The following is a 125350-nucleotide window of genomic DNA, read 5'->3' as shown; positions in this document are numbered from 1 at the left end:
ACCCCATTTTCACTATTTCGAGTCATTTTAGGCCAATTTGCAGTCATGCGACGAAGTTCGTGAACAAAGATCGGAATTTCGCGACGCCAATCATTCCGCAAACTGGTTTTTAAGAATGAATTCAAGAGTGATACTTGGTCACACGCAGAATTATTTTCGCTGGGCTGGTGAGAGATAGCGCGTAACTTCTCAAAAAATATTACCTACTACATACCAGCTGCCTGAGATGGCTTGTGCGTGTCCAATGCTGATTTCGATAAGCCGCTTCCATGCCTGAAACATCTGATATTTCGTACATTACCATCAAATTTTATAAAAAAAAACTATGTATATTGAACATATTTGAATTAAATGATCTTTCTGATGAAAAAAAACAGATATATTCAGGCGAATAATGCGACCGCACGTTGAAATATGACGCACGCAGATGGTGTCGCGACATAGCTAACTCGGGAACGATATAGCCGATCCATGCGATCCTGAACAACCACAAGAAAACCAGTCAAATGATTTTCTAATGTCTAAGATGTTCAGATGAAACTCATTTTATATCTATTACAGGGTGTCCCGGTTTTTAACCGACAAACTGCGGGAGCATATTCTACTAGTGGAATAAGAAAAAAATTCTTATATCGAGTTTGCTTAGAAATGCTTTATTCAAAGTTATAAACCAATTGAAAAAAATATGAGATAAGTAACAACGGAACATAGTGTAGAATTTGGAAGGTCGAAGATGTTCACATGTATTCATGTTCACTATGTGAAACGATTCAGTATGATTGTTACTTTCACAACAGTAGCTGTTAGATTTCAATCGTCGTGTAACTAGCAATTACTATCAGAATGCCAGAGTGTTTCAAATGAGGAATACACTGATATTATTTCGTGTACGGATTCTGTGACGGAAATGCACGAGCTGCCGTACGAGAGTTCAACGTAGATTTCCTAACAGGAGAGTACCAGATAGTTCTGTGTTAGTAATACCCATTTGCAATTACGTAATTTGGTTCATTTCGACCTATGAATGAATATGATGATGTTCGTTCAGCTCTAAGACACCGACGACGCTCGGAAAGAATCTTAAATCTTCGCCAAAACAGCTGGAGCAGTTAGACGGTGTCCATCGCACTATGCTAGACAAGTTAGAAGCTGGTTAGATGAAATTAGCTTATAGGTGGATTGTCGAGGAGGACCGGTTTTCTGGCTCCAAGACCGCCCGATTTAACGCCTCTTGTTATCTCCTCGGTTCTGTTACTTATTACTGTCGTTGTGTCGCGATACCTATTAAAATCATATGCTAGATAGTAAGTATTTATCACGCACCTAGTGTAACAGAACTACAAGCTGGAAATCTCGCTTGAGTACCGGCTAATGGCGGTCAAATGTCAACGAATTAGCTAATTTCTTCCTTCTTTCACTGCTTATGCGCACGTGATACTGACGTGACGTGGAGTGGCAAACGCACGCACGAACGCTCTTTACTGAGAATGTTAATAGTCGAGCCTGGCCTTCCGTGATCAAAACATATTGTCGGTGCGGGAGGGTGAAGTGCGAAAATTGAAACGTGACGCAATCGCAACTTAGCCAGCAGCCACACCGGACTACAAGCACCTTACATACATCACCTCACCAATTCAGAAAGAACCGAACCACGTCCACCTCTACTCTAACTACCGCTGAGTGGAAAACTCCAAGCATTCTATCCACTTCGCAACAGCAATGGTAGTGAGCGGAACAGAGGCAGGTGACTAGCAAAAACAGAAGCGAAAAGATATTTTGAGATATCGACATCGTACTCTGTCGCCGGAACAACGAGCGCCGACCTTCTCAACTCGATACTGTATTGCAATCGGCTTTACATCGTTACATTCTACAGTCCCCCGTTTTCTCGAACGGCCAAACCAAAGCAAAACCTCTCTCCGATGCCGTACAGGCAGCTCGCGCCCACGCTAACCCCCACTAGAGCATGCGATCGCTCTAATAGCTCTCATGGTACGGCATTCAAATCGTACAGTATCGCGCGCGAGTCGATATCTGAAGTTCGCAGCCTGGCTGTTTCAAACGCATCATTTATAATCTGCCGTTGCGATAGGTTAGCATGTTTCATTAACTCGTCAGTTGTTCTATATTACATTCTGAACTAAATATACAAAGCCGAATATAGTGGACTCATAAATGCACGAATTAGAGATCATATCTTTATGCCTACGCAGAAATCATATGCCTTTTAGAGCGCCAAGCAATAGATCCACTGTGCTATGTGTATGTCGGCAAAAGTATTAAACCACGATATTGAATAGGAAGTAAGTAAACAAAGGTGGTAAGTTGGGCTTAATAAAGTCGCTCGAGCAAAAGACGGTCTAACAGCAGTCCCACTGAGTGGTGAATATTGTTCTCAAGGCCGTTTTGCAAGGAATATGCATTCTGCACGAATAGAATTGAAGTTATGCTTTGCTTATAAATGATTAGATTGCTTACGTGTGATAATATTCTCCAATACGATATGTATATCATTCAGTTTGTTCACAATAATGTCCGAGAGAGCTGTCATCAGTCAAGTAATTGTACGGCCTCTTTCTATCTACCCTAGGTGAAAGGTTTCTCTAAGTCTTTCTAGATCTAGTTTTCGCGATAATGTTTACTGTCCTGTGATATATCTTGAGCTACGCCAAATTAGAGTGAGTACTAACAATATTTGTTCATGAGTTTAACTCGCTCTCCAAGAAGTAGAGTTTTTCACTAATAGAAGGTAAGTACACCATTTGAATATTTATTCGTTTGTACTGGTTCCTTTGTGAAGAGAAAATAAGCACAGAGCGACCGCTAACGAAGAAGTAAAATCACGATAAGGATTTGCCCTGAACAAGAGTGCATTTTCACCAAAATAAGAGATTCTTGAAGAGTAGGATTCTTTCCAAAAAATGTCATTGTATGAAAATTTTACTGAGTTAAATATTCTTACTTCGATAGATATAAACTACCGCTATTAATTATATGCAAAAAAATATAACGTAAAAATCTATTATTGTGGTTCTTATTTAACGATTTTCACCTATTGAATGGAATATAGATGGAATGCTTGGTGGTTCAGCTGCATTTAAAACTAATCTCTTTTGTTCCCAGGTATGTCTAGTTTTTATGAACGCATCGACTAATACAATTTATTAACAAAGCGATATGTCTCCTCTAGAGAGATATTCCAGCATATCGCGCATTCAAGGATTAATGCGCCAAGCATGGAGACACAAAAAGTGTGTCAGGTCAGACGGTTCTCCACAATAAACGCACTATTTGGCGGCCTTATGAACATAGCGTTTTAGATACCCCACAAGGTTTCTCTGCATCTTGATTCCTTCACTTAATAAGTGTTTTTGTATAGAATTGGAATGATAATATTCACTGCACCTTATTCGCTGCGACTTCTATTAGAATCGGTTGGGCCATTCCTGCGCAGGGGAGGTAGCGGAGAACGGTTTTCTGGCCCCCCAAAGATCCGCGCCGACTTTACGTACAGGGCCACTTTCTTGTTGACCGTATCCTGTACGTTGATAGTATTATGGAGAGAAAGAACTGTTAAAAAATAAAGAGCTTCGAACGAACGTAACAGAAAGTAAGTAATCTACGCTGAAAGATTTGTAACGCTTCAACGATATCTTTCTATCAATAATCTTCAGACTACTCTACCCTGATGATGCCAAACGCCAAATAATATGTGTCGAGTTAGTTGCGATGTGTCCCTAGCGCCTACGTTAACTACATAATTGTATTTACTGCCTTTACGTCTCCCAGTGTGCTTGACAAGTCTCTCTCGTTTGTGCAGCGTTCCCGATTACGTTTGCAGTTGAACACGCCGCGTACTTTGGAGTACAATAATACAAGCGTCGACCGTCTACATCCAAATTATTTTGACTTGGTCTTATATGAGTACTCTCTCGATAATTTTTTTTGTGCGAAATTTAAACTAACCGCTCTTTGTTACTTATCTCATAGTTTCTTTTCTCCTCGATGCTTTGCCATACCTCTTAGTGCGCCTATAACTGGAACAACATTGCTGTTTACTTTTCAAAATTATCTGAATTAAGGTTAAGTATTCTATAAGTATTACAGGTAACTAGATAAGAAAGGCAAAATATTATTCATATTTCATTGAATTTTAACGATACTAATTTGACACTCTTGTGATGAACAGTTAATCATAGAAGAGACATCGTGCTCCGAAGCCAAACCGATATAAATGAAATTTTTTCTTGTATTTTTCCTTCCACTAGTTAGAACTTAGTTCGCAACCTTCCTCGACGAAGTTATGTCCAGTTAAACATACGCGGGGACACCGTTGTATTTGATCCTCATTGTCTGCGCTAGCAGAGCCGAACCGACGTACATGTAGCATCTCGATGGTCATCGAAGTGGGCGGAGGAGGACTTGCACAGAAACAGTCCTCCTTCCGGCTCCGCACAAACAGATAAGGTGAGCTTGAACGCCTTCGCGAGCTCACCCGAGAAATCTGAAAGACCAGGCACCGGTTCCACCACCAGAGACCGTCGCGAGTGCAGACGATGTCATTGTACTTGCCAACCTGTGACTCTCAGAAGATACAAGGCGATGTATATGGTCGTAACTGCGATGCCGTTGTCTCGAGAAAGATCGATGAAAATCTTCAGGAGTCCCAAATATGCTAAAGGTAAGGTCAACTCCGATTGCGAGATGGAGGAAAGTGCATACGGCTCGAAATCTTCCTGTTATGCAAATACGTAGTATATTTAAATATTTCTAATATTATCTTCAACATTTAGATCTCTTTTACATTTTTTTATGTCCATTGGCATCAAGAAGTCATACTTAATCTTCTTTTAAAAAAGTACGTTGGGGTTGAACTCCAATTAATGAAAGTAAGGGAATATTTCACAATTTAGGTATGATTCAAAAATTTATACCGTTAAATCACAGTTAAAGATTATCATTAAACACTTTTTCTTCTGACGGCCTCTTGTTCGCAGCTCCAAAATGTGGCCCGTGTTGCGACACTCGTCCATCCTCATTCGTCAGCTAACGCTTGATTCAGCGAGGTATGTCAACAATGCTGGCAACAATCAACAACTTCAGCCAAAAGCACAAACAGCAGCAGCGCAAGCAGCACACCAGGTAACATCAACGCACAAGAAATGCTCCGAAAACATCATCCGCAGGAGATGTCAGTGAACGAATTGTCTCAGTGATCGCTCATCGGGAAAGCAATGTTTACGGAGCTCTGCCACACTCGAGGGAAAATCTTCGAGACCGGCAAACTCGAGAAAACCATGGTGATTCAGTACCTTAGGAGATGAGCAACGCCAGTGCGGAGGCGGTGAACATCTTGAGACGTACGTGATCCGTTGTGACGTGCATACGAAGTGTGGACTGATCTGTCATACTCTGAATGCCGTTCCCGTTCCCAGTGGCGGCAGTTGTAGGAAGGCACCGGGATGCCATCCACCCAGCTGAAACCGCCCGAGATGGAAAAGCGCAAGCTCGGTCGAGCGTTAGAATCCGTTAGATGAGGAGTTGTCCGCTCTGGCAGCAGCGTTGGGTTAGTCGCATCACAGTGACGGTTTCGGTCTCGTTCGCGCTGTCGTTCCGCGCCGTCCTGTCTCCGTGCAGATTAGGTCCGTGCCCCTTCCCTCGCTCTCGGTTCCACGACCAATTCCGTCGATCTTCCGTCTGCGATAATACTCATTCATGCTCAGTCCGGTAGGGTCCGAACTCGTCTACTTACCTAGCAGACGACTGGACGTAGTGCAATACGTGTTTCATAAAAGGGCGCACAATGGCACCCTTAATAGTCGGCTTTACGTTATACGTTCGCTACAGCTTCGAGAAGCGCCAGGCCTCTTGGTCTCATAATGTTCCATCGATATGTGTTTAATTCCTCAGTACCAGGCAAAGATCTAGATGTATGATCGCCAATATACGTTTCCGCAAATTATAACCAGTGGACTCTGCTCTCGCATACTTATCATCTCAGTGTCCTACTCAACATTCATCCGCTATTTTCACATACGAAATTTCTTCCATTTGTTCCATTCTATAATGGTGTTACAACTTTGACTAATTTTCTATCATCCTTCTCCAGTACGTCTGTAGAATTAAAAAATATGTTAAGGACTTTGTCTCTTGATTTCCGTGTATGTGTGTGTGGTATGGAGATCGTTAAAAATATTGCTTGTTTAAGCAACAGTACCACGGATAACAAACTAACCCAACGGTTCATCATCAGCCGATTTTAATAAGCTTGCGAATATAGTTTCTATATTAGTCTACGACTACAAGAAATGGAATACATACATATTTCTCTTTATATGCAGGCCCGCTCTTTCCAATTAACCGGGCGTGACAACCAACCTCTGTATAAAACAATCTGACTTCTCGAGATTTCTTTAGGCGAATACCGTCGAAACATATAAATACATATAGAAAAAAGTATTCTCTACAAATAATTGTTTATTAATGTTTATTTCTAAATGTATCTTTATAATGACAGTGCTATCAAGATTTATAAGAAAAAGTATGAATTTAATATATATGCCAATCGATAATTAGACAGCACAAACACAAACAAAATTTTAGAAAATATTGAAAAAAAATTAAAAATAGAATAAGAAATATTTATACTTGTCAGCTGTGCTACGTTGACCATTTCTGGTCCGGCAGAGCGGCGAGAACCGACTTATATTTGTTAATTAAAAGTAATCCACACCAGAAATTACAATTGTTATCTCTGGCGAAAAAAACTGGCAGGAGAAGTAACAGTAAGAACGATATTAATACGTGTAAATACGGTACGTGACGTGATATTGTAGGCTGAGATACATTTTAGGTATCTAGTGCTTAAAAAGAGTTAATTTGTTTTATAATATATAGACTCGCGTTTTCAGAATATGACCTATCATATATATGAGTATGAGGTGTCAGTTTAGAGTAATAAGCTTGAAGTATATTGCTTGTGAATAGATGAGAGTGTTAATAAATTTTTCATAAAATCGGGAGGCGGAAAGGAATTTTCGAGAAAGAATAATAGACATATATACAAAAAATCTGATATGTCACTGTACTATAAAGCTACTCATTTATGGATCCATAACTTTGTACTGAAACTGATTTTATGACTATAGATTTATTGTTGTCCGGGCCTATTCGCTTAAGAAATCTCCAAACAACTGAGTTTTTTCTAGACGCTTGCCGGCTTCACCCGCCTAAATGAGCCAGAGAAACGAGAGCACCGATATAAAAAATACAAATATGTTTATCTCATAGCTTTTTGCAACCTGCACGAGAACAACATAATTTCACGAAGCTTATACTCCAATAATCGGGAGCGATGTTGCACAACCTTTTGGGTAACGCACCGAAAAGCGGTGAGTTACTAATGTCGAACCATTAAAGTGATAGTGTGATATGGTATCACACAAGACGTAGTACTGACATAAAGGCAATGGTCATTGTCTGTGTCCTAAAACTAACCAAGGGGAAATTTTCTAAGTTCGTTCGACCCAAGTGAATTATCCGCGATTGCTCAAGTCTTTTCTCCTTTTAGTGAGACAATAGAATGAACGTTCTAGTGGAGCGAAACTACAAGTAATATTATTATTTAGTTAGCTGATTTATTGCCAGTATGGATTTACCTCAGGAACAATCTTCTAGTTATATTATCATCTTAGACATCTAAAAGCAAGAATCTGAAGATTGACAAATCATATATCATACTAACCTCGCAATGGGTCACATCCTAGCGACGGGCAATTCTATTAGTTTATCGTGTTCTGCCTCGCATGTCGTAGTTGGATCGGCACGGACGGCACGCTTTTCCCATCGGCGTGTAGTAGAAATGAAAATTAGAAGTTAGTTCTTGTGGTTACGAGTGTGATGAGGAGTGAACAGAAGTGAATGTAGCCGGAGCAAATGAAAGAACTATGCTTGTTCTCTTTTTATTCATATTACTATATAGTGTTTATATATCAGCGAGAATTGATACCCTATGAATCGCAATTACGCTCTTCGTATCGCCAATAGAGACAGATCGAAATGAACAGAAAAGTTCCCATACCCTTTATGCAGACTTATTTTCTGCATTATGAATAATCTCTATCAACCTTCGCAGCGGGGCATCGGCACTGCCTCGTCAAGTTGTCGCTCTGTTATTCGTCCTTCGAACTTCTAATTATGTGCAATCGGTATTCTCGATAGATTACTAGCCGTTATTATTCCGGCAAGAAAATGATATAGCACTTCCGCTTTCCATGTATCGCTACGATCTGGCTGTCTTATTGCGATGCGACGCAAGTTTATGCCGATGTATCTACTGGACATTCGCTCTCAAAATGATCGAACATGATGTCTTTTCTTTTCGTACAGTCATCGCGCACAGTCTACTTGATTAATTGGGGATTTAATGAAACAGAAAATGAGCTGTCTCTACATCTCTCCATCAACTCACGAGTCTACTGTTAATAGCACGTAACATGACCACATTATACCTAAGCTATGTTATTAGTCCCAAGAAAACTCTGTCTGTAAGAATTAACAGGAGAGATAATTAAGATGCACCAGTTCGCCAACTTCTTGTCTCTGCTCAAATTCCTAAAGTGGAATCTTCTGAGTATCCCTGGTTGTCCATTCTGTTCCACTCCGGACAGCTATCCATCTCACGTAGTTAATAACACCTACCAGATTATCTAATTAAATGAGACAATCCAGATTTTTGTGTTCCAGACGCCGTCGAATACATTAGACGCCAGATCTCAGATTTATAGTCTCGCGATATATACGATATACAATGTCTATTATTCTGTGTCGATGTACGATCAATTGAATGAGTTCCTTCCGCGTGCCACGAGGCAACTAGAGTATTTTGGGGAATGTCGTTCGAATTTTTGGTGACGAACATTTTCGTTTCTGATTGATAGAAGCGTCTTGTATTCGCTTTCGGGAACTTGTTAGCGTGGCCCATGATTTTGCAGCGCAGTATAAGCATATCACTTTTTAAAACAGCCTCGGTGTCGTAAAGCTTGTGAGTTAAACAATATTGTCCCCTTGAGAACTGATTGGGTAAGCGTGCTACTCAACCTTGGACGGGGTTGCCCGGCGTCTCCATGGGTTCGTGGGTTGTCTCGCCGCAATCAGCTGTAGACGCGGGGTTAGCCTTCCAGCGCAAAGTCTTCGTTCGCTTTGCTGCGTAAGACGCCAACTCCTGATCAGTCTCGTCACAGATCCGCATAGATCCCTTTAATCAGGCAGCTCCTGCTTCCAGGATGATGAACCGACTGCGACTGCAATTCGAACCAATGGCAATCTACGTACATCTTCATTGAAAAGAGTAGAGACTAATGACGGAGCGTTGTACAAATTGACCACGAATGTGTAACAGTCGCTGTCATTTCGCAAGCAAATGTACCCGAAAATAGAGACCGCGAGAGAGATAGAGAGTGTGCTACAATGGATTCGTTTTAAGGAGGATGAAAAATTGCATAGAGCAGATGTCATACGCACAAAGCAATATGTCGCCTTTCACGAAAAAAACGATTAAACTCATCTCACTTGGCGTGAATTTTCTGCAAGATGCAGATTTCTACTTTCAGCGCGCCCGCCAAAAACTCGGCACTTTCCACTTGCAGGCGAATCGACAGAAAAACCCAGCCGATTGCAGAACTTATCCAATCGTTTCGCGGCTAGAAGACTACTCAAAAAGACACCGAGTAACGAGACATAGATATGAAATTAAAGAAAACGAGTTAATTTATACATAGACTATAACGTACCACAAATACACATTTTTTGTACAGCATTTTTTGCCTTCGTTAAAAAGCAATAATCGAGAATTCCGCGAACATGAATTTGCAAAACACAGTTCGGTTTCAGGAGCCCTTAAAAGGGACCGCTTAAAATGGCTCCGGCTAAGTGCACATCCGTTGATCGAGGGAAAAACAGTGATCCGGTGCAAAAATTCCCTGAGGCATTATTTTTACAAGTCGATCTTGGCGTACTGTATCGGGATTCGTTTTCGCGTCACCTCGATCGGCGAACGGCGTCCATTGTCCGAGTATATCGTGCGCATTCACGAGCAATATGAAACTCGGGGCGGGGTCGAATCGCCGTTAGTGGGCGGAATCTGCAGGCCTCCTCGAAGGCAAGATACAAAGAACCGGTCGTCATTTTCCGTGCTGTCTGCATCTCTTTGGTAGACGCGGAACGCGCACAATGCCCGCGACGGCGTCGCGACGCAGAAAGGAAGGGCGCAGATAACCCTTGGCGTATCCGCGAAAACTATGGCGAAACTTTGGGGAGCTGAGTTCACCAGAAACACTCGTGGGACGAGGTTCTCCCGTTTGTTTCGGGCGTTCCCGGGTTCCTGGGTTATCGAGACGCCGTTTTCCGCCACGCTGATCCTGTGAGCTGTCCGATGACCGAGAAGACTGCGGAATCGCGTCAAAAATGCGTTTGAAATTATCAAAACTGCCTTCTACGAAACAAGAGATTAATAGCGGAGAGCACCCTTCTCGAGAAACGAGGGGTTTAAAGAAGAACTCGCTTTAAAACCACGCAGAGTATATCCTATTCGAGTATACAGGGTGGGCAATAACTTGAATACCACCTTAAATATTCTTCGAATTTATAAGGTCAGAGGAACCAATTTACTGTAGAAATCAAAAGTATACGGCTACGAAGGGGGGCTAGCATATTGGCAACGATAATTAATTTTGTCTCTGGTGGAGGCTTGGTCGAAAGATTCACAGGTTCACCTCATTTTTTTGAATGGTTCGGTATGTTTTTTTTCCATTAATTTCATAGGGAGCTCTAAACCAAGTACGACACTCAGACACAAAAGATTGAACACAAGATTAAAGTGATAAATGAAAGACGATTAAAAAATACATTTCATCGAATTTTTATATTAAATGAAGATTTTACGTGTTAAAAAGGGACGAAATGACGCTTTATTAGCTATGTTTTGTACGGAAGTTTTGATTTTGGACATTTCCTCATAAATGAGGACTCTCAATTGTTCTTCAAACGGATACATCGATGAAAATAATAGACGTAAACTATTTCATGAAAAAACAAGACCCTTTGAAGGCCAATCTTAATAAGTTCAAGCGCGGGGCCGGATAAGATAAACATGAAAAGTAGTATCGATCAGATTTAATTCAATGTGCAAGATGCATTTCATTATGAGAGACAAGTCGACCATGATGGATTGAATATCTCATTTATGGAGAATGTCAAAAACTTCAGTGAGAGTGTGCAAAAATTTATTACGCTGAACGATATCCTAGATGGCACTCACGCCGCGTTTCGCGTCGAACATTTAAAAATCCTAATTGATTTCATCGATGTATCCGTTTGAAGAACAAGTTTTGTCCTACATATGAGGAATGGTCAAATCAAAACATTCCGAGCAAACCATACTAATAGAAGCCGTCATTTCGTACAGCTTTTAAACGTTAAATTTCAGTTATATAAAAAGGTATTTTTATCGTTTTTTCATTTCATTAATCTTGTGCAATAATTTTGGTGTCATGAGTTCGTACTTGTTGTGTGAAGCTCCACTATGAATTGTATTGGAAAAAAAAATCATACCGAACCTATTAAAAAAATTGAAGTGAACTTGATATCTCTCGAAGCGCCCGTCTCACCAGGAGCAAAAAATTTATTATCGCCACTATGCTAGCCACCCTCGTACGCGGTATTAATTTTGATTTACATAATTTCCTCTGACCTTATAAATCGAAATAATTTAAAGGTGGTAAATGAGTTATTGCTCTTCCCACACCTGTTATATTCTCGATGCTTTCGAGAGCGGAGCTATTACGATGCCACTTCTTTATTATCGAAATTGAGAAAGAGTAACACGATAGATAGTTGTGACTTGTAGCTGTGAAAAAATTTCCGGACTCGCACCCGTCGCTTTTGCTGCACGTGCGACAATAAGTCGAAATTCAGGCTATAGAATCCAGACTTTACGGTTTACAAGATCACAATTTCTAACGTAAAGATGTGAAAAAAGCAGCATACTCGATTTTCGCATCTACGAGCCAATCTCGGTCATTTCAATCATACGTCTGCTCTGTAAACGGAAGTCGCGTGGTGTTTAAACAACGAATGCAGCTGCACGCCCTTGAGCGTAAGCGAAGCGAAACGAGCAGTGCGTGCGAATGCGATACTCACTGAGAATTAATATGTATTCATAAATTAATTAATTCGCTTTGAGAGCGTATAAATTAATTACATATGACATACAAGGCGCACTTACGAGCGATGATAACTGGATTCGCGCACTCGCACGCTCGTCCGCGCGCGCACGACTCGCGTGTGTCTCTCTTCCTTTTAATCCGCGTTTTTCATTGTGTCTTTGTTTAATTTTCTTTTTTTTAAATCAATGCACGACGCGACACTCTTCGCGGATCGGAGTAGCGAACGGACCGCTTGTCGTCCGATACGGTCAGGTGTCCGATACGGAGAAGGCTGGACCGCGATATCAAGAAGAAGGTACTCCGGGCAGGTTGTCTCGCGCAACTGCGGCCGCCGCGGGCAGCAAATTGCCTGCTTCCGGGCCTCATTACATCACTCTGTTACTCTGTTAACGCTCGCCGGAAACCCCTCTGCCTACCTCGTCTAAACTCTCGTCTCGCATATATATATATGTATATATATATATATGGATATTATATATCTACACGCTCGCACACCATTTAAACGCATCGTCGCGGACGCGATATGAGCGCGCGATCGCATACGAGAGGAAAGTCGCGCGAGACCTCCGGGAAAATGTGTCCCAATGGCACGCGACGATCGCGTCACGATGCTTTGTTTCCCGTCAAATTTAAAGTTGTGAATTAAAGGCTAAGTTTTGAAAGAGAAATGTGCACGTTAGAGAAAAGTAAGAAAAGGAAAAGCGTAAATATAGATCTAAAATCAAGTACAAAAATACGAGAGATGAGAAACAACATGAAAACTCGTTTATATGAAAAATTTTATTTCTTTATGTGTGAATATAATATTTTCAAAATTTCAAACTCACGTCAAAATTATATTACAATTTTTCTCGCGTGCGAAGAAAAACTCTGCATTTCCTTAAAAAAATACAAGAACAAAACTAAAGAAAAGGATTAAAAAACACGGTGACCACAATGCGTAACGCACTAAAGCAGGGGGACGACGTAGCGGTCGGTAGACACGCGCGGTAATTTCGCCCTGGTCAATGCGTGCGCCCGCCGTTTAGCCCGTAAAACGTGCGTGGCGACAAACACGGAGACAGACACGTCTATACATCACGCGTAAGACTCCGTAAACGAGTTACAGGGTCACGTTTTTCCTTTTTCACTGCGATGCACCGAAGCTCTTCTTTCTTCGCATAAATTCAACTTTCGGATCTCGCGCTGGAATCCGCCACGTTTTTCTTTCTGGCGGTCTTTATATATTTGTTTGTGGCAGTACGCGTTATTTATGTGATTGACCGTTGCCAGAATTGCTGCATAGATGAACAATGAGCGCGTGAAACTCTAATCCGAGAGGAAAGAACAAGTGTGAATGAATTAAAAGTAAGTGCGAGGAACATTTATTCGCGTTTTAAATTAGTCTTAAGGGGGGAGCCTGCTTTAGAACGCTGAAAATAAGGTATATTTTACGAATTGTTTTTGGAGAAACTATACAGCGGATCATTATAAAACTTTGATGCATTTATTAGTACATGTTTAAAGATAAACAAAATTATTTTTTGATTTGAATATATCGCCTGTAGAGGTCGTCCTGGAGAAATCTTAGTGCAGCCGCGTCGCCGGCATTGCAAATTGGTGAGCATTCTCCTGCCTCCAAATTTCGTCTAAACTGAAAATTGAAATATCTTCTCGTTATTTATGAATTCCCATCGTCGATGAACCAAAGAGAGAAGAAAAAAGTTGAAAAGTGCCAAAATGGTGGAGCTTAGAACACAAAAGTACGATTTTTAGGCAAAGTTGTTGAACTTTTTCATGCAAAAATAATTGTTTAACTTAATGTTTTTGTGAATATTAAAGGTTCATCGACGATGGGAATTCATAAATAACGAGAAAATATTTCAATTTTTCAGTTTGGATGAAATTTGGAGGCAGGAGAGTGCTCACCAATTTACAATGCATTTATTAGTACATGTTTAAAGATAAAAAAAATTATTTTTTGATTTGAATATATCGCTTGTAGAGGTCGTCCTGGAGAAATCTTAGTGCAGCCGCGTCGCCGGCATTGCAAATTGGTGAGCATTCTCCTGCCTCCAAATTTCGTCTAAACTGAAAAATTGAAATATCTTCTCGTTATTTATGAATTCTCATCGTCGATGAACCAAAGAGAGAAGAAAAAAGTTGAAAAGTGCCAAAATGGTGGAGCTTAGAACACAAAAGTACGATTTTTAGGCAAAGTTGTTGAACTTTTTCATGCAAAAATATTTGTTTAACTTAATGTTTTTGTGAATATTAAAGGTTCATCGACGATGGGAATTCATAAATAACGAGAAAATATTTCAATTTTTCAGTTTGGATGAAATTTGGAGGCAGGAGAGTGCTCACCAATTTACAATGCATTTATTAGTACATGTTTAAAGATAAAAAAAATTATTTTTTGATTTGAATATATCGCCTGTAGAGGTCGTCCTGGAGAAATCTTAGTGCAGCCGCGTCACCGGCATTGCAAATTGGTGAGCATTCTCCTGCCTCCAAATTTCGTCTAAACTGAAAAATTGAAATATGTTCTCGTTATTTATGAATTCCCATCGTCGATGAACCAAAGAGAGAAGAAAAAAGTTGAAAAGTGCCAAAATGGTGGAGCTTAGAACACAAAAGTACGATTTTTAGGCAAAGTTGTTGAACTTTTTCATACAAAAATAATTGTTTAACTTAATGTTTTTGTGAATATTAAAGGTTCATCGACGATGGGAATTCATAAATACCGAGAAAATATTTCAATTTTTCAGTTTGGATGAAATTTGGAGGCAGGAGAATGTTCACCAATTTACAATGCATTTATTAGTACATGTTTAAAGATAAAAAAAATTATTTTTTGATTTGAATATATCGCCTGTAGAGGTCGTCCTGGAGAAATCTTAGTGCAGCCGCGTCGCCGGCATTGCAAATTGGTGAGCAAATTGGTGACGATGGGAATTCATAAATAACGAGAAAATATTTCAATTTTTCAGTTTGGATGAAATTTGGAGGCAGGAGAATGCTCACCAATTTACAATGCCGGCTGCACTAAGATGCCTCCAGGACGACCTCTACAAGCGATATATTCAAATCAAAAAATAATTTTTTTATCTTTAAACATGTACTAATAAATGCATCAAAGTTTTATAATGATCCGCTGTATAGTTTCTCCAAAAAAATTCGTAAAATTATACCTTATTTTCAACGTTCTAAAGCAGGCTCCCCCCTTAATTATAGAGGAAAGTCCCCGATTATGAGATACCATATCGATTTTGTCGAATGTAAGGAAATCTATAGGCAGAATTAAAAAATGTAATACGTTCTCTTGAAGAGAATTTAATAAGCTTTAGGTTGGTGAAATGAAAAATCTAATTTAAATATTATTTTTTCTGAAAATTAAACAAATTTGAAAAAAGAGCTTTACGCAAGATCGCGAAAGTGTGCTCCTAATATAAGATACCTTGAGAAATCGGTGTTAAAAGTGCAAAATACATCAGTATTGCAAGTAAAAAACTTTATTAGATATTTTTATAAAAATACTGCTGCCACAGCCTTCGCCAAATCTTCACGATTCCACTGTCAACGCTTCCTCGTTTCTCTAACCTCCATAGTCAGATTCTATAAAAATTAAATACACAAAAATTCGTATTAACTTTTCTTTACCCTTAACGTAGTATTTTCTTTCTTTTTATTACACTACATAATCTTCATATTCGAGCAATAATTATCTCATATTAAGAGTACCCTGAATATCTCATTATACGAGCCACGCGCCTAGCGGTTCCGCGATCATGAAATCTAACCTCTACAATTAAGCAATTCAACAAATTGCGTATTTTCCTGTTACTACGATTCTACTCTATCATTGCATACTGAATTTATTGCCAACCATTTCTTTATAATGTAATAAACAAGGTTTAAAGACTTACCTTAAGTTTCTTTGACATGTTCACAATTTCACAAACCTTTTCTTGCAAAAGCTAAACGCAATAACGAACAATGAATTTTTCACTAAATACATTTTACACCAAGAGTAATAAGTTTATGGTGGAATTAACAGATAGAGCTCACTAGTTTAGCAGAAACTTCGTTTTCTCATATTAGGAGCATATCTCATAATAGGGGATTCTCCTCTATTAATTAAACTTCTTTGACTGCTTATTATATTTTTTTTTAAACGAGATTCATCAAATTTTATTTATATTTCTACATGTGATTTTGATCGTTTTACGAATTTAACAAACATATATTTTAAAACACGAATGTGTGTAAAACAAAGTACGGACAAAGCGAATAAACAATTCTTCCGTGCTTAGCATTTGAAAAGAGATGAACCAAATGAATGATTGCTATCATAGCTAACAGAAAGATGCTTAGACTCTTTTTATTGTTACACCCGGAAGACCGTGTAAGATTTATTAGATAACTGAATAAAAACGTTATAAGTGGATTGGCCACACAAGAGATTTGCGGAGTTATCGAATCTCTGAGGAAGCGCCGGGAAAATCGCGGATCGCCATAAATTCGCGTGTATGCAACATGAGAAACGATCGCGGTCGCTTTCGCCCTTATCGGCACTGTTCCATCGGCGCTCCGCGACGGTGCGACGGAAACGCGCGGCCGACAATCTTCGGTTTCCTCTCCCGGCGTTCTTTCCCTAGATACTCGTATGTAGGCGGATTTTATTCGGGACTTGATGATGAAGCTAACCGTTTTCGGGACAAACGCCTGAAATGGTGTTTACGGCTCCTAACGCGAAGAAAATAAGTTGGCCTGCCGTCGCACGGTTGATAATTTTCGAAAGACATCGTTTATAATACGAATAATACGAATTATCTATTTCCCGACGCGTATATATAAAATTGAATTATACGGTTATACAGGGTGTCCCGGGTTTTAACCGACAAACTGCGGGAGCATATTCTACTAGTGGAAATAAGAAAAAATTCTTATATCGAGTTTGCTTAGAAATGCTTTATTACAAAGTTATAAACCAAATTGAAAAGAAATATGAGATAAGTAACAACGGAACATAGTGTAGAATTTGGAAGGTCGAAGATGTTCACATGTATTCATGTTCACTATGTCGAAACGATTCAGTATGATTGTTACTTTCACAACAGTAGCTGTTAGATTTCAATCGTCGTGTCAACTAGCAATTACTATCAGAATGCCAAAAGTGTTTTCAAATGAGGAATACACTGATATTCATTTCGTGTACGGATTCTGTGACGGAAATGCACGAGCTGCCGTACGAGAGTGTCAACGTAGATTTCCTAACAGGAGAGTACCAGATAGTTCTGTGTTTAGTAATACCCATTTGCAATTACGTAATTTGGGTTCATTTCGACCTATGAATGAATATGATGATGTTCGTTCAGCTCTAAGACACCGACGACGCTCGGAAAGAATCTTAAATCTTCGCCAAAACAGCTGGATGCAGTTAGACGGTTGTCCATCGCACTATGCTAGACAAGTTAGAAGCTGGTTAGATGAACATTACGCTCATAGGTGGATTGGTCGAGGAGGACCGGTTTTCTGGCCTCCAAGACCGCCCGATTTAACGCCTCTTGATTTTTATTTATGGGGAACTTTAAAAAATAAAGTTTACAGTACAGAAGTAATCTCGCTTGAAGATTTGAAGCAACGAATTACTAATTCAGTTACTGAGATGCAACAAAATTTTCAGGAATGTCGTACCGTAACAAATTCTGTACTACGTCGATGTCTAGCTTGTATCGATGTGCAAGGACAACATTTTGAAACGCGTCACTAAATCATTGCGTATATAATTTTTATTTTTGTGAAAAAATCCGTTGTTACTTATCTCATATTTCTTTTCAATATTGGTTTATAACTTTGCAATAAAGCATTTCTGAGCAAACTCGACATAAGAATTTTTTCTTATTTCCACTGGTAGAATATGCTCCCGCAGTTTGTCGGTTAAAACCCGGGACACCCTTTATATTGAAAATGATCGTGGCGATCTTGTCGGTTTCGACATACGGCCTACCCAGTGGACCGTCCTATCTGTATGTGAAAGAAAGGAATGCTTCGTGTACCTGCCGCGTACCGAGGGAAAAATATCGAGCAAGCGCGTAAAATGCACAGAAAGCTAACACTCACCGTCAGCGCGGGGGTCCTACGCGGTGTCTTGTCCAGCACTGTCAGATCCAGTTCGATCCCCGAAGTATTCCCTTTGATCGTCGATCGCCGTCCTCGAGCTGCCGCCGAGATGCCGCTCAGTATGCTACTCGATCAATCGACCCTTGCAAGATTCTCGTGTTGATCACCAGTCACGCGTCGGTCTTTCAACCCCCTCCGCCGGATCACTCCTCTCACCGCGCTCGCATCGCGCGATCGTCCGGACGCAGGAGGAAGATCGAGACGGGTCGCGAGGGTTGATCCGAGTCGACGACACTGACGATCGCGGAGTGATGCGGCCAGGTAGCGCGCGGGGGTGCGGGTGATACTCGCGCGCGCACCCGGTACTTACCAGCGAGAGGATACCTCTTAGGGGATGAAGAATCACCGGATCGGCTTTACCTCCGCTCGCGCGCTCGATCGCTCGCGAGGATATCCCGAGAGTTGGTCGGAAGTCGCGCGTGGACCACCGTGGCGGACTCGGCCGCGGTGCGACGGACGCACATTTGGCAGCGTCGTTATCAGTCGCGGTCCGACGATTGGCTGTATCGGAGCCTGCGCCGGCTACGTCCTCCGCGGGGGGGAAAGCGGACGCGCGCGCGAGAGGGAGACGCACGGGCGGACGGGGCAGAGAGTAGAGGGAGGAGAGAGAGAGAGAAGAAGAGGACACGGGGGTGGATTCTCGCTCAAGCCCCTCGGACCCGGCTCTCTCCGGCGCGGAGCGGCTCCTTAGAGGCGGGATCATCCACCAGGCTGCTGTGTTCTTTCTCGCTCCCTCTTCATCCCGTTCTCCTTTCGCCTCTCTCGATCGTTCGCGTTCTCCACCCTCGTCCTGCTTCTGTCTCCTTCGGACTCATCCCCGCTTCGTGTTAGAGGGGCGATAGGTGGGAGCGCGGCGGAATGACGCTTCGTACGAGACGCGCGCGATATCCCCGGTGCCTTTTATTATTATTGATGCCGAAGGATACCGGCATAAGCGCGATAAGCGGTCGCGGAGACGAGCGAGAATGGATTGACGCTGATCGCGCGGTGGTGCGTCGTCGGGATCGCTGATCGTGTCGGCCATCGGGCTGTGGCAGGTGGTGGCGAGAGCCTCTTCGCGCGGAAAGCGTTGAAAGGTAATATAACAAAGTACACGTTTCTACATACATATATACGGGCGATCGGGCGCCGTCAGCGATTTTCCGTCAGCGACACGGATGTGCTTTCGACGTAACAGCGCGCCGAGTTATTTCAGGCGAAGGGGTGGAAACGGCAGAGATTGACGGCGATGGAAATAAATCGAGGCCTAGGCTCCATAACTTTAGGGACTAATGGTACTGAGAGGGGTTTATGTTGCTCCACGACCGAAGGACGCGGATTCTGTCCGGAAAGAATATTGATAACAAGTAATTTATCTTATTAATATTTATTACGTTATATCTAATTCCCAAAACTGACATTGTTATAAACATGGAAATGATATCTTGATGCAAATCTGAGCGAAAGCATTGCGGTTTTACAATTTGTTATTAATGTTATTTTGACCAGGGAACAATCATTAACGGTTGTGCTTTCAACGGACTCTCCCGACAACCTCAACAACGAAGCACAAAATAAACCAAAAGCGACAGCGTTAATTTGATTTTTGCGGACTGAAGCGAGCCATACTTGCGACAGCCTGTCTAATTCACCGTATGAGATCGGCCAACAGGAAGATGCAAGTTTGCACAGAATTGGAACGAGAAGAGAGCAAAAAAGACAAGGTAATTATTAATAATAATACACAATAACGTGCAAGCAAGCGAAGAAACAAAGCGAAGAGTTGCTTCGTGTGCGTCCGCGCTCAAAAACTCGCTGTCGGGCGGTCGATGACACGCTTGAAACACGTCCAATTTGTTTGATTAATATATCAGCAATATATCGCGTGATCTCCGCGCGAGATCGGCAGCCGTGCGAATGGCGAGCCCGTATCTGCTTGTACTGAAAATTATCTGATCCACGCGGTGGAGTAACAACGGGGGCGCGACAGGCCGGACACGTGCCTGGTATACGATTTTCAAAGGGCAGCCCGGCCATGGGGTGGCATATATTCATACGTATCGCGATAATAATGTATCGTTATCGCCGCCTTCGTTAACCAACTCGCGCGCCATCGGCAGCGACGGTGACGGCGGCGGTGGCAAAATCAATGCTTTGATTTAATAGAATTTCGTTTGGTTATCCCATTGCATAAAACTCGCGCGCGGACACGGGACAAAATTTCCGTGTTGCAAAAAATCGACGTGTCGTCCGCGCGTCGATAAGCGTAACGAAGTTCAGTGAAAATGTTTAATTAAAGAGGGAGGTAAAGGGGACTTGGAAGAAAATGCGTTGTTCGTGGTGTTAACGCTCCTCAGCTCCTTTACTTAAGGGGGGAGTCTGCTTTAGAACGTTGAAAATAAGGTATAATTTTACGAATTTTTTTGGAGAAACTATACAGCGGATCATTGTAAAACTTTGATGCATTTATTAGTACATGTTTAAAGATAAAAAAATTATTTTTTATTTGAATATGTCGCCTGTAGAGGTCGTCCTGGAGGCATCTTAGTGCAGCCAACATTGTAAATTGGTGAGCATTCTCCTGCCTCCAAATTTCATCCAAACTGAAAAATTGAAATATTTTCTCGTTATTTATGAATTCCCATCGTCGATGAACCAAAGAGAGAAGAAAAAAGTTGAAAAGTGCCAAAATGGTAGAGCTTAGAACACAAAAGTACGATTTTTAGGCAAAGTTTTTGAACTTTTTCATGCAAAAATAATTGTTTACCCTAATGTTTTTATGAATATTAAAGGTTCATGGACGATGGGAATTCATAAATAACGAGAAAATATTTCAACTTTTCAGTTTGGATGAAATTTGGAGGCAGGAGAATGCTCACCAATTTGCAACGCCGGCGACACGGCTGCACTAAGATTTCTCCAGGACGACCTCTACAGGCGATATATTCAAATCAAAAAATAATTTTTTTATCTTTAAACATGTACTAATAAATGCATAAAAGTTTTATAATGATCCGCTGTATAGTTTCTCCAAAACCAATTCATAAAATATACCTTATTTTCAGCGTTCTAAAGCAGGCTCCCCCCTTAAATCCGTGAAAAAACAAGATCGTGTGCGCTACAAGTAACGACGATGAAATCTGGAGTATTTATTGCGAGTGGAACTTTCTAATGTAATGATAACAGTTTCGATAAACATGATACGATACGATGAACGATAGAAACGTGGAATATTTTCAGTGGCAGACGCGTCTGCATCCGCGGAAAAAGAAGTGATAATATTAGGAGTGTGATTTAGTTTTGAGGGTTTTGCAACAGATGGCTGTAGTGTCAGTTTGTTCCAATAGCTGTTTCCGATCAATAGGCTGCGTTCCGGACATACTTCTCTAAATCAAAGCTTATTTAATCACCACATAGTTGATTCTCCGTTATGTTTGCGTAATGACTACAATCAAACAGCGAATCATGTTTGTTGGCAATGTTTTCTATTCGATGATGAAAGACAACAGCTCCTCAGGGAGTTAAAGAGGCATAAGTTTTATAGTCCTTATAGTATTGAGCAAATTTTATATACAATGAACTTAGGTGCTATTACAGCGTTAACTAACTTTCTAGGAACGATTAAAATCGCAGTCTAATAATGAGATTTATGCAAAGGAATTTATAAGTAATGATATGGTTATGTACTGAATGAGTTTTGTATTCTTCGATACTCTTTGAATTTCATAGTTATTGAGGTGGTTATTGTTATACAACATATGTGCGAGAGGTTAAGAGTTCATATCACTCATGTCTTTCTTAAGAGTTTAAGAAATGTTTTTTTCTACTTTGTAAAGAGCGGGCAATATGGGCTAGTTCCCATATGTATTTATATTTTGTTTTAATAAAAAAAAAATAGCTGTTTCCGATAACTGTTGTTTCTTACAGTGTTGACATTATCCATGACATTTAGTAGCATTATGGCAATAGATGCAATGACAGTCGTGTTTATATCATTGTAAAAATGCAACTTCCGAAAGAGCATTTTCGACATGCGTTGCTTTTGTTTTTTAATCAAAAGAAAACTGCGGCTGACGGTTATAGAATTCTTGTGGAAACTTATGGTGATTCTGCCCCATCAATTAAGACGTGTGAATACTGGTTTAGACGCTTCAAAAGTGGTGATACTGATGTGAAGGACAAAGAACGCTCGGGACAACCAAGAAAGCTTGAAAATGCAGATTTGCAAGCATTATTGCACGAAAATCCAACACGATCCACTTCAGAACTTGCCAGAGCATTAAATGTTGATCGTACAACAGTTACGAAACATTTACATGAAATGGGAAAAATTCAGAAAGAAGGGAAATGGGTTCGACATGAATTATCGGAAAGTGCCATTTGAACATTTGCATTTCGTTGATCGCCAGGCAAAAAAGAAGAGTCTTTTGTCTCGGATTGTTACTGGGGATGAAAAGTGGATCTATTTTGATAATCCGAAACGCAGAAAATCATGGGTGGATCCAGGCGAACCATCAACATCCACTCCGAGACGCAATATTCACGGTTGAAAAGTAATGCTCTGTATTTGGTGGGACAGTGTACTATGAGCTGTTAAATCCGCATGAGACTGTCACGGCTGATCGTTATCGACACCAATTGTACAAGTTGAAGCAAGCATTGGACCAAAAACGACCACCAATTGCGAGTAACCGACGGAAAGTGATTCTTCTTCGTGACAACGCTCGACCTCACGTTGCGTTATCAGTGAAACAAACACTATTAGAGCTTGAATGGCAAGTCTTACCGCGCCCCGCGTATTCTCCATGCGATTATTATTTGTTCCGGTCGAAGCAACACGCTTTAGAGGATACACACTTTGATAATTTGGAAGAAGTGCGAAAATTCGTCGACACATGGATCAACTGAAAAGAAGAGTCATTTTATCGTCATCTCTTGCCAGAAAGATGGGAAAAAGTGATAGAAAATGAAGGAAAATATTTTGATTAAGGTATTCATTCATTATCATATTTAAATACATACGTTTTTGAGCAAAAAAACCCTCAAAACTAAATCACACCCCTAATAAAACAGATTGTATTAAAAAAATGCAGGCTTCCTGGTTTAATAAGATTTACTACTTTAATAACATTTCAAGTAAATCTCAAGTTACTTTCGAGTTTATTTGTGAATCACGGAACGTTTAAGTGGCCCTGTCGCAAACTACCTTCGCCTACTATACTTCAGACACTCCTAACGATGGCCATCGCCGTTCTTCCGCTTCCTCCATGACCGCCATGAGTAATGTCGTATCTCTTCGTTCATGCGTAAAGTTTCCGATCGTCGGACGCAGGAGCGATGTCAATCGTGCGAGAAACATCGATGCATTGTACGACTGATCGTGATCCGAGCGTGATCCGAAGTGCATTGTCATGTAGAAGTCCCGGTCGGTCCTGATGGTTTTATTCTTTGCAAACAACACCATGCACAAGTCATACGTGAAACACTTTCGGATAGCCAAAACTTGCTACAGAATTTGCGCAATTACACAGTAAAAAATAAAATGTTAATTTTAACATTTTTTGCATGTCCCAGAAAGTCCACTCTAAATTTTAAGTTAAAGTAACTCATTCGTCATATGTTACTTCTTGACAAACTAGAAATGTTAAGTAATTAACACAATACTTTACATTTATTTTTGTTATTGTAACTTTAAGTGTGATGTAAAAATAACATACAAAGTAATTGAAAACTACATGGAAGAGAAGTTACAACAACTCATCAGAAAAGTTGATAGAACATTTTCGTTCATACAATATGAACATTTACTTTTTATGATATATTAACACACGATAGTAATTATTTCAACTTAAATTATTTTTGATAGAAACATTTAATTTTAGTAAATTTGATTATTTTATATGTCAAAGTTCATGATTATTTGAAGATTTACTTTAACTTCTTTTAGAATGTTAAACTGACTTTGTGACATGTTGATTGTTTAAAATTATTGTGTTAAAAGCATTTCAAATAATATTCCATTTCTAAGAGACATACACAAAATGTTAAGTTATGAAGTTAACATTAATGTAACATATAAAATTGTTATAAAAGTAATAACATATCAGTTGTATGTTAATTTTACATTGAAGTAGTAATCAAAACATGGCAACACAAGAAAATTTTAACATATGGACGCACAATTTTTAACGGTGTATGCTCTCTGGCCTCGGAGATTTCTGCAAACTCTACCGAGTGCAATCTACAATTATCATCTTTAATTGTATTGCTCTATAATATTTTATATTTTATATTACGATATTCTAGACAAATTGTTACGCGAATTTTTTCTCACTCTCATCACCTGCAGCTCTCCATTGCAACAACTCGATCAGGGATATGAGGAGGACTTCAGCAATTAGCTACGTGCAATAGATACGCCTGGAGGAGCAAGCAATTTGGAAGATTTTCTGTATTTTTTAGCAAGGCAGCAGTGTTTCGGGCGAACTGGAGAACGCGGAATATTAATCATCCCTTCGCAAAACACGACTCGCTGCTGTGCAATGCAATGAGGCCTCGTATTGCAAACTCGCGCCTCGCGAGGAATATACTGTAAGAGGCGAAAAATAACTAGGAGACTGCCTTAGATTTGACCTCGAACTCTCCGGGATCCCTGGTTCACACGCCTAGGTTTTAGGCTGTACGGCCAATACTCCTACTGTTGTGATCAACTTGTTTTTATTCCGATCCTCTATACGACCTGTCAGTCTCGACTATCTTTCCAGATCTTACAGCTCGGCCAGCCTGACATTACATTCGTCCCCGAATGTCTCCAAATCGTTGGTTCACTCCACTTGAGTCCCTCCCAACCTCCATTTTTGGTTCACTCTTCTGAGTCCTTCCCAATCTCCATGTTGGTTCACTCCTCTGAGTCCTTCCCAATCTCCATGTTGGTTCACTTCTCTGAGTCCGTCCCGACCTCCATGTTCAGGCTTCACTACCGGCCAGCTGCTTCTCAACTCCCTCCTCTCCGAGGGGTAGTGGATGAATCTCAACTGTCTTCGAGGGGTAGCGGATTTTATCCCACTTCTGAATTGTAAGAGGCGAAAAATAACTAGGAGACTGCCTTAGATTTGAACTCGAACTCTCCGGGGTCCCTGGTTCACACGCCTAGGTCTTAGGCCGTACGGCCAATACTCTTACTGTTGTGATCAACTTGTTTTCATTCCGATCCTCTATACGACCTGTCAGTCTCGACTATCTTTCCAGATCTTACAGCTCGGCCAGCCTGACATTACATTCGTCCCCGAATGTCTCCAAATCGTCGGTTCACTCCACTTGAGTCCCTCCCAACCTCCATTTTTGGTTCACTCTTCCGAGTCCCTCCCAACATCCGTTTTTGGTTCACTCTTCTGAGTCCCTCCCAACCTCCATGTTGGTTCACTCCTCCGAGTCCTTCCCAATCTCCATGTTGGTTCACTCCTCTGAGTCCGTCCCGACCTCCATGTTCAGGCTTCACTACCGGCCAGCTGCTTCTCAACTCCCTCCTCTCCGAGGGGTAGCGGATGAATCTCAACTGTCTTCGAGGGGTAGCGGATTTTATCCCACTTCTGAATTGTAAGAGGCGAAAAATAACTAGGAGACTGCCTTAGATTTGAACTCGAACTCTCCGGGATCCCTGGTTCACACGCCTAGGTCTTAGGCTGTACGGCCAATACTCCTACTGTTGTGATCAATTTGTTTTCATTCCGATCCTCTATACGACCTGTCAGTCTCGACTATCTTTCCAGATCTTACAGCTCGGCCAGCCTGACATTACATTCGTCCCCGAATGTCTCCAAATCGTCGGTTCACTCCACTTGAGTCCCTCCCAACCTCCATTTTTGGTTCACTCTTCTGAGTCCTTCCCAATCTCCATGTTGGTTCACTCCTCTGAGTCCTTCCCAATCTCCATGTTGGTTCACTCCTCTGAGTCCGTCCCGACCTCCATGTTCAGGCTTCACTACCGGCCAGCTGCTTCTCAACTCCCTCCTCTCCGAGGGGTAGCGGATGAATCTCAACTGTCTTCGAGGGGTAGCGGATTTTATCCCACTTCTGAATTGTAAGAGGCGAAAAATAACTAGGAGACTGCCTTAGATTTGAACTCGAACTCTCCGGGGTCCCTGGTTCACACGCCTAGGTCTTAGGCTGTACGGCCAATACTCCTACTGTTGTCATCAACTTGTTTTCATTCCGATCCTCTATACGACCTGTCAGTCTCGACTATCTTTCCAGATCTTACAGCTCGGCCAGCCTGACATTACATTCGTCCCCGAATGTCTCCAAATCGTCGGTTCACTCCACTTGAGTCCCTCCCAACCTCCATTTTTGGTTCACTCTTCTGAGTCCCTCCCAACATCCATTTTTGGTTCACTCTTCTGAGTCCCTCCCAACCTCCATGTTGGTTCACTCCTCCGAGTCCTTTCCAATCTCCATGTTGGTTCACTCCTCTGAGTCCTTCCCAATCTCCATGTTGGTTCACTCCTCTGAGTCCGTCCCGACCTCCATGTTCAGGCTTCACTACCGGCCAGCTGCTTCTCAACTCCCTCCTCTCCGAGGGGTAGCGGATGAATCTCAACTGTCTTCGAGGGGTAGCGGATTTTATCCCACTTCTGAATTGTAAGAGGCGAAAAATAACTAGGAGACTGCCTTAGATTTGAACTCGAACTCTCCGGGATGCCTGGTTCACACGCCTAGGTCTTAGGCTGTACGGCCAATACTCCTACTGTTGTGATCAACTTGTTTTCATTCCGATCCTCTATACGACCTGTCAGTCTCGACTATCTTTCCAGATCTTACAATACTGTCCTCGACGATGTCTTTAGCAGCGGCGGCCGCTTATCACGTGCCGAGTCCCGCGTACAACCGCGAGGACGAACGAGTCTATCGGCGTTTACCCGGCTTTCGTGAATGTAAACTAGGCGTTTCCTGCACGTATCGTACAAAGTGCTCGATTCGCTGGTCTTTTTTCACCCGGCCCGATCGATAATGCCATTGCAAACACCCTGTATGTGCTCCGTTAATGTTAATGGCAGGGGCCGGCACGGTCGAACGGGGTGGGTTGCCCCTTTGCCCGTGAGTTAGAGCTTCCTGAGGCTTTCCTCGCACCCACCGCACCCCCCTGCTCCTCCGTTCTCTCCCTCCCTCCGACCCTCTTTTCTCGTCACGCTCAAGCCCTGCTTGGCTAATGGTAACGGCAGGAAATATCAAAAGTCGTCTCCGCGATCGTTCTTTTACTGCGTCCTTTCTCTCTCTTTTCTCTCCTCTTCTCTCTCCCTCTGTCTCTCGTGCTTTTTCTCATTTTTTCATTCTCTCTTTTAATGCAAGCAGCTGGATGCCTTTGTGCGTGCTTTTCGAGAGATAGGAGACGGTTTCGAAGTGACGTACACGAATTTAAAGCGAAAAACTGTGACGGTAGTCATACCGCAAAGTTACTCGTTGTTGCGGTGACTGAAGAAGCGTTTTATTGTGCGACATTGTATTTTATGTGAATTGGGTAAATGCGCTGTGTCTCAAAATACGCTGTCAAGAAATGTAGAATGAATTGAGGACATTAACACTTCCCTGTGATTCCAAGCGTGATTTTCCAAAGTGTGACGAAATGTTTAATGCATTTCTGTCGATTATTCATGTTTCTCCGTAAAGAAAAAGACGTAGAATACCAGGAATAGACAGGAGAATGACGTTTTACAGTGAGCCTTAAAATATCACGAACTGTTCGCGCAAATCGCAAGGAAGTTAACACGCTTATCGTGCGCAAAACGCGATCGTCGAAATGATAAAAAAATGGATCTGACCCGAGAGAGTAAACGTAATCACTGTTTGTCACGAACGGCGACGCATTCAACAGGTTAAAGCAACACATTAAAAAGAATGCGAATTTATTCGCATGCTTAAAACTCTCTTTCGTCCCGTGCCCGTGAATTCGGTCACGATATTTCACCGGGATGAAACAGTACCAGATACCGGCGAATAAAATAGTAACACGTTAATCTTCCTCTCGCGTATTCCTGCAAATAAATCGCTAGAAATGCTGCAGATGCGCCAAAACGCTTTTTTTAACAAATATTTCATTCTTCTTCTTGGAGACATCGTGTATTAAGATCCTCCTCGAGACATTATAGATGCTTCCTCGAATTAAGAGCAGAATTAATGCTCCTTACATATGTTGCAAGTTTTAAATCAGAAATTTAATGTAAAATATCTCTCTTTTTCTCTTTCTGCAGTATTATATTTATCACAAAACGTAAAGCAATTAAGCATTAAAAAAGTTGTCCTGTTTTCTTTTCCCTGGCTGAAAAACGGATGGCTTTCAAAGTCTGCTGGAGATTTACAGAACAATCGTGATAAAAGGTTCGGAAGTTTGCGCGAAGCCTGAGTTGTAACAGTCGGCCGTTTGTGTGCTTCCGAAGTGTCTCCAACTCAAAGCGGAGCCGCCGCTTGTACTTTCCACATAAGAGCAGCCCAATTAGAAGCTACACGCGCGATCGATCGCGCCTCGAGGCACATCTCGGCAGTGAAAAGGTGCGCGCATTGCGGCACGCCTCGCGTACGTAACGCACGTTAATTCGAGCCGAGGGATTCGCCGATATCGCCTGATTTAATTTGTTGCAATTAGGGCAAGGGCCGGCCGAGCGCACGTCGGCGCTCGGGACGAAGGGCGAGCGAGAGAGATGGAGGAAGAGCGGGTCTCCACCCGGCTCACCGCGCCCTGCTATTAATATCAGTTAACGAGGCGATGTGATCACTTGTCTATACCCAGGCAGGCTGTGCAGCCAGCCGGCGGTGATCATTTGAGCCGAGTCATGGCTCAAAACCGTGTCGATGAGCGCGGGTCATAGGTTCGACCGTGATTCGAGCTCATTGATCGCGAGACTGACTCACCGGCATCACCTAGATCGATAATTTCACGAAACCACGCGGTCAGCCCTGTCGCGGCTTGCAAATGATTCATGGCTGACGTTGGCTCTTCCGAGAATCGAAAGGGTGCCAGGTGTCGGATAGCATGTTTCTTAAAATGAATGATTGTTGCGTACTTTGGAATAAGATATAGTTGACGAAAATATCTGCAATATCGAAGGCAATTATGCAAATTCTGAAATGTAATTTTAGAACTCTGAAGATGTCTTAATCCTCTCTTCACGAAGGAGAGATACTTTCAATACTCAAAGATTGCAGTTAATATAATTATAAATGTAACTATAAATATTAATATTTTGTAATATAATAATCATGGTATCATATTAGGAGTGTGATTTAGTTTTGAGGGTTTTGCAACAGATGGCTGTAGTGTCAGTTTGTTCCAATAGCTGTTTCCGATAACTGTTCTTTCTTACAGTGTTGACATTATCCATGACATTTAGTAGCATTATAGCAATAGATGCAATAACAGTCGTGTTTATATCATCGTAAAAATGCAACTTCCGAAAGCTCTTTAGCATTTTCGACATGCGTTGCTTTTGCTTTTTAATCAAAAGAAAACTGCGGCTGACGGTTATAGAATTCTTGTGGAAACTTATGGTGACGCAGAATCACCATCAATTAAGACGTGTAAATACTGGTTTAGACGCTTTAAAAGTGGTCATACTGATGTGAAGGACAAAGAACGCTCGGGACAACCAAGAAATCTTGAAAATGCAGATTTGCAAGCATTATTGCACGAAAATCCAACGCGATCCACTTCAGAACTTGCCAGAGCATTAAATGTTGATCGTACAACAGTTACGAAACATTTACATGAAATGGGAAAAATTCAGAAAGAAGGGAAATGGGTTCGACATGAATTATCGGAAAGTGCCATTTGAACATTTGCATTTCGTTGATCGCCAGGCAAAAAAAGAAGAGTCTTTTGTCTCGGATTGTTACTGGGGATGAAAAGTGGATCTATTTTGATAATCCGAAATGCCGAAAATCATGGGTGGATCCAGGCGAACCATCAACATCCACTCCGAGACGCAATATTCACGGTTGAAAAGTAATGCTCTGTATTTGGTGGGACAGTGTACTATGAGCTGTTAAATCCGCATGAGACTGTCACGGCTGATCGTTATCGACACCAATTGTACAAGTTGAAGCAAGCATTGGACGAAAAACGACCACCAATTGCGAGTAAACGACGGAAAGTGATTCTTCTTCGTGACAACACTCGACCTCACGTTGCGTTGTCAGTGAAACAAACACTATTAGAGCTTGAGTGGCAAGTCTTACCGCACCCCGCGTATTCTCCGGACATTGCTCCACGCGATTATTATTTGTTCCGGTCGATGCAACACGCTTAAAAGGATACACACTTTGATAATTTGGAAGAAGTGCGAAAATTCGTCGACGCATGGATCAACTGAAAAGAAGAGTGATTTTATCGTGGTGGAATCCATCTCTTGCCAGAAAGATGGGAAAAAGTTATAGAAAACGAAGGAAAATATTTTGATGAAGGTATTCATTCATTATCATATTTAAATACATACGTTTTTGAGCAAAAAAACCCTCAAAACTAAATCACACCCCTAATAGTTTTGAGGGTTTTGCAACAGATGGCTGTAGTGTCAGTTTGTTCCAATAGCTGTTTCCGATAACTGTTCTTTCTTACAGTGTTGACATTATCCATGACATTTAGCAGCATTATAGCAATAGATGCAATAACAGTCGTGTTTATATCATCGTAAAAATGCAACGTCCGAAACAGCATTTTCGACATGCGTTGCTTTTGTTTTTTAATCAAAAGAAAACTGCGGCTGACGGTTATAGAATTCTTGTGGAAACTTATGGTGACGCAGAATCACCATCAATTAAGACGTGTAAATACTGGTTTAGACGCTTTAAAAGTGGTGATACTGATGTGAAGGACAAAGAACGCTCGGGACAACCAAGAAATCTTGAAAATGCAGATTTGCAAGCATTATTGCACGAAAATCCAACGCGATCCACTTCAGAACTTGCCAGAGCATTAAACGTTGATCGTACAACAGTTACGAAACATTTACATGAAATGGGAAAAATTCAGAAAGAAGGGAAATGGGTTCGACATGAATTATCGGAAAGTGCCATTTGAACATTTGCATTTCGTTGATCGCCAGGCAAAAAAAGAAGAGTCTTTTGTCTCGGATTGTTACTGGGGATGAAAAGTGGATCTATTTTGATAATCCGAAACGCAGAAAATCATGGGTGGATCCAGGCGAACCATCAACATCCACTCCGAGACGCAATATTCACGGTTGAAAAGTAATGCTCTGTATTTGGTGGGATAGTGTACTATGAGCTGTTAAATCCGCACGAGACTGTCACGGCTGATCGTTATCGACACCAATTGTACAAGTTGAAGCAAGCATTGGACGAAAAACGACCACCAATTGCGAGTAAACGACGGAAAGTGATTCTTCTTCGTGACAACGCTCGACCTCACGTTGCGTTGTCAGTGAAACAAACACTATTAGAGCTTGAGTGGCAAGTCTTACCGCACCCCGCGTATTCTCCGGACATTGCTCCACGCGATTATTATTTGTTCCGGTCGATGCAACACGCTTAAAAGGATACACACTTTGATAATTTGAAAGAAGTGCGAAAATTCGTCGACACATGGATCAACTGAAAAGAAGAGTCATTTTATCGTCATCTCTTGCCAGAAAGATGGGAAAAAGTTATAGAAAACGAAGGAAAATATTTTGATGAAGGTATTCATTCATTATCATATTTAAATACATACGTTTTTGAGCAAAAAAACCCTCAAAACTAAATCACACCCCTAATAGTTTTGAGGGTTTTGCAACAGATGGCTGTAGTGTCAGTTTGTTCCAATAGCTGTTTCCGATAACTGTTCTTTCTTACAGTGTTGACATTATCCATGACATTTAGCAGCATTATAGCAATAGATGCAATAACAGTCGTGTTTATATCATCGTAAAAATGCAACATCCGAAACAGCATTTTCGACATGCGTTGCTTTTGTTTTTTAATCAAAAGAAAACTGCGGCTGACGGTTATAGAATTCTTGTGGAAACTTATGGTGACGCAGAATCACCATCAATTAAGACGTGTAAATACTGGTTTAGACGCTTTAAAAGTGGTCATACTGATGTGAAGGACAAAGAACGCTCGGGACAACCAAGAAATCTTGAAAATGCAGATTTGCAAGCATTATTGGACGAAAATCCAACGCGATCCACTTCAGAACTTGCCAGAGCATTAAATGTTGATCGTACAACAGTTACGAAACATTTACATGAAATGGGAAAAATTCAGAAAGAAGGGAAATGGGTTCGACATCAATTATCGGAAAGTGCCATTTGAACATTTGCATTTCGTTGATCGCCAGGCAAAAAAGAAGAGTCTTTTGTCTCGGATTGTTACTGGGGATGAAAAGTGGATCTATTTTGATAATCCGAAACGCAGAAAATCATGGGTGGATCCAGGCGAACCATCAACATCCACTCCGAGACGCAATATTCACGGTTGAAAAGTAATGCTCTGTATTTGGTGGGATAGTGTACTATGAGCTGTTAAATCCGCATGAGACTGTCACGGCTGATCGTTATCGACACCAATTGTACAAGTTGAAGCAAGCATTGGACGAAAAACGACCACCAATTGCGAGTAAACGACGGAAAGTGATTCTTCTTCGTGACAACGCTCGACCTCGCGTTGCGTTATCAGTGAAACAAACACTATTAGAGCTCGAATGGCAAGTCTTACCGCACCCCGCGTATTCTCCGGACATTGCTCCATGCGATTATTATTTGTTCCGGTCGATGCAACACGCTTAAAAGGATACACACTTTGATAATTTGGAAGAAGTGCGAAAATTCGTCGACACATGGATCAACTGAAAAGAAGAGTCATTTTATCGTCATCTCTTGCCAGAAAGATGAGAAAAAGTTATAGAAAACGAAGGAAAATATTTTGATGAAGGTATTCATTCATTATCATATTTAAATACATACGTTTTTGAGCAAAAAAACCCTCAAAACTAAATCACACCCCAATATAATATTCTCTATTTATTCATATTCTTTTTTCTCTATGTTTCTAATAAGAGTCCCTCCGCGACCGCGATACGCACGAGAGGACGTCGTAGCGCCGTTGCGGCAGCGTGGCGTAGGTACGCGTACCGATAGCAATAGGCGATACGGAGCTCTATCTGGCAGACATCCGGCCAGCATCGAAACAAGCCGACCGTGCGCGGATTACCATAAGCATTTATATATGCGCCAGCGCATTATACTTGCATACCCGGCGGTGCCGAAGGTGCTCACCGTTGTTGGCAGCACCTCGTATTAGGCGCGGATACCACACAGCCTGCAGGGTGGGTAGGCAAACAGGCAGGCAGGCACAGGGATGCGTGTAGGTGGCCATCAGGCCTGGCTACTTACTTACGTGTACCAGCCGGTCTCACGAGCCGCCGGCACGCGAGCCTGATTGACTTGTAGATGAGGCGACACAGTCGATATACTCCGGGCTCTACACCGTCCGGCCTCTGGAAAGCACCCCCGTGGCCACCGTTTCGCCCACCGTCACCCCCGTGGTCCCGTGATCCGTCAGCGGGAACTTCCACGGTCGCCTCGTGAATTCGTGTGGCGTTCGTCTGTATTCCTCTGTCCATACTTCAGCCGTGATACCTTCCATCCCTTCGTCCATTCCGTCTCCGCACACGTTCCTCTCGATCGCCGTTCTCTCGCTCCTCCACGCGTTTTTCTCTCGTCCTTCCCTCGTTTCTCTCTCGCTCTCTCTCTTTCTGTCACCCTTTTTATCCACTCTCCTCGCCCTCTTTCCCGGCCGCCGACCGTTATCTAGTTAATTAATCTCCGCCGACGGCGGTAGTCGACTAGCGGGGCGGTAAAACTCCCACCGTCCCTGCTGCCGTCGTAACGAGCCGCGGCGACGAAAGTGTCGAGCGACCACGACCACCCCCGTTCGCCGGCATGGCGTTACCCTCTTCTCGCCTGGAAATTTTAATTACGGCGAAAGAAAAACGGACAGGCCTCGTTAGACGACGGACGGGTGTAGAAAGTTAAGCGAGATATTCGAGGAAGTTCGCAGATCCGCGCGAAGAATAAAACATCTGAGGGTAGTTTGATGAAGTCAAAGGTTTGAATGTAAGTTGCATGATAAAGCAGGCTTATGAATGAAATAATAAGGCAATTAAATCAGGCATTTGGACGTTTCGTGTATTTTATACTTGTGTCAAAACAGTTTTGAGATTTATGTAAAGCAGTCGGTAGCAGTTATAGACCAATTGACAATAAATAATTGAAACAATCTTTCAAATTTATGACGATTATCTATTGGGTTGTTCGGAAAGTAATTTCGTTTTTCACAAAGAGATGTCGTTAGTCGCGTTCCTCGATACTTAACCTTACTCTAAGCGGCAAATTCGTTTTATATTTTGACAACTGACATTTCAGACGTCATTTAGTATCTTATTGTGTTGCGATCTGTCAAGTAATTTTTGTTTGGCATCACATCAAACATGGAAAATCAAAGTGAGCATTTTCGTAATATTTTGCTTTTTTACTACCGAAAGGGTAAAAATGCAGTGCAAGCGAGAAAAAAATTGTGTGCCGTGTACGGAGAAGATGTATTGAGTGAACGTCAGTGTCAGAATTGGTTTTCGAAATTTCGTACTGGAAATTTCGATTTGAAAGATGCGTCACGTTCAGGACGGCCAATTAAAGCTGATGACGGAAAATAAAGGCTCTGGTGGATGCAAACCGTCGCATAACAACACGCGAAAGTGCTGAAAAGTTAAATTTATCGAATTCGACCGTTTACGATCATTCGAAACGCCTTGGATTCGTTTCAAAGCTCGATATTCGGGTTCCACACAATTTGAAGGAAATTGACTTGATTCGACGCATTACCATCTGCGATTCATCGTTGAAACGTGAAGAAAATGAACCATTTTTGAAGCGAATCATAACTGGAGATGAAAAATGGAATGTTTACGACAATATTAAGCGAAAACGATCATGGTCCAGGCAAGATGAACCTGCTCAATCGACATCCAAGGCAGATATTCATCAAAAGAAGATCATGCTTTCTGTATGGTGGGATTGGAAGGGAATCGTATTTTTCGAGCTACTACCAAGCAACCAGACGATTGATTCGAAAGTGTATTGTCGTCAGCTGGATGAATTGGATGCTGCCATCAAGCAGAAGCAACCAGAATTGGCGAATAGGAAAGGTGTCGTATTCCATCACGACAATGCCAGACCACACACAAGTTTGGTCACTCGCCAGAAGCTTTTACAGCTTGGATGGGATGTGCTACCACACCCACCATACTCCCCTGATCTGGCACCATCCGATTACCATTTGTTCCGGTCTCTACAAAATTCTTTGAACAATGTAAACTTCGATTCAAATGAAGGCGTCAAAAATCACTTGCTCCAATTTTTTGTCAATAAGGAGAAGGACTTCTATGAGCGTGGAATCTTAAAGTTGCCAGAAAGATGGCGAAAGGTAGTGGAACAAAATGGCCAATACATCATTGAATAAAATTTATTCTAAATATGAAAAAACCGCCTTTCATTTTTCCTTGAAAAAACGAAATAACTTTCCGAACAACCCAATAAAAATGGAAACAAAGACAGCTTATTATTAATTAGTATTAATTATTTTGCAAATTTAAAGTTACGCTTGTATTTTCCAGTTTCGCGACATCTCTGTAGCAACTACATTCTGAATCGTTCCTTCTATCGGTTATAATTCTTATCCCGCGTAGTTTAGCGACGTAGTTATCCTGATATTATCAGTAGAAGTGCAATGTAACTGAGCCAAGGTAATCAAACCGACTGAGGGTGAGGGTGACCAACCCCTAGCTGTTACCCGTAGTATTCGCGTTACCGAGGGGTAGAAATTTATTGATTTCAACGAAGTTGGTCTACCGGTTAGGTAGCTGGAACTTTATTATCACTCCATATACGATCATGTTCCATCAGACTTTGCCAGCATGCAGTATCAAAAATATATAATTATCTGTGCAAGTATATATGTTACATAATGCAATTATGTAAAAAATATAACACGTAATATATTGTAATATTATAATACATCGCTCGCATTTTCGAAGAACAAACGTCTTCATTTACCACTTTCACTCTTACCCTGAAGAGCAAAACTATTGATTAGCGAGACTCCAAAGTCTCGCCACCGTTCGCACAGATGTCCCCGGGGGTTGTCGCTGCGGCTGGCGTCAGCGGCGGTGGCGTACACGCTGCGCCCCCTGATGCGGGGTGGGTAAGAGTATTGATTGGACGTCGCGGTCGCCGTTGTCGTAGGCGCCGTGCAAAAGGGTGGCGGAATCGGTAGGCGCCATCACGCGGGCCCGCCGCGACCGTGTCGTTGAGAAGGGCGTCCAGCCAGCGTCCGGCCGCGGTCCCGACTCGCCGAAAAGATGGTCATGATGGCTAGCATGGACGACCACGAGCGCAAAGTCGTCCTCGAGTTCTGTCACCTGCTCGAGAAGAGCAAGCAGTTGTTCAACGGGCTGCGCGACCTGCCGCAATACGGGCACAAGCAGTGGCAGGGTTACTTCGGACGGACCTTCGACGTCTACACGAAGCTCTGGAAGTTCCAGCAACAGCACAGGTGAGTGATAAAGATAGAAGGCGCGAGAGAGACAGGGGTAGCAGAGTGTGCGTGTGGTTGTGCCTGCGTGTACGCGAAAGAGAGAAGGAGAAGGAGACGTCTCTTTCTGTAGGGTGCTTTCTCTGTTCCCATCTTGGAGCACACCTGATAGAGATTTTCCGCCTCGACGAGTTACTTTGCTGAAAGACGCGATGTTCCGGAAGGGTTCGCTAATAAGAAAGCGCAAAGTTGCAAAGGAGAGATCCGCAGAATCACGTTCATGGGCGCCGAAGGAATCGCGCAAACTAGGTTCCGCAGACGCATATGTGCGTGTGTGATTCAGCGATTTCCGTCACTTTCTCTGACGACCTCCATGATCCTCCGTGATCTCTCTTGAACTTTGGAATAAATAGCAAACGTTCGATTTAGCAATAGCAACGACGACTTGATGAAGCCTGTTGCAAAATCTTCTTTTTATTATCGATATAGAAAGTATCGCACGACATTCTTCTCGACGTCTTGATACGGAATACGAGAGCTTTGGCACGCGAGCGTTTGCAATTTCGCGGTGGGGTTTAATCATGTTTCACGGATATCGCTGATCCGACAATCTGCCGATGATGGTGAAGTACAGATCCATGCGGCAAACCCCACGTGACTGAGTTCTTGTGCCTCGTATTTGCTTGCCAGCCAGCCTCGCGAATCCAGGTCGGAACAATTGAACGATCTTCGTACCACCTTCTCAATATTCTTAACGCTTTAATTAATTATGTCTTTGTCGTTATTTTATTTTCCACTATCTTATGCACATTTTACATCATATGAAAAACGGATAAAACAATTATTATATTTTTCACTTGAGTTTTGTGCATCTTTGAATTTTTCTTAACGTTACATTGCTCTTCACATTATCACGAAGAATGTTGCATCTTTCAAATTATAATTTTCATGACAATTAGTTTAGAAACAAATTTCATTCATTTCACGGAAATATCACAGGTCTTTTGAGAATCCGAGAGTCCTTTAAATCACCTTAATCAATCGCATGAAAGAAAAAGACTTGCATCCTTTTCTTTAATATTCAGCGATTAAAACGTTCCCCATCGAGTGTGCGTGCATGCGTGGACACGTGCGCGCTCACGTGTGCGATCTCTTTCACCTGTTCCAGGACGATACTGGACACGAAGTACGGCCTCAAGAGGTGGCAGATCGGCGAGATCGCCAGCAAGATCGGCCAGCTCTACTATCACTACTACCTTCGTACCAGCGAAACGAGCTACCTGCACGAGGCCTACTCGTTCTACGCGGCGATACGCGGGCGCGCCTACTACAGCCGCGCTGCTAAGGAAGACAGGAGCGATCTGATGGTGAAGAAGCTCAGGTACTACGCTCGCTTCATCGTCGTCTGCCTGCTGCTGAACCGTATGAAGCTCGTGCGGGAGCTCGTGCAGGAGCTCGACGCCCAAATAGCCGACTACACCAGCACGTACGAGCCGGAGGATCAGCTAGAGTGGAACCTCGTCCTGGACGAGATCAAAGCTTTCGTCAAGGCCGAGTCCGCGGTTGGCGTCCTGCACTCCGACTCGAACCCGATCGTGCTGACCCACAGACTCGGCCCGCAGACCTGCCCGCCCGTTGAACGATCGCCACCCATGTGCCTATCTCTGCAAGAGATCCTAATCGTCGGCAATTGCACCGACCAGGTGAAGTTCAGTGAGTTGTCGATGGACATGTTCAGAATGCTGCAGACTCTCGAGCGGGAGCCCAGGGACGACCCGAATCACCTGCACGACGCCTCGCCGGCCGGCCGGATGCCGTTCCGACCCGGGCCTTATCCTGGGCCTGAGAATGGTGCACCGAGACGCGACAATCCGCACAAGTACCTGCTGTACAAGCCGACCTACAGTCAGGTGCAGGTGTTCCTCGCGAGCGGCTTCAAGGAACTGCCGGCCAACGGCGCGTTACTGCTGTACCTGTCGGCGGACGGCTGCTTCTCCACCATCAAGCACCCCGAAGAAAGTGAGTGTTTAATCGGATCTCATGTAGACGACTTCTCATCCTTTCTGCCGCTCTGTCGCAAGTCTATAGGCGTTCAATGCGCATTAAATCTAACAAGCTTCGGTACAGATCAATCTTGAGAAGTTGTTCACAAATTCCAGAAAATCGAGCCAAACTTTATTTTACAAATCCATCACGTAATAAGAAATATACATATTAGGGGTGTGATTTAGTTTTGAGGGTTTTTTTGCTCAAAAACGCATGTATTTAAATATGATAATGAATGAATACCTTCATCAAAATATTTTCCTTCGTTTTCTATAACTTTTTCCCATCTTTCTGGCAAGGGATGGATTCCACCACGAGAAAATGACTCTTCTTTTCAGTTGATCCATTCGTCGACGAATTTTCGCACTTCTTCGCAATTATGAAAGTGTGTATTATCTAAAGCGTGTTGCATCGACCGGAACAAATAATAATCGCGTGGAGCAATGTCCGGAGAATACGCGGGGTGCAGTAAGACTTGCCACTCAAGCTCTAATAGTGTTTGTTTCACTGATACCGCAACGTGAGGTCGAGCGTTGTCACGAAGAAGAATCACTTTCCGTCGTTTACTCGCAATTGGTGGTCGTTTTTGGTCCAATGCTTGCTTCACCTTGTACAATTGGTGTCGATAACGATCAGCCGTGACAGTCTCGTGCGGATTTAACAGCTCATAGTACACTGTCCCACCAAATACAGAGCATTACTTTTCAACCGTGAATATTGCGTCTCGGAGTGGATGTTGATGGTTCGCCTGGATCCACCCATGATTTTCTGCGTTTCGGATTATCAAAATAGATCCACTTTTCATCCCCAGTAACAATCCGAGACAAAAGACTCTTCTTTTTTTGCCTGGCGATCAACGAAATGCAAATGTTCAAATGGCACTTTCCGATAATTGATGTCGAACCCATTTCCCTTCTTTCTGAATTTTTCCCATTTCATGTAAATGTTTCGTAACTGTTGTACGATCAACATTTAATGCTCTGGCAAGTTCTGAAGTGGATCGCGTTGAATTTTCGTCCACTAATGCTTGCAAATCTGCATTTTCAAGCTTTCTTGGTTGTCCCGAGCGTTCTTTGTCCTTCACATCAGTATCACCACTTTTAAAGCGTCTAAACCAGTATTCACACGTCTTAATTGATGGGGCAGAATCACCATAAGTTTCCACAAGAATTCTATAACCGTCAGCCGCAGTTTTCTTTTGATTAAAAAACAAACGCATGTCGAAAATGCTAAAGAGCTTTCGGAAGTTGCAGTTTTACGATGATATAAACACGACTGTTATTGCATCTATTGCTATAATGCTGCTAAATGTCATGGATAATGTCAACACTGTAAGAAAGAACAGTTATCGGAAACAGCTATTGGAACAAACTGACACTACAGCCATCTGTTGCAAAATCCTCAAAACTATTAGGGGTGTGATTTAGTTTTGAGTGTTTTTTTTGCTCAAAAACGCATGTATTTAAATATGATAATGAATGAATACCTTCATCAAAATATTTTCCTTCGTTTTCTATAACTTTTTCCCATCTTTCTGGCAAGAGATGGATTCCACCACGAGAAAATGACTCTTCTTTTCAGTTGATCCATTCGTCGACGAATTTTCGTACTTCTTCGCAATTATGAAAGTGTGTATCCTCTAAAGCGTGTTGCATCGACCGGAACAAATAATAATCGCATGGAGCAATGTCCGGAGAATACGCGGGGTGCGGTAAGACTTGCCATTCGAGCTCTAATAGTGTTTGTTTCACTGATACCGCAACGTGAGGTCGAGCGTTGTCACGAAGAAGAATCACTTTCCGTCGTTTACTCGCAATTGGTGGTCGTTTTTGGTCCAATGCTTGCTTCATCTTGTACAATTGGTGTCGATAACGATCAGCCGTGACAGTCTCGTGCGGATTTAACAGCTCATAGTACACTGTCCCACCAAATACAGAGCATTACTTTTCAACCGTGAATATTGCGTCTCGGAGTGGATGTTGATGGTTCGCCTGGATCCACCCATGATTTTCTGCGTTTCGGATTATCAAAATAGATCCACTTTTCATCCCCAGTAACAATCCGAGACAAAAGACTCTTCTTTTTTTGCCTGGCGATCAACGAAATGCAAATGTTCAAATGGCACTTTCCGATAATTGATGTCGAACCCATTTCCCTTCCTTCTGAATTTTTCCCATTTCATGTAAATGTTTCGTAACTGTTGTACGATCAACATTTAATGCTCTGGCAAGTTCTGAAGTGGATCGCGTTGGATTTTCGTGCAATAATGCTTGCAAATCTGCATTTTCAAGCTTTCTTGGTTGTCCCGAGCGTTCTTTGTCCTTCACATCAGTATCACCACTTTTAAAGCGTCTAAACCAGTATTCACACGTCTTACTTGATGGTGATTCTGCGTCACCATAAGTTTCCACAAGAATTCTATAATCGTCAGCCGCAGTTTTCTTTTGATTAAAAAACAAAAGCAACGCATGTCGAAAATGCTGTTTCGGACGTTGCATTTGTACGATGATATAAACACGACTGTTATTGCATCTATTGCTATAATGCTGCTAAATGTCATGGATAATGTCAACACCGTAAGAAAGAACAGTTATCGGAAACAGCTATTGGAACAAACTGACACTACAGCCATCTGTTGCAAAATCCTCAAAACTATTAGGGGTGTGATTTAGTTTTGAGTGTTTTTTTTGCTCAAAAACGCATGTATTTAAATATGATAATGAATGAATACCTTCATCAAAATATTTTCCTTCGTTTTCTATAACTTTTTCCCATCTTTCTGGCAAGAGATGGATTCCACCACGAGAAAATGACTCTTCTTTTCAGTTGATCCATTCGTCGACGAATTTTCGCACTTCTTCGCAATTATGAAAGTGTGTATCCTCTAAAGCGTGTTGCATCGACCGGAACAAATAATAATCGCATGGAGCAATGTCCGGAGAATACGCGGGGTGCAGTAAGACTTGCCACTCAAGCTCTAATAGTGTTTGTTTCACTGATACCGCAACGTGAGGTCGAGCGTTGTCACGAAGAAGAATCACTTTCCGTCGTTTACTCGCAATTGGTGGTCGTTTTTGGTCCAATGCTTGCTTCAACTTGTACAATTGGTGTCGATAACGATCAGCCGTGACAGTCTCGTGCGGATTTAACAGCTCATAGTACACTGTCCCACCAAATACAGAGCATTACTTTTCAACCGTGAATATTGCGTCTCGGAGTGGATGTTGATGGTTCGCCTGGATCCACCCATGATTTTCTGCGTTTCGGATTATCAAAATAGATCCACTTTTCATCCCCAGTAACAATCCGAGACAAAAGACTCTTCTTTTTTTGCCTGGCGATCAACGAAATGCAAATGTTCAAATGGCACTTTCCGATAATTGATGTCGAACCCATTTCCCTTCCTTCTGAATTTTTCCCATTTCATGTAAATGTTTCGTAACTGTTGTACGATCAACATTTAATGCTCTGGCAAGTTCTGAAGTGGATCGCGTTGGATTTTCGTCCAATAATACTTGCAAATCTGCATTTTCAAGCTTTCTTGGTTGTCCCGAGCGTTCTTTGTCCTTCACATCAGTATCACCACTTTTAAAGCGTCTAAACCAGTATTCACACGTCTTAATTGATGGGGCAGAATCACCATAAGTTTCCACAAGAATTCTATAACCGTCAGCCGCAGTTTTCTTTTGATTAAAAAACAAACGCATGTCGAAAATGCTAAAGAGCTTTCGGAAGTTGCATTTTACGATGATATAAACACGACTGTTATTGCATCTATTGCTATAATGCTGCTAAATGTCATGGATAATGTCAACACTGTAAGAAAGAACAGTTATCGGAAACAGCTATTGGAACAAACTGACACTACAGCCATCTGTTGCAAAACCCTCAAAACTAAATCACACTCCTAATATTTCTTGTTGGACACGAGATTATTTTATTAGAAAAGAAAGTATAATAAATAAGCAATCAATAAGAGCAGAAAGATGCAAATGCTGGTAGCATGAGACCAACTTCGATCGCAGTGCGATGACAGACGTTCTTTCATATTTCTGCATATAATATTCAACCGAATAATCTCCCATCAGCGTCACGCCCCTTAAGCCAGGTCTGACTGATCGCTCGTGTCTGGAATTTTTGCGTCACGCGAATCCAACACCGCGTTCGCGTTGTTAATCGTCGCCGCTCGCGATATCGCGCTTGAACGCTATCAATCCTAAGTATCGAGTAGCGCATTTCACGCCAATTCGGCGATCCCGCTCCATTCGAGTCCATTGCGCCAGCACAAACGGCGGTCGCCCAAAAGCGACCGTCGTCACTGATACACCAAGCGGCCGGCTGCACAGCCATGCAGAGCTAAAGCGAATCACCCGCTCAACGAAGCTGAAGGCGTACGCGTGTCGGTCTTTTCGGTCAGTTTCCTCGGTTCGGTAATTCCCGGTGCTTTGGCCAGCGATATCATCGTGGAGATGGCCAGCTGGACTCTCTCGTGTTCCCTCAATCGGAACGCGACATGTCGATAATCCGCGCGACTCTATGGTCGCGTAGCCACGTGCTTCGCGCACGTGTACGCGAGCGCCCGCTCCTCCGGAACGTCTCTTTGTGTCGAGCGAACCATGCAGAGTATCCCAGATCGAGTGAGAAGTATTTTAGATTTTTTTTTCTCATAAACTTTAGCTCGATTTTCGCAAATTCACGAAGAACTTGTTCCTGAAAGAGTTCTTTTTTCATCAAACTCAGAAATAGTTGCTTTCATCGTAAAAGAAAAATTTTCGATCCAGAGTTTATTTAGTGTCTTATGCTCATCATCTATATCCATCTCATGCTCATGATCTATAAATAGATCTAGAAGTGATTATCAAAAGGAGGGCTAGTTAAGAATTATTTATTCGCATGCCATGTGTAAGTTTGATTGACTGTGATTTAGTTTAGAGATAGAGGAAAGTCCCCGATTATAAGATACCATATCGATTTTGCCGAATGTAAGGAAGTCTATAGGCAGAATTTAAAAATGTAAGACGTTCTCTTGAAGAGAATTTAATAAGCTTTAGGTTGGTGAAATGAAAAATCTAATTTAAATATTATTTTTTCTGAAAATTAAAAAAATTTGAAAAAACAGCTTTACGCAAGATCGCGAAAGTGTGCTCCTAATATAAGATACCTTGAGAAATCGGTGTTAAAAGTGCAAAATACGTCAGTATTGCAAGTAAACAACTTTATTAGATATTTTTATAAAAACACTGCTGCCACAGCCTTCGCCAAATCTTCACGATTCCACTGTCGACGCTTCCTCGTTTCTCTAACCTCCATAGTCAGATTCTATAAAAATTAAATACACAAAAATTCGTATTAACTTTTCTTTAACCTTAACGTAGTATTTTCTTTCTTTTTATTACACTACATACTCTTCATATTCGAGCAATAATTATCTCATATTAAGAGTACCCTGAATATCTCATTATACGAGCCACACGCCCAGCGGTTCCGCGATCATGAAATCTAACCTCTACAATTAAGCAATTCAACAAATCGCGTATTTTCCTGTTACTACGATTCTACTCTATCATTGCATACTGAATTTATTGCCAACCATTTCTTTATTATGTAATAAACAAGGTTTTAAGACTTACTTAAGTTCCTTTGACGTGTTCACAATTTCACAAACCTTTTCTTGCAAAGGCTAAACGCAAAAACGAACAATGAATTTTTCACTAAATACATTTTACACCAAGAGTAATAAGTTTATGGTGGAATTAACAGATGGTGCTCAATAGTTTAGCAGAAACCCCATTATCTCATATTAGGAGCATATCTCATAATAGGGGATTCTCCTCTACATGTTGCAACTTGGACGAGATTACATATCGGTTGTCGTTGCGACGAAGGTCTCCTACTTTTCTCTCTAGAAGAAAATAGAGTAGCGGTTCTAGTGTCAAGGCTGCGCGTAATGAAGATTCGTATTACTGTTTCGACTCTGGCTTCGCAATCAATATCAATGTATTAGAACCCACAATTCCATCGATCGCAATAGTTGGCAGGATAAATAATGCGAAATGCATTCCTCGACTCTTGCTTATTGATGTGACTGCTTAGGAAAACATGTATAAAAATCTTGATACGCTTGCTTAGGCATGGCATTGAAACATTTATTGTGCCGAGTGATGGCAACATTGGGGAAAGCCATGTTTTATGAGTAAATCACTGTCTACGTCAAAAGTACGAGAAAATAAACAATATAATAATTTCCATATGACAATTTACATATAATATTTATCATGATATAATTGAATCTTAAATTATTAACAAAAACCGGAAAATATCTTTTTGAAAAATTAAATATTTCGGCATTTAATATCGAAACTTTTAAACAAGAAAGACCACCATTCGCGGGCGCCAAGGAAAAATCATTATTCGGAAGTTAGCCGTAACTCATTCGGAGTTCTTGAGGCGCAATGCGGACCTCAAGAAGCGTTTCGCGATTCGATCGGTCGTGTTCTCAAGAGTTTCCTCAACGTTGCCTGACATCCGTCCGACGGATCTACGAGCGCAGAATTGCACGATGTTGATAAAATCTTGCGATCTTGCAGTGGGGTACGACCTGGGTGGTGTGTCCACGTGCAGCAAGCGGGATCCGGAGCACGGGAAGAGGCCGGCCGGTGGCAAGGAGCCGCACTGCCTCTATCCGGGCGACCTGTACCCGTTCACCAGGAAACCGCTCTTCGTCGTCGTCGACTCGGACAACAGCTTCGTGTTCCAGCAGATACCGCGCTACTTCGGCCAGCCGCTGATGGTGCTCATGTCACCGCAGGACGTGCCGCCGACCCTGCGTGACCTGCGACACGGTGGCAGCCTGTTCACCCTGTTCCTCCACGCCCCCCTCGCCGCCTTTTGCCTTATATGCAACGTCGGGAGCCTGCCCGTGCAACATTGGGAGCGCTGCCAGCGTTACATCGAGCGATTCCTTAACGAGGCCAGTCAGCTCGTAACGCGCTCCCGATGCGGTAAGGATACTTGCGATTTCTTGCTCGAAGCCGAAGCTCCGACATGATATTGGGTCATTAAGTATGAAACTTTACAAATGTTAAAGCGCCATCTTTAACATTTGTTATCTCAAATTTGGCGCCAGACGTCAGTATCAGGTTAGGTTAGTGTGATAGATGTATGTTCGCTCTTCAAATGTCATATTTGTTTCTTCAAATATCTTCATTAGTTTTATTGGTGGATTCTTTTTTATAGAACTATGGAAAAGTCCAAAATTCGTGTGATTTATGAATATGAGTTCCGCCGTGGAACCACAGTGTCGGAGACAGCTCGTAATATCAACGCTGTATTTGGTGAAGGTTCAACTACTAAAGCAACGGTGGGCAATTGGTTCAAAAACTTCAGAGATGGAGATTTCAGCCTCGCTAATGAGCCACGTGGAAGACCAAAGACGAAGGTGGATAATGATCACTTGAGAGCCGTAGTAGAGTCCGATCCATCTCAAAGTACACGTGAATTGGCATCGATATTCAATGTTTCCATACCCACCATATTGGTTCATTTAGCTGCAATTGGTAAGATAAAGAAGTTGGACAAATGGGTCCCGCACGAATTGACCGATGCGCAGCAGGCGCAACGTCTAGAGGCTTCCCTTTCTTTGCTTTCCCGTCACAAAAATTAATCTTTTTTTAATCGAATTGTCACCTGCGATGAAAAGTGGATACTCTACGACAATCGTAAACGCTCACATCAGTGGTTGAACGTTGATGAACCACCGAGACATCACGCGAAACCCAACATTACACAGAAGAAGCTTATGGTGACTGTTTGGTGGTCCAGGTCAGGTGTTATCTACTACAACTTTATGAAACCTGGTACATCGATAACGGCTGAAGTATATTGCAAGCAACTGGACGAAATGATGCAACAACTTGCTATTAAACAACCGAAATTGGTCAATCGGTCAATGCCAATCCTGTTGCATGATAATGCTCGACCGCACACTGCACGACTGACCGTGGCAAAGCTACGGGAGTTGGAATTGGAAACTCTCCGTCATCCACCATATTCACCAGATCTATCACCTACCGACTATCACTTCTTCCGGAATTTGGACAACTTGTTGGTGGGAAAATTCTTCAATTCTCAACAAGGCAGTCGAATCAGCCTTCCGCGACTTCATCGATTCCCGTACTCCTGGCTTCTATAGTAGAGGCATAGGCCAACTACCACTAAAATGGCAGAAGTGTGTAGATAACATGGGCGCATACTTCGATTGAAAATAAATCATGTCCATGTGCCAAAAAATGCAAAAGTTTATGTTCTATTTGTAAAGTTTCATACTTAATGACCCAATAAATTCCAGGATGGTCTCGAATTAGTGTGTTTGCGCGCCGAATCGGTTTTTCGCTGATTGATCAAAATTGACAAGATTAGCTGTTAATGAGATCAGTAATTAAGATCACGGTCAGTTGTTTTCCGCTTTGAAATAGAAGCAACTTGATGCCGCTTCACGGCGTATTGTTGGATATTAATCGTTCAATTTGGTAATATTGGACATTTTAAATAACTTTTAAGATATCCGCACGAAACATTTTATTGCAAAAATTCTGGAGCAAAGGAGGACTGAGTTACGATGAAAAACGGTCGTCGAAAAATGTTGTTTGACCGATACCTCGCGTGGTGTTTGATAGTTATAGCGTGGCAATAAGAGGAGGGCAAGCAATATTAAGATTTTATCGGCGAAGCGAGAGCGTGTTCGTTAGTTCAGCAGCACAGCCTGAGTTCGTTAAATACAACTTACGATCGCGTTACAACAATAAACGCGTTTGGCCTAGATCCAAACGAATTTATTCGCGAACTCGCGCTCTAGATTTCTGCGTGCCTCTTTGGCTAAGCTGATCAAAGGGGATACCGCATTGTCTTCGTCGAGACGTAGATCGTATCGTCATGAACCATCTCGAATGATCGCGTGTTCAATTCGAAGCACCACGCGAATATTTTCTCGCAATTCACAAATCCCGGACGGAATTTGACTAATTAAACGTCAAGAATTAGAACCTTCGGGCAAATTGAGCTTGCAGAGATCGCGCAACTTTATCCACAGATAAATAACGACGTAACTTTGTTCTCCTCTTTCAATTTCAATATCACCCGGAGAAAAATCCACAGTTGGGAACTTGAGGTCTGACAAAGTTAAGAAATCGCGGGATAGTTCCTCTCAAAGTTTCACTAATGAAAAGTCAACTACGCGGGAAAATATACGCGTCCTGTCCGCTTTAACGCCGCAATCTCTGAAAGAATCGACATTCGGCGAGCACTCCTGCACTCACAAGGAAAGGTTTTTAGGTGTTACACTCGGATTTCAAAAATTTTTTGCCTGCAGGTAGGAAGGTCCCCAAATAGAAGAAAAAAAAGTAGCGGCCCAAATGCATATTTGCGCGCTATGTGCGCAATTTTCGATGTTAGGTTAATTACTCAAAAATGCTATTTCCAATCGAATTCTTTACATTTTTTATTTCACCTAATGCACAACGCTTGAAAAAGAAATCAAAACCAAAATTAAAACTGAAAGAATTAAAAACCTCCCTTGACCAGATCTTTTATGTCTTCGTTATGGATTCTGATCAAATCTATTGGGTTGTTCGGAAAGTAATTTCGTTTTTCACAAAGAGATGTCGTTAGTCGCGTTCCTCGATACTTAACCTTACTCTAAGCGGCAAATTCGTTTAATATTTTGACAACTGACACTTCAGACGTCATTTAGTATCTTATTGTGTTGCGATCTGTCAAGTAATTTTTGTTTGGCATCACATCAAACATGGAAAATCAAAGTGAGCATTTTCATAATATTTTGCTTTTCTACTACCGAAAGGGTAAAAATGCAGTGCAAGCGAGAAAAAAATGGTGTGCCGTGTACGGAGAAGATGTATTGAGTGAACGTCAGTGTCAGAATTGGTTTTCGAACTTTCGTACTGGAAATTTCGATTTGAAAGATGCGTCACGTTCAGGACGGCCAATTAAAGCTGATGACGGAAAATAAAGGCTCTGGTGGATGCAAACCGTCGCATAACAACACGCGAAAGTGCTGAAAAGTTAAATTTATCGAATTCGACCGTTTACGATCATTTGAAACGTCTTGGATTCGTTTCAAAGCTCGATATTCGGGTTCCACACAATTTGAAGGAAATTGACTTGATTCGACGCATTACCATTTGCGATTCATCGTTGAAACGTGAAGAAAATGAACCATTTTTGAAGCGAATCATAACTGGAGATGAAAAATGGATTGTTTACAACAGTGTTAAGCGAAAACGATCATGGTCCAGGCAAGATGAACCTGCTCAATCGACATCCAAGGCAGATATTCATCAAAAGAAGATCATGCTTTCTGTATGGTGGGATTGGAAGGGAATCGTATTTTTCGAGCTACTACCAAGCAACCAGACGATTGATTCGAAAGTGTATTGTCGTCAGCTGGATGAATTGGATGCTGCCATCAAGCAGAAGCGACCGGAATTGGCGAATAGGAAAGGTGTCGTATTCCATCACGACAATGCCAGACCACACACAAGTTTGGTCACTCGCCAGAAGCTTTTACAGCTTGGATGGGATGTGCTACCACACCCACCATACTCCCCTGATCTGGCACCATCCGATTACCATTTGTTCCGGTCTCTACAAAATTCTTTGAACAATGTAAACTTCGATTCAATGAAGGCGTCAAAAATCACTTGCTTCAATTTTTTGTCAATAAGGAGAAGGACTTCTATGAGCGTGGAATCTTAAAGTTGCCAGAAAGATGGCGAAAGGTAGTGGAACAAAATGGCCAATACATCACTGAATAAAATTTATTCTAAATATGAAAAAACCGCCTTTCATTTTTCCTTGAAAAAACGAAATAACTTTCCGAACAACCCAATATTTAAAGTCGCATACAATAAATCACGCAAAAAGAGCAAACTACGATTTGCGCAATGTACAATTATTCCAAATTGTGTGCATTGGCAGTCGCAGTAAAAAATTAAAAAAGTTACGATGCAAATACCATTTTTGAGCAATGGGCCTTTTATACGCACTGCGCTCGCGCGGCACGAGATTACATTAGACGCTCGTATTTTCTAAACACACACAAATACACACACGCACACAGAAGCACATACGCGCGCACACACACACACACAAAATTATTCAAAGCAATATAAATGTGCATTAGGTGAAATAAAAAATGTAAAGAATTCGATTGGAAATAGCATTTTTGAGTAATTAACCTAACATCGAAAATTGCGCACGTAGCGCGCAAATATGCATTTGGGCCGCTACTTTAATTTTTTTCTTCTATTTGGGGACCTCCCTACCTGCATGCAAAAAATTTTTGAAATCCGAGTGTAACACCTAAAAACCTTCCCTTGTCAGATCGAAGCCACCCGGTCCCCAGAGCGCCAGATTATCCCGTGACTTTATCCACGATTTCGCAACCCGCAGAGACCAGCGTGCTGCAGTTCTTCGGTGACGACTTCCTGCGGCTGCTGCTGGTGCGCTACGTGTTCTGCGACGTAGTGCTGAACCTGCATCGCTCATTTCGGGGCTACCAGCAGAGGCCGCGTTGCCATCCGCCTCTGCCGAACGAGGACGTCCTCGAGCACCCCAACCTGCACCACTTGGTGCTCGACCTGGCTGCTTGCCTGGACGCCCGTGACCATTTCTCGGACAGCAACGAGCTCGCCTGACCCCGGCATCTTCCCTGCCCGACCCCCGACAAGACGATGCCCCTGTTACCATCTCACAACCACGATTACGATTACGACTACTGTAATTACAATTGCAACAATAAAATCGTTACACTGAGACCTCAGTAAACTGCGTCTTCGCAGTGATCGCGTGCTCGAGAACGCGGCCGTGCGCGCGGCTCGGTCCCCGGGGGTGGATCCGAGACACGGATGCGACGGAGGAACCCGTCCCTCGAGACTCGAGATGCCACACGACGCATCGGTGCGTACGCGACGACACGCTGACCGCGTCCACCATGAGGCATACGGGATATCGCTCTGCCGATTTCGCGCAACGAACAACGGGACGACAGGACTCCCCCTGATGCCACCGTCCGATCGCGACACGTGAGTCCCCGTCAGCTGATGCACACGATCGGCGACTGAGAGAGCGAGTGTGATAACATATGCTACCGCTACGCACCGACGATGCTTCGGACTGGATAATGTAAAGACCGAATACTGCTTCTGGTTCTTCGAATTACGCACTTGATGAGAATTGCGTTCGAATGCTTGAACTGTAATATATAGATATATACATATATATATATACATATACAGGGTGTTTCCTCTAACTGTAGCACTTAGAATATCTCTGCTTCCTTTGATGATATGAAAAAAGTCAAAGGACGAAAATTGTTCGATTCAAAGAGACTAGTACTCTGGTAAGAAAATTATTTTTTTTAATGTGACCTTTCACAAGATATCAAGGTCATGAACATTTTTTTAAACGAGATGGTATATTTTCCTTAACGAAATGATGTAGCTTGTAAAAAAACAAATTCAACCATACAGAATATGTTGACCTTCAAATGACTTTGAACCACAAAAATCACGTTTAGGAAAAGAAACTCTATTTATTGTATGTATAACTACAAAGATATACCTTTTTTACAGATGTTCGAAATGATCACCGTTTACTTCCATACACTTTCGAATTCGATGAATAAACGATTGTTTTAAGTTTTTGAGAGATTCCGGAGTAATTGCGGTGCACGCACGCTGAATTCTTTCTCGCATATCTTCAGGTGTTGTCGAAATATCGCGATAAACTTCATTTGCACGGAACATACTCAACGAATCATTTCCTGATCGCTGGATTGGACGTGGTGGAAGAATTTCTTGGCCGGCTCGATCACCAGATCTTACGCCTCTTGATTTTTTTCTTTGGGGACACCTAAAAAATGAAGTTTATCGCGATATTCCGGTATATCTTTGGTATATCTTTGTAGTTATACATACAATTATACATACAAGGTATATCTTTGTAGTTATACATACAATAAATAGAGTTCCTTTTCCTAAACGTGATTTTTGTGGTTCAAAGTCATTTGAAGGTCAACATATTCTGTATGGTTGAATTTGTTTTTTTACAAGCTACATCATTTCGCCCATCTCATTTAAAAAAATGTTCATGACCTTGATATCTTGTGAAAGGTCACATTAAAAAAAATAATTTTCTTACCAGAGTCCTAGTCTCTTTGAATCGAACAATTTTCGTCCTTTGACTTTTTTCATATCATCAAAGGAAGCAGAGATATTCTAAGTGCTACAGTTAGAGGAAACACCCTGTATATGCATATACATATACAGGGTGGGGGGGCAGTTAAGGTGTTACAGACTTATATCTCGGAAACGAAGCATTTTAGAGAAAAATGTTTCAGACAAAAGTTGCAGGGTTGGAAGGAGGCCACTCAGTGGAGGTAACAGATTGGTCATTCGTGGTCATTTTCAAGGTCATTTAAAGGTCAAGTCCAATTTTTTAAACAGAAACCCATACTTTTTATTGCAGATTCTGATTCTCCGTCGAAAAGTAAGTAACTTTTGTTGGAAACATTTTTTTTTAAATGCCCTCCTCATCCCGAAAACACAGGTTCAACCTTTGGTGGACCAATGATAATAACTCGCTTTATAACAGACACTGAAGTTTTTTTTTTAGTATTTTACTGTTTACCGTCAGCATTAGCGTTACCCAGTGTGCACCACGTGGAGGTTGCTGATCGGATTTGCACACCTTGTGGCCCTGAAAAAGGCCGGTTGCTTCGCTTTACACTAATTCATGAGATGTTCAAAATGTCCTCCAGCATTTTCTAAACATAATATACTTCTTCTTCTGAAATTACGTACTGCTTCTTAGTGTAAAGCAGAGCAATCGGCCCTTTTCAGGGCCACAAGGTGTGCAAATCCGATCAGCAACCTCCACGTGGTGCACACTGGGTAACGCTAATGCTGACGGTAAACAGTAAAATACTAAAAAAAAACTTCAGTGTCTGTTATAAAGCGAGTTATTATCATTGGTCCACCAAAGGTTGAACCTGTGTTTTCGGGATGAGGAGGGCATTTAAAAAAAAATGTTTCCAACAAAAGTTTCCAACATAAGTCTGTAACACCTTAACTGCCCCACCCTGTATATGCATATATATATAAAGTGGCAATATAATTTTCGTACGAATCACACACAGTCTTGATATTTGCATTCTCTCTGTCTCGTATGCACGTAGCGCGGAATGCGTCGAACGTCTCCTGCGTCTCCCTCGCATCGCCGCTCCGCGTTTCCTCAAGGTAGGGGACGCATCGACGATGTCGTCGTGGTCGTTCGCGTTTGGCTGACCCGTCACCCACGCGCGCGTGAATACGTCTTTTCTCCTCTGCTGCGTTTATTTATAAGCAAAAAAGTAGAGCGCGATCTGCGAGCGCATGGAGCTTGACGTTAACCGGACGGATAACGATGAAGACGACGACGACGACGACGGTGACGATGACCATGCGAGGTGGAAGATTGTCGGAGAAATTATTGCGCGCTCACTTGTACACGCGATCTCCGCCCTGGACGGCAATCGCAATGTCCGACCTGAACAAACGTCGAGTCTCGAGTTGAACGCCGTTATAGATCTCCTAGCATTATGGTGACACACATACACGATTACACAGCACACACATACACACGTACACATCTCCACACAGTGTATTATATATTTATACATGCTGTACATTATATATTTTATAAAGTATTGCAAAGTATAGAGCGTTTCAGACCTACCGGACCACCTCTCAGTCGCGAGGAGTCTCGTTGATAAATCATCAGAGCGGAAACTGTTTTCTTTTCGAGAGCTTACCCAGATAGCCAAGTCTGCCGAAAGCAGATGATGCTAACTATCTGCTATCAACTATTGCCAGCCAAAAGACAACAAATTTGATACAGAAGTTGTTATTAACGATTAATTCGACAAATTGGTGCCAGAAATGTAACAGAGCTTGCTCACAACATCTAAGAACGGATTGGCGGCAGAAACCGAGCAGAATCTGCAAACATGGCTTGAAGTCGGATTGTCGACAGAAACCGAGCAAGATCTGCGCGCGCGGAATCTAACGGCAGATTGGCAGCAGAAACCGAACAGGATCTGCAGCTTTTGACAGTATTCAAATTTACACGGCTATGAATATGTGTTTTCGCTGCGCACCGCTATGCGGTGCACACGTCGAGTTCTTACTCGATGTTAAGATTTAGCCTAACAGTTATATAAGTTAATATACGCGCCTTGGCATGATAATATTAATTTTTCTGAAAATTTTTGCACTTGCGGCACAGAGGCTCCCATGGACAACGTCCATGTAGTTCACGCACGCCACGAGCAATCTGAAGTTCGAAAGCAAAATTCGGACTTCAGACTAGAATAAATTAACAATAAGAGAGAGATTATGCAACGAACTGTCAGAAAGACACACCAAGCCAAATGTACTTTAATTTAACAAACAAACAAATGCGTTCTTTTAACACATGGTAATATAAAATGCCAATTTATAGTGTGTTAAAAGTAAACATGCTTTAATATATCGTAAATATGAATGGCCAAAAGCTGCAGATTCTGTTCGGTTTCTGCCGTCAATCTGCCGTCAGATGTTGACAGATCCTGCTCGGTTTCTGCCGCCAATCTGCCGTCAGAGTCCGTTAGCAGGCTCTGCTGGCAGATCACTATCCTAACGCGGACATAACGGATGCCAATTTGCTATCAACTTCTGCAGTAATCTGTTGCCAATCTGCTGGCAGATTGCACACATTTTGCTTACTGGGTAAGACCGCGCACAGCACCGTCCGCCCCTTAGTTTTGTAGATTAAATATCTCGGCGACTAAGAGCTGAGCTAGAAAAGCTTGTTGAAGTAAATCTTACCTAGAGCTAGTTGACAAAAGAGGACACTAATCTCGTTGTCCATTCACACTCAAGTAATGCTTGATATTCAGCAGCATCTTTCGATTTCTGATTGCTTTTGTCAAGGCTTGTCGATTCTACTTCAACATTTTTTCGGTTTAATGCATAACAAGTAGCTGAAAGTAATGTGGTACGTCTGGAACACCCTGTATAATATGCTATAGGTATCGAGAAAAAGAATATAATACATATGTTTTATATTATGATATAGTGTATTATATATACATAGCATAATTTAAATAGCAATATCCCGCAAATAACAGCAACCAGAAAAGGAGAAGATTCTACGTGTAAATGAAATCTGAGACGTGCTACGTAAAATCGTGTTACACAAAACTTCAATTTACAAGGAAAAGAATTGCGAAAGTTGAAAAATTCACGACGTTTCTCGCCTTTCCAAGTCCGAACGAGTCAGATTCTTACATGTAGGATCGGCTGCCTGTGCCATCATTAAAATGCGGGATATTCTGCGTGTATATGGGGTGTCACAGAATTATCACCATTCCTGTCGTCATTTTTCAATTACTTAAAAACTCGGCGACCAGTTCTAAGAATGTCGAGTTGTCGATCGAACTATTCGTGTATCGCTTGGAGAACGCTTGGAAAATTTCGCTGTGACAATATCATCCCTCGATTGACTCTCCGTACGCGAAGAAAATGTGCCGGTAATCCTGAGACAGCCCGGTGCGCATTGTACATAGAGCGTTGATACGCCGAGTTACGAATGTATAGAACCATGAACGCCAGCTTCCGTGGAGAGTACGGCGCAACTGCGCGGCCATTCTCTAGGAATTATTTTTATATCGCCCGTGGCGCATTAACGAAGCCGACAGTCGTTTAGCCGCATCACCAGAATTGTATCGCTGGCACCGCGTGCCAAGGTGTGACACAATCGCCGAAGTATCCCACGTTGCCGCGCGCGACGACGTTTGGGCGCCTTTATACCTCTTCTCCGTACTACGCTCAGGTTGCGAAAGAATGCGCGGCGACGTCGCAGCGAGATCGAGAGGAAAGAATTTCACTTTACAGATCAAGCAGTGTAGTCTTCGCTTTCCTGCCACTTTCGAGCGAAACATCCCCGCTTCGAGATGTTGCGTTTGGTTCCATTCCGCAGACCGCTTCCGTGTGCTTTACTGTAGCGAGATAGATCTAGCAAGGAAGAAAGATCTTCGAGGGATAACTCGGATGCAAGCGGAACTTCTCCCGAGCTCGAGCTCGCGTGCTCATGCATGTAAGCAGATCGCGCTACCTATTTCTCTTCTGCGATGCTCTGTATTGCGTTTGACATAACTTTTTGACGTCTCCTCCCGGATAAACGTGTGCTATACATAATACGTTGATAAAAGATTTTAGTTTCACGTGCTGATTGAAGTACCGAAAGATACATGGAACCTCGCCGCTGCAGAAGCAACCTTGCACGATAATTAAGACGTCGATAAGTGGTACTAACGCAATGCAGAATACCGCAGCTGTACCCTAATTCCGCGCGTTGCGTTCCACCGTCAAGAAATTCCTCTCGCTTCAAGAGCCGAGACCTTTTTTTGGTAATCCCATAGAAGTCGAAGGATGGATCACAGTCACGTTAACTCGCGTTTTTCCTCGATGACCGAAAATAACGACAAACGCCGTTAAGGGGGAGCCTGCTTTAGAACGCTGAAAATAAGGTATATTTTACGAATTGTTTTTGGAGAAACTATACAGCGGATCATTATAAAACTTTGATCCATTTATTAGTACATGTTTAAAGATCAAAAAATTATTTTTTGATTTGAATATATCGCCTGTAGAGGTCGTCCTGGAGAAATCTTAGTGCAGCCGCGTCACCCGCATTGCAAATTGGTGAGCATTCTCCTGCCTCCAAATTTCGTCTAAACTGAAAAATTGAAATGTGTTCTCGTTATTTATGAATTCCCATCGTCGATGAACCAAAGAGAGAAGAAAAAAGTTAAAAAGTGCTAAAATGGTGGAGCTTAGAACACAAAAGTACGATTTTTAGGCAAAGTTGTTGAACTTTTTCATGCAAAAATAATTGTTTAACTTAATGTTTTTATGAATATTAAAGGTTCATCGACGATGGGAATTCATAAATAACGAGAAAATATTTCAACTTTTCAGTTTGGATGAAATTTGGAGGCAGGAGAATGCTCACCAATTTACAATGCATTTATTAGTACATGTTTAAAGATAAAAAAATTATTTTTTGATTTGAATATATCGCCTGTAGAGGTCGTCCTGGAGAAATCTTAGTGCAGCCGCGTCGCCCGCATTGCAAATTGGTGAGCATTCTCCTGCCTCCAAATTTCGTCTAAACTGAAAAATTGAAATGTGTTCTCGTTATTTATGAATTCCCATCGTCGATGAACCAAAGAGAGAAGAAAAAAGTTAAAAAGTGCTAAAATGGTGGAGCTTAGAACACAAAAGTACGATTTTTAGGCAAAGTTGTTGAACTTTTTCATGCAAAAATAATTGTTTAACTTAATGTTTTTATGAATATTAAAGGTTCATCGACGATGGGAATTCATAAATAACGAGAAAATATTTCAACTTTTCAGTTTGGATGAAATTTGGAGGCAGGAGAATGCTCACCAATTTACAATGCATTTATTAGTACATGTTTAAAGATAAAAAAATTATTTTTTGATTTGAATATATCGCCTGTAGAGGTCGTCCTGGAGAAATCTTAGTGCAGCCGCGTCGCCGGCATTGCAAATTGGTGAGCATTCTCCTACCTCCAAATTTCGTCTAAACTTAAAAATTGAAATGTGTTCTCGTAATTTATGAATTCCCATCGTCGATGAACCAAAGAGAGAAGAAAAAAGTTGAAAAGTGCCAAAATGGTGGAGCTTAGAACACAAAAGTACGATTTTTAGGCAAAGTTGTTGAACTTTTTCATGCAAAAATAATTGTTTACCCTAATGTTTTAGTGAATATTAAAGGTTCATCGACGATGGGAATTCATAAATAACGAGAAAATATTTCAATATTTCAGTTTGGATGAAAGTTGGAGGCAGGAGAATGCTCACCAATTTACAATGCATTTATTAGTACATGTTTAATGATAAAAAAATTATTTTTTATTTGAATATATCGCCTGTAGAGGTCGTCCTGGAGAAATCTTAGTGCAGCCGCGTCGCCCGCATTGCAAATTGGTGAGCATTCTCCTGCCTCCAAATTTCGTCTAAACTGAAAAATTGAAATGTGTTCTCGTTATTTATGAATTCCCATCGTCGATGAACCAAAGAGAGAAGAAAAAAGTTGAAAAGTGCCAAAATGGTGGAGCTTAGAACACAAAAGTACGATTTTTAGGCAAAGTTGTTGAACTTTTTCATCCAAAAATAATTGTTTACCCTAATGTTTTTGTGAATATTAAAGGTTCATCGACTATGGGAATTCATAAATAACGAGAAAATATTTCAATATTTCAGTTTGGATGAAAGTTGGAGGCAGGAGAATGCTCACCAATTTACAATGCATTTATTAGTACATGTTTAAAGATAAAAAAATTATTTTTTGATTTGAATATATCGCCTGTAGAGGTCGTCCTGGAGAAATCTTAGTGCAGCCGCGTCGCCGGCATTGCAAATTGGTAAGCATTCTCCTGCCTCCAAATTTCGTCTAAACTGAAAAATTGAAATGTGTTCTCGTTATTTATGAATTCCCATCGTCGATGAACCAAAGAGAGAAGAAAAAAGTTGAAAAGTGCCAAAATGGTGGAGCTTAGAACACAAAAGTACGATTTTTAGGCAAAGTTGTTGAACTTTTTCATGCAAAAATAATTGTTTAACTTAATGTTTTTATGAATATTAAAGGTTCATCGACGATGGGAATTCATAAATAACGAGAAAATATTTCAATTTTTCAGTTTGGATGAAATTTGGAGGCAGGAGAATGCTCACCAATTTACAATGCCTCCAGGACGACCTCTACAGGCGATATATTCAAATAAAAAAATAATTTTTTTTATCTCTAAACACGTACTAATAAACGCATCAAATTTTTATAATGATCCGCTGTATAGTTTCTCCAAAAAAATGCGTAAAATTATACCTTATTTTCAACGTTCTAAAGCAGGCTCCCCCCTTAACACGTTGCGGAATGACCGTCGTCTTGGTACCCAGCCAAGTCGCGCGTTGGTCTCCTCTTACGTCTGCGAAATTATTCCAAGCGAGAAGAAGAAGAAGAACACCTTCTCTTGATCAGTCCGAGATCTCTTCGGCGACGCATCAAGGTTGAGATCCGTCAGTTCGCGCGATCCGCGACGGACACGACAACCGCGTGCGCGACGCACGCCGATGCCAGGTGATCACGCTGCTGCAGGTCTTGGGACAGCCGTCGAAACAGTGTCGCGGCCCGTCGAATACCGGTGGTTGCTATAAATAATCCGATGTCCGCTCCGGCCGCCGGTGGACGGCTGCGGGTACAGAAGAGAGTCGCCTAGGAGCCGCTGCTCTCGCGACCGCTCAGCCTCCTTCTCTCCCTCTTTCTGTCTCCCTCTTCCCTTCGAGAGGCGAAGGGCATCTCTCCGGACGACGTCTCTCGGTGCCACGGAAGGAAGAACGAAACCGGAATCGGCCCCGCCGCCGTCGTCGTTTCGCGATCGTCGACGTCAGATCGGGTAGGTAGACAGGCAGAGGAAGAGGAGACTGGAGGTGGTTAGTGCCGGACGCGACCACGTCGTCTCTCCGGGGGTGGGGATGGAGCCGGAGCAGCGAGGACGCGCTTCGCGGGCGTCGTCGACGTCGAGCCTCGGACGCGAGGTCCGTTGCGGCTGTCAGTACTACCAGAGCGACTCGCTTCTGCCGGAACGACGTGCTCTCCTCGTCAGGCCGTCATCCAGGACGATGCAGCAGCCACCTGCGGTCCGCTGCAGGTCAGTATCCTCCTACACACTACGCGCGCGCGCGTCGAGACCGGCGCCGAGGCGATGTCGGTCCATCGCTCGCTGATGGATGGTGCAAGGTGGTCCTCCGCGCAAGTCCTACCTGTCCTACCTGTTACCTGCGACATCATCGCGCATCGGGCGTAGGTTACACCGTGCGAAACCGCTTCGCGCAACCACCGCGGCTATTTAAGGTTCGCCCGGCTGGCTATAGATAGAAAGCTCGGTCAGCTCCCAAATCCGCAAGTCCAGTCCCCTGTCCGCGTACCGGTACTCGCGCGCACGCCGCGGTGTCCCCGAGACGAGGCTGGAAGCTATCAGATCGCGTACCGTACAAGAAAGCACTTTCGCAGCGAATGGCGAGATTAACGTTAATTTAACGAACCCGAATATCGCTGTTACCGAGGCGCGAAAATAATCTCGAAGTTTATTCGCGACGATTTGATTTGATTTGAAGGATGATTCGCAAACAACACGAAAATCCATTTAGAGACGTCTGAAAGATATATAGGAGAAATTCACGACGTTTTGCAGGATCAAAAATTAAACTTGCTGCATTGCGCCACTTTCAGTTCCTGATTTGTAGTATTTGTAGACAATGTGAAACGTTTTTGTATGATATGATAGTCTGATATGATTGAATCGATGGCACGGAAGGACCACATAAATGGCATCCCAGGCAGCACACATTGGTTTCAAAACCGTTTCATAACCATTTTATTGAAACGTTTATTTAGGAGAAAAATGTCCAACGAAAAAACGTTTCAGAAACCATCAGAAAAATATTTATCAATTCTATATATCAGTGCCTCAAAGATAGACAGAGTTAAGTCACATTTTTGTAAAAAACTACATTTTTGTATTTTATGAATTACTCTCTAAATTCCGTGTAGTGGAATCTCACTCTTTTGAAACATCACTTCAAGTAACAGTGATCTCAAAAGTTTCAAAAGAAAAGAGTATTGGATCGGTTTTCCGGATGGTTATTTATAAGGTGATGACACAAATGTTACTTGCGAGAACGTCACGTCTGGCCTGGCCCTCTATCGGTCGCTTGGTGAATCAGAGGTGGGAATCACACACACTTGTGTTGATTTTTGTCTCTTGTTCCATAATCGAGTACATTGAAACGTATGACGTAAAAATAATTAATACTCGCAAAGCAAGTAGAAATTACTATTTTTTCTATATTAATTATATAATTTCAAATCGATTTAATAAAACACATTTTTCGTTTCTGTGGAAAGGTGAAAAATACGTTTTTAAAATTGAGGTCTAAAAACGGTTTCTATTTAAACCGTTTCTTAAATGGTACTTTAGGTTTCTTAGACATTAGACATATATTAGGCCAACATGTGCTGCCTGGGATATTTTCGGAGAATTGTGGAAATATAAGATGTTATAGAGAATCGATGAAAAATGCGCAGAGTGTTGCATAGTGGAAAGGACGGCAGAGGGTGCAATCGATCTCAGCACGACTCGTGAATCTAAAAAAAACGACTGCTATTCCAAATTACACCACTGACACGTATCGGTTGATGAGCTTTGTTCGATCGACATGACCGCCCCGGCGTAGGTGTCCTGTATAATTTCGTCCCGCACTCGTTTGCGTTGGAAGGGGGTCGAACATGTGGGACAATACGTCATCGTCGGATGGGTGGAACTGGAGGATGATCTAAAATACGCAACCCAGAGACGGTCGGAATTAATCGAATGATTCATATTTCGGTGCATCGCGCTGATGTGATGTCCGGGATAAATTTTGATTTGTTATAAATATAAGCATAAGTTATGCACATTGCGCGTCGAGAAAGCTTACTCGAAGAACCATATTTGGAATCATAAAGCAACTTATCGTTTATATCTCTTGCCTCTTTTGCTATTTGGTATCAAACAACAAAGTCTATGGATACTTGGTGGTGACTTGAAACATTTTAATTATTAGGTTGTTCATTAAGTTCTGCGGTTTTCTTGAAAGATAGCGTTTGTCCATTGAAAAAGATAGCATGCATCGCCTGAACCGCGGATTGCCGCATACTCCGTGACAGGTTAGACAACGCTTGACACTTCGCCAGAGTCTTTGTTGTCTTTTGACGTGTTGTGTGTACGCGCTATTCATTGAAAATGGAGGATCAAAAGGTGCATTTTCGGCACATTTTGCTATTTTTCTTCCGCAAAGGAGTAAAAGCGACGGACGCACAACGTGAGATATGTGGCGTGCACGGGGACTCGGCCATAAGCGCTGACACTTGTCAGCGTTGGTTTGCGCGCTTTCGTTCCGGAGATGTGAACGTCTCCGATGCTGCTCGCTCCGGTCGTCCATCCACCACTGACGACGACCAAATCGTCGCCGCAATCAAAGCAGACCGACACCTGACGACGCGGGAGATCGCGGAGCGCTTCGACATCGCCCATACAACGGTTGCGCAGCGATTAAAACGGCTTGGGATGTCGAAAAAAGCAGATGTTTCGGTCCCTCACGAGCTCACCGAAAAGAACATTTTGGACCGCGTCATGATCTGTGAATCCCTGCTGAAATGGAACTCGCTGGAGGCCTTTCTCAAACGGGTGGTCACGGGAGATGAAAAATGGGTGGTATGTAACAACATTCGACGCAAGCGGTCATGGTGCGGTCCGGGTGAGTCGTCACAATCGGTTGCCAAAGCGGATTTGCATCCGAAGAAAGTGATGCTGAGAGTGTGGTGGGATTGGCGAGGCGTCCTGTACTTCGAGCTGCTTCCGCGCGGTCAGACCATCGACGCCAAGAAGCATTGCGCTCAGTTAGAAAAATTGAAGCAGGCAGTGGCGGAGAAGCGGCCGGAATTGGCGAACAGGAAGGGCGTTGTCTTCCACCACGACAACGCCCAACCACACACTGCTTTGGTGACCAAGAAGAAGTTGAAGTGCTTTGGCTGGGAAGTCATGCAGCACCCACCGTACTCCCCAGACCTTGCGCCGTCGGATTACCATCTGTTCCGGTCACTCCAAAACAATCTCGACGGGCAGCGCTTTAATTCAGTGGACGATATTCAAACGTACTTGGAGGACTTTTTCACGCAGAAGTCGCGCGACTTCTACAAACGCGGCATTATGTCCCTTCCAGAACGTTGGCAGAAGGTGGTCGATCAAGATGGACAATACATTCTAGATTGAATAAATGTGTAAGTACAATAGATTTATGTTTTAATTTAGGGCAAAAAAACCGCAGAACTTAATGAACAACCTAATATATCAAAACGATTCCAATTTGTTGAACACTCCAACTGCTATCGGAATAATAATAAACAAACTCGACAAGCATCGTAACACGAAGCTTTAATATTTAAGATAATTAAGAGATTTCATTGCATCTTGTTTCATCGACATATCTATTGCATAAATCTGCAACAAAATCATGGAAAGCGCTTTCCCGTTGATCTATTTGTCATTCACTTGACAATCTAACTAGCAACATTTATATCAACGCATTCGACCGGTCTCTTTGCAACGTTTACTGATCAATCAGCAGACGCAGAGTGGAATCTACTTAAAAAAGTAATAATTTCTTTCAAACACTTGAGAAAGAAATCCTCTTGGAAGCATTCAATCGGCAATTTCTAAATTTGGTTTCACTTGGAGAACATGAATTCTCGTTACAGCGAGCACGAATATGAGCCGATCGCGCCACCGCCGCACCCGATGATGGCACCGGTCGTGCGGATCACCGACACGGACGTGATGCCCGTCGCCGACAGCGACGACAGCCTCGACGACCGGGGCCGACTGCCACTGCGACTGGAACTGGTCCTAGACGGCGATATAGTCCTCCCTCTGGATGGCAAGATCGAGGACAGCGCGATGGAGGGTCGTGAACTTGGCGAGACCGGCGGCGACACCTCCGGCGAGGAACTGGAGCCCACGGCGCAGGAGCTCCAGGACAGACTCGAGGAACGGTTCCTCCATGCGCCTACGCCGTACACCGAGTCCAGGACCGACGGCGAGGTCAATACTAGTCAGGTAGTGTCAGTCGATTCTGGTTCGACGAAAATAACTCTCGGTGGAATTTCCAGAGAAAAATTAATTCATCTTTTACCCTTTAAATCTTGATCAAACACATTGAGCTCTCTCTCTCTACATTGCTTGGCCTGATACGTCATCATTTTTTAAATTTCAGTTTGCTTTTGCTTAGTGATGAATTGATAACGAATCGACAAGTTGATATTTATCGCGCGGGAGTCGCTGTTGCAGCTGCTGCGCGGATCTTTACTCAGCAGAATTGAACCAAAAAGGGATAAAACGGAAAGGGATTAAATATATTAGGGGTGTGATTTAGTTTTGAGGGTTTTTTTGCTCAAAAACGCATGTATTTAAATATGATAATGAATGAATACCTTAATCAAAATATTTTCCTTCGTTTTCTATAACTTTTTCCCATCTTTCTGGCAAGAGATGGATTCCACCACGATAAAATCACTCTTCTTTTCAGTTGATCCATTCGTCGACGAATTTTCGCACTTCTTCCAAATTATCAAAGTGTGTATCCTCTAAAGCGTGTTGCATCGACCGGAACAAATAATAATCGCATGCAGCAATGTCCGCAGAATACGCGGGGTGCGGTAAGACTTGCCATTCGAGCTCTAATAGTGTTTGTTGAAATTTGATTATTTCCCTTTACAAACGTGCGAGATAAGGTATAAATAAATGTGTTCAGTATTTCAATAAACAAAAGAAAATGTATATATATATAATTACGAAAAATATGTAACAATACATTCAAACAGTTTCAAATAATTATATATCAATCACATACAAATAAGCAAGAAAATATACGTGTGAACCTCAAAGTCACAAGAAAAGAAGATACAAAATTAGCCAATGCTTTGTTCAAGCAAAGAATCTCATAAATCAAATTAAAGAAAAATTTCTACTCATCCGATTGATTCCGTGACTTCCAGATATCAGTCGCCTTTTTCGTTTTTTAGATCTGTACACAAATCCGCCATATTCTATATCGGTAAACTATTCGCCAGTAACTATCCGCCAGTGGATCCACTTATTTGTTCGCTCGCTCAGTACGTTCGCTCGCTACAACGGTCGCGTGAGAAAAAGGGTCGAATATATAATACATCGCTACGCGTCTCGTCGTGCCGATATTTGTCTGTCGATATTTGATGCCCGAATCTTCCCGAGACAATTGGGCAGAATTAGCGCGAAGTTTAAACTAGTTTTCCCAACAGTGTTTGTTTCACTGATACCGCAACGCGAGGTCGAGCGTTGTCACGAAGAAGAATCACTTTCCGTCGTTTACTCGCAATTGGTGGTCGTTTTTCGTCCAATGCTTGCTTCAACTTGTACAATTGGTGTCGATAACGATCAGCCGTGACAGTCTCGTGCGGATTTAACAGCTCATAGTACACTGTCCCACCAAATACAGAGCATTACTTTTCAACCGTGAATATTGCGTCTCGGAGTGGATGTTGATGGTTCGCCTGGATCCACCCATGATTTTCTGCGTTTCGGATTATCAAAATAGATCCACTTTTCATCCCCAGTAACAATCCGAGACAAAAGACTCTTCTTTTTTGCCTGACGATCAACGAAATGCAAATGTTCAAATGGCACTTTCCGATAATTGATGTCGAACCCATTTCCCTTCTTTCTGAATTTTTCCCTTTCATGTAAATGTTTGGCAACTGTTGTACGATCAACGTTTAATGCTCTGGCAAGTTCTGAAGTGGATCGTGTTGGATTTTCGTCCAATAATGCTTGCAAATCTGTATTTTCAAGCTTTCTTGGTTGTCCCGAGCGTTCTTTGTCCTTCACATCAGTATCACCACTTTTAAAGCGTCTAAACCAGTATTCACACGTCTTAATTGATGGGGCAGAATCACCATAAGTTTCCACAAGAATTCTATAACCGTCAGCCGCAGTTTTCTTTTGATTAAAAAGCAAAAGCAACGCATGTCGAGAATGCTAAAGAGCTTTCGGAAGTTGCATTTTTACGATGATATAAACACGACTGTCATTGCATCTATTGCTATAATGCTACTAAATGTCATGGATAATGTCAACGCTGTAAGAAACAACAGTATCGGAAACAGCTATTGGAACAAACTGACACTACAGCCATCTATTGCAAAACCCTCAAAACTAAATCACACTCCTAATAGCTTATGTGCGCGAATCGATAGTGACCTCCGGAATTTAAGGGGGGAGCCTGCTTTAGAACGTTGAAAATAAGGTATAATTTTACTAATTTTTTTTGGAGAAACTATACATCGGATCATTATAAAACTTTTATGCATTTATTAGTACATATTTAAAGATAAAAAAATTATTTTTTGATTTGAATATATCGTCTGTAGAGGTCGTCCTGGAGGCATCTTAGTGCAGCAGGCATTGTAAATTGGTGAGCATTCTCCTGCCTCCAAATTTCATCCAAACTGAAAAATTGAAATATTTTCTCCTTATTTATGAATTCCCATCGTCGATGAACCAAAGAGAGAAGAAAAAAGTTGAAAAGTGTCAAAATGGTGGAGCTTAGAACACAAAAGTACGATTTTTAGGCAAAGTTGTTGAACTTTTTCATGCAAAAATAATTGTTTAACTTAATGTTTTTATGAATATTAAAGGTTCATCGACGATGGGAATTCATAAATAACGAGAACACATTTCAATTTTTCAGTTTAGACAAATTTGGAGGCAGGAGAATGCTCACCAATTTGCAATGCCGGCGACGCGGCTGCACTAAGATTTCTCCAGGACGACCTCTACAGGCGATATATTCAAATCAAAAAATAATTTTTTTATCTTTAAACATGTACTAATAAATGCATTGTAAATTGGTGAGCATTCTCCTGCCTCCAAATTTCATCCAAACTGAAAAATTGAAATATTTTCTCGTTATTTATGAATTCCCATCGTCGATGAACCTTTAATATTCATAAAAACATTAAGTTAAACAATTATTTTTGCATGAAAAAGTTCAAAACTTTGCCTAAAAATCGTACTTTTGTGTTCTAAGCTCCACCATTTTGGCACTTTTCAACTTTTTTCTTCTCTCTTTGGTTCATCGACGATGGGAATTCATAAATAACGAGAACACATTTCAATTTTTCAATTTAGACGAAATTTGGAGGCAGGAGAATGCTCACCAATTTGCAATGCGGGCGACGCGGCTGCACTAAGATTTCTCCAGGACGACCTCTACAGGCGATATATTCAAATAAAAAATAATTTTTTTATCTTTAAACATGTACTATTAACTGCATTGTAAATTGGTGAGCATTCTCCTGCCTCCAAATTTCATCCAAACTGAAAAATTGAAATATTTTCTCGTTATTTATGAATTCCCATCGTCGATGAACCTTTAATATTCATAAAAATATTAATTTAAACAATTATTTTTGCATGAAAAAGTTCAAAAACTTTGCCTAAAAATCGTACTTTTGTGTTCTAAGCTCCACCATTTTGGCACTTTTCAACTTTTTTCTTCTCTCTTTGGTTCATCGACGATGGGAATTCATAAATAACGAGAACACATTTCAATTTTTCAGTTTAGACGAAATTTGGAGGCAGGAGAATGCTCACCAATTTGCAATGCCGGCGACGCGGCTGCACTAAGATTTCTCCAGGACGACCTCTACAAGCGATATATTCAAATCAAAAAATAATTTTTTTATCTTTAAACATGTACTAATAAATGCATTGTAAATTGGTGAGCATTCTCCTGCCTCCAAATTTCATCCAAACTGAACAATTGAAATATTTTCTCGTTATTTATGAATTCCTATCGTCGATGAACCTTTAATATTCATAAAAACATTAAGTTAAACAATTATTTTTGCATGAAAAAGTTCAACAACTTTGCCTAAAAATCGTACTTTTGTGTTCTAAGCTCCACCATTTTGGCACTTTTCAACTTTTTTCTTCTCTCTTTGGTTCATCGACGATGGGAATTCATAAATAACGAGAACACATTTCAATTTTTCAGTTTAGACGAAATTTGGAGGCAGGAGAACGCTCACCAATTTGCAATGCCGGCGACGCGGCTGCACTAAGATTTCTCCAGGACGACCTCTACAAGCGATATATGCAAATCAAAAAATAATTTTTTTTATCTTTAAACATGTACTAATAAATGCATTGTAAATTGGTGAGCATTCTCCTGCCTCCAACTTTCATCCAAACTGAAAAGTTGAAATATTTTCTCGTTATTTATGAATTCCCATCGTCGATGAACCTTTAATATTCATAAAAACATTAAGTTAAACAATTATTTTTGCATGAAAAAGTTCAACAACTTTGCCTAAAAATCGTACTTTTGTGTTCTAAGCTCCACCATTTTGGCACTTTTCAACTTTTTTCTTCTCTCTTTGGTTCATCGACGATGGGAATTCATAAATAACGAGAACACATTTCAATTTTTCAGTTTAGACGAAATTTGGAGGCAGGAGAACGCTCACCAATTTGCAATGCCGGCGACGCGGCTGCACTAAGATTTCTCCAGGACGACCTCTACAAGCGATATATTTAAATAAAAAATAATTTTTTTATCTTTAAACATGTACTAATAAATGCATAAAAGTTTTATAATGATCCGCTGTATAGTTTCTCCAAAAACAATTCGTAAAATATACCTTATTTTCAGCGTTCTAAAGCAGGCTCCCCCCTTAAGAGCGTCACGGGCCTAGATGCGAGAAGCTGCTCTTGTTGTCTTCCGTTCGTTGCTCGCACCGAGCGGCGCCTAAATTTAGCGAAACTCGCGTGTAAAAAGGACGCGCAAAACGTGTCACTGTCCGATTGTGCAATCGCTCGTCGTGCCCGGTAAGCTCCAGAATAACCGAGTTTCTCCATCGATTGCGCAATCAATCCGAGAATACATATGTGGCGCCATCGAAATATTAATCATCCCCTCAGCCTTGTCGATATTTTTCAATGAAGACGTAAATCGGCTCGCGCAAATCCACATCGACTCGTGAGAGCCTCCGCAATTTATTTCGACGAATCCGACGATAGATCTTACGTAGCTCGTGAACCTGATGCCGGTTTACTTCAGGATCATGACTGCCGGTCGATTGCGATCAGTTACAGGTGAAAATAGGCGTTTCTAATGCGCGTATTATCGCACATTGATTCCGTACAATCATTGATTCATTTTTTATCACGATTATAATTGCTATTATATCTTATTTGTGATGGAAGCACTCGCCATTTCAGGTAGACTCGTCGGTGATGGAGGAGCTGCCACTTCGGCGCGGTGCTCGCGGTTTGCCCCAACGTCTGAAGAACCAGGCTGGCAAGCTGCGTTCTCGGCTCCGGGGTATCCAGCGACCCGCGTTCTCGTTCCCGCAGAAACGACAGAAACCCGACAAAAAGAAAACGACAACGACGACGACGACGACAACGAGGCCGACAGCAGCGAGCAGCGGCAAATCGGACAAATCCCGTGCATTGGAGAAGCGGCCTAGTCGAATAGAGCGGATAAGAACATCCATTTCTGAAAAGACGGGAAAATTCAGCCTACCACTTGAACGCCCAAAGTTCGGCCTGCCCGACAGGTCCAAGTTTCATCTACCGGAGAGACCAAAGTTTAGTTTCCCGGACAAGTCACGCTTCCATTTGCCGGACAGGGCAAAGTTCAATATCAAGAAACCTAATATCCGTTTGCCAAGCGCGCTCGCTCGTGTCAAACGGCCGCCTACCTTACGCGAGCAGCAACAACGCTCAACCGAATCTACGGCGGGGTCCAGGCGTAACATTTTCGACTTTGCGACGATACCACGCATTTTCGACAGGCGCTCCAAAAACCGTGGCGAATACGCGACGTCCTCGCCGAAAGATTCCAGAGCGCAATCGACGGAGAGTGCGACCTTCCCTCGCGCCCGGAAGGAGAGAACTCTAGGTACCAGATGGACTCAGCGTTTTGGGAATTCGGCTTATGTCCAGGATCAGGATCGTCCAGAGGATGATGCAGCGGGGGCGAGTGACGGTTCGCCACCGTGGCATCAGAGCTCGACGGAGGAGCCGCCGAGGCTGTCCGCCAGGACGGAGGAGGAGATAATGGCGGCGGCGCGCGCGATTCCGTGGGAAGACACGAGAAAGCGGGCGCAGTACGATGAGGAGGAGATACAGTACATGGATTGCGAGCGGGAATCCTCAGAGATGTCGGATCGGCATCCCCCGCGACCGAGGAGGTCTCGCTTCGCGAGGCGGAAGGAAGAGGAAGAGCCGATGGAGGTGAATTCGCGATTGTACGAGCAGGGAGCGAAGCGCCGAGGTGAAGTCGGCGAGGATGGAGATTGGCACATGGACGAACCGATCCCGAGATCGCGATCGTTGGACGAGGACGTGCCTCGAGTGCCGAAGCAGGAGGAATATGAGGGAACTTTCATGGCGGTGGACCCGCGACGATTCGTCCCACGTAAAGCGATGTCCGAAGGAGAGCGGGAGCTGGAGGAGGGCGAAGAGGAACGCGAGCCTTCCTCGATGCAGTCCGATCGCGAGCAACAGGCATCCAGCGGCAGCTCGTGCGATCGCAGGCGTCGTGGAGTGATCGAGGAGATCGACTCCGACGAGTTCTTCCTGCGGGAGAGCGGCATCAGTCAGGACGACGTGAACCTGGCCGATTATCTGGCCGATGAGATCCGGGACGCTCTCAGACCGGAAGTGGCCAGCGCCCTGCGGGACGACGAGCTTCCACCCGTGCCGCCTCGACGCCCTGTGAGAATGCGATCTCTCGGGAAACGCAAGGAAGACTCGGCGGAGTCGAACGAGGTGGCACCGCCAGCTAGGCCGAAGCGGGAACGCACGGCAGCGGCGCGACGCAGTCGAGAAGCCTCGATCGCGGACGAGGTGTTTCGCGAGCGCACCAGGAGCGACTCCAGACACCGCGTGGTGTACCGGACCGAGGGCGACCAGCGGGAACCGGCGCAAGAGCCGCTGGACGACATAGTCGTGGTGAAGCCGGCGCGAAGGAAATCGAGGTCGTCGCAGCCGCCGATGGAGACGTCGACGACGCCCGCCGTCGCTGTGCCCGACTCTGCTCCCGTTTCAGCCACGCCACCCGTCGCGCCGGTGCGCAGGAAGCGACCGCACCGAGAGACGATAGCGGATGGAAGAAACGGCGACGTGGCTGCGCCGATCTGCAACGGTTACCACGAGGAGGCGACGAGGCCAGAAACGCCGACGCGACCATCGCGATCGCGGCAAGCTGAGGAAGACGTCATCGCGCCTGCGACCCAGGAGGACCGTGAAACCTTCGACGGACGGTTGCAACCGATGGATTTCGTGCCGGAGCCGCCGAGGGGGACGTCGGTCGCGGCCGACGACGATAGAACGTCGCGCGGGGCAGAATCTCTGCCGGAAGCCGGTTTCTTCGAGGAGGACGTACTGCGGGACGAGTGCGCGGATTCGGCGCGGGATCTCTCCGGCTATGCAATCGTGGAGAAGCCGCCCAGGCCGCCCCCGCCGAGGCGGAAGCGTGACGAGTTCGCCACGGCGCCGCGACCAGTTCCGCCGAAGCGGCCTCAGCGCGCTTACAGCACCCTGGGGCCCATCAAGACGAGAAGCACGCCCGTCGAGTCAGCGCCGTATATCGAGGTCGATGCGGACGATGTCGAGCACAAGGAGCTCCGCGGCGGCAAGGCGCTGAACAAGATCCAAGGCCGTCCGCTGCCGGCGCCACCCAGGCCGCCAAGAGCAAGGAAGGAGCGCGCGATTGTCCAACGGCCTCGCACTCCGCACGAATTCGCGGAGGCAACGGAGATAACGACGGCGACACAGACCGACCCGCTGCCGGACGATGTGGTGATTGAGCAGGAGGAAATCACTCAAGCGAAGCTGATAATGACGCCTTCCAGGTCGGGCTCGCAGGTGTTGGTGTCGATGGAGCGCATACCCAGCCCGAGCGGGACAGGTACGCCTCCCGTGCCACCGTTACCGATGCCGCAGTTGCTGCGTAAGGAAGAAGAAGAGGAAGAGTTGCGAGAGGACATTCGAACAGCTTTCGACACGGTCTCGTTAACATCGCCATCGCCAATACGCGAGACTGATCCGAAGAACAAACACAGGTCAGCGCCACACCTGGAAGAGCGCGTCTCGGAGGAAGAGCCGTATCCGCGGCCTCGGACGAAGCCGAGTCTACTGCCCGAGTCACTGAAAGTCAGTAGCCTCGAGGTGGGAGACCTGAAGGTTGATCGACTGAGTGTGTCGCAGATAGAAGCGCACAGGATCATGGCGTCCGAGGTAGACGCGATGATGATCACGACGTCAGAGTTAAAGGGCGGCAGTTCAATGGAGAGTAGCTTCTCGCCGGCGATTATCAGGGAACTGATGGCGATCAGGAGTCACTTGGAGAGCGTGGCGACTTCTCAGGCACAGGAGAGACAGCGCGAGAGCGAGAGGGAGTCTGAAAGCCACGAGACAACCGACATTCCCACGACAGACGACGGCCAACTGCAGCAGGAAGATCTGCCGGAAGCTGCCGAGCCCGGCGACGAGACCGTCGCGAGCACACCGGTGTCCACGGGAGGCGAGAAGACCGAGGCTGACGAGGACCAAAAGGTTGTTAAAGCAAACGTAGTAGATGTCGAGGACAAAGAAACATCCCGCACCCTCCCAGTCGCTCAAACCACAGAATCCACACCCCCACAAACACTTGCGATAGAGTTAGGGTCCGAGGATGAAGACACGTCCACCACATCACACTTGCTCACTGTTACTCAAGATACTGAAGATAAGTCCTTACGAATTTTAGATCCCGAACACTCCCTAGCTCCGAGTCCGCCGGGCTCCCACGTGGAAGAATCTCGTGCCTCGTATCCCACGTCGGATGTGCCTTCGACTCAACCCTCCGAATCGAGAGTGTCGCCAGAGCGGCTGGGCGAACCTCCGGACAGCTCTATCCAGACAACTACCGCTACTACTATTACTACTTCCGAGCCGACCTTGACGTCCACAGACCTGCGTGGTAGCAAGGACGACGTATCTGACAGCGGAGGACAGACTCCTCGCAAGTCGAGATCTAGGTCTTCCTCGCCCAGCAAAAGCATCACGCGGCAAACCGCATCCCCAGTCCGTTCATTGCCACCAGCCATCTCCGTGACTCCCGACACACCCGACACGTTTGTGCCAGGACGTGGTACACCTGCGGACGCCCAACCACAGCGTGCCACCATTTCCTATTCTTCGCATACGGGCCGAAGTGTCATGAAGGACGCTAAGCCGCAGCGTGCCGTTATCTCTCATATTTCCGACGCGGATTCATCCCTCACGGAGGAGCAAAGGGAGTCCTCGCAGTCACCAGCACCCTCCTTTCCTCTAAGCTCGACTCACTTCATCGCCTTCCCAGCCTCCGAGATACCGGCCGAGTTCTTCTCCCCGAGTGAAACGCCAACGAGTCAGCGCACCGACTCGGAACCCGGTGTCATGGACACCACGCAGCAGCTTCTACGCGCTCTCCGATTGGCCGGTATAAAAGCCATGAGGCATTTCGTCAGGTACTTAACGTCTACGCTAAGCACGGAGGACACGAGGGAAAAAGTCAGGGAGGTGGAACTGGCGATATGCGCCCTGTTACTTCTCATCGCAGGCTTGTTGATATACTATTTCGGTAGCACACAAACCGTAACGCATTACCATCACTGGGACTACTTTAATCCTCCTCAGTAACACGTGGTTTTCACAATCCAGTTTACCTAAATCGTGTATAGAAGTTTCATACATAGTTCATTGGTTCATAGAAATTTGAATTTCATATTCTTGTACAAATCTGTTTTATATAACAATTTCATATTGAAAGAAATGAGGAGAGAAGGCGCACTTTAGGATGCGGAAACGAAGAATTAGGATGGAATTAAAGCTTCTGTACAAATATTGAAAATAAAATGAGAGATATCACGTTTGTAAAAAGTAAATGGTAAATCTACCCCCCGCCCTCCCGCGAAGCGGGCTGAAACCGAGCGTGTGTCCGGGGCTCCAGTTTCGGAAGATATAACCTTTTGCTTGTCGTGGACGGCTGAAAATTCGTGCAAAATCATTAAACTTCTTTTGTTAATAACTGTTTAGTAAACAACGACCGACGGCTAAAACCTTTTAAAGGTCACTCAGGAGGGTGACCTCTATAATATATGTCAAGGACAAGGTGATAGGAGGTGGGTACGCTAATCGGTAGATTTACCAAGTAAATAGTTGTTACATATTTCTCTGTGCCAAATATATATATTTATAAAATATATAATATATATATAATTATAAAATATATAATATTCCTAAAGTACGTTATATTTACAACTCTTGCTTTAATTTTTCTCACGTGCTTTGTACGCATATATAATATTACCAATGTAATATCTATTTTACGATAAATACAACGAAAACTAAGCTATTTCTTTATTGTAATAAATTATTAAACCTGTTGCAGGTGACAGTTTCTGTTAAACATGTTAAACGATCGGTCAGTTAACCAACCAACTAGCTATTCAATATACTTATTAGAAGATATTCAAGTATACATACACGATACAAGTATACACGTACACTACGTTATCTGAATAATACAAAAAACTAATTATTATACAAGGATTGCAGATATTTGCTGCTCTAATTGTAACGCTGATGCACAGTGAGAAAAAATAATGAAAAAACTATATTAAAAATAAATCAGAACACAAATTTTTAAACAAGTACGAAATGCTGATTGTTAACACATATAATGAAACATAAATATATCACAATATGTGATATAAAATAACATCAGCATCTCAGGAAAAAAAACGTATGAGCGTAACAAAATTATTTACTGAAAAAGGTCTTCTTCATATACTTTAAGATCTCGCCTGTCTTTGTGCGCACTTTTCTGCGAGTAGTTGGCCGCGATCGGTGACCACATCGAACTGGACATGGTGTCACCGACGGGTTCTATTATGGGCTGCCTCCTTGCCAGCGAGACCTTCAACTGAATCGAAGACACCATGCTGCCGTCCATCTCGCTTATCGCTCGTTCGGCTGCTTCGGCTTTCTCGAAAGTTATGAAGCCGCGACTGCGAGGAAAGAACAGAAAAGCTCATTACTCTGGTATCGGGTTACTACGAAAGTATTGGGTCGTCCGGAAAGTTCGTGCCGATTTTTAATAGATGGCGTTGGAACATGTCTGAATATATCAATGTTATTGAAAACATACGATTTATATACATATGCTTAAAGGTGACATTTCAACGCATCTTTAGGAAAAAAGTTCTTTCAGATAAATTGATTCGTGTCAGTTTTGTACTCTTTTGAAGATGGAAGAAAACAAAGAACATTTTAGACACTTGATGCTTTTCTATTACCGGAAAGGCAAAAATGCCTCACAAGCAACAAATTCGATATGTTCTGTTTACGGAGAAGGCGCTTTAGCTGAAAGAACCGTACGTAAGTGGTTCGCTAAGTTTAGAGCTGGTGATTTTAACCTTAAAGACCAAGAACGCTCGGGCAGACCCTCTACTACTGATGATGACCAAATCAAGACACTGATCGAGAATAACCCGCGCTACACGACACGTGAATTAGCAGAGATACTGAAAATATCGAAAACCACTGTCCACGATCATGTAGTGAAGCTTGGTTACGTAAGTCGCTATGATGTATGGGTTCCGCATAATTTGGCCGAAAAAATTTAATGGATCGCATTTCCATCTGCGACTCGCTGTACAAGCGCAACGAAAACGTACCATTTTTGAAGCAATTAGTGACGGGTGACGAAAAATGGATCATTTACAACAATGTAGAACGAAAAAGATCCTGGGGTTAGCGAAATGAACCAGCATTAACCACTCCGAAAGCCGGCCTTCATCCAAAAAAAGTCATGCTCTGTGTCTGGTGGGATTGGAAAGGAATCCCATATTATGAGCTCCTACCACACAACCAAACGATAAATGCAGATAAGTACTGCTCGCAACTGGACGAATTAAAGACAGCGATTCAGGAAAAACGTCCAGAATTAGCTGATAGGAAGGGCGTCGTGTTCCATCAGGACAATGCCAGACCTCATGTTTCTTTGACTACCCGACAAAAATTGTTGGAGTTTGGCTGGGATGTGCTACCTCACCCACCGTATTCACCAGACATTGCACCTTCAGACTTTCACTTATTTAGGTCTTTGCAAAATTCTCTTAGCGGCAAGAACTTCAACTCTTTGATCGACATAAAAAACCACCTTGAGGAGTTTTTCGCCGAGAAACCTAAGAAGTTCTGGGAGAATGGAATCTTCCAGTTGTGTGAAAGATGGACAAAGGTTGTGAAACAAAACGGTGCATACATAAGTCAATAAATATTTATCGACATAAAAAAATGTTGCCTTTGAATTTTCCTTCAAAATCGGCACGAACTTTCCGGACGACCCAATACCTTACGCAATAAGTTCTGGATGGATATAAATTATTACGTAAGATTCACCGGGATAAATAATTTATTAGGTGTACAAATGAATAATCCAAATTTTTTAGCTAAATTAAAGATTTCTTTCAAAAGATAGTAAAACAAATTTGTCAATCAAAGTATTTGCCGTTGTTTTCTATAACTTTAAGCCATCTTTTAGGCAGCTGATGAATTCCATCTCGGAAAAATGTGTTTTTTGACGTGATAAAGTTGTCAAGCCATTTTCGGATCTCATCCACTGATTTGAAGTGCGTATCCGACAAGGCTGTTGCATCGACCGGAGCAAGTGGTAATCGGTAGGAGCGATGTCTGGTGAATACGCCGGGTGCTGCAAGACGTCCCAGCCAAGACTCATTATGATGTCCTTTGTCGTAGAAGCAATGCGTGGCCCAGCGTTACCATGCAACAATTTCGCAGGACGTTCTCCTTTGCTAGTATACGGGCGTTTTCGTTCCAACTCTTGACTCAAACGGATTAATTGGTCTTGGTAGCGGTCCGCAGTAATTCTTTCATTCGGTTTTAATAGCTCATAATAAAGCACGCCCTTGATGTCCCACCAAATGCAGAGCAGAACCTTCTTTCCGAAGTGGTTTGGCTTTGCGACCGATGTTGATGGTTCGCCGGGATTTACCCATGACTTTCTGCGTTTCGGATTGTCATAGAGTATCTACTTCTCATCGCCCGTAACAGTTTCCCACAAGAAAGATTTTCTACGCTGCTTATTAAGAAGAGAAAGGCACACTGTCAGTCGTTGATTTTTGTTGGCTTCAGTGTGTTCATGCGGAACCCATTTTCCTTCTTTCTGAATCTTTCCAATCTCGTGCAGGCGGTTGGAAATAGTTTGTTGCGTTACTCCTGACTGCTCTGCAAGCTCTTTTTGTGTTTGTGCTGAATTCTCAGCGAGTAGTTGCTCCAAATCATCGTTGCTGCACTTCCGAGGACCTCCAGAACGTTCTTTGTCACTTAGACTGAAATCGCCGCTTTTAAACCGTCTAAACCAAAATGCACACACATCATACGATACAACACCGTCGCCAAGAAAGGAACAAATTGATTCGCATGCTCTTGCAGCATTGTTTCCTTGTTGAAATTCGTAAAGAATGCAGTGTCGAATATGCAACTTATCCGCTGCCATTTTTAACTGTACTGAACTGAATAATTATTGAGGTTATGCTGAGTCTTCCGCCATACTAAATGTAATTTTTAATAACTAAAGAAATTTTACTTAGAGCAAAGTTTCGTAAGAAGACTTAATAAGTGTTTAGATGTTAATGAACACCAGTTCGAACATTTAATAAAGTAAAAGAACGAAACGATAAAGTCTTTTAATTAATTTATCATTACTTGCAATGCATTCTACTTTAAGGTTTAAATGCGTATAACTTTTGATAGAAGCATTTTTCAAACAAATGTTTCAGATAAAATTTACTCGTTTTTTCCCGTAGAATCCAAATATGCAACATTTTATAGGCGGTTTCATTTAAGAAAACAAAGTTGACCTTCACATGACCTTGACAACACTCTTCAAGGTCATACTGATGTTGCTATGTAATGCGCTACTTGAAATCCTACAACTTTTGTCTGAAACATTTCTTTCTAAAATGCATAGTTTATGAAATATTCGACCGTTTCCAGACTTTTGGTACACTCTGTATGTCAACACTGCATAACCGTAAAAGAGCGGGAAAATTAGATTATTTGAAACTTAATTCCTTAGCCGCTTAAAAAAGGTTGGATTATTCATTTGTACACCCAATATATTTACTTTTTCTCCACCTCCATCGAGATGTTAATGATATTCCCGAAACTTTGAAAGTGCTTCTTCAAATAATCCTCCGTAATCTTATAACCGCAGACGAATATCGTATTTCCCGCACGCGGCTTGATCTCCTGCTTGGACGCGGACTGCGCATCGCTGGTGTTTCTGTCGCCGGTGTCCTGAGCACCGACAAAGCTGTTGTACAGGTCCTTTACCCTCGGCCGCGCTGCCTCCGTCTCCTCTTCCTCTTGCGTAGCCGAAAATGGCTGGTAAGAACTGATTGCCTTCTCCGTACTGTTCAACTTCCTCTCCAATCCCCGAGACCGTTTGAACGTTTGCTCTGGCCGCTTGGGAGTCTTCGGTGCTGTGATCACGCCGGATTTGATTAACTTCTTAGCTACCTCGCGGGCGTCCCTCGCTTCCGTCGAGGGTCGTTTCAGCGCCTGGGGAATGCGCTCAACTTCTTGCTTAGGTGACTTGAGATCCTGCAGGGCCTTTTTCTGCAAACACGAAATACATGCATTCAAATATTGGGTTGGCCAAAAAGGAATTGCGTTTTTTTCCAATAGATGGACATACATGTCTTGAAATGTAACTAACTTCATTCTAAACCGCAAATTCATTATGTAGGTTAACAACTCACAGTTCAAGCTTGTTTTACAAAAAGAAAGTACACGATTTCGTTAACAATTATTTGTTTGCCGTCGATTTCAAAATGGAAAATCAAAAAGAACATTTTCGTCATATTTTGTTTTATTACTTCCGAAAAGGGAAAAACGCTGTGTAAGCTCATAAAAAGTTATCTGATGTATATGGCGAAGATGCTTTAAAACTGCGGCAGTGCCAAAATTGGTTTACTAAATTTCGATCTGCAGATTTTAATGTGAAAGATGCACCACGCTCAGGAAGGCCAATCGAAATTGATGATGACAAAATAAAGTCACTGATCGATTCCAATCGGCGTTTAACGACACGAGAGATTGCTGAGAATCTTAACATATCGAAATCGAGTGTTGAAAACCATTTAAAACGACTTGGATACATTAGTAAGCTCGATATTTGGGTACCACATGAGCTCAAAGTAATTCATCTCACTGAGAGTATTGACATCTGCGATTCTCTTTTGAAACGTGAGGAAAATGATCCATTTTTGAAACGTATGATAACAGGCGACGAAAAATCGATCGTCTACAACAACGTCAAACGAAAAAGATCGTGATGAACCTGCTGAAAGCACTTGAAAAGCAGATATTCACCAAAGAAAGATTATGCTGTCAGTCTGGTGGGACTTTAAAGGTATTGTGTATTTTGAGCTGCTTGCAAGGAATCAAACCATTAATTCAGACGTATACTGTCGTCAACTGGATAAATTAAACGATGCCATCAAACAGAAACGTCGAGAATTGGTGAATCGCAAAGGTGTTGTGTTTCACCATGATAACGCTAGACCACGTACAAGTTTGGTCACTCGTGAAAAATTGTTGCAGCTTGGATGGGATGTGTTACCATGATGTTACCACATCCACCATATTCGCCAGACCTGGCACCATCAGATTACCATTCGTTTCGTTCTTTGCAAAACGCCTTGAATGGTAAAACCTTGACTGCTGATGAGGATATCAAATGGTTCTTGGAATTGTTTTTTGCTGAAAAAGATAAGAGCTTTTTTGAGCGCGGAATCATGAAGTTGCCTGAAAAATGGCAAAAGATAATCAAACAAAATGGACAATATATTGTTTAGTAAAGTTTTTGTTTCCCATGAAAAATTCGCCTTTTATTTATATTAAAAAAACGCAATTACTTTTTGGCCAACCCAATATATGGCGAAGATGCTTTAAAACTGCGGCAGTGCCAAAATTGGTTTACTAAATTTCGATCTGCAGATTTTAATGTGAAAGATGCACCACGCTCAGGAAGGCCAATCGAAATTGATGATGACAAAATAAAGTCACTGATCGATTCCAATCGGCGTTTAACGACACGAGAGATTGCTGAGAATCTTAACATATCGAAATCGAGTGTTGAAAACCATTTAAAACGACTTGGATACATTAGTAAGCTCGATATTTGGGTACCACATGAGCTCAAAGTAATTCATCTCACTGAGCGTATTGACATCTGCGATTCTCTTTTGAAACGTGAGGAAAATGATCGATTTTTGAAACGTATGATAACAGGCGACGAAAAATCGATCGTCTACAACAACGTCAAACGAAAAAGATCGTGATGAACCTGCTGAAAGCACTTGAAAAGCAGATATTCACCAAAGAAAGATTATGCTGTCAGTCTGGTGGGACTTTAAAGGTATTGTGTATTTTGAGCTGCTTGCAAGGAATCAAACCATTAATTCAGACGTATACTGTCGTCAACTGGATAAATTAAACGATACCATCAAACAGAAACGTCGAGAATTGGTGAATCGCAAAGGCGTTGTGTTTCACCATGATAACGCTAGACCACGTACAAGTTTGGTCACTCGTGAAAAATTGTTGCAGCTTGGATGGGATGTGTTACCACAACCACCATATTCGCCAGACCTGGCACCATCAGATTACCATTTGTTTCGTTCTTTGCAAAACGCCTTTAATGGTAAAACCTTGACTGCTGATGAGGATATCAAATGGTTCTTGGAATTGTTTTTTGCTGAAAAAGATAAGAGCTTTTTTGAGCGCGGAATCATGAAGTTGCCTGAAAAATGGCAAAAGATAATCAAACAAAATGGACAATATATTGTTTAGTAAAGTTTTTGTTTCCCATGAAAAATTCGCCTTTTATTTATATTAAAAAAACGCAATTACTTTTTGGCCAACCCAATATATGGCGAAGATGCTTTAAAACTGCGGCAGTGCCAAAATTGGTTTACTAAATTTCGATCTGCAGATTTTAATGTGAAAGATGCACCGCGCTCAGGAAGGCCAATCGAAATTGATGATGACAAAATAAAGTCACTGATCGATTCCAATCGGCGTTTAACGACACGAGAGATTGCTGAGAATCTTAACGTATCGAAATCGAGTGTTGAAAACCATTTAAAACGACTTGGATACATTAGTAAGCTCGATATTTCGGTACCACATGAGCTCAAAGTAATTCATCTCACTGAGCGTATTGACATCTGCGATTCTCTTTTGAAACGTGAGGAAAATGATCCATTTTTGAAACGTATGATAACAGGCGACGAAAAATCGATCGTCTACAACAACGTCAAACGAAAAAGATCGTGATGAACCTGCTGAAAGCACTTGAAAAGCAGATATTCACCAAAGAAAGATTATGCTGTCAGTCTGGTGGGACTTTAAAGGTATTGTGTATTTTGAGCTGCTTGCAAGGAATCAAACCATTAATTTAGACGTATACTGTCGTCAAGTGGATAAATTAAACGATGCCATCAAACAGAAACGTCGAAAATTGGTGAATCGCAAAGGCGTTGTGTTTCACCATGATAACGCTAGAGCACATACAAGTTTGGTCACTCGTGAAAAATTGTTGCAGCTTGGATGGGATGTGTTACCACATCCACCATATTCGCCAGACCTGGCACCATCAGATTACCATTTGTTTCGTTCTTTGCAAAACGCCTTTAATGGTAAAACCTTGACTGTTGATGAGGATATCAAATCGTTGTTGGAATTGTTTTTTGCTGAAAAAGATAAGAACTCTTTTGAGCGCGGAATCATGAAGTTGCCTGAAAAATGGCAAAAGATAATCAAACAAAATGGACAATATATTGTTTAATAAAGTTTTTGTTTCCCATGAAAAATTCGCCTTTTATTTATATAAAAAAACGCAATTACTTTTTGGCCAACCCAATATATGGCGAAGATGCTTTAAAACTGCGGCAGTGCCAAAATTAGTTTACTAAATTTCGATCTGGAGATTTTAATGTGAAAGATGCACCACGCTCAGGAAGGCCAGTCGAAATTGATGATGACAAAATAAAGTCACTGATCGATTCCAATCGGCGTTTAACGACACGAGAGATTGCTGAGAATCTTAACGTATCGAAATCGAGTGTTGAAAACCATTTAAAACGACTTGGATACATTAGTAAGCACGATATTTGGGTACCACATGAGCTCAAAGAAATTCATCTCACTAAGCGTATTGACATCTGCGATTCTCTTTTGAAACGTGAGGAAAATGATCGATTTTTGAAACGTATGATAACAGGCGACGAAAAATGGATCGTCTACAACAACGTCAAACGAAAAAGATCGTGGAGCAAGCGTGATGAACCTGCTGAAAGCACTTGAAAAGCAGATATTCACCAAAGAAAGATTATGCTGTCAGTCTGGTGGGACTTTAAAATTATTGTGTATTTTGAGCTGCTTGCAAGGAATCAAACCATTAATTCAGACGTATACTGTCGTCATCTGGATAAATTAAACGATACCATCAAACAGAAACGTCGAGAATTGGTGAATCGCAAAGGCGTTGTGTTTCACCATGATAACGCTAGACCACGTACAAGTTTGGTCACTCGTGAAAAATTGTTGCAGCTTGGATGGGACGTGTTACCACATCCACCATATTCGCCAGACCCGGCACCATCAGATTACCATTCGTTTCGTTCTTTGCAAAACGCCTTTAATGGTAAAACCTTGACTGCTAATGATGATATCAAATGGTTCTTGGAATTGTTTTTTGCTGAAAAAGATAAGAGCTTTTTTGAGCGCGGAATCATGAAGTTGCCTGAAAAATGGCAAAAGATAATCAAACAAAATGGACAATATATTGTTTAATAAAGTTTTTGTTTCCCATGAAAAATTCGCCTTTTATTTATAGAAAAAAAAACGCAATTACATTTTGGCCAACCCCATAATTGCCCGCGAAAATGCTCACTTCTTGCGGATGAATTAAACAAAGGTCTAGCTTCGCGATCCATCACGAATAAATCGAGAAGCAGTTATTTAACGCACTTAATATTCATAGACGTGTAAACATAACCTTTCTCTTGAGCTTGTTGTATTTGGCCTGCAGCATCAACTCCTCCTCTGTTAGATTCGACGGGAAGTGCAAGTACACCATGTTTTGCATGTAATATCAGCAGTAAGCAAATTTCTCCGCGTTTCTATTTTGACGCCGTAAGACCAAGCTTCTTTCTTCCCTCTCATGCACGTATCTCACCCACTCGCAAATTCGCCAGAGTAAACATAACCTTAACAATGACCATATGATAGGACGTGCGCATGCGCATTCGCTCGCCCTCGGAGAGGCGGTAACGGGATTCGCTTATCCGAATGACATCATCGCTGAGGTTACCGCTGCGCGCGATCTCGAGTTTCCCTGCGAGGTTGCCCCGAGGTGCTGCCAGGTCACAACCGGGGGGAGGGCTTCGTTGACCTTTTTTCCCGGGCACCGGATAGTCCGAGAGAGAATTTGGCGGTCTGACGAGGAAAACACTAGAGCCAGGACGACGCTAACCTAGTGCGACTCCTCGTCATCTCCCGAGCATCCCGAACCTCGACGGGATGTGCGTGTCGATGACAACGCTTGGTCGGCGAGGATTCTCGGCCGTCTCGAGGAACATCGCGCGGCTCGGCAGCACGCAACCGCGTTATCCGAATCGTAGCGATACTTCAGCGAGCCACGTGCTGTCGCGATGGTGCCCCGCGACGACGTCGTCGTTGCCCCGCATCATCGACATTTCGCGAGTCCTGCGTCAGTTCCAGAGCGGCAACTGGAGGACGTTCTGCTCCGCGAAGACCCCGATCTCTGCTGACGGCATCATCGAGGCCCTGACGAAGCAACAGGCGAAGGAACTGGCGTCGAAGCTGAGCGCGGAAGAGCGCGACCTCTTCTTGACAGCATTGAACGAGTGCAAATCGGAAAAGGCGAAGGCTGGCTATGAAGGTAGATGCGTGGTTTGCTCAGGGCATCAATAAATTTATACTATTAAGGGGGTATTTTAGTGTAGCATGTCAGAAAAATCGAATTTTTTTGGCATATTTTGCAAGTATATGGTATGGAAAATATGTCTGCCAGAAGATTTAGCCCGAATCGCAAAATTAACAAAGTAATAGCACCCAATAGAAAATAACTTCTGGCGCGCACTCGGTGGTTGGACCACGCGGCACACAACAGAGCATTGTTTAGTATTTTAGGTAGGGTCGGAAGATCGTTATTCTTTGAAGGTCGTACATTTGAATTGGAGCCTTTGTATAGTACAGCTTATATAGTACAATGAATCTCTAAATTCATTGATTTGGACTTTTGCTCCAAAACATCTCTATGCTGGCGTGAAAGTTGTTGAAACAGCAACATTCTTGGCAGTTATAATTTTCAGTAAAGGATTTATGCCAATTTTCAAACTTATGAACGTGATGGGAGTTAGTATTGGTCAGCAAGCGGTGATGTACGCAAACTCCCGGAACGAAGCTCGTATCACCCGCTCGGAGCGGCGCTCCACTAACTTCTCTCGAGATCAGAGAATGAATCGCAGGGAAGAGAGATCAGCTCTGCAGGACTTCTACGAACAAGAGGAATGTCCCCTGTATGGCCCTGGACTAGCCGATTGATCGTAAGTAACATTATCTCTATGTAATCAGTATGAAAAACTTTAAACATGTTTTTCTCGAAACCACGTTTTTCAAATTGGTTCCCAGGATATCTCAAAAACCAGTTAATCAATTGACTCAGGCTTTTGCACACATCTTCAGTATATGTGTGGCTATAGCCCCTACCACAATCAAGTCGAAATATTGTTTTTTGGAATTTCTACAGCCCTTCAATGGTGAAAAAATTGGCACAAATCGAAACTTAATTTTCTCAATGAAGTCATGTTTTAAATTTTCAACATTTTTTTTTCATTCTGGTACCTGCTATAGCCACACTCATACTAATTAAGAATCTCTTTGGTTTTTTTGTTTCAGATGAGCAGAACAGCTGAAATCATGGGAACCATGGACCAACTTTTTTTTTCATGTTCTTATTTAATATCACGTGCAGCGCTTATTTATAGTTATTGTCTACTACACAAATTTGGAAACATACACCAAATATGTATGAATAAGCAGGAAAAACCCTGCCTCAAAAAACCTTATACTTTTTTCCAAAAAAATTCACCAAAATAGCATACAAATTCCGCCTTTAAACTAAAATACCCCCTTAAAGTAATTAATAATATTAGATTAAAGTAGACACACAAATTAGGTTTAAATTTAATTTGCTCTGAATCAGGATTTAATAAAGAATTTTTAGCAGAAGAATATTATTTTGATAGTTTAAGAAAGTGCATTGATAAATAATCTTTAATGTACATGTGATCTGGGATATTTTTACATCATTACAATTTTAGAATATTAAAATATCGTGTGTATACGATTTATTTGACAATGTATTAATTTGTATGGAAGATCTATAACCAAGTCATTGCGTTTTTGTCTGCCAGGTCAACTAGCAGCTTTTCGGTGGAGGAGCAAGTTTGGCAGACCTAGTAAAATACCATCGCTGGGCGAAGTGGATCCTACAGGAACGTACTGTCCTGTACCAGATGACTGGCTAAATCAGAAGTATGGTAAGGACATTTCTATCTAGCATTCGAGACACTTGTATGTTCCATTGGCCTGTCGAGACTACTCAGAGAAAGGAATGCAGTTCTATTTCAATATATCTGATCTGATGATAACAATGTCTCTTGTCACGAGGCATTATGAACATTAACTTAGATTTATTACCTGTAGATCTCGCAAAATAAAATTAACACCCTCGACTGTTATTTAATGGTATATTTGGATATAATGGAATCTTTTTCCCCGCAATGCGATCTCCATGGATATCATTCTGTAAGTTAAACTTTCCTCGTTCTATCTTTCTCTCTTGCTCTCTCTTCTTCTCTTTCTCTAATTACACTAACTTTCTTGCCTGCTTTCTTCTATTCTGACACAACTTTTCGGATATTTCTTGGTCAACCAGTGTGCCACAGTTAGGTAATACTTTGGACACGTTTCTCTACATTTCTCTATTCTTTGACCAAAACTTTTTCCATCAAATGGAAATTAATTGTTTTTTCTAACCCGGCAGATTGTTTACATTGTAGAATACTTTTCTTTCACATCTTATCTTCCAATATGCCCTGTCTAAATAACGTACCCTATTATGCACTCTTTTCCTCTTCTGTTACTCAATCTGTTATCTTGAAAATTTTCTTCTAAGTTTCTTAAGAACATTTGACTCTCTTTTCTGTTTCTGTGTCTTCCTCTTTAATGAGAAGAAACCTTAAACTATCAAAAATAGTTATTCCTTTTATACATAAAAACGTTTTTAAGAGGACTTTTATTTATAATTTATTTATAATACTAATTTGCGCTGGAGAATATTTTACTTCAAATACATAATTATATATGGAGATGGGTTGTTATATAATTATGTAAACAGTAGAATACTTTTTTTTTATTTTGTAGTACTTAGCGTTTATTAGTCTCAATATTAATGATTACGTAGCACATTCAAATTAAAACGCTGAATTTGTATAATACATTTATATTGAACTTTCTTTCTCGTTGCAGTGGAAAACGTTGTAGAACCATCCTCAAAAGATTTGGTACTAGGTGGGTATTTTATGTTACAGTTGTCACCAATGGGATAGTTCTGTGTTAGAAAAATATCATTGTGCAAATTAATAATATTAATATTCTAAAATTGAGGCGAATTAAGTTTTGAATCACAATGAAATAATATCTAACTTTGCTCAAATTTCGATTTTGATTTAACAAAATATAATTTTTGTGTACAATTTGCATTTCTCAGATACAAGAATGCACGTGAGTAATCTGTATTGTGTTTTTGCAGTCGCGATTGCGAACGCGATACCGTTCGTCGGGTTTGGTTTTCTTGACAATTTCATCATGATCGTTGCTGTATGTATTTTATGGGCTTTCGTTCTCTGCTGCGTGCGAACTCTCAAGATCGACGTTTCAGGGCGATCAAATCGAGATGATGTTGAACAGAAGATTCCCAATCTCGACCATGGCAGCTGCCGCGCTGGGTAACACGGTGTCCGACGTCATCGGAATCGGATCGGTGCATTATGTTGAGATGTTCGCCCAAAAAGTCGGCTTTAAAGCGCCCAAATTGACGCTAGCGCAGCTGAATCTACCTAGGACGCGAATAGCCGCGAACGTGGTATGATTACCTCACGTCACGTTTTATTAAGGGGGGAGCCTGCTTTAGAACGCTGAAAATAAGGTATATTTTACGAATTGTTTTTGGAGAAACTATACAGCGGATCATTATAAAACTTTGATGCATTTATTAGTACATGTTTAAAGATAAAAAAATTATTTTTTGATTTGAATATATCGCTTGTAGAGGTCGTCCTGGAGAAATCTTAGTGCAGCCGCGTCGCCCGCATTGCAAATTGGTGAGCATTCTCCTGCCTCCAAATTTCGTCTAAACTGAAGAATTGAAATGTGTTCTCGTTATTTATGAATTCCCATCGTCGATGAACCAAAGAGAGAAGGAAAAAGTTGAAAAGTGCCAAAATGGTGGAGCTTAGAACACAAAAGTACGATTTTTAGGCAAAGTTGTTGAACTTTTTCATGCAAAAGTAATTGTTTAACTTAATGTTTTTATAAATATTAAAGGTTCATCGACGATGGGAATTCATAAATAACGAGAAAATATTTCAATTTTTCAGTTTGGATGAAAGTTGGAGGCAGGAGAATGCTCACCAATTTACAATGCAGTTATTAGTACATGTTTAAAGATAAAAAAAATTATTTTTTATTTGAATATATCGCTTGTAGAGGTCGTCCTGGAGAAATCTTAGTGCAGCCGCGTCGCCGGCATTGCAAATTGGTGAGCATTCTCCTGCCTCCAAATTTCGTCTAAACTGAAAAATTGAAATGTGTTCTCGTTATTTATGAATTCCCATCGTCGATGAACCAAAGAGAGAAGAAAAAAGTTGAAAAGTGTCAAAATGGTGGAGCTTAGAACACAAAAGTACGATTTTTAGGCAAAGTTGTTGAACTTTTTCATGCAAAAGTAATTGTTTAACTTAATGTTTTTATGAATATTAAAGGTTCATCGACGATGGGAACTCATAAATAACGAGAAAATATTTTAATTTTTCAGTTTGGATGAAATTTGGAGGCAGGAGAATGCTCACCAATTTACAATGCATTTATTAGTACATGTTTAAAGATAAAAAAAATTATTTTTTGATTTGCATATATCGCTTGTAGAGGTCGTCCTGGAGAAATCTTAGTGCAGCCGCGTCGCCCGCATTGCAAATTGGTGAGCATTCTCCTGCCTCCAAATTTCGTCTAAACTGAAGAATTGAAATGTGTTCTCGTTATTTATGAATTCCCATCGTCGATGAACCAAAGAGAGAAGAAAAAAGTTGAAAAGTGTCAAAATGGTGGAGCTTAGAACACAAAAGTACGATTTTTAGGCAAAGTTGTTGAACTTTTTCATGCAAAAGTAATTGTTTAACTTAATGTTTTTATGAATATTAAAGGTTCATCGACGATGGGAACTCATAAATAACGAGAAAATATTTTAATTTTTCAGTTTGGATGAAATTTGGAGGCAGGAGAATGCTCACCAATTTACAATGCATTTATTAGTACATGTTTAAAGATAAAAAAAATTATTTTTTATTTGAATATATCGCTTGTAGAGGTCGTCCTGGAGAAATCTTAGTGCAGCCGCGTCGCCCGCATTGCAAATTGGTGAGCATTCTCCTGCCTCCAAATTTCGTCTAAACTGAAGAATTGAAATGTGTTCTCGTTATTTATGAATTCCCATCGTCGATGAACCAAAGAGAGAAGAAAAAAGTTGAAAAGTGTCAAAATGGTGGAGCTTAGAACACAAAAGTACGATTTTTAGGCAAAGTTTTTGAACTTCTTCATGCAAAAATAATTGTTTAACTTAATGTTTTTATGAATATTAAAGGTTCATCGACGATGGGAATTCATAAATAACGAGAAAATATTTTAATTTTTCAGTTTGGATGAAATTTGGAGGCAGGAGAATGCTCACCAATTTACAATGCATTTATTAGTACATGTTTAAAGATAAAAAAAATTATTTTTTATTTGAATATATCGCTTGTAGAGGTCGTCCTGGAGAAATCTTAGTGCAGCCGCGTCGCCGGCATTGCAAATTGGTGAGCATTCTCCTGCCTCCAAATTTCGTCTAAACTGAAAATTGAAATGTGTTCTCGTTATTTATGAATTCCCATCGTCGATGAACCAAAGAGAGAAGAAAAAAGTTGAAAAGTGTCAAAATGGTGGAGCTTAGAACACAAAAGTACGATTTTTAGGCAAAGTTGTTGAACTTTTTCATGCAAAAGTAATTGTTTAACTTAATGTTTTTATGAATATTAAAGGTTCATCGACGATGGGAACTCATAAATAACGAGAAAATATTTCAATTTTTCAGTTTGGATGAAATTTGGAGGCAGGAGAATGCTCACCAATTTGCAATGCCTCCAGGACGACCTCTACAGGCGATATATTCAAATCAAAGAATAATTTTTTTATCTTTAAACATGTACTAATAAATGCATCATTTTTATAATGATCCGCTGTACAGTTTCTCCAAAAAAATTCGTAAAATTATACCTTATTTTCAACGTTCTAAAGCAGGCTTCCCCCTTAAACCGTTATTTAAATATCGTTTTTATTGAATTATTGTGTGTCTGAATTGCATCCTTTCTGTTGAGACTCTAATTTTAGCAGGAATGAACTCTTTGTCAGTAAGCGTTTTTAATTCATAGCATTTTTCATTTGATACAGGGTCGAGTCATCGGAGTCACGATTGGATGTATCATCGGCATGACGCCTATACCAATAGTCGCGCTACTCCATAATAATAGCTGAATTGTTGAAAAATATGTCTGACAGAGCTAATTTAATTAACACTTGGGTTCCAGGCCATAAACCGTCCCGCCTACAGTAAGCACTTGCCTCACAGACGCCTACGAAATTTTCTAATTTTCATGTCAATTCAATTCTCGCAATAATACAATGTGTCTGTCTGTCACACACAGCGAATGTATTTAATGTATAAATGTATAGTGTATAGAACAGAATTCATGTAATTATGTATATGTGTAATTATAATTTTGTTAAAGGCTTTACAGCACACTGCAACGATTGTTAACAATTATAGCAATTATAAAATTGTGAGCTTCCTCCAGCTAAAATTTCTAGTCACGTCTTGCGTTATTAAAGAAAGAAAACAGAATTAAACAGCCATGAATAAACTGTCTAAGTTAATATAGGCATAGGCATATGAAACAACAACGTTCGTAATACGCAATATCGAATATTTTTATTGAAAACAATTCGTTTGTTAGTATCGAACATTAATGCAAAAAGTTAGTACAAAAAATATAGGTGTATGTATATATCATCTTCTGAAAGACTAACGCGAACAAGCCACTAGCCATCAAGCTTAATAGTAGATCCGTAGCTCCGTTGGCCGATGGAGATTCTCGTAATAGAGCTGCTCCGTTCTCAAGCCCTCCGTCAGTAACGCAGATATCATCTCTAGTATCTCGTCCCAGTCCACGTTACGATGATACTCCTGCGTTGCGTAGTCTTGCGGCGTTCCTGTTTCTTCCGTCGTGCCTATCCTAGGTTGCAGTGAGCTGAACGAATAATTAGCATCGCTGGCAAGCAATCTGTTGGCGCAATTCGTGATCTCGGCGTGATCGTTCCCCAAGGCGTCGCGATAATCGGGCAGCCAGGTCACCGAATGCAGCCACCACTGCGAGCTCGTTACGTCGGTGCCCGCAGCCGTGCAAGAGTCACGCGCGATCACGCCGCATGTCGACGAATTGAATGTCGGAAGCACGTCGTTGTCGATATCCTGGGATTGCGCATCCATCGAGGGACTGGCCAGGTCGGTTGGCGCGAGATTCGCCTGCAGATTCGCTGATTTTGTCGTGTCGAGGGACGTTCGGGGCAAGCAGCTTTGTACAATCAAGTGGGCGACCAGGGAGGATCCCAGCAAAGTCGCTAGACCAGCGGCATAGGTTGCCAGACAGATTGAAGAGACGTTTATGAAAGTTCGTGCGATTGCGATCAGCTGAGCGGAATTCATCAGGTAGCGCGCCTCCGTGTACGAGCACCAGCCGCGCTTTTGCACTTCCCGGTAAGCCAAATTCTTCTCAAGCTGTTGCAGCTTCTCCCAGAAATCCTCGTCTTGCACAGCCACTGCCCAGTCCTGCGATATACGCACACATGAGAATACTTGTGACACTTGATAATTTTAAGGAATAAAACCAATGTCACTTACTATTGCTGCGAGAAACTCTTTTTCCAGTTTATTTATCCGGGCGATAGACATCTGGCCAGAATTTGCCCACTCTCCGTTGCAGACTTCATCTTCCTCACCATCATCGTGTAAGAATTTACTGGCCACCAACTAGTAATTATTAATAGAGAACCATTTCAATAATAGTGTCATGTTATTGGGTCGTCCGGAAAGTTCGTGCCGATTTTGAAGGAAAATTCAAAGGCAACATTTTTTTATGTCGATAAATATTTATTGTCTTATGTGTGCACCGTTTTGTTTCACAACCTTTGTCCATCTTTCACGCAACTGGAAGATTTCATTCTCCCAGAACTTCTTAGGTTTCTCGGCGAAAAACTCCTCAAGGTGGTTTTTTATGTCGATCAAAGAGTTGAAGTTCTTGCCGCTAAGAGAATTTTGCAAAGACCTAAATAAGTGAAAGTCTGAAGGTGCAATGTCTGGTGAATACGGTGGGTGAGGTGGCACATCCCAGCCAAACTCCAACAATTTTTGTCGGGTAGTCAAAGAAACATGAGGTCTGGCATTGTCCTGATGGAACACGACGCCCTTCCTATCAGCTAATTCTGGACGTTTTTCCTGAATCGCTGTCTTTAATTCGTCCAGTTGCGAGCAGTACTTATCTGCATTTATCGTTTGGTTGTGTGGTAGGAGCTCATAATATGGATTCCTTTCCAATCCCACCAGACACAGAGCATGACTTTTTTTGGATGAAGGCCGGCTTTCGGAGTGGTTAATGCTGGTTCATTTCGCTTACCCCAGGATCTTTTTCGTTCTACATTGTTGTAAATGATCCATTTTTCGTCACCCGTCACTAATTGCTTCAAAAATGGTACGTTTTCGTTGCGCTTGTACAGCGAGTCGCAGATGGAAATGCGATCCATTAAATTTTTTCGGCCAAATTATGCGGAACCCATACATCATAGCGACTTACGTAACCAAGCTTCACTACATGATCGTGGACAGTGGTTTTCGATATTTTCAGTACCTCTGCTAATTCACGTGTCGTGTAGCGCGGGTTATTCTCGATCAGTGTCTTGATTTGGTCATCATCAGTAGTAGAGGGTCTGCCCGAGCGTTCTTGGTCTTTAAGGTTAAAATCACCAGCTCTAAACTTAGCGAACCACTCACGTACGGTTCTTTCAGCTAAAGCGCCTTCTCCGTAAACAGAACATATCGAATTTGTTGCTTGTGAGGCATTTTTGCCTTTCCGGTAATAGAAAAGCATCAAGTGTCTAAAATGTTCTTTGTTTTCTTCCATCTTCAAAAGAGTACAAAACTGACACGAATCAATTTATCTGAAACAACTTTTTTCCTAAAGATGCGTTGAAATGTCACCTTTAAGCATATGTATATAAATCGTATGTTTTCAATAACATTGATATATTCAGACATGTTCCAACGCCATCTATTAAAAATCGGCACGAACTTTCCGGACGACCCAATATATTGTATATTAATATCTGCATGCGTTATATTTGTAGAACTTTCACAACTATCCACAATTTTATCATCTAAATTATTTACAAAAAAGAATAAAATAATTACCAAGGAAACCAAGAATAGCTCAGATGGTGCTACTTGCTGAAGATATTCCGGATTACAGTTTTTTAGTCTCTCAATGTATAGCAGAGCCAATACGAGCGCGCAGGGAGAAACACACGCGTTTCTAGAAATTCTACTTGCTTCCCCCACATCGAGCCTTTCCAATGTATGACCACTGTTCACTTCTGTAAAAAGCTCAGCAGCATATTCTTCAAAAGAAAAAGAAATTACTTCACAAACTCTTAAAGAGACAAATCAATTTGTTAATCTTATTTTAATATCAAGTAGTGATGTTAGAATTAAATTTGTTATAATGATAATAATAAATAAAGATTATATTGAGATAAGGATAATAGAAGATAGAAAACTATACAATTATCTTGTACTGAACTACTACTTAATTTCATGTATCATCAGTGAACTTTAATCATTTAATTTACAGGACACTATACTAACCAATAATGGGGAAACTTAAGCAATTGATCACTGGTAACTTGGCATAGTACAATGATTTTTTTATGCGATTTAGGAACTTCGTATGTTCGAGATCCTGTAATAAATACATTAAAATACATTAGAATATATTACAGTATTTCCAACTCTTACATCATTATATGTAAGAGCGCAATATTGTTTTACTATTTAATCTTAATTTAATAATAAATATTTAATATCACTGTTAAGAAAGTGTATACTAAGCAAAATATGCAAAACTTGATATTTTAAAAATGTTAACAGACTTGTGAGATTACTAACGTGCGAGTCCGCTGACCCATTCATTTTTCGACAGCTGTTCGTTATCGTTCAGTAATTACAAATATCACTTCTGGAATATATTTGTATTACTTATCGTGACAACTAAATGTTTTACGTTACAAAAGAAGCTACATGCGTTCGTGGTCGAATATTTTGCGAGTGCAAATTCACGTTTTGACTCTTCAAGTTGTATGCACGATAATTTAGGTTATAGCCACTGCAAACCACGGTCTTACATACAGGTCTGGAAACTACCTCTAATTTCAGTGGTGGGAGTATGGCCGCTTTTCGAAGCACATTTAGTTTCTAGCATAACCACTACTCGTCGCTGTCATCGATGTCCGCAGATAAATATAACCTGAAGAACCGGAGATAAGAACCCACGTGTGTTCATGGCTCTTATTGAAAAACGGTTATTGACTACAAAAGTTATCGAAACGTTTATTGAAATGACGAAATGGTGTGCGGTACCGAATTGCAAGACCGGCAGTAGAACCGAGCAGAAACGTTCTTTATTTCGAGTGCCGAAAGACATTGTTACTTGGAAAAAGTGGGAAAAAGCTATTACCCGGAAAAATAAAATAAAAAGATAAAGGACAGATTTAAACATAAAATCCTGATGGAAAAAATATAATAAAATTTTGCTAAAATGTATTTGAAAATCTCTATCAATTGATCCCGGTTCATTATCATTTCATCATAAATTTTCAAACTTTTGGAATGTTAGATATAAAATTTCTAATAAAATACGAAAATTTCTAATAAAATATAAAATTTATGATGAAATGTTAATGAATCGAGGTCAATACATTTCAACAAATTTTATTACATTTTTTTCCATCACGGAAGGATTCGTTTTTATTCACACTTAATTTTGAGAATAAAAACTCAATTTTATTTCATATACATATTTCACTAATTCATTTATAGTCTTAAATTATTTAAAGCGTTATTAATTTATCATATTGTTTTGTGAAGACTGCGAGTGGAATAAAGACAGACAGATATTCCCCCGGCCTCTGACGTCCCTCGTCGCCCTGCGAACATCGATCGCAACGCCTCTAGTGGCTACTAAAGAAATAAAAAATGACACAAAATGATCCATCTCCACCTCTGAAGTTTCCAGACCTGTATATAAGACCGTGCTGCAAGCATCGCAACCAGAGAGAAACCTGAGAGCGGCCACCAGCCTCCACGGGCACATTTCCTGACGTTTGACGCGCCGCCTGACAAAGTGGACGTGAACTAGTTCGTTACGCTCGGTAATGATACATGATTCGTGTCCAAACTATTCACAAGGAAGCTTTCCCATGTAAACTCTACTTTCGGACGAGTCATAGTGCGTTCGAAAGGGAAGGTAAAAATATTAATGTCGAGTTCGAGGGTTTGGGTGTATGAGCCTTGGTTTCGGAGAAATTTACATCTAAAAGCGAGCATTTTCTAGCGGTACGAAAAGTACCATGAATAGCTACAATTCGGCGCGAAGCGCGGTGGTCTAGTGGCTAAGCGCGAGACTGGTATTTTGCCATCCGCGCAAGTTGGGTTCGAGGCCGAGTTGTGATAATTTTTTTTCTTCGGATTTTTGTTTCTTTGTGTTTGCATTATATTTTTTTATTATGTAAATAATGATTTATTATGTTTTATTATATTTTGGAGGTATACGTATATGTATAATGAGACATAAACATATACATTTAACATTTGTAAACTTTTTATTTATTTATATAGTTTGTATACTGTCGAGTGTTTATTTATTATAAAATTCTGACTCATTAAAAAAAAGTGTCACAACCTCTGTGCCTATGACTGTACAGTGTTGCGGATGAAAATTTATATAAAAGCATTTATGTTTTTTATGCTTTTATATAAATTTTCCATCCGCAACACTGTACAGTCATGTCAGAATTTTATAATAAATAAACACTCGACAGTATACAAACTATATAAATAAATAAAAAGTTTACAAATGTTAAATGTATATGTTTATGTCTCATTATACATATACGTATACCTCCAAAATATAATAAAACATAATAAATCATTATTTACAAACACAAAGAAACAAAAATCCGAAAAAAAATTATCACAACTCGGTCTCGAACCCAACTTGCGCGGATGGCAAAACACGAGTCTCGCGCTTAGCCACTGGACTACCGCGCTTCACGCCAAATTGTAGCTATTCATGGTATGTACTTTCTGTACCTTTCGAAAATGCTCACTTGTATCATTACCGAGCGTAACGAACTAGTTCACGTCCACTTTGTCAGGCGGCGCCAAACGTCAGGAGGCTGGTGGCCGCTCTCAGGTTTCTCTCTGATTGCAACTATTGGGTCATTAAGTATGAAACTTTACAAATAGAACATAAACTTTTGCATTTTTTTGCACATGGACATGATTTATTTTCAATCGAAGTATGCGCCCATGTTATCTACACACTTCTGCCATTTTAGTGGTAGTTGGTCTATGCCTCTACTATAGAAGCCAGGAGTATGGGAATCGATGAAGTCGCGGAAGGCTGTTTCGACTGTCTGTTGAGAATTGAAGAATTTTCCCACCAACAAGTTGTCCAAATTCCGGAAGAAGTGATAGTCGGTAGGTGATAGATCTGGTGAATATGGTGGATGACGGAGAGTTTCCAATTCCAACTCCCGTAGCTTTGCCACGGTCAGTCGTGCAGTGTGCGGTCGAGCATTATCATGCAACAGGATTGGCATTGACCGATTGACCAATTTCGGTTGTTTAATAGCAAGTTGTTGCATCATTTCGTCCAGTTGCTTGCAATATACTTCAGCCGTTATCGATGTACCAGGTTTCATAAAGTTGTAGTAGATAACACCTGACCTGGACCACCAAACAGCCACCATAAGCTTCTTCTGTGTAATGTTGGGTTTCGCGTGATGTCTCGGTGGTTCATCAGCGTTCAACCACTGATGTGAGCGTTTACGATTGTCGTAGAGTATCCACTTTTCATCGCAGGTCACAATTCGATCAAAAAAAGATTAATTTTTGTGACGGGAAAGCAAAGAAAGGGAAGCCTCTAGACGTTGCGCCTGCTGCGCATCGGTCAATTCGTGCGGGACCCATTTGTCCAACTTCTTTATCTTACCAATTGCAACTAAATGAACCAATATGGTGGGTATGGAAACATTGAATATCGATGCCAATTCACGCGTACTTTGAGATGGATCGGACTCTACTACGGCTCTCAAGTGATCATTATCCACCTTCGTCTTTGGTCTTCCACGTGGCTCATTAGCGAGGCTGAAATCTCCATCTCTGAAGTTTTTGAACCAATTGCCCCGTTGCTTTAGTAGTTGAACCTTCACCAAATACAGCGTTGATATTACGAGCTGTCTCCGACACTGTGGTTCCACGGCGGAACTCATATTCATAAATCACACGAATTTTGGACTTTTCCATAGTTCTATAAAAAAGAATCCACCAATAAAACTAATGAAGATATTTGAACAAACAAATATGACATTTGAAGAGCGAACATACATCTATCACACTAACCTAACCTGATACTGACGTCTGGCGCCAAATTTGAGATAACAAATGTTAAAGATGGCGCTTTAACATTTGTAAAGTTTCATACTTAATGACCCAATAGATAAAAAACCTGGTAATTACTGGTTGAGTCAGGATGATCCATGATAGGCAACTGGTGGATAATAAATGTCTCTAAAATGTACTTTTAGGATGCGGTCCTAACCTAGATCACTCTAAAAAACCCTAGCAATCGGATTTGTTACCCAGAAGTTTATTCAAATCGTGGTGCGTTTCTGAACGCAGGAAAATTTAGACCAACGTGGGAGTGGGACACGGAGTTAAAGGAGAGAGCATAGGTCTGAGGGGGTGAAGCAATGGCGGGGAGGGGGATTTGATCGTCGGCCATGTTTTTTTTTTATTAAAACAAAATATAAATACATATGGCGCTGGGAACTAACCCATATTGCCCGCTCTTTACCGTCGGCCATGTCTTTACGGGCTACTAGTAGTGTCACCTATCGACAATGAACTATATCATCTAGTTTGTTTAGTTGGTAATATCGATAAGTTTGCACAATCTGAAGCAACAGAGGAATTCCTGCGGATGATGAACGACTTATTTGATATTTTTAATTCTAGAAATTTACGACAAAAGTTTTATAAACGTCCAATAAATCCAGATAATTACGAATCAGTTTTATGTAAACTGGAGGAATGCAAAGAATATTTGTTAAACTTAAAATTTGAAAATGGGCAATTAGTAGTACGTTCTAATCGTAAAACGGGAGTCCTTGGCTTTTTAATTAATATCGAAAGTTTGAAAATGTTATATCAAGATATATGCGATAAGGAACAAATTCTACCATATGTACCGTTATATCAAATTAGTCAAGATCATCTGGAGATATTTTTTGGATGCATTCGAGCTTTTGGACGACAGAATAATAATCCTACCGTTGGACAATTCAAAGCTGCTTTCAAAAGATTATTGCTCGGAACAGAAATTAAGGGTGCGACAACGGGAAATTGTATAGCTCTAGATGATATACCTATATTAAATGCGACTTACACTATTACAACCAGAGGAAGTAATAAATAAAACTTCTACAGTTGTGCGTATGATAGATGATTATCGAATCAATAATGAAAATTATGTAAACAATGTTGCAATTGATTTTGATCATCCATATACTGTAGCTCTATTACATACTACCAATTTAACTGAATATGCTACGGAAGTTGTTACGTATATTGCTGGATTTATTGTTCGACATTTAACAAAACGAATTATGTGTGAACTATGTACAAATGCCTTGATCGACGATACAAAATCAGGACAACTTATACATCTATCATACGCACGACTGTAAAAGTTTGATTTATTACTTCCTCTGGTTGTAATAGTGTAAGTCGCATTTAATATAGGTATATCATCTAGAGCTATACAATTTCCCGTTGTCGCACCCTTAATTTCTGTTCTGAGCAATAATCTTTTGAAAGCAGCTTTGAATTGTCTAACAGTAGGATTATTATTCTGTCGTCCAAAAGCTCGAATGCATCCAAAAAATATCTCCAGATGATCTTGACTAATTTGATATAACGGTACATATGGTAGAATTTGTTCCTTATCGCATATATCTCGATATAACATTTTCAAACTTTCGATATTAATTAAAAAGCCAAGGACTCCCGTTTTACGATTAGAACGTACTACTAATTGCCCATTTTCAAATTTTAAGTTTAACAAATATTCTTTGCATTCCTCCAGTTTACATAAAACTGATTCGTAATTATCTGGATTTATTGGACGTTTATAAAACTTTTGTCGTAAATTTCTAGAATTAAAAATATCAAATAAGTCGTTCATCATCCGCAGGAATTCCTCTGTTGCTTCAGATTGTGCAAACTTATCGATATTACCAACTAAACAAACAGATGATATAGTTCATTGTCGATAGGTGACACTACTAGTAGCCCGTAAAGACATGGCCGACGATCAAATCCCCCTCCCCGCCATTGCTTCACCCCCTCAGACCTATGCTCCCTCCTTTAACTCCGTGGAGTGGGACACCCACTGAAATGTAAACATTTCGGGTGGGGACACCTCGAAGCTCAAAGAGTTTTATAGGTTATTGTAGACTCGATACCGGTTGCAGGCTGCATTGCCGCACTCATCGCATCCATGATATAATTATTCATTCCGAAGGGGACAGTCGTCAGGTGCACAACGATTGTCCCGAGTTCTTTTTTCAACTTGTTATTTTGTATTTAACTCACTTTTGCAATTGGCCAAATCGAACCTGAAAGGGATCGGGTGCCAAGAAGAAGATGATACAATTGTTCGGGATGCGTATCGTACTTAATCAAATTAAATTACATTAAATTAAAAATAAACATGACTTGTCCATCGCTGAATTTGGCCGAATCAATTGTTGACGAGGTTGCCTTGGAGGGGTTAGACGGCATTACTTTACAAGGTTAGTGTAATTATTTTTACATTGTAAAGTTTTCATAATCATAAAAATTGGCATAAAGTGCGAAAAAATGTTCGCATTTTCTTTTATACCAAAATTATGATCTGTTATTTTGTATTACTAATTTTATTACTAATTATTTAATCAGATAGTTTTTATCACGACATTTTATTATTGATAATTTCAATTTGTTTTTTTCTCAGCATTATGGATACGATTAGCGAACAGGCTTCACGATTCATTGCCGTTCCCTAAGACTTTTATGGAACAGGTATGGTCAATGTGCAAAAGAATTAAGGATTTTTCGTTTTACAAACTGAAAACACCGAGGGAAGCGCTCGTCTTGTTTGATCGTTACGAGTTCGTGCATCCTGACCTCGGCATTATATACGAGCCTGTGAGTACATAGAATTAAATATTTTATTTTCCTCATAAATTTCACGTGTTTCACATTTTTTATTTTAGCCAAACGTTCCGTCAGATATTTATCCACACTGTCCCGTTCAAAGTGCCAAGACTGGTGTGAGAGGATCTTGCTGCACTTATTACACGAGAAAGGACGTCACGAACGACGCAAAGAAGCAGAGTCTAGATGAGGTAACGGAAAAGTATGGTTTGAGCTTGGTGATCGTGGCGTCGCAGGCGATCAGAACACGAGCTTTGCTCGACGCCAACGTGAGTCCCACGTTGGAACTGACGCTCATGCATTATTGCTTCCTGGAGAGAGTGGGAAGGGCTCGTTATCACGGCGAAGTTACTCAAGGCAAGCTCAGCTTGGCTGCACTCAAGCAAACCCCGAAGATCCTGTTTTATCACCGAAAGTTCTTACTCCAACATAAACTGATCACGAAGCAGATCCATCATCAGAAGAGCGCTAGCCACTGTGGCAGCGGTAGCTTGTTGCATCTGCCACGTTTCTACGTGGAACGCAAGCCGAAGATGATCTACTTGGCGGAGCAAGTGCTCGAAATCCTCAAGTCCAAGGAGAACGGTGTGGCGGACTACGACGAGGTCAAGAAGAAGCTTGGGATCGAGGATTCCATCAAGAAGCTGTTCAAGACTTCCTTCTTCCAGAAAATTGTCAAGACGGATATCTGTGTGCCGTACAGGACTCTGTATCCCAACGCGGAGCCCACCGAGTGGCGACAGAAGAACGATCCCTCGAAGGAAAAGAAGATTAGGGTGGTGCAGCTGCTGTACCCAGACATCGACGTTGCTGATATATGGAACAAGGAAGAGAAAGACGACGAAGAGGACGTCGTTGAGCTGGATAATGCCAAGCAGAAATGTAATGTCCCTTACTTGAAGCAGGCAAACGATATTATCGAGGGCAGCCAGCTGGACGGCATATCGCAAAGTGAGTGACAAGTCTGAGATTTTTGAGACTTTTCATGAATTGTTTCTTGAAACTCTGGTATCTTATTCTACAGTTCTTGTTTCGAATAAATTATTGGGTTGTTCGGAAAGTTATTTCGTTTTTTCAAGGAAAAATGAAAGGCGGTTTTTTCATATTTAGAAAAAATTTTATTCAGTGATGTATTGGCCATTTTGTTCCACTACCTTTCGCCATCTTTCTGGCAACTTTAAGATTCCACGCTCATAGAAGTCCTTCTCCTTATTGACAAAAAATTGAAGTGATTTTTGACGCCTTCATTTGAATCGAAGTTTACATTGTTCAAAGAATTTTGTAGAGACCGGAACAAATGGTAATCGGATGGTGCCAGATCAGGGGAGTATGGTGGGTGTGGTAGCACATCCCATCCAAGCTGTAAAAGCTTCTGGCGAGTGACCAAACTTGTGTGTGGTCTGGCATTGTCGTGATGGAATACGACACCTTTCCTATTCGCCAATTCCGGTCGCTTCTGCTTGATGGCAGCATCAAATTCATCCAGCTGACGACAATACACTTTCGAATCAATCGTCTGGTTGCTTGGTAGTAGCTCGAAAAATACGATTCCCTTCCAATCCCACCATACAGAAAGCATGATCTTCTTTTGATGAATATCTGCCTTGGATGTCGATTGAGCAGGTTCATCTTGCCTGGACCATGATCGTTTTCGCTTAACATTGTCGTAAACAATCCATTTTTCATCTCCAGTTATGATTCGCTTCAAAAATGGTTCATTTTCTTCACGTTTCAACGATGAATCGCAGATGGTAATGCGTCGAATCAAGTCAATTTCCTTTAAATTGTGTGGAACCCGAATATCGAGCTTTGAAACGAATCCAAGGCGTTTCGAATGATCGTAAACGGTCGAATTCGATAAATTTAACTTTTCAGCAATTTCGCGTGTTGTTATGCGACGGTTTGCATCCACCAGAGCCTTTATTTTCTCGTCATCAGCTTTAATTGGCCGACCTGAACGTGGTGCATCTTTCAAATCGAAATTTCCAGTACGAAAGTTCGAAAACCAATTCTGATACTGACGTTCACTCAATACATCTCCGTACACGGCACACAATTTTTTTCTCGCTTGCACTGCATTTTTACCCTTTCGGTAGTATTGGGTCGTCCGGAAAGTTCGTGCCGATTTTGAAGGAAAATTCAAAGGCAACATTTTTTTATGTCGATAAATATTTATTGACTTATGTGTGCACCGTTTTGTTTCACAACCTTTGTCCATCTTTCACGCAACTGGAAGATTCCATTCTCCCAGAACTTCTTAGGTTTCTCGGCGAAAAACTCCTCAAGGTGGTTTTTTATGTCGATCAAAGAGTTGAAGTTCTTGCCGCTAAGAGAATTTTGCAAAGACCTAAATAAGTGAAAGTCTGAAGGTGCAATGTCTGGTGAATACGGTGGGTGAGGTAGCACAGCCCAGCCAAACTCCAACAATTTTTGTCGGGTAGTCAAAGAAACATGAGGTCTGGCATTGTCCTGATGGAACACGACGCCCTTCCTATTGGCTAATTCTGGACGTTTTTCCTGAATCGCTGTCTTTAATTCGTCCAGTTGCGAGCAGTACTTATCTGCATTTATCGTTTGGTTGTGTGGTAGGAGCTCATAATATAGGATTCCTTTCCAATCCCACCAGACACAGAGCATGACTTTTTTTGGATGAAGGCCGGCTTTCGGAGTGGTTAATGCTGGTTCATTTCGCTACCCCAGGATCTTTTCGTTCTACATTGTTGTAAATGATCCATTTTTCGTCACCCGTCACTAATTGCTTCAAAAATGGTACGTTTTCGTTGCGTTTGTACAGCGAGTCGCAGATGGAAATGCGATCCATTAAATTTTTTCGGCCAAATTATGCGGAACCCATACATCATAGCGACTTACGTAACCAAGCTTCACTACATGATCGTGGACAGTGGTTTTCGATATTTTCAGTATCTCTGCTAATTCACGTGTCGTGTAGCGCGGGTTATTCTCGATCAGTGTCTTGATTTGGTCATCATCAGTAGTAGAGGGTCTGCCCGAGCGTTCTTGGTCTTTAAGGTTAAAATCACCAGCTCTAAACTTAGCGAACCACTCACGTACGGTTCTTTCAGCTAAAGCGCCTTCTCCGTAAACAGAACATATCTAATTTGTTGCTTGTGAGGCATTTTTGCCTTTCCGGTAATAGAAAAGCATCAAGTGTCTAAAATGTTCTTTGTTTTCTTCCATCTTCAAAAGAGTACAAAACTGACACGAATCAATTTATCTGAAAGAACTTTTTTCCTAAAGATGCGTTGAAATGTCACCTTTAAGCATATGTATATAAATCGTATGTTTTCAATAACATTGATATATTCAGACATGTTCCAACGCCATCTATTAAAAATCGGCACGAACTTTCCGGACGACCCAATAAAAAAGCAAAATATTACGAAACTGCTCACTTTGATTTTCCATGTTTGATGTGATGCCAAAAAACAATTACTTGACAGATCGCAACGCAATAAGATACTAAATGACGTCTGAAATGTCAGTTGTCAAAATATAAAACGAATTTGCCGCTTAGAGTAAGGTTAAGTATCGAGGAACGCGACTAACGACATCGCTTTGTGAAAAACGAAATTACTTTCCGAACAACCCAATACAATATTAATATTTCGGATGTTTTAAAATAATATTTTTAAGTGATAAATTTTTCACCAAAATTCAGTTTTAAAGATTGACGTTCGAAGAAAGTATCTTATTTCTTCATTCAAGATTCGAGATCAATGAATCTTAGATCTTGGATTGAAATATTTAAATGTTTATTTTTATATGTGTTTCATTTAATTGTTACTGTTCTTGACGCAGCTTTCTTAGGGAAAGAGATGGGCGTTACCAAATTGCAATCTAGGGGTATCCTGAGGAACATGGTAAAGCTGAAGATTATCGCGACGTATATGAACGATATAGGTCGCCAAAGAATCACGAGATACGTGTCGAAGAAATTCGAGAAGAACAGTAAAATGAGTAAGCAGTTTAACAAAGAGATGCACAAGATTAAGAAACTTACCAAACAGATAGCCAGTGAAAATGCAGGAAAGCTGAAGCAGAAAGCACAAGCAGAGAAGCCTGTGCAACACAAAGACGATGGAACAAATCAGAAGTCTCATTCAGATAATGGTCGAGTTGATGTTGAAGCATCAATTATCGATAAAAATGATGACAAAAATAAGGGCGAAGATAAGGATAAACGTACACATTGCGCTAAGAAAAATAACGAATTAAAGAATAAATTCCATACCGTGAACAGAATTTTGTATAGATATCAAATGTCGAAATTTATACCTAAGTACAAGTGCACGTCGTCGTGGTCTCTACTGTCAAAAATGAGTCCCAAGGCAGATGAGGAGCAGCAGAAATCGGACGTTCTGTCTACGTCTTTGCAGCAAATCGCAAACGATGCCAAGACCACGTCGCTGTACAATAGTATAAAAATGAATCTTACAACGCAGAAGTCCAGTCGTACGGAGAAGGGGGTTAACGAGGGTTTCTTGGATATTGTGCAGAACAACGAGAAGAGCCGTACATCTAATATCACGTATAGGTATTGTACAAATGTAATATTGTGTAAGAAATAGATGTGAAGAATTTTAAATTATTAACATTAAGGAAAGATGAACAATTATTTCTAGTTTTGCATGTACACGTTGAAAAAATAATTGTCATATTTTATTGGGTTGGCCAAAAAGTAATTGCGTTTTTTTCCAATAGATGGACATACATGTCTTGAAATGTAACTAACTTCATTCTAAACCGCAAATTCATTATGTAGGTTAACAACTCACAGTTCAAGCTTGTTTTACAAAAAGAAAGTACACGATTTCGTTAACAATTGTTTGTTTGCCGTCGATTTCAAAATGGAAAATCAAAAAGAACATTTTCGTCATATTTTGTTTTATTACTTCCGAAAAGGGAAAAACGCTGTGCAAGCTCATCAAAAGTTATCTGATATATATGGCGAAGATGCTTTAAAACTGCGGCAGTGCCAAAATTGGTTTACTAAATTTCGATCTGGAGATTGTAATGTGAAAGATGCACCACACTCAGGAAGACCAATCGAAATTGATGATGACAAAATAAAGTCACTGATCGATTCCAATCGGCGTTTAACGACACGAGAGATTGCTGAGAATCTTAACGTATCGAAATCGAGTGTTGAAAACCATTTAAAACGACTTGGATACATTAGTAAGCTCGATATTTGGGTACCACATGAGCTCAAAGTAATTCATCTCACTGAGCGTATTGACATCTGCGATTCTCTTTTGAAACGTGAGGAAAATGATCGATTTTTGAAACGGATGATAACAGGCGACGAAAAATCGATCGTCTACAACAACGTCAAACGAAAAAGATCGTGGAGCAAGCGTGATGAACCTGCTCAAAGCACTTCGAAAGCAGATATTCACCAAAGAAAGATTATGCCGTCAGTCTGGTGGGACTTTAAAGGTATTGTGTATTTTGAGCCGCTTGCAAGGAATCAAACCATTGATTCAGACGTATACTGTCGTCAACTGGATAAATTAAATGATGCCATCAAACAGAAACGTCGAGAATTGGTGAATCGCAAAGGTGTTGTGTTTCACCATGATAACGCTAGACCACGTACAAGTTTGGTCACTCGTGAAAAATTGTTGCAGCTTGGATGGGACGTGTTACCACATCCACCATATTCGCCAGACCTGGCACCATCAGATTACCATTTGTTTCGTTCTTTGCAAAACGCCTTTAATGGTAAAACCTTGACTGTTGATGAGGATATCAAATCGTTGTTGGAATTGTTTTTTGCTGAAAAAGATAAGAACTCTTTTGAGCGCGGAATCATGAAGTTGCCTGAAAAATGGCAAAAGATAATCAAACAAAATGGACAATATATTGTTTAATAAAGTTTTTGTTTCCCATGAAAAATTCGCCTTTTATTTATATAAAAAAACGCAATTACTTTTTGGCCAACCAAATATATGGCGAAGATGCTTTAAAACTGCGGCAGTGCCAAAATTGGTTTATTAAATTTCGATCTGGAGATTTTAATGTGAAAGATGCACCACGCTCAGGAAGGCCAGTCGAAATTGATGATGACAAAGTAAAGTCACTGATCGATTCCAATCAGCGTTTAACGACACGAGAGATTGCTGAAATCTTAACGTATCGAAATCGAGTGTTGAAAACCATTTAAAACGACTTGGATCATTAGTAAGCTCGATATTTGGGTACCACATGAGCTCAAAGAAATTCATCTCACTAAGCGTATTGACATCTGCGATTCTCTTTTGAAACGTGAGGAAAATGATCGATTTTTGAAACGTATGATAACAGGCGACGAAAAATGGATCGTCTACAACAACGTCAAACGAAAAAGATCGTGGAGCAAGCGTGATGAACCTGCTGAAAGCACTTGAAAAGCAGATATTCACCAAAGAAAGATTATGCCGTCAGTCTGGTGGGACTTTAAAGGTATTGTGTATTTTGAGCCGCTTGCAAGGAATCAAACCATTAATTCAGACGTATACTGTCGTCAACTGGATAAATTAAATGATGCCATCAAACAGAAACGTCGAGAATTGGTGAATCGCAAAGGTGTTGTGTTTCACCATGATAACGCTAGACCACGTACAAGTTTGGTCACTCGTGAAAAATTGTTGCAGCTTGGATGGGACGTGTTACCACATCCACCATATTCGCCAGACCTGGCACCATCAGATTACCATTTGTTTCGTTCTTTGCAAAACGCCTTTAATGGTAAAACCTTGACTGTTGATGAGGATATCAAATCGTTGTTGGAATTGTTTTTTGCTGAAAAAGATAAGAACTCTTTTGAGCGCGGAATCATGAAGTTGCCTGAAAAATGGCAAAAGATAATCAAACAAAATGGACAATATATTGTTTAATAAAGTTTTTGTTTCCCATGAAAAATTCGCCTTTTATTTATATAAAAAAACGCAATTACTTTTTGGCCAACCCAATATATGGCGAAGATGCTTTAAAACTGCGGCAGTGCCAAAATTAGTTTACTAAATTTCGATCTGGAGATTTTAATGTGAAAGATGCACCACGCTCAGGAAGGCCAGTCGAAATTGATGATGACAAAATAAAGTCACTGATCGATTCCATTCGGCGTTTAACGACACGAGAGATTGCTGAGAATCTTAACGTATCGAAATCGAGTGTTGAAAACCATTTAAAACGACTTGGATACATTAGTAAGCACGATATTTGGGTACCACATGAGCTCAAAGAAATTCATCTCACTAAGCGTATTGACATCTGCGATTCTCTTTTGAAACGTGAGGAAAATGATCGATTTTTGAAACGTATGATAACAGGCGACGAAAAATGGATCGTCTACAACAACGTCAAACGAAAAAGATCGTGGAGCAAGCGTGATGAACCTGCTGAAAGCACTTGAAAAGCAGATATTCACCAAAGAAAGATTATGCCGTCAGTCTGGTGGGACTTTAAAGGTATTGTGTATTTTGAGCCGCTTGCAAGGAATCAAACCATTAATTCAGACGTATACTGTCGTCAACTGGATAAATTAAATGATGCCATCAAACAGAAACGTCGAGAATTGGTGAATCGCAAAGGTGTTGTGTTTCACCATGATAACGCTAGACCACGTACAAGTTTGGTCACTCGTGAAAAATTGTTGCAGCTTGGATGGGACGTGTTACCACATCCACCATATTCGCCAGACCTGGCACCATCAGATTACCATTTGTTTCGTTCTTTGCAAAACGCCTTTAATGGTAAAACCTTGACTGCTGATGAGGATATCAAATCGTTGTTGGAATTGTTTTTTGCTGAAAAAGATAAGAACTCTTTTGAGCGCGGAATCATGAAGTTGCCTGAAAAATGGCAAAAGATAATCAAACAAAATGGACAATATATTGTTTAATAAAGTTTTTGTTTCCCATGAAAAATTCGCCTTTTATTTATATAAAAAAACGCAATTACTTTTTGGCCAACCCAATATATGGCGAAGATGCTTTAAAACTGCGGCAGTGCCAAAATTAGTTTACTAAATTTCGATCTGGAGATTTTAATGTGAAAGATGCACCACGCTCAGGAAGGCCAGTCGAAATTGATGATGACAAAATAAAGTCACTGATCGATTCCAATCGGCGTTTAACGACACGAGAGATTGCTGAGAATCTTAACGTATCGAAATCGAGTGTTGAAAACCATTTAAAACGACTTAGATACATTAGTAAGCTCGATATTTGGGTACCACATGAGCTCAAAGTAATTCATCTCACTGAGCGTATTGACATCTGCGATTCTCTTTTGAAACGTGAGGAAAATGATCCATTTTTGAAACGTATGATAACAGGCGACGAAAAATGGATCGTCTACAACAACGTCAAACGAAAAAGATCGTGGAGCAAGCGTGATGAACCTGCTGAAAGCACTTGAAAAGCAGATATTCACCAAAGAAAGATTATGCCGTCAGTCTGGTGGGACTTTAAAGGTATTGTGTATTTTGAGCCGCTTGCAAGGAATCAAACCATTAATTCAGACGTATACTGTCGTCAAGTGGATAAATTAAACGATGCCATCAAACAGAAACGTCGAAAATTGGTGAATCGCAAAGGCGTTGTGTTTCACCATTATAACGCTAGACCACATACAAGTTTGGTCACTCGTGAAAAATTGTTGCAGCTTGGATGGGATGTGTTACCACATCCACCATATTCGCCAGACCTGGCACCATCAGATTACCATTTGTTTCGTTCTTTGCAAAACGCCTTGAATGGTAAAACCTTGACCGCTGATGAGGATATGAAATCGTTGTTGGAATTGTTTTTTGCTGAAAAAGATAAGAACTTTTTTGAGCGCGGAATCATGAGGTTGCCTGAAAAATGGCAAAAGATAATCAAACAAAATGGACAATATATTGTTTAATAAAGTTTTTGTTTCCCATGAAAAATTCGCCTTTTATTTATAGAAAAAAAACGCAATTACTTTTTGGCCAACCCAATAATTTAAAAATATCTATTAAGCACTGTCGTTAAATATTTTTTTCCAAATTCACGAGTATTATTCATAGAATATTTTCTGTCCGTCGCGTCAAGATTGCTGAAGCGTGCCAACATGATCATCGAGGCGGTAAAGGAGCATCAAGTAATCGACGATACGACGAAACTCATGAAGATGATCTACGAGGAAGAGATCAAGGAGGGTTACGACAAGAAAATTGACAAGAAATCTCTTATCAGACTGCTGCAGAAGCTTGCCAAGGACAACCTGGTAAAGAACATCAAGCTGACACTGAGCGCGAACGGACGCGAGAAGAATCTCACCTTCATCTGCGACCCGAACATCGACATCGATCACACCGTGATCAAATCGGCCGTCGAGCAAGCGAAAGTCAAGTTTTGCTTGTTGGCGTCTCAGAAGGCGAAACTCGTGAAGAAGATGGCAATTAAGCAGGAGAAAGTGGACAAGTCGGAGTCCAGGCAACGGTTACAGCTCGTTCCGTTGGAGAAGATGCTGTCGAAAGATGCACTGCGCTCGACGACCTACAGGTACGATGTCAGGGCCGGCAAACGCTACGGTCTCAGCCCGAAGTTCATCCGGATGCAAACGATGCACGTTCTATTGTTCTATTTGGTCTACGACCACCCTGGCGTGCCGAAGTTATCGCAACACGAGCAGGTGGAAGTTCTCAGAGCCAGTGGCTACAAGATCGATGATAAACTGGTAAAGGAGTTTAGCACCATCTACAATACCGAAATAAGCTGGAAAATGTTTGTTCCGCCCTTGCCCAAGCACAGCGGATGGCCCGATGGTTGGACGCTGATGTGCGACGTGCTGCTGGGGCTGCCTTTGTCAATTTTCGTCAAGGTGCATAATATCACCTTCGTAATACCGGAGTTGGAGTACTACTTGTACCACCCGATCAGGAAACATTATCTTATCAAGAATATTCCGGTGAGTTGAAGTTTTGAATGAGTGAACGATTTTGGATATTTCGATTCGTAATGAGCAATTTGAAAGCCAATTTTTCCGTTAATTTCTCATTTACCTAATGATTTTCTCGCAATACGAATTTATTTGTTGAGAATAATTCTTTTCTAACAATCTCCAGGTTACCATACGGAATACCTTGTTGCATGCGCGGAAGTATATATTCAATATCCACGATACTGTAACCAGGTTGGCCTACATTGGCCTAGTGCAATTTGGCCCGCAGCGATTGAAAGATAAGGACCAAGTGTTCATCTACGTGAACCGTCGCGCGGAACTGATGGACACAGTTTCGTCGGCACCAAGCTACCACAAGATCGAAGACAAACCGTATCCCGTGACCAAGTACTTCTTCGATCGCACACAGGTATTTTCATTAGTCTTAAAACTTAACATTTAAAATTAAAATTAATTATTTTAAGCCTGAGGAAATAAATTTTATTCTTTAAACGTATTACAGGACGTCGAGAAATATTGGTACGATATGTGGACCGTTTGCGTTAACACGCCACTGGGTGGCAGACTGGTGGTACACGGCAAAGATATTCTACTTGAGGATTTGAGTAAGAAAACTGCCATGATAGAGGCAGTTGCTGCACGCACTCCGAAGGAAACCATTGAAATGGACACCGGTGCGATTCCCGGAGATCGTAAAGGCGCAGCTGGCATCGATTCCGCTTTCTTCGCTCATTTGAAACGCAATTGGAATTGGTTGCCTAACTATTGTACAAATCAGGTAAATTGTTTTGAAAAAAATAAGAGAACATTTTGGAATTTTTAAATTAAAAAACAATATTTTATACAGAAATCATTACTTAATTTTATGTAAAAATTATTAATTGACTGAAGGGCGTTAAATTTTTGATTGTAAACTTAAAATTGTTAGATATATTAGGAGTGTGATTTAGTTTTGAGGGTTTTGCAACAGATGGCTGTAGTGTCAGTTTGTTCCAATAGCTGTTTCCGATAACTGTTCTTTCTTACAGTGTTGACATTATCCATGACATTTAGTAGCATTATAGCAATAGATGCAATGACAGTTGTGTTTATATCATCGTAAAAATGCAACTTCCGAAAGAGCATTTTCGACATGCGTTGCTTTTGTTTTTTAATCAAAAGAAAACTGCGGCTGACGGTTATAGAATTCTTGTGGAAACTTATGGTGATTCTGCCCCATCAATTAAGACGTGTGAATACTGGTTTAGACGCTTTAAAAGTGGTGATACTGATGTGAAGGACAAAGAACGCTCGGGACAACCAAGAAAGCTTGAAAATGCAGATTTGCAAGCAGTATTGGACGAACATCCAACACGATCCACTTCAGAACTTGCCAGAGCATTAAACGTTGATCGTACAACAGTTGCCAAACATTTACATGAAATGGGAAAAATTCAGAAAGAAGGGAAATGGGTTCGACATGAATTATCGGAAAGTGCCATTTGAACATTTGCATTTCGTTGATCGTCAGGCAAAAAAGAAGAGTCTTTTGTCTCGGATTGTTACTGGGGATGAAAAGTGGATGTATTTTGATAATCCGAAACGCGGAAAATCATGGGTGGATCCAGGCGAACCATCAACATCCACTCCGAGACGCAATATTCACGGTTGAAAAGTAATGCTCTGTATTTGGTGGGATAATGTACTATGAGCTGTTAAATCCGCACGAGACTGTCACGGCTGATCGTTATCGACACCAATTGTACAAGTTGAAGCAAGCATTGGACCAAAAACGAGCACCAATTGCGAGTAAACGACGGAAAGTGATTCTTCTTCGTGACAACGCTCGACCTCACGTTGCGTTGTCAGTGAAACAAACACTATTAGAGCTTGAATGGCAAGTCTTACCGCACCCCGCGTATTCTGCGAACATTGCTCCATGCGATTATTATTTGTTCCGGTCGATGCAACACGCTTTAGAGGATACACACTTTGATAATTTGGAAGAAGTGCGAAAATTCGTCGACGAATGGATCAACTGAAAAGAAGAGTGATTTTATCGTGGTGGAATCCATCTCTTGCCAGAAAGATGGGAAAAAGTTATAGAAAACGAAGGAAAATATTTTGATTAAGGTATTCATTCATTATCATATTTAAATACATGCGTTTATGAGCAAAAAAAACCCTCAAAACTAAATCACACCCCTAATAGTTTTGAGGGTTTTGCAACAGATGGCTGTAGTGTCAGTTTGTTCCAATAGCTGTTTCCGATAACTGTTGTTTCTTACAGTGTTGACATTATCCATGACATTTAGTAGCATTATAGCAATAGATGCAATGACAGTCGTGTTTATATCATCGTAAAAATGCAACGTCCGAAACAGCATTTTCGACATGCGTTGCTTTTGTTTTTTAATCAAAAGAAAACTGCGGCTGACGGTTATAGAATTCTTGTGGAAACTTATGGTGACGCAGAATCACCATCAAGTAAGACGTGTGAATACTGGTTTAGACGCTTTAAAAGTGGTGATACTGATGTGAAGGACAAAGAACGCTCGGGACAACCAAGAAAGCTTGAAAATGCAGATTTGCAAGCATTATTGGACGAACATCCAACACGATCCACTTCAGAACTTGCTAGAGCATTAAACGTTGATCGTACAACAGTTGCCAAACATTTACATGAAATGGGAAAAATTCAGAAGGAAGGGAAATGGGTTCGACATGAATTATCGGAAAGTGCCATTTGAACATTTGCATTTCGTTGATCGCCAGGCAAAAAAGAAGAGTCTTTTGTCTCGGATTGTTACTGGGGATGAAAAGTGGATCTATTTTGATAATCCGAAACGCGGAAAATCATGGGTGGATCCAGGCGAACCATCAACATCCACTCCGAGACGCAATATTCTCGGTTGAAAAGTAATGCTCTGTATTTGGTGGGATAGTGTACTATGAGCTGTTAAATCCGCACGTGACTGTCACGGCTGATCGTTATCGACACCAATTGTACAAGTTGAAGCAAGCATTGGACGAAAAACGACCACCAATTGCGAGTAAACGACGGAAAGTGATTCTTCTTCGTGACAACGCTCGACCTCACGTTGCGTTGTCAGTGAAACAAACACTATTAGAGCTTGAATGGCAAGTCTTACCGCACCCCGCGTATTCTGCGGACATTGCTGCATGCGATTATTATTTGTTCCGGTCGATGCAACACGCTTTAGAGAATACACACTTTGATAATTTGGAAGAAGTGCGAAAATTCGTCGACGAATGGATCAACTGAAAAGTAGAGTGATTTTATCGTGGTGGAATCCATCTCGTGCCAGAAAGATGGGAAAAAGTTATAGAAAACGAAGGAAAATATTTTGATTAAGGTATTCATTCATTATCATATTTAAATACATGCGTTTTTGAGCAAAAAAAACCCTCAAAACTAAATCACACCCCTAATAAATAGATAAATTTATTTATCTTTTATTAGACTTTATTAGCGTTGCAGAAATCAAATATATTAATTACTTACGAGACATTTCCTTCACAAATCATTATCATCAGGCCAACGCAGCTAGAAAGCAGCAAAACTCCAGCACCAGTCAACGAGATTTGCATCTCTCGAGGATCCAAAAATGCCCGGTCAAGTATACGGAGTACGACGGATTGAAGAAGGTCTCTGGGCCACCTGGGCCGGCGCCTGCTCTAAGTGCGGCCGAGCTGCGGAAGAAGGTTTACGATCACCTGAGCAACGCCGGACGGAAGAACGAGGCCCTACCGTCGCATCAGTCCAGCAGGCAGAAATCCTTCGTGCGCCGAGTGATGCCGCGCAAGACGAGCGTCCGACCGCGCCTCAAGTACGACGAGGACGACTATCGAGCGCTGCAGCGGATGGACAAGCTGCGGGTGGACTGGGATTCGCACGAGGACAACATTCTCCTGGTGTGCAAGGTGGCGACGATGTACTTGTGGCCGAACCCGCGCAAGCAGATGGTCAGCTTCATAGTGGTGAGGGACGTCCTGCGCAAGTTCTCGTACAACTCGTACAACAAGACTTCGCGCGCTTGTCAACGCCGGTTGCTGTACATGCTGAGGCAGCCGCGCACGATGAACAGCGTCGCGCTGGGCGTCGAAGAGATCAAGCAGGACCCGTTCGTCGACAGGCGCTACAGCGGCGTGATGGAAAGGCTGAAGGCCGAGAGCGCGAATCCAGCGGAGTACGAGAAGCGCGTGACGGAGGTGTTCAAAGAGCTCGTTATGTACATCGTGGAAAAATATTACAACATCACGGAAATCAAGCCGAAGAAGCACGCGGAGATCCCGAGGACCAAGCAGCAGTTCGATCTCTTCTTCGAGCTGGTGCATCCGGCGAATCCGCGTCACAATCAGGGCTTCACGAAGGACGTGCGTAACACGGACGACATTCACTCGGCGACCATCAATTCCGTCATACACAGTTCCATGTGCTGTGGAAAGGACAGGCGCTGCTGGGCTTATCAGCTCTTCAAGGTACGACTGAGCAGTTGATTTTATATCTTGGTGCTTATAACTTTGTTACAGTACTCACTAGCAATTTTTTTCACTGAAGGTGTATCAGCAGTATCCAGAGGTTCTCTTGAGGCAAGCGATGAGTAAAATTAGAGCGGATCAATTGGTAACCGTGAAGAAGCACCATTTGGCGGCCATCAAGAAGTACGGCAACTACATGCCGATGAGCAGTGCGCAGTACCAACTGAGTATCAACTATATCTACAAGCTCCAGACCAAGTGGCCTTACAACATGTTCAAGGAGTGCTACGATGTTTTTGAGAAGCTGCTGTTTTATTATGCGGAACAGAGAAATGCCAATCCGTCGCCAGTACAGGAGCGAGTGTTCAACGGTACTGAAATCCTGCCGGTTTCCAGCGGCATTATCACTGTCATGCACGACTTCCTGGCACGCGAGCAGATCGACTTCGAGATTGAAATGCCGGATCAAATCATCATGCTGGACGCAAGGTACCAGGGCAAGGACGAGACTTACTTCAGGGTCGCGCAAAGGTACCAGGACATTCTTACGAGACTGTATCGCTTTAAATATGAAAACGTTGAAGCTCAGAATGCCGAGCTCGTCGAACTAGAGACGGAAACGCAGGAAAAACGAGGAAATTGTGCGAAAAGGAAGAGAACCGATGAAAACAACGATCTTGAAGAACCGGTATCGAAGGTATCTCGCATGAACGAAGAAAAGAGTGAAAGAAAAAAAGGATCTCTGCGAAATAATGCTACACCGGAGAAGGAATCGGTTCAGCATGGAGGATCGACGCACCAAATTCGTGCAGATTGCTCGTCAAGGAAGCGACCTATCGATGTCGAAGAGGATTCTATGGATCGTGAAAAGCCCGCCTTGAAAAGAGCGAGACCGAACGACTCTGACGACTTGATGGATCTAGATATAGAGGAACACGAGGAATTGAACTTGTGCGAGGATCTTGAAGACATCGACAAGATGAAGAACATTTCCAAACCCTTTGAATTAGCGAGAGAGTTACAGGCGCGAGAAGAGGAAGAAGGTACGTCATAAAATAACATTTTATATATTAGGTTGTTCATTAAGTTCTGCGGTTTTCTCGATAGATAGCGTTTGTCCATTGAAAAAGATAGCATGCATCGCCTGAACCGCGGATTGCCGCATACTCCGTGACAGGTTAGACAACGCTTGACATTTCGCCAGAATCTTTGTTGTCTTTTGACGTGTGGTGTGTACGCGCTATTCATTGAAAATGGAGGATCAAAAGGTGCATTTTCGGCACATTTTGCTATTTTTCTTCCGCAAAGGAGTAAAAGCGACGGACGCACAACGTGAGATATGTGGCGTGTACGGGGACTCGGCCATAAGCGCTGACACTAGTCAGCGTTGGTTTGCGCGCTTTCGTTCCGGAGATGTGAACGTCTCCGATGCTGCTCGCTCCGGTCGTCTATCCACCACTGACGACGACCAAATCGTGGCCGCAATCAAAGCAGACCGACACCTGACGACGCGGGAGATCGCGGAGCGTTTCGACATCGCCCATACAACGGTTGCGCAGCGATTAAAACGGCTTGGGATGTCGAAAAAAAGCAGATGTTTGGGTCCCTCACGAGCTCACCGAAAAGAACATTTTGGACTGCGTCATGATCTGTGAATCCCTGTTGAAATGAAACTCGCTGGAGGTCTTTCTCAAACGGGTGGTCACGGGAGATGAAAAATGGGTGGTATGTAACAACATTCGACGCAAGCGGTCATGGTGCGGTCCGGGTGAGTCGTCACAATCGGTTGCCAAAGCGGATTTGCATCCGAAGAAAGTGATGCTGAGTATGTGGTGGGATTGGCGAGGCGTCCTGTACTTCGAGCTGCTTCCGCGCGGTCAGACCATCGACGCCGAGAAGCATTGCGCTCAGTTAGAAAAATTGAAGCAGGCAGTGGCGGAGAAGCGGCCGGAATTGGCGAACAGGAAGGGCGTTGTTTTCCACCACGACAACGCCAAACCACACACTGCTTTGGTGACCAAGAAGAAGTTGAAGTGCTTTGGCTGGGAAGTCATGCAGCACCCACCGTACTCCCCAGACCTTGCGCTGTCGGATTACCATCTGTTCCGGTCACTCCAAAACAATCTCGACGGGCAGCGCTTTAATTCAGTGGACGATATTCAAACGTACTTGAAGGACTTTTTCGCGCAGAAGTCGCGCGACTTCTACAAACGTGGCATTATGTCCCTTCCAGAACGTTGGCAGAAGGTGGTCGATCAAGATGGACAATACATTCTAGATTGAATAAATATGTAAGTACAATAGATTTATGTTTTAATTTAGGGCAAAAAAAACCGCAGAACTTAATGAACAACCTAATAAAATAAAATTATTAGGAGTGTGATTTAGTTTTGAGGGTTTTGCAACAGATGGCTGTAGTGTCAGTTTGTTCCAATAGCTGTCTCCGATAACTGTTGTTTCTTACAGTGTTGACATTATCCATGACATTTAGTAGCATTATAGCAATAGATGCAATGACAGTCGTGTTTATATCATCGTAAAAATGCAACTTCCGAAAGAGCATTTTCGACATGCGTTACTTTTGTTTTTTAATCAAAAGAAAACTGCGGCTGACGGTTATAGAATTCTTGTGGAAACTTATGGTGACGCAGAATCACCATCAATTAAGACGTGTGAATACTGGTTTAGACGCTTTAAAAGTGGTGATACTGATGTGAAGGACAAAGAACGCTCGGGACAACCAAGAAAGCTTGAAAATGCAGATTTGCAAGCATTATTGCACGAAAATCCAACACGATCCACTTCAGAACTTGCCAGAGCATTAAACGTTGATCGTACAACAGTTGCCAAACATTTACATGAAATGGGAAAAATTCAGAAAGAAGGGAAATGGGTTCGACATGAATTATCGGAAAGTGCCATTTGAACATTTGCATTTCGTTGATCGCCAGGCAAAAAAAGAAGAGTCTTTTGTCTCGGATTGTTACTGGGGATGAAAAGTGGATCTATTTTGATAATCCGAAACGCGGAAAATCATGGGTGGATCCAGGCGAACCATCAACATCCACTCCGAGACGCAATATTCACGGTTGAAAAGTAATGCTCTGTATTTGGTGGGATAGTGTACTATGAGCTGTTAAATCCGCACGAGACTGTCACGGCTGATCGTTATCGACACCAATTGTACAAGTTGAAGCAAGCATTGGACGAAAAACGACCACCAATTGCGAGTAAACGACGGAAAGTGATTCTTCTTCGTGACAACGCTCGACCTCACGTTGCGTTGTCAGTGAAACAAACACTATTAGAGCTTGAATGGGAAGTCTTACCGCACCCCGCGTATTCTCCGGACATTGCTGCATGCGATTATTATTTGTTCCGGTCGATGCAACACGCTTTAGAGGATACACACTTTGATAATTTGAAGAAGTGCGAAAATTCGTCGACGAATGGATCAACTGAAAAGTAGAGTGATTTTATCGTGGTGGAATCCATCTCGTGCCAGAAAGATGGGAAAAAGTTATAGAAAACGAAGGAAAATATTTTGATTAAGGTATTCATTCATTATCATATTTAAATACATGCGTTTTTGAGCAAAAAAAACCCTCAAAACTAAATCACACCCCTAATAGTTTTGAGGGTTTTGCAACAGATGGCTGTAGTGTCAGTTTGTTCCAATAGCTGTTTCCGATAACTGTTGTTTCTTACAGTGTTGACATTATCCATGACATTTAATAGCATTATAGCAATAGATGCAATGACAGTCGTGTTTATATCATCGTAAAAATGCAACTTCCGAAACAGCATTTTCGACATGCGTTGCTTTTGTTTTTTAATCAAAAGAAAACTGCGGCTGACGGTTATAGAATTCTTGTGGAAACTTATGGTGACGCAGAATCACCATCAAGTAAGACGTGTGAATACTGGTTTAGACGCTTTAAAAGTGGTGATACTGATGTGAAGGACAAAGAACGCTCGGGACAACCAAGAAAGCTTGAAAATGCAGATTTGCAAGCATTATTGGACGAAAATCCAACACGATCCACTTCAGAACTTGCCAGAGCATTAAACGTTGATCGTACAACAGTTGCCAAACATTTACATGAAATGGGAAAAATTCAGAAAGAAGGGAAATGGGTTCAACATGAATTATCGGAAAGTGCCATATGAACATTTGCATTTCGTTGATCGCCAGGCAAAAAAAGAAGAGTCTTTCGTCTCGGATTGTTACTGGGGATGAAAAGTGGATCTATTTTGATAATCCGAAACGCGGAAAATCATGGGTGGATCCAGGCGAACCATCAACATCCACTCCGAGACGCAATATTCACGGTTGAAAAGTAATGCTCTGTATTTGGTGGGATAGTGTACTATGAGCTGTTAAATCCGCGTGAGACTGTCACGGCTGATCGTTATCGACACCAATTGTACAAGTTGAAGCAAGCATTGGACGAAAAACGACCACCAATTGCGAGTAAATGACGGAAAGTGATTCTTCTTCGTGACAACGCTCGACCTCACGTTGCGTTATCAGTGAAACAAACACTATTAGAGCTTGAATGGCAAGTCTTACCGCACGCCGCGTATTCTCCGGACATTGCTCCATGCGATTATTATTTGTTCCGGTCGATGCAACACGCTTTAGAGGATACACACTTTGATAATTTGGAAGAAGTGCGAAAATTCGTCGACGAATGGATCAACTGAAAAGAAGAGTGATTTTATCGTGGTGGAATCCATCTCTTGCCAGAAAGATGGGAAAAAGTTATAGAAAACGAAGGAAAATATTTTGATTAAGGTATTCATTCATTATCATATTTAAATACATGCGTTTATGAGCAAAAAAACCCTCAAAACTAAATCACACCCCTAATAGTTTTGAGGGTTTTGCAACAGATGGCTGTAGTGTCAGTTTGTTCCAATAGCTGTTTCCGATAACTGTTGTTTCTTACGGTGGTGACATTATCCATGACATTTAGTAGCATTATAGCAATAGATGCAATGACAGTCGTGTTTATATCATCGTAAAAATGCAACTTCCGAAAGAGCATTTTCGACATGCGTTGCTTTTGTTTTTTAATCAAAAGAAAACTGCGGCTGACGGTTATAGAATTCTTGTGGAAACTTATGGTGATGCAGATCCCATCAATTAAGACGTGTGAATACTGGTTTAGACGCTTTAAAAGTGGTGATACTGATGTGAAGGACAAAGAACGCTCGGGACAACCAAGAAAGCTTGAAAATGCAGATTTGCAAGCATTATTGGACGAAAATCCAACACGATCCACTTCAGAACTTGCCAGAGCATTAAACGTTGATCGTACAACAGTTGCCAAACATTTACATGAAATGGGAAAAATTCAGAAAGAAGGGAAATGGGTTCGACATGAATTATCGGAAAGTGCCATTTGAACATTTGCATTTCGTTGATCGCCAGGCAAAAAAAGAAGAGTCTTTTGTCTCGGATTGTTACTGGGGATGAAAAGTGGATCTATTTTGATAATCCGAAACGCGGAAAATCATGGGTGGATCCAGGCGAACCATCAACATCCACTCCGAGACGCAATATTCACGGTTGAAAAGTAATGCTCTGTATTTGGTGGGATAGTGTACTATGAGCTGTTAAATCCGCGTGAGACTGTCACGGCTGATCGTTATCGACACCAATTGTACAAGTTGAAGCAAGCATTGGACGAAAAACGACCACCAATTGCGAGTAAATGACGGAAAGTGATTCTTCTTCGTGACAACGCTCGACCTCACGTTGCGTTATCAGTGAAACAAACACTATTAGAGCTTGAATGGCAAGTCTTACCGCACGCCGCGTATTCTCCGGACATTGCTCCATGCGATTATTATTTGTTCCGGTGGATGCAACACGCTTTAGAGGATACACACTTTGATAATTTGGAAGAAGTGCGAAAATTCGTCGACGAATGGATCAACTGAAAAGAAGAGTGATTTTATCGTGGTGGAATCCATCTCTTGCCAGAAAGATGGGAAAAAGTTATAGAAAACGAAGGAAAATATTTTGATTAAGGTATTCATTCATTATCATATTTAAATACATGCGTTTTTGAGCAAAAAAAACCCTCAAAACTAAATCACACCCCTAATAGTTTTGAGGGTTTTGCAACAGATGGCTGTAGTGTCAGTTTGTTCCAATAGCTGTTTCCGATAACTGTTGTTTCTTACGGTGGTGACATTATCCATGACATTTAATAGCATTATAGCAATAGATGCAATGACAGTCGTGTTTATATCATCGTAAAAATGCAACTTCCGAAAGTTCTTTAGCATTTTCGACATGCGTTGCTTTTGTTTTTTAATCAAAAGAAAACTGCGGCTGACGGTTATAGAATTCTTGTGGAAACTTATGGTGATTCTGCCCCATCAATTAAGACGTGTGAATACTGGTTTAGACGCTTTAAAAGTGGTGATACTGATGTGAAGGACAAAGAACGCTCGGGACAACCAAGAAAGCTTGAAAATGCAGATTTGCAAGCATTATTGGACGAACATCCAACACGATCCACTTCAGAACTTGCCAGAGCATTAAACGTTGATCGTACAACAGTTGCCAAACATTTACATGAAATGGGAAAAATTCAGAAAGAAGGGAAATGGGTTCAACATGAATTATCGGAAAGTGCCATATGAACATTTGCATTTCGTTGATCGCCAGGCAAAAAAAGAAGAGTCTTTCGTCTCGGATTGTTACTGGGGATGAAAAGTGGATCTATTTTGATAATCCGAAACGCGGAAAATCATGGGTGGATCCAGGCGAACCATCAACATCCACTCCGAGACGCAATATTCACGGTTGAAAAGTAATGCTCTGTATTTGGTGGGATAGTGTACTATGAGCTGTTAAATCCGCGTGAGACTGTCACGGCTGATCGTTATCGACACCAATTGTACAAGTTGAAGCAAGCATTGGACGAAAAACGACCACCAATTGCGAGTAAATGACGGAAAGTGATTCTTCTTCGTGACAACGCTCGACCTCACGTTGCGTTATCAGTGAAACAAACACTATTAGAGCTTGAATGGCAAGTCTTACCGCACCCGCGTATTCTCCGGACATTGCTCCATGCGATTATTATTTGTTCCGGTCGATGCAACACGCTTTAGAGGATACACACTTTGATAATTTGGAAGAAGTGCGAAAATTCGTCGACGAATGGATCAACTGAAAAGAAGAGTGATTTTATCGTGGTGGAATCCATCTCTTGCCAGAAAGATGGGAAAAAGTTATAGAAAACGAAGGAAAATATTTTGATTAAGGTATTCATTCATTATCATATTTAAATACATGCGTTTTTGAGCAAAAAACCCTCAAAACTAAATCACACCCCTAATAAATAGATAAATTTATTTATCTTTTATTAGACTTTATTAGCGTTGCAGAAATCAAATATATTAATTACTTACGAGACATTTCCTTCACAAATCATTATCATCAGGCCAACGCAGCTAGAAAGCAGCAAAACTCCAGCACCAGTCAACGAGATTTGCATCTCTCGAGGATCCAAAAATGCCCGGTCAAGTATACGGAGTACGACGGATTGAAGAAGGTCTCTGGGCCACCTGGGCCGGCGCCTGCTCTAAGTGCGGCCGAGCTGCGGAAGAAGGTTTACGATCACCTGAGCAACGCCGGACGGAAGAACGAGGCCCTACCGTCGCATCAGTCCAGCAGGCAGAAATCCTTCGTGCGCCGAGTGATGCCGCGCAAGACGAGCGTCCGACCGCGCCTCAAGTACGACGAGGACGACTATCGAGCGCTGCAGCGGATGGACAAGCTGCGGGTGGACTGGGATTCGCACGAGGACAACATTCTCCTGGTGTGCAAGGTGGCGACGATGTACTTGTGGCCGAACCCGCGCAAGCAGATGGTCAGCTTCATAGTGGTGAGGGACGTCCTGCGCAAGTTCTCGTACAACTCGTACAACAAGACTTCGCGCGCTTGTCAACGCCGGTTGCTGTACATGCTGAGGCAGCCGCGCACGATGAACAGCGTCGCGCTGGGCGTCGAAGAGATCAAGCAGGACCCGTTCGTCGACAGGCGCTACAGCGGCGTGATGGAAAGGCTGAAGGCCGAGAGCGCGAATCCAGCGGAGTACGAGAAGCGCGTGACGGAGGTGTTCAAAGAGCTCGTTATGTACATCGTGGAAAAATATTACAACATCACGGAAATCAAGCCGAAGAAGCACGCGGAGATCCCGAGGACCAAGCAGCAGTTCGATCTCTTCTTCGAGCTGTGCATCCGGCGAATCCGCGTCACAATCAGGGCTTCACGAAGGACGTGCGTAACACGGACGACATTCACTCGGCGACCATCAATTCCGTCATACACAGTTCCATGTGCTGTGGAAAGGACAGGCGCTGCTGGGCTTATCAGCTCTTCAAGGTACGACTGAGCAGTTGATTTTATATCTTGGTGCTTATAACTTTGTTACAGTACTCACTAGCAATTTTTTTCACTGAAGGTGTATCAGCAGTATCCAGAGGTTCTCTTGAGGCAAGCGATGAGTAAAATTAGAGCGGATCAATTGGTAACCGTGAAGAAGCACCATTTGGCGGCCATCAAGAAGTACGGCAACTACATGCCGATGAGCAGTGCGCAGTACCAACTGAGTATCAACTATATCTACAAGCTCCAGACCAAGTGGCCTTACAACATGTTCAAGGAGTGCTACGATGTTTTGAGAAGCTGCTGTTTTATTATGCGGAACAGAGAAATGCCAAATCCGTCGCCAGTACAGGAGCGAGTGTTCAACGGTACTGAAATCCTGCCGGTTTCCAGCGGCATTATCACTGTCATGCACGACTTCCTGGCACGCGAGCAGATCGACTTCGAGATTGAAATGCCGGATCAAATCATCATGCTGGACGCAAGGTACCAGGGCAAGGACGAGACTTACTTCAGGGTCGCGCAAAGGTACCAGGACATTCTTACGAGACTGTATCGCTTTAAATATGAAAACGTTGAAGCTCAGAATGCCGAGCTCGTCGAACTAGAGACGGAAACGCAGGAAAAACGAGGAAATTGTGCGAAAAGGAAGAGAACCGATGAAAACAACGATCTTGAAAACCGGTATCGAAGGTATCTCGCATGAACGAAGAAAAGAGTGAAAGAAAAAAGGATCTCTGCGAAATAATGCTACACCGGAGAAGGAATCGGTTCAGCATGGAGGATCGACGCACCAAATTCGTGCAGATTGCTCGTCAAGGAAGCGACCTATCGATGTCGAAGAGGATTCTATGGATCGTGAAAAGCCCGCCTTGAAAAGAGCGAGACCGAACGACTCTGACGACTTGATGGATCTAGATATAGAGGAACACGAGGAATTGAACTTGTGCGAGGATCTTGAAGACATCGACAAGATGAAGAACATTTCCAAACCCTTTGAATTAGCGAGAGAGTTACAGGCGCGAGAAGAGGAAGAAGGTACGTCATAAAATAACATTTTATATATTAGGTTGTTCATTAAGTTCTGCGGTTTTCTCGATAGATAGCGTTTGTCCATTGAAAAAGATAGCATGCATCGCCTGAACCGCGGATTGCCGCATACTCCGTGACAGGTTAGACAACGCTTGACATTTCGCCAGAGTCTTTGTTGTCTTTTGACGTGTTGTGTGTACGCGCTATTCATTGAAAATGGAGGATCAAAAGGTGCATTTTCGGCACATTTTGCTATTTTTCTTCCGCAAAGGAGTAAAAGCGACGGACGCACAACGTGAGATATGTGGCGTGTACGGGGACTCGGCCATAAGCGCTGACACTAGTCAGCGTTGGTTTGCGCGCTTTCGTTCCGGAGATGTGAACGTCTCCGATGCTGCTCGCTCCGGTCGTCCATCCACCACTGACGACGACCAAATCGTGGCCGCAATCAAAGCAGACCGACACCTGACGACGCGGGAGATCGCGGAGCGCTTCGACATCGCCCATACAACGGTTGCGCAGCGATTAAAACGGCTTGGGATGTCGAAAAAAGCAGATGTTTGGGTCCCTCACGAGCTCACCGAAAAGAACATTTTGGACCGCGTCATGATCTGTGAATCCTGCTGAAATGGAACTCGCTGGAGGCTTTCTCAAACGGGTGGTCACGGGAGATGAAAAATGGGTGGTATTAACAACATTCGACGCAAGCGGTCATGGTGCGGTCCGGGTGAGTCGTCACAATCGGTTGCCAAAGCGGATTTGCATCCGAAGAAGTGATGCTGAGTGTGTGGTGGGATTGGCGAGGCGTCCTGTACTTCGAGCTGCTTCCGCGCGGTCAGACCATCGACGCCGAGAAGCATTGCGCTCAGTTAGAAAAATTGAAGCAGGCAGTGGCGGAGAAGCGGCCGGAATTGGCGAACAGGAAGGGCGTTGTCTTCCACCACGACAACGCCAAACCACACACTGCTTTGGTGACCAAGAAGAAGTTGAAGTGCTTTGGCTGGGAAGTCATGCAGCACCCACCGTACTCCCCAGACCTTGCGCCGTCGGATTACCATCTGTTCCGGTCACTCCAAAACAATCTCGACGGGCAGCGCTTTAATTCAGTGGACGATATTCAAACGTACTTGAAGGACTTTTTCGCGCAGAAGTCGCGCGACTTCTACAAACGCGGCATTATGTCCCTTCCAGAACGTTGGCAGAAGGTGGTCGATCAAGATGGACAATACATTCTAGATTGAATAAATGTAGTACAATAGATTTATGTTTTAATTTAGGGCAAAAAAACGCAGAACTTATGAAAAACATGTTTATTTATTAGGGAGTGTGATTTAGTTTTGAGGGTTTTGTCAACAGATGGCTGTAAGTGTCTTTGTTCCAATAGCTGTTCCGATAACTGTTGTTTTCTTACAGGTTGACATTATCCATGACATTTAGATAGCATTATAGCATAGAAGATGCAGATGAAGTCGTGTTATATTCACGTAAAAATGCAACTTCCGAAAGTTTGCATTCGACATGCGTTGCTTCTGTTTTTAATCAAAAAGAAAACTGGGCTGACGGTTATAG

At 41.9% G+C, this 125350-nt stretch overlaps 7 protein-coding genes across 12 annotated transcripts; 5 read left to right on the top strand and 2 right to left on the bottom strand.

Moving 5' to 3' along the window:
- The first annotated feature begins 19326 nt into the window (after positions 1–19326).
- On the top strand, positions 19327–50828 carry LOC105280896 (protein SCAI). 2 transcript variants are annotated; one of them, XM_026974485.1, is made up of 7 exons: positions 19327–19465; positions 19585–19735; positions 19878–20092; positions 36656–36965; positions 38113–38963; positions 45581–45991; positions 50457–50828. In XM_026974485.1, exons 4-7 carry the CDS (start codon positions 36772–36774, stop codon positions 50699–50701), a joined length of 1701 nt encoding a protein of 566 aa, XP_026830286.1. In that variant the 5' UTR covers positions 19327–19465; positions 19585–19735; positions 19878–20092; positions 36656–36771; the 3' UTR covers positions 50702–50828. The 2 variants fall into 2 exon arrangements, with proteins under 2 accessions (XP_026830286.1, XP_019887713.2); XM_020032154.2 differs by lacking the exons at positions 19327–19465; positions 19585–19735; positions 19878–20092 and having other exon boundaries at positions 36636–36965; positions 45578–45991.
- Positions 50829–59481: 8653 nt separating this feature from the next.
- On the top strand, positions 59482–73718 carry LOC105280897 (titin). Of its 2 annotated transcripts, none has more exons than XM_011341765.3 (3): positions 59482–59819; positions 63467–63824; positions 69027–73718. In XM_011341765.3, the coding sequence occupies exons 1-3, from the start codon at positions 59644–59646 to the stop codon at positions 73476–73478; spliced, it is 4986 nt and encodes a 1661-aa protein (XP_011340067.2). In that variant the 5' UTR covers positions 59482–59643; the 3' UTR covers positions 73479–73718. The 2 variants fall into 2 exon arrangements, with proteins under 2 accessions (XP_011340067.2, XP_011340066.2); XM_011341764.3 differs by having other exon boundaries at positions 69012–73718.
- A 289-nt stretch (positions 73719–74007) lies between these two features.
- On the bottom strand, positions 74008–83156 carry LOC105280900 (negative elongation factor E). The gene is made up of 3 exons (XM_011341768.3): positions 82930–83156; positions 77989–78482; positions 74008–74848 (listed from the first exon to the last, which is right to left on the bottom strand). The coding sequence occupies exons 1-3, from the start codon at positions 83017–83019 to the stop codon at positions 74605–74607; spliced, it is 828 nt and encodes a 275-aa protein (XP_011340070.1). The 5' UTR covers positions 83020–83156; the 3' UTR covers positions 74008–74604.
- Positions 83157–83290: 134 nt separating this feature from the next.
- LOC105287406 lies at positions 83291–90164 on the top strand. Of its 3 annotated transcripts, XM_026974541.1 has the most exons (7): positions 83291–83835; positions 85373–85493; positions 85897–85910; positions 86490–86531; positions 86773–86840; positions 86902–87105; positions 89724–90164. In XM_026974541.1, the coding sequence occupies exons 1-7, from the start codon at positions 83454–83456 to the stop codon at positions 89805–89807; spliced, it is 915 nt and encodes a 304-aa protein (XP_026830342.1). In that variant the 5' UTR covers positions 83291–83453; the 3' UTR covers positions 89808–90164. The 3 variants fall into 3 exon arrangements, with proteins under 3 accessions (XP_026830342.1, XP_026830343.1, XP_026830344.1); XM_026974542.1 differs by lacking the exon at positions 85897–85910 and having other exon boundaries at positions 85373–85498; positions 89724–90160; XM_026974543.1 differs by lacking the exon at positions 85897–85910 and having other exon boundaries at positions 83294–83835; positions 85373–85498; positions 86505–86531; positions 89724–90133.
- Positions 90165–90242: 78 nt separating this feature from the next.
- LOC105287079 (protein CNPPD1) lies at positions 90243–93924 on the bottom strand. Of its 2 annotated transcripts, none has more exons than XM_011352496.3 (5): positions 93547–93924; positions 93247–93340; positions 92794–92999; positions 91231–91359; positions 90243–91158 (listed from the first exon to the last, which is right to left on the bottom strand). In XM_011352496.3, exons 1-5 carry the CDS (start codon positions 93568–93570, stop codon positions 90385–90387), a joined length of 1227 nt encoding a protein of 408 aa, XP_011350798.1. In that variant the 5' UTR covers positions 93571–93924; the 3' UTR covers positions 90243–90384. The 2 variants fall into 2 exon arrangements, with proteins under 2 accessions (XP_011350798.1, XP_011350799.1); XM_011352497.3 differs by having other exon boundaries at positions 92794–92975.
- A 5186-nt stretch (positions 93925–99110) lies between these two features.
- LOC105280843 (general transcription factor 3C polypeptide 1) lies at positions 99111–121948 on the top strand. The gene is made up of 10 exons (XM_026974570.1): positions 99111–99515; positions 99716–99909; positions 99978–100869; positions 103738–104473; positions 109002–109860; positions 110018–110263; positions 110357–110632; positions 113392–114336; positions 114416–115379; positions 121803–121948. The coding sequence occupies exons 1-10, from the start codon at positions 99434–99436 to the stop codon at positions 121814–121816; spliced, it is 5208 nt and encodes a 1735-aa protein (XP_026830371.1). The 5' UTR covers positions 99111–99433; the 3' UTR covers positions 121817–121948.
- LOC113563217 (general transcription factor 3C polypeptide 1-like) lies at positions 121926–123001 on the top strand. Its single transcript, XM_026974571.1, has 2 exons — positions 121926–122746; positions 122826–123001. Exons 1-2 carry the CDS (start codon positions 122061–122063, stop codon positions 122854–122856), a joined length of 717 nt encoding a protein of 238 aa, XP_026830372.1. The 5' UTR covers positions 121926–122060; the 3' UTR covers positions 122857–123001.
- The last annotated feature ends 2349 nt before the right edge of the window (positions 123002–125350 follow it).

The sequence above is a fragment of the Ooceraea biroi genome, chromosome 13 (genome assembly GCF_003672135.1).
Source record: "Ooceraea biroi isolate clonal line C1 chromosome 13, Obir_v5.4, whole genome shotgun sequence".
In the NCBI taxonomy this organism is placed as follows: Eukaryota; Metazoa; Arthropoda; class Insecta; order Hymenoptera; family Formicidae; genus Ooceraea; species Ooceraea biroi.
This window is presented reverse-complemented; position numbering and strand designations above follow the sequence as displayed.

Excerpts from the sequence above, each read along its gene's own strand:
- LOC105280896 (XM_020032154.2), top strand. The coding sequence starts at position 36,772 with ATGGTCATGATGGCTAGCATGGACGACCACGAGCGCAAAGTCGTCCTC. Across the intron at positions 36,966-38,112 it reads AAGTTCCAGCAACAGCACAG|GACGATACTGGACACGAAGT; the intron begins GTGAGTGATAAA and ends CACCTGTTCCAG. Across the intron at positions 38,964-45,577 it reads CATCAAGCACCCCGAAGAAA|TGGGGTACGACCTGGGTGGT; the intron begins GTGAGTGTTTAA and ends GCGATCTTGCAG.
- LOC105280897 (XM_011341764.3), top strand. The coding sequence starts at position 59,644 with ATGGAGCCGGAGCAGCGAGGACGCGCTTCGCGGGCGTCGTCGACGTCG. Across the intron at positions 59,820-63,466 it reads CCACCTGCGGTCCGCTGCAG|CGAGCACGAATATGAGCCGA; the intron begins GTCAGTATCCTC and ends TTCTCGTTACAG. Across the intron at positions 63,825-69,011 it reads GCGAGGTCAATACTAGTCAG|CACTCGCCATTTCAGGTAGA; the intron begins GTAGTGTCAGTC and ends TTGTGATGGAAG.
- LOC105280900 (XM_011341768.3), bottom strand. The coding sequence starts at position 83,019 with ATGCAAAACATGGTGTACTTGCACTTCCCGTCGAATCTAACAGAGGAG. Across the intron at positions 78,483-82,929 it reads ACAACAAGCTCAAGAGAAAG|AAAAAGGCCCTGCAGGATCT; the intron begins GTTATGTTTACA and ends TCGTGTTTGCAG. Across the intron at positions 74,849-77,988 it reads TCGATGGAGGTGGAGAAAAA|TCGCGGCTTCATAACTTTCG; the intron begins GTAAATATATTG and ends CTTTCCTCGCAG.
- LOC105287406 (XM_026974541.1), top strand. The coding sequence starts at position 83,454 with ATGTGCGTGTCGATGACAACGCTTGGTCGGCGAGGATTCTCGGCCGTC. Across the intron at positions 86,532-86,772 it reads CTCAAAAGATTTGGTACTAG|TCGCGATTGCGAACGCGATA; the intron begins GTGGGTATTTTA and ends GTGTTTTTGCAG. Across the intron at positions 87,106-89,723 it reads CGCGAATAGCCGCGAACGTG|GGTCGAGTCATCGGAGTCAC; the intron begins GTATGATTACCT and ends CATTTGATACAG.
- LOC105287079 (XM_011352496.3), bottom strand. The coding sequence starts at position 93,570 with ATGAATGGGTCAGCGGACTCGCAC. Across the intron at positions 91,360-92,793 it reads AGCTATTCTTGGTTTCCTTG|TTGGTGGCCAGTAAATTCTT; the intron begins GTAATTATTTTA and ends AATAATTACTAG. Across the intron at positions 91,159-91,230 it reads AAGAGTTTCTCGCAGCAATA|GACTGGGCAGTGGCTGTGCA; the intron begins GTAAGTGACATT and ends CGTATATCGCAG.
- LOC105280843 (XM_026974570.1), top strand. The coding sequence starts at position 99,434 with ATGACTTGTCCATCGCTGAATTTGGCCGAATCAATTGTTGACGAGGTT. Across the intron at positions 99,910-99,977 it reads TCGGCATTATATACGAGCCT|CCAAACGTTCCGTCAGATAT; the intron begins GTGAGTACATAG and ends TTTTTATTTTAG. Across the intron at positions 109,861-110,017 it reads ATCTTATCAAGAATATTCCG|GTTACCATACGGAATACCTT; the intron begins GTGAGTTGAAGT and ends AACAATCTCCAG.
- LOC113563217 (XM_026974571.1), top strand. The coding sequence starts at position 122,061 with ATGCCGCGCAAGACGAGCGTCCGACCGCGCCTCAAGTACGACGAGGAC. Across the intron at positions 122,747-122,825 it reads GGGCTTATCAGCTCTTCAAG|GTGTATCAGCAGTATCCAGA; the intron begins GTACGACTGAGC and ends TTTTCACTGAAG.